Raw genomic sequence first — 143321 nt, 5'->3', positions numbered from 1 at the left:
TGAGATAGCAACAATGACTGCTGGATACAGTTTTACATTTTAGCAGAACTACTTCCTGACAAAGTGTCTTACTGAAGTTGTGTATGCAAGAGGTTTCAAAGTGCTGTGGATGATAATATCAGATTTCTGGTGAGTGGTCATCAAACAGAAAATAATGTGGTTAACAGGGCTTGTTTTATCTATCTGACTGTTAGCCATCAGTAGTGTTGTAGAGCTATCTACCACTGTCATTGTGTACTACGTTTAACCATTAACCTTATAAAATTTGAAAAAACAATACAAATTATGGCCAAACCTACAAGAATAGGACCAGGCTGAATTTTCCTTCAATTGCTGTATATTGTGCAGCACTTCTGTCACTACCTACATCAAATTTAGCAGTCTCTAAATAAGAGTCTCGGAGTCCAGTGGAAGTTCTCAATAGTCTGTTACCGAGGTCCTGAGGGTGCATGTTGAGGTCACCACCTAAAATCACCACATCTGCTCCAGCAGAGGTGTGGCTAATAGGGATAGAAGAACACATAATTACCACATAACTTAACATGTAGATGACACTTTACTGTGTATAAAAAGCATTTAGCAAAAGAATACTGCCGAACACTTATAGGTAAAATCCTGCTACAAACGTCACTAACACCAACTGACAACAGGTGAGGCTCAGAAAAAAAATTATGCAAATATACACCACAGTAAAGAAATATAATATGAGCTGAATAAACAAGTAAAGACACGGTACCGAATGAACTGCTGCAGCTCCCACGACTGAACCACTCTATGGGGCAGATAAGAATCCTTGTCTCTGCAGTATTCTGCATGCAGCTGAAATTAATAGACAGGGACAACAGCACACTGATATAACTTACTGTATAAAATAAACTGATATGGCTTAGTGCAGATGTTAGGGAACCTTACATGAGTAACATAGACGATTGCAGTCAGGCTGCCAATCTTTAAGACAGCCATCCCGACAGCTTTCCCTCCAAACCAGTCTCCATGGTGAGCCTAAACGTTAGGAAAAACACACAAAGTTACGGGAGGAAAGGAGGTATGTTACTCTGCAAATAGAGGCAGCAACACTAAAGGATCACGTATCCACTCTGAGGGGGAGGCGTGTATGAGACTGGCTCCGGACTATATTGCTGACTTGCTAACTCCAAACGAGCCTAAGTGCAGGCCTGAGATGTGCTGATAGGTCTCTATTAATAATTCCTAGGTCAAGAATAAAAACCGGAGGAGATCTGGCCTTTGCAGTCAGTGCCTCTTGAGTCTGGAACGATCTTATTTTAGAACTGCATTTCCTGGAACCGTTTTTTATCCTGTTACTCTTCATTTTAATATGAATTATTATTGTTCACTTTCAACTAGTCGTGTTTACATACAGTGTGCAGTACAAAACACTACTCACTGAGTCTCATGCTCTCCACACTTACCATGTAAGGATAACCATTCAGAGAGTAGCGATAAAGAAACGTGTCATGGATTCTGTGTTTGGAGAAAATGGCCAGTCCACTGCCTATGACTCCACTGCAGAATGAGAGGAAAAGCAAGACATGAGCAAAAGTTGTATGTTTCACACTAAAAAAACAGCATCAGCAGTACCTTATTATCATTTAATGTAATAACTCCTATCCCTGGTGATTATTAATAGGTGTTATCTGTAGTAGATGTGAGAACTTATCTACTAGAGTTGACGTTTTTGTGAGTCGCAGAGGGAATTAGAGAGGTGGAACCTTTGATTAATCCGAGTCTTATGCCTTGGTGTAGAGTTCAAGAAGGGATTAATCTTCAGAAGTTAATCCTTATAGGTAAAGCCTAATCTTCAGTTAAATTTTGGATCAATGCCATTAAAGTAAATTTTTCTGACAGTGGGGCACTTCAGGAGCCTTTTGAAGATATAACAACTTACTCATGAATTTTAATCATAGACTGAAAGATGTCTTAACGGTAGCATGTTGAGCAAAAATTGCACAGCAACCTTGGGAGGAGAGTAAAAACATTACCTTTTGAAGTAATGAGAGTGAGGATGACTACAGCCAAGTTTCTGTTTCAAGGAGAGATAGTCTTTCTCACTCCACACCTAAAAGAAAAATCTGTATGTCACACAAAGCAGAATACTATGAATTGTTCATACAAGTTTACACAAAGAATTGTGATTTAAGGTTGGTCGGGCAGAATACACAACTTTTTTCCACTTAACTGAACAAATTAAAAAGTTAAAAACAAAGTCAATCAGATTAGTGATTCTGCAACTTTATAACTTTGTCAGATGGCTTCCACCAACCTCTTGCAGTAAGACGATATCATGTTCTTCCTTGCACAACATATCTCCAATCATGTCATAGCGCTGAGGACAGTGTTTGCTAAGGTAGTGGATCCCCCTGAAAGAAGTAACAGAGTGTAGACTGTGTTTTTGCATACATGTATCAAGACAAGTTAAAACCCCAATGCATTGAGAATCACTAGAAACCACAGCCACTGACCAGCAGTTTAGAGAGAAGACCCGCAGACCGACAGAGTCTGCGTTATCCATGCTGACAGGTCAGTGGATCAGTAGATGTGAGTGTCAGATCCGGTGAGATGACGGGGACAGCTCCTAATGTGACACATAAAAATGATTGTTAGACATCCTTGTCTAGGCATGCACATAACCCTCCCACATCTTTTCACAAGCACTGTAATAAAACAGGAGTAATTTGAGGGTCGGACCAATTAAACTCTAGCGAAAGGTCAGTCAGGAAGGCTATTGTTTTGCATATAGGCCTGTAGTTAATTTCTCCTTCCACCCTGCATTCACTCCTCTCATGCATGGTCATTCACAATTTCCTTGTCAGGCGCTGTCAATAGAGATATCAGCTGTTCTCATCAGCTGGTCACATCTATCCAATAGCACAGTGACACATCTGCATCTTTAGCCTATCATCTTGCTGCTGTCTTTTTAAATATGATTCTCTCTCTACCTTCAGGTAATTCATGCTGCTGTTACACGCGGCCCTCTCCACCTCTCCATCACTGCCCAGTCTTCTCAGATTCATCAGCTTCATTATTTCATCAGCCTATCAGCTTCAGCAGAGTCATCAGCCACCGCCACCAGTGTCTAGACGCCATAGGGGGATTTATTTTGCTGCTACTCAGGGCAGACGCCCTTTGATCATAAAAAAATCTCCTTCTAGAGTCTAAAATCGCCCAAGACTTACACATACACATATCTTTACTTCATTCATTCTCCTGACTGAACTGAAACTTATAGACAAAGGTCAAAGACACATTTACACAATTATAAAAGTGAAAACAGCACAAAATCAGAAATCTGAGAAAGAAGAATAAGTGGAAAAAGACATTAAAAACTGCACAGTAAGCGCCAAAAGTGCAAATCAAGCAGATTGCAGCCTGACTTTAGTTCCAGTTCTGGGCCTTAAATTGTTTTGAGGATTCAGCTAATTTTCACAATTATTAACGGACAACCTTATTTTTGGCTCTGTGTAAAGGTGTAATCAGGTCTGAAAATGAGCAACTATGTTGTTTCTAATAGTGTGTTATAACTGAGCTGACCCTGGTAGGCCTCACTATGCAATGCTGACAGAAAATGTTGTTGATTTTTCAAAAAAAAAAGAGACAAAGTAAAGAGGCGATTGCATTCACTCTTTCTCCGGGGAGTGAAACAATACACCACCCCAAACAGACTGCTGACATAGCTTTGCTCTGCCTGGAGAGAAAAAGGAAGCAGTGAAAAGAAACTGAAAAAAAAAAAAAAAAAAAAAGGTGCAAAACTTGTTATTCATATCAATACAAACAAAGCAAACAGCATAAATAAAATAAACAATTTCTCTGCAATTGTAACATAAACTTTAAGTTATCCAATGCATCTGTGTGTGTGTGTGTGTGTGTGTGTGTGTGTGTGTGTGTGTGTGTGTGTGTGTGTGTGTGTAAATCACTTAGGGACGCTGCATCATTCACAAAGTGTGCACAGACAGTTGGCGTTAGGTGTCGTAACCAGGTAACAGACACCGGACACTGACCCCAAAAACTGAAGACAACCACAGTGACACTCTCTAAAATAAAAGGGTGGTGAAATGAAATGATGTCAGGTCAGTACACTACATGTACACAGCCAGATTAAGTTACATGTGACCCAAAATGCCGGCTGCCTGCTGGTGTGCAGATGCAGAGGTAACAGACAAGGTGGATAAAGTTTTTTTTTTTTTTTTTTTTTTTAAAACCTAATGCTTCGACAGCTAACTGGTGAAACCTGTTAGCCGCCTCTTGCTTTGTTAATGGAGATTAAAAAAAAAACCGTTAAAACAACCAGTCGGCTTCCTTATTAAGTAGCTATAATATCCAAACGTTAATCACGGCAGGTAACCGGTAAGGTAACGTCAGCTGCTGAACAACCCTCGCTAGCCATGTGGCTACGGTCTCTCCCGTTACTGCGAAGCTGGCTCCGGTTTCCGTTCAACCGTTAACGTTACACTCACTGAGCCGTTAATTCACGAACGTTGGTTCATTTAACTCACCTCGCGAACCTGTTGACGTCAGCTGGGGCCGTTTGAAGAGCCGTTACAATGGTGTAATATCAGTTTTTGGCTCTGGACCCGAAAACACTTCCTGTGAGCGTGCCAGTTGGCTGTTATTGTAAAATAAATAGTTAATTATTATCGAGGGTGTACATAGTTCTGTTCCTCAGACAACTAACACTAACTTAGCGTTGTTTGACGACTTCCATCGCTACGTCCTTTTCCTGCCGGCGTAAAGTCAGCGTGTGATAAGTAAAAAAACATTTTGTTATGACTTCCGGTTGTAGTTCTCCCTCAAAATAAAACAGGAACTTGAGTTGCGATCGTATTTGAGTGACAGGAGCGCATGTGTAGAACACGTTTTTGATTGGACTGTGAATACCTTATGGCAAAAATAATAATAACAAAAAAGATTTCAAATAAACAAATCACTTATTTTTGTCCAAGTTTATTTTGGAGGCTTTTGTCAAACATCCGTTGATATTTTAGCTAACTTGACTGCAGTTTCCGGTTTGAATACGTCGCAGCCGCGAGTAATTGTGGGAGGTGTAGTTCTGTCAGCCAAAGGCTTTACACAGGAAGTTGTGGCCCATCACAACTAGTGTTTCAGTAAAGTGCCATCTGCACTTAGAGCTATGGGAAAGACATCAGTAAATAATAATAATAAGTAAATAATAATAATAAAGTGTGCTTTAGTGTGAAATGTAAAAGGAAGAGCAAAGCTCAGGGGACTGAGCCTGTCAGGGCAGGACGTGATCAAACTGTGTCAGCAAGAACAGTACGTCAACAATTACATAGTGATGATATTATAGTAGGGTTGCAGTGCAGAAACCCCTCATTACAAAGATGTTCAGTGGTACTTGTCTACAGAAATTTGAAAAAAAAGTGATATGGTCAGATGAGTCATCCATCGCCAACTGGATGAGTGCATGTGTGGCGTACACCGAGAGAACGAAACAGACATGAATGTTTCACCCCTACAGTAGCTCTGTTATATATATATATATATATATATATATATATATATATATGAGTGAGCTCTTCCAGGATGTCAGTGCACCCACCCATAGTGCAGGAGATATCACTAAATGGTTTGATGAGTATGAAAATGAATCATAGGCCTTTGCAGCCACCAGATCTCACACCAAATGACGGGATATCTTTTGAAGGTATGGCGTTCATCCCTCCAGTAGACTTCCAGTGACTTTGATTGAGAGCTAAGTATTTTGGGGGGCTTTTATTGCCTTTATGATAGAGGCAGCTGAAGATAGACAGGGAAGGGGGACAGAGAGAGGTTGGATTTGAACCCTGGGCTGCTGCAGCAAAGACTCAGCCTCGGTACATGGGACACCAGCTCTACCCACTGAGCTAACTTTTATGCAACTTTTTGATTTCATTTGTCACCCATCTGTAGCTAATTTGTGGAGTTCAGCGCTAACACAATATTTGGCTTTCTAGGCCTTTGTAGTAACGGCATGAAAATAACCATCGTGGACAAAACAAATTTACAAACATGTTTAATACGTTTTCTGGGGGAAAAATGGCCCCAAAGGCACCATGCGTCTTTTATTGTTAGATACATTTGTTTGATTACATAGTCCAACCTCTACTTTGAAGTATAAAATTGCAATGCACAATGGTAACAAAGACAACAGTAAACCCCAAAAAAACAACAACAACAAAAAAAAAACTGCCCACACCATTCAGAATATGATACATTAGATATCTCATTATTAATTATCAATATCAGCACAATCACACATTATTTTCAGTGAAGCATATGGCAAACACTGAAAGTCAAAAGACAACAGAATCAAAACAAAACATTAATCTTGATAATGGCAAAAAAAAAAAAAAGTCTGTATAAAAGATAAAATGAGAAACCTGCTAGAGTAGGAGTGTTATTGTATCTAGCTTGTGAAATATGACATTCAAAGCCAGGTGCAATTATTCCACCGTACAATATCTTAAATTTGAACTTTTATAGCACAATTGTCCAGTGAACCACACAGAGTAGACACTTGTCTAGCAGGATCCATGGGATGACAGTTCTCCTGTCTCTAATATGAGTCCTGCAATACTTTTAACATCTCCATCACAATAGAAAATGATCAATACATCTCCAGTACCCCACCCTGCCCTCCCGCTATTTCTTTTCCAACCCCATAAATAACAATCAATGGTCATACTCCACAGCACAGAGACAATAGCTCTCATTCAAGACAATTATTTAGTTTGATTTCAAAATTATTTCATGTGTAATGTCAGTAAAAAATGGTCTTAAATATAAAAACTGAACTTTTATCAACAGATGCAGCTTCTCCACACATTACACGGAGAAGGGTGAAGCAAATGAACCGACTTCACAGCATACAATCTCTTTTTTAAACAAAAGAAACAGTGATTAACTTCTCTCCACTTTAACCATGGTCTCTGTGCTGAGTTACTTGATCACAAATATGAACATAAAGTACCCCCCAAAAAATACTCCTATGTAACACATATTCCTTTAGCATCCGCTGACTCACAGTACAGAAATAATTCATCTTTCAATTAGGCTACATAACTCAAGGCAGAAAATAAGCACTGCTGTTGCTTCACCTCTCCCCTTCTGGATCTTTTAAGTGCAACCAAGCACACGTCTTCAAACAGAGAGAAAGGGATCTCGTAGGGATGGCAAAGCCCCGGCTTTATTTCAGGCTAGCAATGGTACAAAGCATCCCTAGTGTCACAAGTCAGTTATAGATAGATGCTTGTAAGACCTGATTTTTAAATTGTGTAATAAAACATAAAAAAAAAAGCAGAACCTAAATAGTACGTTAACACAATAAACCTTCTCCCTGTACACTTGGACTGTAAAACTTGGGACAATTTTGTTTGTAAAACAACAGGCTACAATGAAGATTAGTTATCCCATCCCATTCCTCTGTGTGCCGGAATACAAAAAGTGCCTCACACAATGTAGATCTGAGAGGTTTCTTTCCAATTTTTTTTGACAAAATACACCTGTCTGACTATTTTCTGTTTGTTTAAAAACAAGAGGTAGTAAAAAAAAAGGCAATCCAAAGTGGCAGGCAATGATATAATCTTTGGAGAAAAGGCACTTGCTTTCCTAACAAACCTACTGCAACAACACCACTTGGCTCTGGTTTTCCCCTTCCGTGGTCATGTTCTCTCTTTACTTTTTCAATCTTATGTACACTTCTCTTATTGAGTGTGTTCCTTTGGATACCATAAGAGTCTTTTCAACCCTAAACACGTTCTCGTTCCCTCAAAAAAACATTTCAAACTCCATCAATTACCTTGGGAAAGTGACCCACTTCATCTAAAGCATGTTTAAACACATGGAAGACAGCTAGTTGTTCGAAAAATCCGTAATTCTTCAAAATTTCTTTGCGTGTCGGCACGTTGAGATTCACTCTTTTTTTCCTTGCAAACAAGACTTTTTTAAAGCATAAAATGTGTCCATGTTAGTTCGGCCTAGGATTGTTTGAATGTTTTTTTTTTGTTGTTTTTTCCTGGATGGTTGAGCTGGTCGAAGAGAGATTGTGTCACGCTTTTTGTCTGGCTTTTCCAAAACCTCCCTGAAGAGCTGTTAGTCTTTAACAAGTCTGTAGACATGATACTGAGCTCCGTGTTCACTTGTGGAAACCTCAAAAACAAACGCTATACAGAGCAAGGTCTCCTGGGTGTCACGGTTCGTCACCACCTGAGGGACAAAGGGAAAATGTCAAGTGAGAAATGTGAAGCAGCACAGTCTATTTAAAAATAGTGCAGTGACAATCAGTTGATCATTTCTTAATTTGTTAAAGAAAACACATTGTGGCTTTAATGGGGGGTTATATGTTGGGCTAGCTGTTTCCGCATTTGCAGTCTTTTTGCTAAGCTAAGTCAGCTGTAGCTTTATAATCAGCCTACACATGTGGGAGCATTATTGATCGTCTCATCTAACTCTCTGCAAGAAATAAAAGAAAAGCCACTATTATATATATTTCCCTAAACGTCAAACTATTCCTTCAACAATCCGATAAAACCGAGTGTTTGTTACCTGTAGGATCGTGAAGTTTTCAAGAACACTGTTCATCATGTATTTTTCAGGCAAGTGTTTGAGTTTGTGGATAAAGTTGATCATGTACTCGCACATAGGAGAGCGGTGGATCCTGTAAACACACTTTCCTCCCTCCAGGCGGGCGTACTCTGTCTGCAACACGGTTGAAAACACCAAGTAGTGAGGCGACGTTAAGAGACTGCGTATCAATCGTTGGAGAAGACCATACAGAATCAATGCACGTTCCTACCTCTACTTTCTCGACAACCTGCTTTCCAAACGAGCAGACTTTGGTTGAAACAGTGATCGTCATGTTCTCAAGGCTGCTGTACTGGCTGCTGACACCGTAGAAAGAACCAGGACCATCCGGCATGCCGCTGCTGTTCAGGTCCGCCTGCACAGGGTATACATTTAATCTGATTAGCGATGATCATCACATACTTTGATGTAACTTAATTTCCTCATAGCACATGAATTGTGAGATTGAAGGTCTTCCAATGGTGTTTTGTTTCTGTGCAACGACATACATCGTGGGACTAGATGTTTTGGGGGAGAACATAATGTGTTCTGCACACATGACAGTCTACTAACATAAAGAGAAATGCAGTGTACACCATGAAGTAATCAATTGTGAAATACTGTCTTATAATATATATCACTAAGATAAGAAAACCACTGCTGTTTCATAAGAAAAAGGAAGTGGTTGCATTAGGTCTACTTTGCTACTGCTTGTGTCACTTTGAAACTGTTGTATGTTAAAAACACAGGACATAAGTAAGATGTCACACTTTTCTATACTGGGATAATGTTAAGTATAAACCAGACAAAGTGAAAGATAAGTGTTTGCACAATAACAACTAATAACCAGTAGAAGATACTATAAGAATACCAACCCACCCAGAATTTGACTAGGAAGAAAGCATTCTGAGGGCCTTTCTCATAAAGCTCTTTGAGCCCGCCCTTCTTCTCAGGGAACTTGTCGTAGATCTGCCGGATGTCCACAGCCTCGAGGAGTGGGTCGCTGTATGAGGGGTTGGTCTGTCCAATGTGGACAAACAGATGTTTGCTGTACTGCAATGGACAGAGATAACAAGAAAGGACGTGGTTAACCTTAAGAACATTAGCTGCAAAATCTAATGTGACATTTTGTTCACTTTTGAGAAAAGGGAAAGAGGAGACTGTTAGGTTGTCTGTAGCCTTCTGACATCGGATCTGTACCAAACACCACTTAAATATTCAGTTGTTCTTAGCCTTTGTTGTACATTAGGTAGCAGATAGTGTTACCACATCAGGACAATCCAGATGGCGTCGGAGATAATGTCCATCACGGAAATTGACACCTACCCTGCCTTTTATAGAAACCCAGATGACAAACAATGCAGCTACTTCATTTGCAGTCGTTTTGTGTAATTCAACTTAAATTACTTTAATAATGTTACTGTATTTTATGTTATTGTATGTTCAGTATGTTCAGCTGTCATATGAAGGAAAAAAAAAACAAAAGTAGATATTGGGTTTGATTAACAGATACTAAAGAGCCAGTGTTTGGTATGTCCGTTCTGGGCTACTGTAGAAACATGGATAAAAACAGCTCATTCTGACTTAATGAAAACACAATGATTCTTATTTTTAGGTAATTATACACTAATAATAACATACCTATGAATATTATATTCCATTTCTGCCAGTAGAACCTAATAAATGTTACAGACTGGACCTTTAACAGTCACTTCAAACTGAAGCTGTAGCCCTGAGGCCCCGGGCCTATGCCCACTAGACCTGTTTAGTAATCCATGCATGTCCGTATGTGGAAAGCCTTGTGGTAATCCTTCACTCACGTTGTCTGGGTCTCTCTGGACCTCCATGAAGGCTGAGTACTCCAGCATCCGCAGCTTAGAGGAGGCAATGGTCCGGTCCTGCCACACTGGAACTGCAGTAGCAGTTGGTGCAGGAGGAGGTGCCAAGGGCTCATAACCTGAAAGGCACGCACACAGAAATGGTTATAAAATGCATTTATTTTTGGTTTACTTTATTAAAAACTTTTTTTTACTTTATACTTACTTGGTATGGATTGTGGTACAGGACCTGATAGGCTTGGGTATGGGGGCTGTGCAAAAGGTTTGATACTGAAAGACAATGAATGGGTCAGTGAGACAATGACTGCTATACAGGGTCAGTAGCAAACGGTTGTTGCACATGGGTCCTCCTATATTTGTATTTCTGACACGTTTTTTTTTATTTTTATAGTGGAAATCTGTTAGTCAAAGTGTAAGCATGTGTTGTTGCACCAGCTAGGCGTAAGTCCACCTGCTTCATTGCTTCTCAAAGATGCAAAATAGCATCAATGAATTATGCTTTTTCTGAGAAAATCTGAGAAAATCTATTTATATATTTAAATTTTTCCTTTTTTTCTCAATCAAATTTGAAGCAGTTAATTTGCCTGGTGGTGGTTTACATCAGTGCAGGAAACATACAGTACAATACAGTGTAGAAGAAGAGTTAGTACTGCTTTGTGCTCACAGTTGGACCTCGGCTAGGGGGAACTTACGCATGGCTGGTGCGGCCAAACCCAGGAGTCCTTCCCTGGTTGAGATCTAGAACCAGCCTGGTGTGCAAAAACGTGATCCGTTAAACATGCCTTACAATACCCACCTGACATTAGACCTAAACCCCTCAGTCACTGACAGAATTCATGTATTTACTCATCTCTAGCACCAATCTCTCTCTCTTCAGACACTAAATACAACCAGATGTCACCCCACAACCAACATCTTGTGGGTTCAATAGCGGGGTTTACTTACTCCTGAGAGGGTCCAGGCTGTCCTGGGATTGCAGACCAGAACTGGAGGGTAAGAAAACAGGGTTAATTTGTGCTATAGTATTAATACATTTTCTTTATATCAAATCTAATGTAATTTTCAGGACTAAGAATGTCAACAAAACGTGTTGTAATTGCACAGAAAATGAGTGGTGGGCTCACTCTTGGTTGGTAGGGGGCTGGAGGCAGTGGTGGAAGATGATTCTTTATCATACTCGGGGAGACGATCTGTGCAGACGACAGCGCTGCCATGTTCTGCAAGGCTTTGTCTTTAGACGCCTGATCCTACAGATTGAAACAGAAGAGTAACGAGGGTCAACCACAAGGTGGCACCATAACCTTAACATTATCTACTGCTGCATTGGTGTGTAGTGTTGTGTATAGACTTCCACACTACGCTGCATTTATTTGTAGCTGTTTGATACATCTAAAATCAATATATTTGAGGGGTGCTTCTAATACTTATAATCAGTTTGACATGAGTTTAGCTTAACAGTCAATACAAACTCCTATTACATGGTGACTCAACTTTTCTAATTATTCTCAAAACTTAATAAAGAGAACAATATTTGAAAAGAGCAGCTTTACAGGCTGAAGCAAAGAGAAGAACAGAGAAGATGAAGCAGTACTGCGTTGCTCCAGCGTTGATATTTAAGCTTGTAAACTGAATGTCAGTGTGTTATCGGGATCACCACAGGAAGAAGAGAGTAAAGAGAGTGCATTGGTTTGGAATGAAGATTTGCATTCATGTTGCTTTAAACAGCGTACATCAACAAATTCAAGTTTGACTATGCAAATGAAAGTGGCACTAAGTGGTACTGTAAGTGAAATGGGGAACAAAAGATACACAAAGCCAACCAATCCATGTCCATGGTGCATTATACATATTTAATGACTTACAAACACATTAAAGCTTTCATTTTAATATACCAAACTAAATTTAAAATGCATCATCTTGCTCTTTTTTCATGTTTGCAAAAGAATGCACTTAAGCTAGTTAAGCTCTCACTTTGCAATTAAAAGAAAGATGCCTCAGAAGCGAGAACCCAAATCAAAGAGTGACACTTTATGCAAAGCAAGCAAGACTTTGGCTTTTGGCAGAGGCTGAGGGGATTACTCTACATCAGGCAGGATGCGCAGCACTACTGTGTTTAAAGCGTGGCTCTTTTCTAAGCATTGCTTCAGTACAGGAGAGCAATGGGATGGGATGCCATGCCAGCAGAGGGCCATAGCAAGGGGACAGTGCAATGGTGCTGCCAAACAGAGGGGAGGGGGGAAGCATATTGCACAATTCAGATTCACTTACCAAATTCATCGCCTGAATCAAAAAAGAAAGAAACCATTAGTACTGTGCAGTTCTAAATGATGTGTTAAGATTAATTAATTATTAATTAATTAAGAGTTTTGGTTGACATAATATTTGACTAAGTGTATTTCAGTCTTCTGTTTTTATATGTTGACATGGTGTGCAATAACTCAAAATGCCATTTTTATCCAAACACACTGTGACAGTTTGTTCTGGTTTAGTGGTTACAAGGCTCAGTTGTGACTATAATCTTAGAAGAAGCTATTGGGTATAGCAAGTCTGCCAAAACGCTGACAGTACATTGTAATGTAAATTCTTTTTTTTTATTTTATTTATCAATCATGTATGAAGACTATAAAGCAAAGTGTAAGGTTTTTTTAATGATATTCTTTCAGTAAGTCCTAATACATTTTTTTAAAAACACATCGCTTTATAACACTGAACATTTCTAGAAGACCAACAGAGGAGAAACATTGAGCAAAAGTTAAATCCTTGGAAGTTTTTGCACAAAAAGCCTTCAGTGTATTACATCAAATCTACAGCTGGTACTAGAGTGTGTAGCCATTTTAGCAATCGCACTTTTACATCATGTTTGTTCAGCTGATGCTACAATTCCCCTTTATTCCCTCAAGGAAGGAGTTGCTCTTTGTCAGCCATCTGAACTCAAAAGAGTGGCTTGCAAACTAGTTACTTTTGAGGGTGTTTTTCTTTGACAAATAAACTACTCTGGCTTAACAGCATAAAGGCTTCATTGATTAAACCCTTGGACAAGACATTGTCAAGCTACAGAAAATAAAAAGCTACAGAAAATAAGTTAAAAGGAAGAACAGCATTGAAAGGTGCTGCACAATGCCACAAAACATAAAAAATCCAAATGCCTTGACTACATTACATTTTTAACTAACTGTTAAAATTAAACTTGTGAATGGGTTTAAGCAGTACACATAAGCAGTGATTATACTTTTTCATTTACATTTTGCAATAAATATGTGTCAACTCAAAATACAGATGTATGTAAGTATGTGCATAAAAGTAATCACAGAGAGAAAACAGAAGACAACATGACTGATCCCTTGAAACAGAGAGGATGAAAGTCACCACACAGTATATTGCAAGCCTGATTTTCATTCATTATACTGCTCACTGTTGGTCCATTTTTAGAGCATGCTTTCCACAAAATGTGGAAGACGCAGAAAATTACGTTAATTCTAAGATCGGCAAGCCTTTTGGAAACACAATTTTTAATGCCACAATATGAAAGTGGAAAAGACTGGGGCAGATAATGTGGCAGCCTTGCTCTGTCCTTCACTGGTGAGGACTTCTAACTTCTGGACAGACAACAGGGAAGGGAGGAAAGTTATAGCTTACTATGAACAGTAAAAACATAAAAACAAGTTGATTCTCACTACGTTCTCATGGTAAAAAACTTATGAGATGTAAGGATGTAAGGAGGTTGCTGTATCTATTTCCCTACAGGTTATCACAACAGCCACTGCTGGGTGAACTGAACTACATGTGACATCCCTGGAAAAAAAAGACTTTTACAGTCTTTTACAGTGCTTTTACAGTTAAATTTAATATGAAACAATATGTGCCACTTGTGGATGTTGGTGTCCACTGGAGGATTAGTCTGCATACAGGGGTTAATTTAAATTGAAGTTAGCACTACAGAATGCCACAATGTATTCAGTATTTACAAGTGTCTATGTTATGTATATGCACATATGCAACAACAATATAAAGCATGAAGAGAGACCAGATGGATAGAAAGAACTACAAGATAAGTCAAAAGGAGTCAAATGATGACAACAGTCAAAGATGAATGTTTTTTGACTGTAAAGATTTACAAAACACACCACAAACAGACACATTATAGGAACTAAAAGTATCAAAGAAGGAAGAGTTTCAGGGAAAGAAAAAGTCTCAGAGAAGTACAGTTTGCTGCAGAAGCACGGCTGGCACTGACGACTGATACAGAGATGGAGCAACAAGCAGCTAAATGACCATTCACTGGGCTCATCAGGACAACTTGTGTAGCATTCCTTTAAAGAAGAAGCTTTAGAATCAGCTACTATGTTTTCACTACTGAGTGATGAGATTAGCGGTACAGTTCATGCAGCTTTGACCTCCAGAAGTTAAAAAGCTTTGTTTGTGCACTGCATGCATGCTACAGAAGCAGGACTGTGGTTCTCTTGGGTATATCAGAGAATAACTCCTTCAGAATATTTATCATCTGATTTATCGTTAAACAATGTATTTTACTTGCCAAGCTTGCATCCACTGATCTAACAGGAACTGGCCTTGCACCAAAGCAAGGGCTAATAATAATGTGCACAAATTAGTAGGTTATTGCAAAGCCAAGCCTTTACCAGCCCCGCCGAGCCCGCGGTGAAGCGCATACCTTTAGCTTTGACTGGATCTCGCGAGATTTTCTCCGGGCGAGAACCTGCAAGTGGCTAGAAACCTGCACAGAAGAATAGCCAAGAGGAGGAAAAGGAGACAGGGAGAGAAAAGACAAGGGAAGAAAGAGAGAAGCCGTAACCAAAGAGGAAAAAGTCGCCCAGTCAGTGTTGCCGGGAGGCAGGTTTGCGGGACCTACCTTTATACCGGCCTGGTATTCACGAACTTTCTTCCGTGCTAACACCTGTATGTGACTAGACACCTAAAAGGGTGTGAAACAGTTTTTGAGCATAAAAAAACAACATGCTCTCAGATGCATGCACACACACAGACACACACACACACAAACACACACACACACACACACACACACACACACACACACACACACACACACACACACACACACACACACACCCATATGCAAGTACAGACACATACTTGCAGACTTGATAACAAATACAGTGAGAGTTCTAAATAGTTCATGCAAACAATAAAAGTTGATTTAAAAGATAACACTGGTGATATTTTATATTTTACTTATTACCAACAAATCTCATGACCAAAACCATCAAAAGTTTCCCCATTGACCACCATTGTTGTCCAAAAATTTAAAATACATCAATGAGCCAAACTGTTGCACTGGGTTACATCACATTGCGTCTTTATGATGACTATAAACATTATTTTACTACAAATATGTATAAAATAGTCCCCAACAAATGCACTATTTACTCCTGTTTGAAAGGTGTTAAAACTACAGTGCCCAGCTGTTTCAGTTTTTTCCTTTTTAACAAATTAAACCCACTATGACCTACTCAAAGATTTACATTTAGTAGGAAAAAAATGGGATGGGTGGCTGAGAGCCACAGACAAGGCAGGTAAGTCGAAAGCTATTGAAATTCGGGCAACCACATCGTTGGTTTTGGTCTTTTCATGGGATTTGTTGACAATAAGAAATATAAATAATAAACTCAATTTACATAAATCCTTTAATGAAATAGTTACATATATAATTACAGAATGAACAGTGTTAACCCTTCTGTTGATATTTTTTTTATGTCTTGTAATGTCAGTAACTAAAACCATGCGTGATTATTCTAATCCAATCACCAAAGGCATTCAAACTTATTTACCTGTTTTCTTGTGCGGGTTTTGCCTGTCCTCAGCTTGATGTACCTTGCTATCAATTCATTGCGACCTGTAACAAAAAACAGAAAGCAAGGTCACAAACAAAAACAAGATGTAATATTTGTACATTGCTGACTTGATACCCTAAATTGGACAGAAGGTGGCACTCTTGTCATATCTTGAATGCACGTCTCATGTCAAAAGAACAACAGTGTGACCTTTCCCAGAGCTCCTCAGACCCCGGGCAAACACGCATTTGTTACAGGTCACAGTGCACAATAACACCTCTGTTTCCTATAGGAGATCTATTTTAAACATGTAATTTCTTATTTGAAATAAGCCAGATAAAGGTTGATTGCTTGTTTCACACCTCCTTATTGTCTGCTCACGTGGCCCTGTAGCCTAATTACAGATTGCTTAGAAAACAGAACAGTGCTTTTCATGACATAACATCTACTCTCGACATTCTGCACAAACAGGTTGTGCAGAGAATAGGCTTCTATTCTGGGCTTTTGTGGTCCTCTTTACATTCAGTGCCATACATGAGATTTAAAAACCGCTGCCTTTTTAGCAAAGTGCAGCTGGGATCAGGCAAAAAAATCATCTTCGGTGTATACAGAGTGCAAAAAGGATTATTTTGTTGTCTCAAGGGAAAATCAGTCCATCAGTCTTTTTCACTTCTTTTCTTTGCCAAGTCACGTTTACTGGGTTTCTGTGGCTGAAAAATTGGGCCAAAGGGAGAGGTTGAACCGCTGTATCATTATGAATAATGACCTAAACTCTTCTAAACTTGCTGACAGAAATTTACACCAACAAAAACTGGTCAAGATGTGCCACAATAGACTGTGTGTCTAAGAAGTCTACGGTTTAACAACCTTTAGAGTATCCAGACACATAATGACAGGAGAAACAAGTCCTGTTTTTTCACACACACTCTTTAGCACTTGGCCTCCAGAAGGCCCTGGTTAGAGCAATTACCATAAAAGTACTGCAGGCCATCTCCAGAAGGCTTGCAGCACTCACCATACTCTCCAACCAGTCAGCCCGGCGGTCGGCCAGCAGAGCAGAGCTGAACTGTCTGCCGATACTGAGCTAGCCCGCCCCCCTCTGCCCCGGGCCAAGGATGGACACGCCCGCTCCAGCGCCTCCGCATTCCTAGCATTCCTCCAAGCCTGTCACATCTGTGCTAGCCAGTCTGATTGGCCTGGGCCTGCGAACACAGCCAGAGCTCAGGCGGACACACATGCTCGTACGCACTTCCAGCTCTGGGAGAAGTAGGGGTTAGAGTCAGGGTGAGGGCCATTAGGTCGGGGTGGGGGGTTGTCGGTTAGAGGGGCAAAAGGGGCAGCTGATGCTGTAACTCTTGGAGGAAACACAAAGCCATAACTGTCTCTGCCAACAACTGCCACCTGGCAGCAAAGCAGCCCCTTTTCCCAAAACAACACCACTGTGTGACCCTGCACTCAACAGACAGCAGCACCTGCTGCCGACCATCCCAGCAGAGGATGGCAGAGAAAGAACAATGCCAGTTCGACCCCCACGCAACTGTCACTCTCAATCTCTTCAGCTGAGGAGCAGAGGGGGGAAAACATTACATCGTCCCAACTGCAGAGTTCTGCTATAAATTTCACAGATATCTCATTGCAAAGTGCTGTACTCTGAGATACAATATGAACAAGAAGGTAGAGGTCTGGATAAAGGCAAGAACTTCTTTGAGAATGGTGAGGTGGACTCAGTATTGTAGAGCGCTGGTCAGACTGTAAATACAACAGACTATCAGACTTTCAGGATTCTCCAAAGCTAATTCTCTTATTCACAAAGTTATGGGAATTATTTTAAAAATAGCAAACCGTACACATTTTTTGTAACATGCTTTATAACAGTGTTGAGCACAGTAATTGTTGGTATTGCGTGAGAAATCAAAAATGTGTTTTGATCATCCATCTGTTAAACAGTGGAGTTGTGTGGTTGTGAGCTGGGATGATATCTCCAGTTTTTCCACAACATCTGGTTAGTTTTGTGATATTTGAAATGACCACTTTTGTTCCATGTGCTATACAGTCGGATGCAAAGAGACCACTTTGATGCGGGTCAGGCAAATAACTCCAATTTCAAATAAATCTTTATAAAGTTGAATGTTAAAAATGGGACCATAAGACACATTCTCAGGCACTACTTATTCTGCACTATGGAAAAAGATCCAGTTTGTCTTTTGATACCACTGAAACACATTGAACACATATTGTTTTTATCAAAGGCTACATCCCTAAACGATAAATAGCACTACTTCAGCACAAAAGAGAAGAGTTGTTCACAGGGAGATAGCAAATGATTCTAGAAACACTGAGGTAATCAGTCCCAAATCCCTCATCTTCCACTTCACACCCTTGCATCAAATTTTGAAAACCATAGCAGACAACACATTTTGAGGGGTAACATAATGAGACATGTGTTCAACCTCAGACCTCAGGCATGAGAAACTCTGCTGAACAGAGCTTTTTTTTAACAGGCTCTCGATCACTCAAATCGTTAGGGTGAGTTGATACCTATTAAAAAAAAACCTGTCGCTGGATATCATTCACTTAAATTAAATGCCAACCTGACCTAGAATATAAAAATCAAAAAAATTCGACCTAGTTTTCTTAGAGCAGTGACCCTGTAGGACTGGTTATATTAACTGAGCATTTTTTTAGACACATTTCTCTCTCAAACCCCGACAGAGAAAATACAGAGGACGTGATCTCTGTGTTGTCAATAGTAGCGGCAGCCGTGGCAGCCGAGATCTGCTCAGACTTGACATGGTGGGGGTCAGAGAGACGGGTGAAAAGGCTGCAGGGGAACATGACAGGTGCACACAAACACACACACACAGCCGTCCAATTGCATGCATAGCTTCACTTTTCCTCTGACTCTAATTTCCCCACACTCGCTGTCTTTCCATCTCGCTACCCTCTTTTTGAGCTGCTTATGATTCCCTTGTTGATTGCTCAACACCCACTCACATCGCTGCAGGCTGCCATTCTTAACCTCTTCACTGACAGGACACGCCTATCTTTCTCTTTTACTACATGACCGCTGGAATTTTCCACTTCCACGCTAAGATAGTGAGTAAAAAGGTAATCTCTTTTGACTCTCCATACACCCCCCCACCCCTCCATCTCCATCTCTCTCCTTCTCTCCTGCCCTTTTCTCCACCCATATTCTCTCCCCTCCTCCCTTCTCATAACATTGAGGTAATCCTAAATTGCTAACATACTGCTCAGCCATGACTGAAAACATTCCTAACATCTCAGTGAGGGGGCTGACAGGGAAGGCCTGCTCAGTCATCATTACAGAGTGCTCAGCCCCCTCTCTTATATCTTTACACACATCTTTTCTCACATCTTCACACATGCACTGAGCCTGCCACTAATTTCTAATGTGGCCTTCAAAGGTCGAAACAGACATAAGCCTCCCTCTAGCACTGAAGTATTTCTCTTTTTTTGTACCCAGAGTGCTTTGCAGTAGTGACAGCTGCAGGGAGAGAGAGAGGGAGGGGAGAGAGAGAGAGAGAGAGAGAGAGAGAGAGAGAGAGAGAGAGAGAGAGAGAGAGAGAGAGAGAAAGAGAAAGAGAGGTGTGTGCTTGGGGTTTGACATACCTGTCTAGGCCAGAAAACGCAGGGGAACAACATGTCAGTACAGCCCCAAAGCAAAACAAGACAGGCAACATTTTTTTGACACACACGTCTTCTGAAGATACTTCCTCTGAACTTGGGTGTAAAATGTGCCAACTATTTAATTATACCGAGAACAATTGTCTCTGAGCTTGGCTTTTAGTTTGTTGAACTTAAAAAGACACAGCAGATAAACCTACCAGTGAATTTGGCATGGATAGTGTGTGTTCATTGCTTTCTATATGAGCAATCAAAGGTCACAGTTTGGGAAGTAGGCAAATTTGTTTTCTTGCCGAGAGTTAGAGGAGAAGATTGATAGCACTCTCATATGTGTCTCTTAAATATAAATCTACAGCCAGCAGCTGGTTAGCTTAGCTTAGCATCAAGACTGTAAACAGCTCGTCTGCCTTAATCCAAAGCCTACAGGCAGGCCTAAAGCTCAATAATTAACGCATTATATCTTGTTAGTTTAATCTGTACATAAACCGAAGCGTAAAAAAGTAATTTTGTGGTTGAATGGGATTTTGTGCTGGACTATTTCTTGGCTCGGAGAAGTGACTTCTTGATCCAAACTTGTTTTTATACTTTCTGTACGGAGTAAACAAACAAGATATAACCTGTTAATAAGTGTATTTAGTAACCTTCGGACAGGAGCCCGGCAAGATGTTTTCCTGTGCTGATACCTGATGATACCTTAATAACATTTATTGTTGGAATGATCATTTTTGCATTACAAATTAAATTTTCACTGAAAAACATCAAATGCATATTGCAAATGGCCATATTGTGATTTCAATAATATTTAGATTACTTTTGCAGCCCCAGATACAAGTAAGATGCAGTTAGATATATTCTATTATAATTGTGAATACATCACAAACTAGAATTCAGGTTCTTTAAAGGTCCAGTGTGTAGCATTTAATGGCATCGGGCAGTGTAATTGCAGATCGCAACTTTATTTTATTCATTAACTTTATTTATATTCAGGCGATTATACACAAATGAAAACATTCTTATGAATATTATATTCCATTTCTGCCAACAGATCCGTTACACACTGGACCTTTAAGTCTTATTCATGTTCTCAAACTACTGAAGTGATTATTAACATGTGTGACTTAAAACTGAGTATTATGCTCCTTTGAACTCTTTGTCACCCTTGAGCTACGTAAATGACTGGCAATGCTGCTGGGAAGTCTAGACAGGGTTGTAGAGCAAAGAATACACATGTATAAAGAAGTCATCTTGCTAAGGCAATGGAAATTTGCAAAGGTTTCCCACCAAATGAAAAAAAAAAACCTGGCAGAAAAAGTGGAATTCCCAATGGGAGGGATGACTTGCCTGCTTTTGGAGGCCACTAGGAGTCTGAGACTGCAAGGTAGACAGTATTACATAGTGCAATCGTTAACATTCCCCTAAACTCACGTCAGGGCAGCTTTTAGATGTCTGAGGTAATCACCTTGTGAGAAGGCTTCTTCTGGGGCATGCCTTGGCTCTGCCAGCAGAGCCTCAGATGACTTATTGTAAATGGAGAGGGTGTTTAGTGCTCTAGAAAAAAACAGGCCTCTAAAAGGGGTCCTGACAGTTTGTTGCTAAGGGGGCAGGTTTGTGCACGGCCTGCCTCTTTGTTGACGTTCTCATGACAAATGTATGGAGCCTTGAACACAACACTGCCCCGCTAAACAGGACTGAAGAGTTATTTAGGTAAATTTAGAGATGCCTGCAGTGATTTGTGCTTAAGGTCGATCCACAAATTAAAAGCGTGTTGTAAACTAGTTGTGTCATTCTGGAAAAATATACAATAAGTTTACTAATACTTGTTTTTAAGCATATGTCCCTCAAGTCTGCTTAAAATGGAAATCTGATTGATTTACTTAAATGTAATTAAAAATGAGTCAGAAATGCTTATTGTAAACAGACTGAACATAGTAGTCAACAGTTTAGTCATCATATAGTTTTGTAGTTCTGGGGTTACAATTAATTTTATTTAAAATTTAAAATTTCATTATGGATGAATCTGTGAATTTATTGTACAACAATTAATTGTTTAGTCTACAAAATGTAAGAAAACCGTGAAAAATGCCTGTCCTGAGGATCCGAGAGCCCAAGGCAATGTCTGACAATGTCTTGTTTTGTCTAACTTTGAGAAGGTGGAATCAGCAAATGTTTGGCATTTTTGCTTGATAAATGACTCAATTAATTAACTGATCAGAAAAAAAAAATGTTGTTGATTTAATTTTCTGTTGACTAATCGATGAATCCCAAACTTGTTTCCTCACTACTATGCTCCTTCAGTGAGGATCAGAGTAACAACAGAAGCTGCAACAGTGGGTGAGTTATCTCAGGTATGTGCTTCTCCTTGAATATCGAAATCTGCCTGACAAATTCCATCTTGGGTGAATCACGCCACAAGAATCCCATCTGACGTCAAGCAAAGAAAAGCCACCCTAAAAAACAGAGCTTTAAAAACAAACACTAATGCTTAAAAAATACACAGCCTGTCTCTGACTTTGGTGGTAATGATTGATGGTTTTTATGGTTGCTCTGAAGCCAGAATCAATTTCAAGTTTTTGAGACATGATGGACAATAATTAAAGGGCAGGGAAGTCTCGCAAAGCATGGCTTGAGGGAGTTGAGTTACGATGGTGAAAATAACATAATTTCACATAACCAAAGAGAAGTTTGTTGAGGACAGAGGGGAAGAAGGCAGCACAAAACCTGTCAATCAAAATTTACTGCTATTCAGCAAAATTTCCAACTTCAAATGCTAAATCTAATTAGGAGAGCATGCACTGTCTCAACAACAAGAATGGGAAAGTGGGATCAAAATAATGAAAGGCAAATGCGTTCAATTTCCTACACCTGGATGTCAGTGATTCTACCTAAGAACTTGCCAACATATCCATCTGGAGTTTTTCAGGACATTAAGGGCTCAACACCTGCAATTTAATGAACACACTGCAGGAAACAGCATAACTATTCTGAAACCATATGGATGTTTAAAATCTCCAACATGCCAATGTGATGTTTTTGTTCCTGAGTCTCGATTCACGCTGGGCTAATTATTGCTAATTTAGCTGAGCTATCCAGCATCAAACGCAACACTTCTCCAAAAACCAGCTCCAACCAGTCACCTACAGGCAAAACTCTCACAGCAATACCGGTGTGGGGAGAAACAAGTGCATGACGTTCACCGATAAAAAAACAAAGAGCAGGTTTTGCAACTAAAAGTTTAGTGAGAAAGACAGGAGGCCGTAAAACAGTGGGCATAAAAATAGGCTGTAAAGACTGAAGAAAAAGACAGGTGTAAATCAAGGCAAGAGGAGCTGAGATGCTCTCAAGACAGCAATAACCAGCTCTGAGAGTGCTGGTGCGACTGGAAGAACCTGCCCCTGGGTCACAGCACAACAGGTACAGACTTGTTAAAGAGAGCTCTGTGTGGAAAGAAAACATTCACCTCTGTGTAAAAGCTGTGACATGAGTGCAAGAGGAAGAAAAGTATTTTTCTCATTTCTTTTCAGGGCACTATGGTGGTTGTTTGTTTTCACTCAGCCACAAATCTCTGCGGAATGGATGGTTTTCCCATTCTTGTGCATTCATTATGGAACTGATTTCCATGTAATTGTTGTTCTTTTGTTGCTCTGGCTGTTATCCAGTGTACTTACCATACATCTTTCCCTCATCTGACAGGATGATTTTCCTCCTGCCACAGGGAGGGTAGATGGCGAGGGCCTCCTGGAAGCTCTGCTCGATATCCGGGCTCCACACGCCCTCGGCGTCCCCGTCCAGGGTCTTGTCCTCGTTGTCCCCGTCCAGCCCATCTTCTGGGCTACCGTTGGCGCTCCACTCGTTGGACGCAATGGTGGCGGCTCCCCCTGGGCCCGACCCCGAGCCCCAATATCAACGGATCTGTAGGAGATCTGTGGAATGAAGATACAAGTTGCTTAGCTGTTTTTGCTGAATATGGATTTGAATTGCACAACTTTAGCAAATGTTAATCATCATAATCATAATTACACAACACATGATATCCAAACAGTGTCAACGCAGGTATAGGTCAGCCTTCTCCACCAAGGCAGAGAGTTATATTTTTCTTCTTATCAGCAATGATTGGATAGTAATGTCTGTCTAGCAGAAGCCTGATGTAGCATATATTCCATAGAGCTCCATTATTGTTTGAAATCATTTAAAACACATCAGTGAGCCACACTGTTGCAATCTGTGGCATGTTTTGTGATTGTGACTGTGGGCTCTGTAGTTTTTTGGAATCAATTGAACACACACTATACCGGCGATATATAAACACTCACTGACTAGCGCATCAAATCTGTGTTAATCCGCAGCTGCAAATAGTCCCCACCAAATGTACTATTTAATCCTGTTTGAGAAACATTTGCTAAAAAACTACAATGCCCACCTGTTCTAGGAAAATAAACTATATATTTGGGACCCATTTTTAAGGATTTATGTCTTCAGTATAAATGAATGGGATTTCTGGACAACAAGACAAGTATAAGAAATCTGCAATCTTTTTGTTTACTACATTGTTTATCTGATTGGGAAACAATAACCACCAAGTAACAAGTGTGCTGTTATCAGCCATAATTCAACATTTCTTCTAATAAAGACACTTCTCTTTATCCACGATAAGTACAGCTTTTTGCAATATTAGAAAAGTCAGTCAACATAAGGTTATTTTTTTAGCAGGAGAAAATACCAGCACAGACTGCTTGTATCAATTTTGGACTAGTGACCAAAGTCGGAACTGCGGGTCATGTGACGCCAACCCACAAGCAAATCCATTACAAACAAATGTAAAACTTAGAAAATGTCTACATTCAACATTCAAAACTTACTCTTTCATGACATCTATCATAGTGTAAAATTACAAGGCATCATTTTCCCTGACATTCATGTGTGGAGGAAATCCTCCAGGTATGCTGTTGGCATTGGATGGATGAGTAGAGCAAGAGTTTCATGAATCTTGGGAAAGCGTTTCAGAATATATCCACTGCTGCTTTGAATACATCTTAACACACTGAACTGTGATCACCACAGTGAGTGTTTTGATTGTGTGTTTACAATCAAATTCTAAATAGATGCCTAACGGATCGAAGAACACGGAGAAGCATCAATCCATCATGTCTACAACTTAAATAACATCTTCCATACTATGTGAACTTGGTTCCCGCTCAGTTGGTCCAGTTTTTAATTAGAAATATGCATAAATGGAATTTACTGCAAAGAAGGCCAAGAGTTCATGTACAACATAATGAGATACTTTAGAATAAGGAATGTCATTCATCTATAGGTCACTACTTTGGCGTTCTTTTTTTTTTTTTACATTTTCTTTATTGCAGTCATTAAATTTGTATGAATAAACAATGTTAACCGTAATTATTACTATCATTTCCTATATTTTATTTCTCTGAAATGGCCAAATGAATTCAAGATATTCCATAAAACTAAGTTTAAAGACCTCACTAATCAGCACTGGCCTCAAAGAATTCTTGTGGTCTGGGAACTGTGTCCCAGTGTGGTTGGCTTATGGCTGACTGCAGGCAAAGATCTTAAGTATTTTTCAAGCTGCCTTTTCAGCATTGTATTGTTTCTGAAATGGAAGTATATGAGGTAACCATGATCCTCCCAGGATGCTTGTCTTTCTGCTTTAGCATTTCTGCAGATGCGGACAAAAATAAAATAATAATGGATAAATACAGAGAAGGCTAAAATGAGCGTACCTGAAAACGACAGTGATAAAGCTACACTTACAGTTTATATCATAGAATGTTAAAGAAGTATGGTATTATTTGTTTTTAGTGGTTTTTTTGCCATTATAAGCCATTTCTGACTTCTTTTATGAGGTTTTACACAGAGAGACAGAAAATATTAACAGTGTGATTCCTGTAACATAAAAATCAGCCAAGACATTAAGTTTCAGTCTTGCAATGTGATTTTTATTTCTAACTTTATTTAGAAAAGTAACAGTAACAATATGAAAATATCTATGCAAATCAGTGAAACTCTTTTTCTCAAAGCCGCAGAAAATCTTTGTGATTCTTCATAGCATAATTACACTGGAGATTTATTTAATCTGGATATATTCACGATGAGAAACAAAGTCTGACAAAGTCTTATTTAAAACATTAAATGAAAGATGATCATTCATGATAGCCCTGAAATCTCCCTCAGCCTCCTCTTCTCTGTTGTGCCCTCAGATTTGGAAAGATTCACACTTTAAAATGGTTGCAGTTACATCAAATAAACCGAGATCCAGAGAAAGTGAAAAAGCAGAGTTGAGGGATTAGTGACGCTTCCTTTCCCTTCCCATCATCATTTAACGGGAATTACAAAAGATCAAAGGCGAGTAGTTGCAAAGTTCCTTCAGTGATATTCCGCCACACGCAACATACTTTTAAATTCATGGATGTCACTCAACCTAAACGAGAGTTTGACAATTATCCACAAGTCGAGCTGCTAATTTTAGCAAAGGGGCTATTGGTTATGGCGGACCCCTTGCAACAGGGTCACGGTGTTAGAACTCAACACTGAAACGGAGCTCTCATCAGCAGCTCAAGTGATCCATCTCAGTCCTCACAGATCACACGGTTGGATCACTCCCAAAGGCCACTAACAACGACTAGAGTTAGGGCTAGTTTAATCACATTCTGTCCTGCCAATTTGTGAATAAATGCAACACACAGAAATGTGGATATGTGAGTAAATAAATCAATAAATGAATAAAATTTGAGCTGGAACGACTAGATGATTTGTCAGAAAAAATGACAAAACAAAATATGCTAGCTTTGAATATGTGAGGATATGTCTGTTTTTCTTTGTCTCTAGTGAACAAAATATCTTCGTGTTTTGGACTTTTAACTGCACAAAAAGTAGTTTAAATTAGGGCCGCAACAACCACTATTTTCATTATTGATTCATCTGCTTATTATTTTCTTGATAAAGAAAATGTATAAAATGTCAGAAAACTGTATTAAAAATAAATAAATAAATCTTTTATAATTCAGCCAAGGATGATGTCCTAAAATTTTATATTTTATTCAACCAACAGTCGAAAAACCAGCCAATATGTGTCTTTTTTTTTGCATGAATTATCAATTTGGTGACCAATTATTTTCTGTCAAATTAATCGACAATTTCAAATATGTCAATAATGATGGGCGTAAACATTTTTCAAACCACTAATTAAGAAAATAATTCAGGATTAACAAAGATAATCATATGTTGCAGCTCTAAATGGGATTTAATCAAATTTAAAAAATCCTTGTTTACATAGCTATCTCAACATTTATGGTAGCCTGTCATGACATTAGCCATAATGATTTGACTTATTTTACAGTCTTGCTGTCAGCAGCCTGTGTGTTGGTACAAATTAAAAACAGAAACATATGTAGGCACAAAGAGCCATTAACATTAACACTAATGTAACCCTTAAATACACATTTCTTCCTCAGTCTCAAGTACAACAGATGGTGTTTGTGTGGTCTAGTGTGAAAATGTCTTTCAGGCAGCCCAAAGTATTTCATTAATGAATCCACAGGTGCTTTGGGGCAACAGCTTCAGTACAGCCGGGGCAATAATCAAAGACTGGTGGCACAGTGAGGGAGGGAGGGGCGGGCCACTCTATTGTTTATCTCCAATTATAGCTGAGAAAACACCGCAAACCTCCTCCTCACTGCGACCTGTGAAGAGCAACAAACGGCGTTTGGTGTAGCACGCAGATCTGACGATGGAGCTCCGAGTGTTCACGAGAGTGTGTTCAAGTGAGGTGCTGCGAAAAGAGAGGCTCTTCACCAAGAGAGGGGCCTGAATTCCAGACATGTCCTTATTAAGAAAGGGCTGCGAGTGCTCACTGTTTCTCCTCCTGCCTCCCTTGTGTCAACCCAACGCCCTCCCTCCACCCCCCCCCCAACCCAGCGCTCAGAACGTCTCTACCCAAATAAGGACAGGAGACCAGGGGATGCGTATGGGAGGAGTGGGTGGTGGGTGGGTTGGTTGGTTGGTTGGTTGGTTGGAGAGCAGAGGGGGAAAGGGGGTGTGTATGTGTGTGTGTGTGTGTGTGTGTGTGGGGTGGGGGGGGTAGTTGTCCAATTTAGGCGTCCACTTTGGGGTCTGGAAAACAGTGGGATTGTTCCAGCTGGAATGCAACATCAGCAGTGAACACGCTCCCGCTTTGTGACGCTCAGAGCTCAGACTAGAGGCAGGGCATTGTCAGTGGAGCCATTTCTCAATACATCCTCTATTGGAGTCACAGGATTTAAAATCAAGACAATAGTCATGACTTCATGATGAAAGTGAGTGGTAAATAAAGTTACAGGGACAGTTTTATGGACTCAAATGCAACAGCTAGCTTGACAATCGAAGAGAGTTCCAATAAAAGGGCTCAAGATGAAGACCTTTGGGATTCAACTCTCCAACGTGATTTACTGCCAGCAAGTCATTTTAGAAGAAAAACTGTCGTAATTAACATATTGATTATATTAAAACAGCTGTTACAAACACACTGTAATGTCCCTTTGAGCCAAGTTTGGGTGAGAAACTCCACAACATAGTAATGACTCACGCAACAAAATAAACTGCAGATACATAGAGCTGCACACACAATAACACATAAGCTAACACATAAGATACAATACATAAAGACAGTTACAGCTTCAAATACAGAAAATAAATCTGCAACTACTGAAATTTTGATAATCGTCCATTTCGAAAAAATGCCAAATGATCCGCATTCTCGCTTCTCTGTTGTGAGGATTTTCTGTTTCTTCTTGAGGTTTTGGGCTGGTGGTCGAATACAAAAAATTAAATTTGATTACACAAATTGGCCTTTAGGAAATTGGATGGAAACTTTTCACTATTTCCTGATGTTTTATAGACCCAAACTAGTAATCAGCTAATTGAGAAAATAATCTCCAGATTAATGGATAAACCTTTGTCCCAAGCACAAACCTGTGGCCCCTTCAGGCAGTTGGGACAGATGGGAAAGCTTAATGAAGGATCTTGATTGAATGACACGCTGCTCTCATATTTAATGCAAAAATCAGGGACACATCTCCCCTCACACTGGGGGAGTCAGGCCATGGGACTCTGAGACCAACACGCTACAGAATTCCAACATGCAGCAGGAATAACGCTGCAAAGCTATGCGCCTCTCACGTTCATTCAAACGGCGCCATTCATGCACCAGAATCCCTCTTCCCATTTTCCCAGCACTGAGCGGAGCGATCACATTGCAGTCTGTTTTCAGCAATCGGCTTATCTCTGCTCCGACTCCATCTATGACCCAACTACAGTTTATTGGCACTGCACTGAGTTTCCCTTTTTCTTTCTAGACGGGATTGTTTGTGGTGAAAAGTCCCAATGAATTCCAGTAATGCTACTGAGTCACTTCAGGCTGCTGGGTCACATGGAGGAAAGTTGTCTGTATAGCCTGAATCAGAAACGGGATTCCATCACAGGCATTTGTTTAAGTGTGCCACAGAGTGTAGGAAATCCCTTACAAACACCTACAGGCAGGAAAACAAACAGCCTGTGTTTCAGTAATAACAAGTGGATGGTGTGACATTCAGGAGATGACACAATAACACTTATTCACTCAGACAAAGCAGAGCTAATTTTTATTTTCTTTTTCATTGCCACTTTTTATTCCTCACTTTTATCTGCCACTGAACATGAGATCATCTTGGTACTCTCAGATGGACCAACCAGATGGGTTTTTACTTACGCAGTGGAATTCAAAGACAAGACCTTGAGTCAAAACTTCTCTGTCATGTCTCAGATTTTTATGGCCTGATGGCAACATCTCTTCTCCAGTCCACTGGTGAGAAAGGAAGATTCGTCCAAACCTACCCGACATTTAAGACCAAACAGGACGGATCATAGAAATATATTCGGAGACTAAACATCCCACCATGAGAGCCATGCGAACCCATTGAGCTAGGACAGTAGTATTAGTAAAAAACAAAACCCACACACTTAGGCAGAGTATGTGTACAGTAAGTGATTTGTAAGTTCAAAGTTTTTGCTTCTGCTGTTAATTCCACAGTCACATTACTCATTTCATTTTGAAGCTTAAGTGTTTCCTAACTTCAACTGTGGTTTCTCAAAGCAACTGAATTTCAACAGAAACTGGCTCCTCCTCGTAAGCGAAACAACAGTCAGAGAAACTTTTGCTTTAATGATGTCAAGACAGCCAGAGCTAGATGCATAAAAACATGATCTTTCTGATGTTACTCGTTAAAAATGTTGTAAATACCAAAAGGCAACAGAACAAACAAATATGTGCATTTGCTCGGGCTAGTTCAGGCAGAAAAGTTGCTGCAGAAAACCTTTTGTGTTGTAGGAGAGAGCAGAAGCATCAAATGACAACAACCAAAGAGGCCACCATCTTTTATGCACCTTGTCTATTGGACTGAAAATGCATAGTCACATTTGGAGCGTGATGTTACATAGAAAACTGATAAGATGTATGTTTTCTCAGATGCTTTCGATAACAGTGGACCCTCTGTGCATCTTGTCTTCATTCTACTGTACATCACTAATCAAAACAAAACAACCTAATGAGTGCTAATGGTTTTTTAACCCTTTTTAATGCACCACAATCATCAGAATCTAACATTGTTATTCCATTAGTATGTGTATAACATATTTGTTTTTCTGCCAGTGTCAGTACAATACAATACAAGAAAACAGAAAAAGACTAAACCAAAACAATGAGCTGAAAGATGCTAAAATGTACTGTAAAGCTGAAGAGAACTTGAGACTCGGGAGATAATTCTCCCATGGTTCATCACTATAAATGAGTCAAAATATATTATATACAAATGCTCATTGTAGCAGCTTTAAAACAAAAATTAAAGTGCTATTGGTTCTGACTTATACAAATATTTAAAAATGATTTCTTGTTATCTTTATTTTTGGTCATATCACACACAAACATTACGTGACAGTCAGCCTCCCCCCTCCTGTCCGTAGGTCTGTACACCCTCATTACCATGACTCAATTCTACTGAGTCATGTCCCAAAGCAGATTGTTAACAGATTTCCTTCAAATCTGTCTCTTCCACTGTAGAGCCATCAAGCCTGTTGTGTTTACATGACTCTCCATCATTGCCCACTGGCCTAATGTACTGTATATACCTCCATCTGTTTGTTAAACAGTAAACTACAGGATTTGTTCACGTCTTTAAAAATGCAGCCTTTGTTAAGTTGCTACCAGAGTTGGGACACTTGTTGGCAAAGACCAGACCCCTGCTGGCAGCCGAAAGCCCCCCTGCTTAGCTGAGAGTTAAACACACCTCCACCGAACTTAACATTTATACACAGTAACAAATCCATGGTCTAAAACTCCTCCACATGAAGACCACACGTCTTGTTAAGGTTGAGGGGCATTCACAGATGTACAGTGAGACGCCCCCCCCCCCCCCACACACACCCCACACACCACACACACACACACCAACAGCCACACAAACACACACTTGACAGGGAAAACAACAGGACTTGGTGGCAGAAGGAGCAGCTGCTCACTGAGGTCAGATTACAGATAAAGAAAACATTTTAGGTTCCAGGCCAGGAAAGCTGCTCTCTGACAAGAGCTTGAAATGCTGCCTTATTCCTCCTGACACACAGAAACGCACACTGATGCATTTACAGAAAATGCACGTTCAACCGTATTACTGCCGCTCAACTCAGAGGATAAACTGAAGGCGATGAGCTGGCCAGAGTGTCTGCCTGTCTGCTCAAAGTTTGCCGCCGACACCAATGCCTTCCCTCGGAATCATGAAAGCACGAGCCCCATCTCCAAAAAATCAGAGTCACCACCCTCCCCTCTCCCTCCTGTGTCTGTGTTTGGCCCTAATAAATTCTCTCCAGCTCCTCCAATAACTTCCTCCTACTTCCTATCTGGCACGGCGCTCAGGAAACAATCAGAGCTGAGAGTGAGGAGGAGGGCTGGACAGCCAACAGCTCACACGGCAAGAGGCAGAAAGAGAGGCAGAGGGAAAAGTTGAGACAAACACACACACACACCACATGCACCCCTTGTCAAGTCAAACATTTGCAGTTTGATACCAGCTGCATGCCCAAGAAAAACAATAAGAGAATAATGTCTCGCATGCAAGACTGGAAATGTGTGAAAATGATCCGAGCTGGAAGAGTCGGACATGCATTTTTCAAACATTTACACCATAAAACTCACCACAACTGATTCTTATTTGTTGTTTTCTTGTAAACAAATCACACAGCATGGAAACAGGCTAACTAACTCTGAGGTAAGAGTCACAGAGAGACAGATAAATGAGTATGACACATCGAGCCAGAACATGAACATAAGGTGGTATTCATTCATTCATTGTTCTATTTTAACACTGGATGCTGCTGCCTATGTGGTCTACCTTGAATTGTAACACTTTCAGAGAATTAAGCCTAAATCCAGCTGAAGAGGGAAAGACTGACACAAAACAGGGCAAGCGCGCCAGAGAGCTTTTTTTTTTACAGCCTGAATCAGCATTTTAATCGGAAATTTTCCAGGGAACGTAGCGGAGAAGCCATTCTAGCCTGAATTGGTCATTTTGTGGTGAGGGGAGCGGTTTAAAGCCATAATCTGTGAAACCTTTAAGACATGCATAACTTTGCAGCAGAATGCACCAGCCAATAACTCATCTAACCATCTAAATTGTGGAACAAGGCATTAAAAGCAGCCATGGCTTTGATCAGGGCTGTATAGAGGGGATTTTCACAAGGAAAAACTATGATTAGACATTAGACAAAGCTGAACCATGGACAAAACTTGTAGCTCAATTCATGTGAGTACATATACTCATAAAGGCCTGATCGCCCTCAAAATCACCCGAACACCTGTGTTGTTTTATACCAGGAGCAACCAAAGCGAGTAAGTCTGTGCTGCAGAAGGAGATCATCCCCCAACCTAAAACACTCTGAGCGCAGGGATTAAAGGGGTTTCACATGAGTGCCCTTGGGTCACTGGAGCTCCAGTGCGACACACAGGCCTCACACACACACGTCGCTGAAACACCAGACAAGCCCAGTGTGAGAGAGAGCCTCCTGTTATCTAGAATGGAGGCTGGAGGAGTCACAGACACTGGCACACATAACCCAACAGACATTTTTTTTTATGACCTCTTCCTCTTCGGAGTACATTTATATGTAACGTCACTCCTAACAGTTGGTCGCCGGAGAAAGAACAACTAAAACGTTTAGCAACTTGGGGACAGCTGACACAAAGACTATACTGTTCTAGGCCACTCCCCGGCTCCTCCCCTGAGTGGTCCGAATAGGAGGCCAGGAAGCTTATCTGTTAAAACCTCATGGTTTGGAGGATATGTAAACATGTGCAGTGCATTAACGTGAATACAATGTTGATAAATTGTGTTACTGGGGACTTTGAGAGTAAAGTAACTGGTATATCTTAAACAATAACATTTGATTACTTTGGTTGGTGTTAGAGCATGTGACGCTAGAAATTTTGCATTTATTTCTTTTGTTGTATCACTGTGATAAATAGCTCAAAACACAACACGCTCTTCATCAGCAGTCTTTAACCCAACTGCTACTAGTTGGACAGCACATTGTATTCCAGATTGTCATTAATGCCCTTCTGCTGAGAGCTGCTGGCTTTTCTCTGAGGCCCTCTGTGTGCTCACCACGCAGACATAAGTGGTATTTGTTCAGATCTGGGTTGACAGAGGGGCAAGTGTCCACCATTTGGACGAGCACTTCTGGGGATGGTGCTAAAAAGCAAACCAACGTCTGCACAAATGGGCAAAAGCTCATTAGCCGTTCTTCTGTGGGTTTAACACAAACGGGCGAAGCTGCCGCTGACAAACGGTCAACAGACCTGCACCCAAGTAAACACTCTGCAGAGCAAAGAAAGGATGCACTTCAGCTCTGGAATCAGCCACAAATGATTTGAAATGCCTACAGTGTCTCCACAGTTTAAAAATCAAAACCATCAGAGGGACTACAGACTTTTTTAACCCTCATGAAGTGAACACATGCTCATTAACTCTTCCCTCTGATAAACGGCCCCAAGGAACACAGCTGGGGAGTAAAAAGAGAGAAAACAGCCACTTTAAGAGAATATTACCCCAAGCAATCTAATTGACCTCCACGACATGGGTGAAGTTGTAAAACTTTCCCCTCACATTTAACTCTCACACAAGCACACAGCGCAGCGTACATGCTAAATCCACAACGGCTGAGAAACATAAAGTATGTTCAAGGAAAAAAAAGACCACATTGTACATTGGGAGGCCTGATGCATTCATGCTGCATAAAAACAATGAAGCGGAATCTGTCGGAGCAGCAGAATGCTTAATCCTTTCCAGATTTACCCATCAGCATCTAAATCTATTATTAGGCATCTTGGCGTGTCTCATTTACCAAGGACACATTGTTTGGTTGTACTGGTTGGTCGTTTCATTTTCAGAACATCATTTCCACATGTTAATAGAAAGTAGGTCTTAGGAAGGGTTCAAACTGACGATTTAGCTGCTGAACCATGACCTAACACAACCAACAGGAAGAGAAAACTTGACATACGTTATTTGATTATCTTCTGTATCAGTGTTGCATCAAAAGATTGTAGCTCGAGCAGACACTGCATGACTTCAAAGACCCCCCCCCCCCACCAAAATCGTCGTATTTAAATTCACACCCATAGATTAAAGACTGAGCAGTAAAAACGGTTGCCCTGTTTCAGAGCTAGTTTCCCCCACAAACTTGGAGAAAATATAAAAAAATATATATATATTGTAAAAAATATTACATTTTATAACTTTAAGGAATGCTGCTGCAGTTAAAGAAACAAATAGTATGAGACAGACAACAGACAAGCAGAACTGTTAACAGGTTATTCTGCTTACTGTGACCAACCTGACAGACTGCATTCTGTTGTTTAGTCAAACCTGTTGACTGGCAGTGATTTAACTCTGCAGCTCATATGACTGTACAAATTTAGCATGAAGGAGGTGCTAACATGTCCTTTTTACATTTTGTAATCAGCTAATAGGAAAAAAAAGAGTTTACCCGAGCCAGATATAACAACACAGACTGAGAGCAGGTGTAGCCTGAGGTGGCCTGCATATAATTATACAATTAGCTCGCATACATATCCATGCATCTCAAATCCTCACCTGTGAATTATGTACTTAGTGGGACTTTGCAGAGTATCATCACATGCCTGTTTGTTGGCACAGAAGAAAGAAGTAAAAAGGAAATAAAGAAAGTAAATAAAGATGGTTTCTATTTATTTTAAAAATTAGATAAGATAGATTGTTATAATTTTGTTTAAAATTCTAAATATAAATGATAATATGACGTAATTACAACCAAAACAAAAGTTATTATATATGTAAAAATCCAGATACTATTTATCCATGCCACTGGAATTATGCCTTGTGCCTAATTCTAGGTGCGCACTCAACACAAACCCCAGTTCTTTCTACACAGATTGTATCAGCAATCTAAAGTAGTCACTTCTTTCTTATGGGTTCAGAATTTCTTCTTAATGGACAAAAGTAAAAAAAAAAAAACAGAAATAAAATCATGCTGCCTTTTTTTGTGATAATAAATAATGCAGAAGGTTTGCTATTTATAAAAAAAAAAGGCATAATAGCAATAATGTAACAGAAGTGTAGTTCCATGTTGGTACATCTGTCATTTGTTTATATATATATTGTTGTTTATCTCTATGTACATGTTGTGTGTTCATAAATAAAGTCTTTTTTTATTGAAAAGTGAAGATCAGATGTGTGAAAAAAGTATTCATTGCTAGTCTAAAACTTTGTGCAAACAATGGTAAAATTGGAATATTCTTAACTAATAAGTGTCTTAATAAACTCTTTAAAAGAGATCAAAAATTGTAAATGTATGTACTTTATTATTAAATCCTATCATTGCAAGAGAAAAACAAGTACATGTAGCCAACTCTTGACACAGAGATTATTTCACGAGAATTGTATTTATTTCCTTAAACAAACAAACTGTTTTGTATTTTTCCTGTTTTGTCTAACAAATTCACGTCTAGTGTTGAACTAGCAGGAGTGCGTGTCTTCATTTGACTATGCTGACAAATCAAGAACTTCTTCTCCTACCTTTGGGATGCAGAGGTCCAAACCAGACTGAAGTTGTGTATTCCTCCAAATCGTTTTTTGTTTGTCTCTCTCTCTGCGCCTGTAGGTATAACTGTTGGATTCCTCTTGAGGAACGAGGTTGGATCCAGGTAGGAACTGTGCGAGACAGAAAACAAACATATTGGCCCACTTCTCTGCTGTCAAGAGAAAGGCTTTTGGGGCTTTTTTCTTTTCTTTTTTGTAAAAGTGTGTGTCAATGAGCGGGCTACCGGTGGAAATATGATTGTACAGAGCCTGTCAAAGATATCCCTGCACACTGGGAAAGTCAAACACAATAGACTATCAATCTGCAAATGTTTTCTTCCCTCCCAACGCGAGGAGCTCCACGGAAAAATGTAAAAAATGACAATGATCTGAAAACTTCACCGAGACAAGCGGCATGAAAAAACTCCCCAGAAAAAGGAGCTCTAAACAGAAAGAAGGAACATTACTGCAGAACTTACCTTTTTTTTTATTATTCTGGCAGTCACCTTCTTCTTCTCAATGAGAGCAGCTGGTCAGTTTACTTAGTTTCTTATAATTTGGCGCCTTGTTGTTTTCCGTAATATTTCTCAGAGGTTTGACAGTATAAGTGGAATGTTAAGTATGACTTTGGTATGAAATCAACGCACTACACTGGAAAACGAAGGGGGAGGGAAAAAAAGACTTTCAAGGAGGAGCCATTGGTGCGCGTCAATCAACAAGTTTGGGGGGCAGTGACTTCACTCCAGGCTCCGCCCACCAAATCCTGCACACTGAGCTGCAGCTTCCTGTCCTGAAAAACCAGTCTCTGGCAATACACATGCACCAATATATCCCCATTAGATTTAGAAATGTAAAAAAAAAGTGTAGATATATATATATATATTTTTTTTTACACTGTGCAGCCAAACATTTGTTCAAACTTCCCCAAATACGTCAGGCTGAATTTGGAGGACTGTGTATGAAATGCAGTGGTGGAAGAATTGAAATAAAGTATTAATAACACAGTGTTCTACTATCAATAATGTCCACAAGGCCAGGGCTAAAGTTGCCTCACATTGTGCAATATGTTTTTATTTTATCACATGGACCACTCTTTACTGGCCAGCAGGCTTACATAAGCAGCAGGCTACATGCAAGATGCTGTAGCCTGTAGCGTCATATAAGGCAATATTGTATGATTGCATGATGCACATGTAACAAGCTGGGCATTGTTCTGAAGCATAAGTCGAGATTTTTATTCACAAGCCATCCTATTCATTTTCAGGTTAGAGCAACAGCCCCTCAAAATGTCTGCACGTCCCTGATTACCATTACAAGTACACCTAAGTAAAAGTACAGAGGTATTATCAACAAACTTTATTATGTGGAACTTATATATGACTATACATATATAATGTGTGTATAATATAAAACAAAATAAATAACATAAATATAAAATATATATGATACTAGGTTATTTGTATTGATGCATATACTGCAGCCAGTCAACATGAAGTTCATTTTAGTTACTTTACATTTTACCGGTTAGTTTAATCCGTAACACATTTCATATTTTATAAGCTCATGTTTTGTATGAGTTTACTGTAGGATATATATATAAATATAACACATACTGTAATTTAGTTGTATTGGGTATATTTGTGTAGCATCGCTGTTCTAATTATACACTTGTGTAGTAGTTAGTTGGATGAATACTTAGTTATTAAACAAAAAAAATCTGCCAATCAGACATGATCAGACTTTGAATAACTGAAATAAAAAATAAAATAAAAAAACATGTGCCCCTTACTACTGCTTTTTTCCTTCTGTTAGTGCTAATTTATTGGAGCAAAATCGTTTACCTATTGAGAATGGGCATATCACTATAAACAATATGAACCTTGAACAAATTTCCTTCCAGCAACAGCTCCTTCTGTTGGTCAACAACATGGTTGCAACATGTTAACAGTATTTATTTATCCACCACTGAGACACAAAAGCAGAGGATATGCAGATGGTGTAAAAATACATAAATGCACTAATTGCATTAGCATTTAAGAATGACATCACTAGTCTTTGCTGGTTGTTTAGCTGGAAGTCACGTAACAGAAAGAGACAATGGGAGAGTGGGTGAGGAAGAACTCACCTTACTGCATCTGTCCAGAAGAGCTGCCAGCTTCAGGCTTCATTTAATCTGCGAGTTTGGACAACTGCCTGAGCAGGTTCAGGCAGAATACACACCTCACACTTACTCTCGAGGCCCTCGGCTCAAACAGGTTTTTCATCCTGAGCGAAGCTCCCTTAAACATGTTAGGCAACTACTAGAGAACAGTGTGGGTGTCTCTCTGCAACCAGAAGGAACCTTTCTGATTACCTGCCAGCTGCCAGCTCATACAGTATAGGGCTTCAAACAGGGATTTACTCTTTGTAAAGTAGTTTGTCATTTCAAGAGTAGGATAGTGACAGTGAAGGACATGCAGGGAGAGAGGGGGGCAGAGTGAAAAGCATGTTGTTGTTATCTATTCACCACATGGCTACTGGACACCCAAAACCCATGAATTATTATCATTGGAATATTGAAGTGTTTTGGGCCACAGCCACTAAACAGTTACTAAATGAGGTGTGTTTATACAAAACATGTGGACTTAAAGGAAGTTAATTCACATGCTTTATTAAATAACATTATTACAACAGGCCTAGAAATGCAACAAAGGCAGTGTTCGGAAAAATAAATTAATTTTACAAAATGTTAAAACCCCAAAAAACACGAAATAGAAAAACCTACAGGAGCTCAAATCAGACTCAGTCATCTGAGATGGACAGAGAGATCTTCAGAGAAATAAAACAGAATATTTTGTCGAAACATCACATGTTAACTAGATAGCAAGAACTAAAGCCTCCCCTATTCCAAAATGTTACACTTGTTACTCTAACAATGCCTGATACCTTTATGCTTCCAAATCACTAAAATATGGACTGTTATGTAATACAGACTTAATACCTGTTGTCTGTCAAATAAAAGCAATTTTCTTTATTTTTAAGCTATCAGTTATTCTGTGAGTGTGTTTTTGAGATTGTGTACTTCACATTATGACCTTCTGGTATTTTAAACACAGACCACTACACACCAGTACAATACAATGCAGCACAACAAACCCAAAACACAGTTTAACATCTTTTAATGGTGCTGGAAATATTTAAACACCTTAATCATCCAGGTGTACCATCATTCCCTCCTTTAAAGTGCGTCTCCCTGGGATCCACAGATATTCCTCTGGATTACAGAAACAAATACCAGGACTCTTCTGTGCCATGCCAGATCTGATGATAATATGAGACCAACTTTGTTTCTTACTCCTGGAGTGAATCACATGCCCATAAAGGCAACAGCGTAACAGCAGGTATTGTTACATTCAAGGAACCGTCATTCGTTATCGCCATCGATCACAGGAAGTGTTGAGGGCGAGTCCAAAGAAAAGAGTTGTTCTGTTGTGAGCGTGGGCGTGCCGCATACTGGTTTCAGTGTGAGAAGACAACTGGGGATCTCTCTGTTATTCACAGGCAATTTTGCCATCAAAGCTGGAGAGCGCGATGGCAAAGGCCTGCACGGCACACATCGGGTAGTTGAAGTCCAGCGTGAAAATGTCATCAGCTATTCGGCCAAACTGCATCACAATGTAGTCCACTGAAAAAGGGAAGGAATTGTTAAATTATGTAGGTCAGTAGATACATATATAAATAATAAACATTCATTTCTTTTAACCTACTACAAGGAGTTTTTTAACTGGTTATAAAACAGTCTAAATTTAATACTGATACACAACATTGTTTATTAATTGGTTGATCACCAGAGTCAGTAGGATTTGTACTCTAGGGAAAACATATGTCTGTACAAAAGTTCATGGAGATCCTTTCACAGTTTTTGAGATTTTCAGTCTGGACCAAAGTGTTGGACTGAACATTGCCATCCGTAGAGCCATGCTGCTAGCGTCATTTAAAATCATTTACCAGCACATTGAACATTTTGTTACTATCTCTTGTGCTGTACTACCAAGGCTAGAACTAATAACCCTAACCTGACAAAAACTTCTTTTTCAAGCAGCTTTCAGTCACTTACATGTAATTGGGTCATAATTTCTTCTGATTAGACTAAAGTAGATAATATTGAACATGTTCATGTACTGTTTTGATGTAACAGAAATCATTTTTAGTAAGTATTTAGTTTCATGTTTTAGTCTAAAACTGTAGCATTACGCAAACAATGATACAAATTAGGATGCTTTATTAATGAGTGTCTTAGGAAATAGGGTTTTTAAATGTAAACCCGTGTCAGAGAAAACTAAACAGATAGTACATCCAACTAAATGATCTTTGTTGTTTTACAAGGTTTTATTTCTTTGTGAATTTTGCAGTAAACTGCTTTGTATTTATTTGTCTAGTAACTTAACATCAACTGTAGTTGAGATCAAATAGAAGAGCTTCATAGATAGATAGATAGAAACTGTAGATGTTAGTACTCACAGTCTTTACTATGGACTATCTGGAAGTTTTTAATGGAGGCCTGGGTGACCCTGCCGTTGAAGTTGAGCACATGAGAGGAAGTTTCTTCGTTCCACACAGGCGTCTTGTTATGAAGCTCGATTATATTGTCCATCCTTCTACTCTGGTACCTTATCAACAAGCCGTCACAGTCCTGTGAAGAATTGACAAAACATATGTCAGGAAAACACCACGAAAGAGTAATCAGACTTTATAAGTTGGCCTTGTGTTGCTCTCATAATAAACAGACAACATACTATAAATCAGGCTGTGATCAGTATGCATATAATTTGTTGACATTGTGCATAGCAATGGATTCTGGGATGCCTGATTTTGCTAATGAGTCATCTGAGGGTTGCACACACATGAATCAACAGGTCAAATTATCCACAGCTGGAGGTGCCTACTTGATAATCCAATGTATACACCTTATTAAATTACACTGTTTTAGCTAAAAGCTAAAAATAAACAAGCATGACAGATAAATGCAAACATGTTTTGGGGGAATTTTGGATGAACTGACCGTTTAATAACACAGGAAATACAACAGTATGAGTAGCTATGCACACTGGGCATGTGAAGATTTCTTTTTTTAAATCCTGTTTTCTTTTCTTTTTCATTATACTTTTTTCTTTTTGTCTGCAACTATATTAACATGACCAAGGTTGGACTTTTGGAGTAGTTTTTTGTGTGGTTGCATTTATAAGGGCACGAAACCCCTTATTTTGTATTAACTTATGTTGTATGTATTCTGTATTTTATTCCACTTATTTTGCAGTCCTTATGTTCTTCTCAAAGCTGGAAAAAAAAACATTTATCTCACATTTCTTGGGCGGAGAGGTACTCGCTCGTTGTCCTTGCTCATTCCTGGAATGAGAACCGTCATCCTTCTGGGCCCTTTCATCCCTAAGACATTTGTTTCCTAGTGCCAGAAACAAGTAAAATCAGGATTTCCAAATTTGTTTTTAAATCAAACGTGCCCAGATACAGTATTCATGAAAAGCAATGTAGATCATTTATAATGAGCTGACTAATAACTTACATAGATGATGCCTGCTAACTCCTGTCGTGCATTAGACATGTCTGGAAGAGCTCTGTCTGGATGCAGAGCATTGTCAAATACGGTGAACTTAGTCCCCATTAAATTGGACCTAGACAACATATTGCATAATTAAAAACTCACAGTAAACAAACACTTGGCTAATGCGACACATTTTGTTTTGTGCTTTTAAATAAATGAATCCATTATTTTTGAAGCGCAGTGTACCTCAGTTTTCCAACAAAGTTCTCTCCCCCTCTTGATAAATCTGTGGCATCAATGGAGATGAGATAATTTGAAGTAGCGCTTTTCTTCCGTTTCCTCCCAGCCAACAAGAATGTCTGCACAGCAAAAAAAAAAGACAAGTAGTCCTGTTAGATTTAAAGAGAGGACGCTAATGTACACAAATCCCTAAAAATGTCAATTATAGTACTAATTAGACTAATTTAATTAATGGAACTACTGATGGCTCTATTTCACTTCCCTACTAATGGTGTGTTTGTTTTTGTTTGAGTCTGAACCTGGACACTCGATACATGAAGACATAAATGGAGCAAGGCCTGTCAACTCGAGCTGCACTGCTATACACACATGACATGCCTCACTCTCCATAATTACAAACCAAGCACACACTTCCAATACTCCAAAATTTCCCAGCTCTCCCTCTGCCCTGTCAATGCCGCTGCTGCTCTGCATCCGTATGGCTGCCCTGTTGTTCTGTAAGCCCCACCACCACCCCAGCATCCACCTGTAGGCTCCAGCTTGTGGGTTTAAGGTATTTGCTCATCACTCCCCAATATCTCTATGTAAACATACTTGCGGGGAGCGATGAGGTCAGAGCCTAGACTCCAAAATTTAACTGTTATACTGCTGTAATCAATATTTCAAATGTGAGTTGTCTGACTGAACTGTTGCTCTGTTTTAAAAACATATGGATAAAAATATCTACTAAATCCCCAAACTGCAATAAAGATAGACCTGACCTTTTTTTCGTTGTCGAGATGAAGGTAATATAGAGGGTAGAGGCTCTTATCCACCCCCCTCTGGTCTCGAGTCACTCTGCATTTGATGGTCACGCCCTGTGGAGCCGGCTGCATCACAAACTTCTCCAAGTCGTCAAACTCAATCTCAGGTGAAGGAGATCTCTCCTGGTAAAGAAGGATGAAAAAGTTCATTTTGATTGAAACCATGAATGTTTAACTTGAAATGTCTGTGTGGGATTTGAGATACCTTTTTCTTTTTCCCTTTGCCCTTTTTCTTCTTTGATTTTTCTTCCTTTTCTGACTCATCTGAATCATCGCTGTCTTCTGCCTTTCCTAAGATAGAAAACAAAAATTGTTAAGATACTTGTCAGTGGTTCAAAAGGAAGACAAGGTAGTGGTAAACCTGCCTTTCTTCTTCGTCTTCTTGTCTTTGCCCTTGTCTTTGTCTTTGTCTTTGTCTTTGCCCTTGTCTTTGTCCTTGTCTTTGTCCTTGTCCTTGTCTATTTGGAACATGGATGCTGAGCCAGCCGTGGATTTCTTTTTTGATTTGGTTGACTTCGTCTCCTCTTCACTCTCATCACTGTCTGATTTGGCAGCTGCTCAGGAAAAGAGGTATAAATAGTTTTGATTTAAATTCCTACATGTGTAAGAATTCTCACTAAGCAATAACACCACAGTTTATGGTCTAAAATAAGGCCAACATTAGCATCAAGACACATACTGTACTGTAAAGTCAGCTATGATGTGAGGTCTCATTTGCAATGGCTTATGGGCAAACCACAAGGTTTTAAGGTGTGACAAAATCAAAATGTAATCACCTTTCTTCTTGCTCTTTGATTCTTTTTCTCCATTTATCTGGAACATTGAGGCTGGTTCTTTCTTCTTGTCCTTATCCTTTGATTTGGACTTTTTTTCTTTGCCATCAGAGTCTTTGTCCTCTGAAAAATGAGAAACAAGTTAAAATACTAAAATGTTATCTGTCCTTGAATGTGATACCAAACTGGAGAATAGTGTGAGCACACACTGAGGAATTCAATCATTTTCAAAGCCAAATAACATACATTTCATTCCTTTTTGAATTAGTTGACTTGGACAGAAGTAGTGAGAAGTAGTCGTAGTAAAGTGGTGTCAGTTAATCAGCAAGTAAGGATTTGAAACAGGGACAGATTTGTAAGAGCAGAACAAATTTTGAGCATGCAATCCTGATTTTGTGTCCTCAGTTTGGAATTTGCTCTCACTGTTTCTTCCAGTCATTTTTGTCGAGTTCTAAACATGAGTGGGATTCATGTTTCACCAAGACCCGGCCATATGTGGCTGCTAGGTTCATGTTTGTGTCATGGCTTTTACGGTTAAGTTTTTAAGTAAAAAGCGGATAAAGCACACTGAGGAGGTAGACTGACATTACTTGCAGATATTTGCCCACCTCTCAGTCGGAGCTGACATGCAAGAGATACAAACCACTAAAACCGAAGGTAGATACCTTGTAAAATATTTAGGCAAAAGATGCCAAATTCCTCAAATCTAGCGGCACAAGACTTGTAACCTCAAAACCTCGATTACATTCTTGATACTGTCAACACTCACTCTTAAAACTTGTTGCACAAAGATGAATCAGTCCCAGCACGCTCTCATATCTCGACTTGCTGACTGATTACTGCTAAAAGGTGTCCGTGTTTTGGCATTAATGAACTTCAGGAATTGAAAGTATGTGGTTAAAAACCTGCTTAGGTAAGCACTTTAGAATTGTACTCAATTCTCAAAATATGACTAGTCACTTATAAGGATGGCTTTGACAGGTTGGTCTAAATGTTAATAAGTGTGACTAAAGATTAATTTGTGTGTCTGACCATGCAGACTTTTATTTTAGTTTTACATCTAACATAAAATATCTGTGTCATTAGCTGCTAAATGATCCATTATGTTCTCCAACTAGTTGCTAAATTTGTCTGTCTGCTGTTTGGTGCTGGGCAAAAAAAAAAAAATAGCTGCCTGATGCAGCCCAAAATGATATTACCAGACCCGTGAGAGTGGACCAAAAGTCTGTTGCGGGCCATAAAACAAAAACAATGAGTTGAAAGATGTCTAAAAAACTCTGTAGAGTGGAGGGAAAATGCTCATTTTTGCTCTCACCCATCACTATGAGCGATCCTTTTCCCACACAAGTAGTCACATTGAAATAAAATAAAATGATGACTTCACAAACATTGATATTGTACTAACTGTAAACTGTACTGAAGAGAAGACTAGCAAAAGTAGTTCTAAAAAAAATCCTGCCATAGCTATCATACAGTTGGACACTGATATAATCAAATCCATTTCCATGGACATAAACACAGCACCTGTCTTTCCTTTACTTTACAGGAGGAGCAGGGAGCCACAAACACAAGTTGGAGCAGGTATTCCTGAAATGACTGACAGCTGATCTGAGGTGGAGCAAGGTTAAGTTAAGCTCAGAGGCAAAAGCTCTGGAGATGATCCAACCAAATTAATAGAAAAGAGCAGTAACACTGTGGGCTGTATCATATAGTATTTCAGTATTGAAAAATAGCTCAATTTCAAATTAAATCTCTGCACTCACACTCACTTCTAGCTAAAGTCAATGGAATATTGAGCTACACACATCAGACGTTTTTCCTCCCCACACTGTAGAGGACAGGTTTGTCACATTTGTGTTGTTTAATTAGTGACATTAGTGCAACCAAACTAGACTAGTCCACAGCAAGGCAAAGAGAACAACTACTTGGCAAAATCAGGATGTGCTCGCCATCTTCAGCATGCTGACATTTGACATTAACCATGAAGAACAACTGAAACTGCTGAGAATGTCATTAGTTTTGCAGGTATTCCATCACAAACCAAAGTACAGGACCAATTAAAATTCTGCCCTGAGGATGCCGCTAAATGAAAAGTCACAATTCATCCTGGGGGGCTCGTGAATGTCAGTACCACATTTCATGAGATTCCATCCAGGAGATATTTCAGTTTGGACAAAAGTGTCCAAGGTTTATTGAGTCTTTCAAAGTCATTCATTATTCTCACTAGGGTCATAACTTAGCAAACTAGTTTGCTAATCAGTGTTTTCTAATTAGGGTTATATTAACTAAGAATGTGTTCGACAGTTTGGAAAAAGCAAATGTCAAGTGTCTGACATAATTTCCTCCACACCTCCTGCAAAGTCAAAGCACAACAAAAGGCTACAGACCAAATCTGGCCAAACACTTCCACTTTTAACTGTAAATGTTTAGTAGAATTAAAAAGAAAATTGTCAGGATTTGACCCTTGCAGTCATTTTGATTACATTTTCCACAGCTGATTACTTAAGGGCAAGCTACTCACTTGATAGCTGTGTTTTGTTGCCTTTGCTACCATGTCACTGTTTCCACTCAGTCACCATTACATAAAATCATCTAATCCTCTTAACAACATTAGTCTGCTCTTATAACTGTTGTTTAGATCACACTGTTAATGCCTTTAGAAAACTGCCTTTCTGCTTCTAGCCATACCTTTAGATTTAGATTTCTTTTCTTTGGCAGAACTTTCAGACGGAGAACTGTCTTTTGTTGTCTTTTTCTTAGTCTTCTTTTTGAGGGTGTCTTCATCATCGTCATCATCATCGTCATCATCTGTGCCCGAACCTAAAAAGATGGAAAACATACTCATTAGTTTGCTTTTTTTCAGGGTTTATTTACAAAATACTTAATTAAGATATTATTGGTGTGTAATTTAATTCACGTTAAGTCTTAAAGGTTTAAACACATGACCAATGACGCACCTTTCTTCTTTTTTGGAGCACTTTTGGCTTTCTTTTTTGGCTCTTTCTCTTTTTCTTTTTCCTTTTCTGGTTCTTCTTTATCTTTTTCTGGTTTCTTTTTCTTCACCTTCTTTCCATCTGTAATGTTGATAAGGAATTGTCAGTGTAACCATCTCATTAGATCACAGTAGAGACAGAGAAGCATGCAAATGTTACACTTTGTCATCTGCTTTCTTCACAGGAAATGCTTAAAATATCACAAGTCTCTATAAAGTTTCTCACTTTGGATGGCAGGATTTTCCTCTTCTGATAAATCTTCACTTTTCTTGGTCTTTGTTTTTTTGGGCTTGGTTTCTTTTCCATTCAACTTGGCTTCCGTTGTGCCATTTGCCTCCTCTTTCTTCTTCTTTGGCTTCTATGGATTTTCTTTAAAGATTATAAAAAAAGATTAGAGCTGACTCATAGAAGGAAGGACAGGAGAGTAGAGAAAAGAAGCCAAAGACTGGACACAATAAAAACTGGGAGACAGAAAAAAGTAAAAAATCTTGGAGCATTCAAAGATCTTTATCAATAACAATAACTCACCAATACAAAGTCAGATGTGAAGCAAGGGGTAGAAAAGATAAAAGAAGATTTAGAAGAACTATAATCACTAGATTACTCCTTCTACAGCTAATAAGAATGCCTGAAAATCGTATATAGTATATAGTAGAATAGTATAGTTTATAAATTTAAATTCAACGGTTGACATTCAATCTCAGTTCTGCAATAGAGAATAATAAATAGGTTAAGCTTTTGACAAAGCTGTATGTTAAGTTGCTGATATCGGCTTATGGTTTAGGTACAGGAAGTGAATGAAGCCACGCAGCATGAGGTAGCAACAGTGATACTATGCATACCTGCATTTTCTAGAATCGATTAATCTATTACTATTTTTGATAATACAGTTTTGTAACACACAAAAAAACAAAACAAGTTTTGTAACCCTTTTATGTAACTAGCTCAGGCCTCCTCCTGGGTACTAACAAACCCTAAATTAACATCCCAGTCACAGTAAATTACAAACACACTTCACACACTTTGGAGAACACAAGATAGCAAATCTTTTACTTTATGAAAGAAATGAATGAACCACTGAGGAGACTATAAGGAGTCAAAAAGTGTAAACAAAAGCAAATTATTTTAAGGTTAGCTTAATATAAATGTACTGACTCTTTCTTGTCTGATGTATTTAAAATAAAAAACATGTTCCCGCATATTTTGTCTAAATGTACATAATCATAAGTCTCCAATTTGCTGTTCTTTCCTGCAATATAAGCTTTCATCTTGGCCGAAAGACACAAGCTTTGTCCCCACACAACCGTCCTTTTACGTGTTTTTACATGCATTTGTCTGTATGACGATTTTTGTATACCAGAAATTTCAAATATATAAATGTTTTAGCAAATAAAAAGGGAACCAACTTGTGTTTTTACCAAATATTTAATAAGTGTGAGGAGGCTGATGACTAAACCTTTGTATAAAGTGACAGGAACAACGTGTCACTGTCTCGAGTCACAGAGAAGGAGGTCAGTGTGATTGCGGCCAGCGGAGACAGTAAAGGTAATCCTATTAGATGTAGATCCTGCATCGATGGAAGTCTATTTATGTCCACAACTCAGAGAAGATTTTTGAAATGAAGTGTTGTGTTTAAAGTGTCTTTCTCTACCCAATTTAGCATATGTATCTATTATACTATTAAAAAGGCTAGTTTATTTATTTTTTTCTTTTCTTTGTTAATTTCTGTCCGCTGTACTCAAAACTTAAAAAAAAAAAAAAATTAAAACAATGTATCTGAAATTATCAGTATCAGTTATTGCAATTCACTGAGAAGATTTGAATTTAATGAACAGATAATTACTCCAATATAGTGTAAAACATACATTTGACAATGCAAGATTTGCTTGACTATTAGATAAAAAAGTTGATGAATTGCTGATTCATATGTAAATACCCCCCCAAAAAACTTTCATAGTCAACAGAATAGACATTAAAGAAGGAAATGGCATAAGGAAGGACATGCTGTTACAGTTGCATTTGGTTTGGACATCACCACAGTAGAACTGTTTATGGTTTGAGTGACTGGGATTACTGACTGCCTCCAATCCCCCTTGCATGCTTTTGCAGATGCATTGCTCAGCAGATGAGCTCCAAAAGCCTGGACATCGTCAATCAAGGTGCAATTTAATGAAAGATATGAATGCAGTCCATGCTGTAGCTGCATTGAGGGATACTTTCCAGTTTTGAAGTCACACCTGAATATTGTTTTTGTTGGTAAGTTGTGTGTGTGTTCCTCTTTCTTTCTTTCTTTCTTTCTCTTTCTTTCTTTCTTTCTTTGTGTCCCCTTCCAGGTCTCCAGGGTGTCGTACAGCTAAGGTCCCACTTGGTGACCTGAACTTGTTCAATGTCTTCCTGGATCCACATTCTTTACATACATTTTATAATCTAACTGTATCAGAAATGTTGGAATTTGTCTATACTGTGTTTTTGCTGCTCTGCTCTGAACACACCACATCTATTGCATGTCTTATCCCTTTCTGCTCTTCCTGAAGTTTCTTTATTTTTTCCCCTGTTAAAATGTTTTTCGGGGGAGTTTTTCCTAATCTGAATCAAGGGTGTAAAGGAAAACCTCTAAGGTGATTTGTGATTTTGAGCTATATAAATACATTTTCGATTAATTTGACTTGGATAACCAATAATGTTATACTTCCTATGCTGGCATTTGTATACAGAGCAGTTACCTCACATGTGGGTCAGAGATTATTTTATTTGTAATGATTCTTCCAAATGTCTTTGATTTAGAATTAAGTAAGTATTCTACATCACAAACTAAACACAAAGCAGGGTTACTTGACACTTATTTAAGTAACCTTTGTTATGCCATAGGTCTCACCCTCGAAATATCATCACACGTCATCACCAGGCATCTGAATGAACCCTGAGAAGTAATCTTATTTTAAAGTCATTAAAAAAAAAAAAATCCACAAAACCACAACCCCACCCTTTTACCTTCTCTGCAGACATGGCGTGGCCTCCGACTTCAGCTCTACCACTGCTTCTTTTAGAGGTTAGGAAATAAAAAAGCAGGCTTCTCAGCGGCGATAATGAAAGAGCGAGAAAGCCCTATACTCACTGCGTCTCCATCAGCAGAAAGTTGTTAATAGGATTTATGTGTAAAGCCATCTGCTGTGTAGAAACACGTCAATGGGAGAAACCAACAAAGGCTCGGGCAGAGGGAGAAGATTTGTTTATCGTGTGTGCACTCTCCAGAGACCTAAAACTAATTTTTGCGTCTAGACTATCAGCAGTCACAAAATGTTTTTTTTTTTTCCCACTTCACACTTATTGTAGTGTGAGTCAGACTGCCAGTAGTATCTGTACCTAGAATCTAACGTCTTTGTTCACTGTCTCTCAAGTTTCAGTGTGATTTCCTATTTTTTTAAACTTCAATTTAAATAAAAGATTTACTTGAACTTGAGGGACTGAAGCAGAATCCTCATCCTCTTGAATCCTGAGGCAAAAACAATGATAAATTTGTGTTAGTAACAAAATGTAATTATAATGTAATGACATTAGTAACTGTAATTCATTATTAAAGCAATTCTTGGATTTATTGCTGTTTGGTCATTTTGCTGTCAACAACATACTTTTCCTAAAAATAAGTATTTTGTTTTTAACAGTATATGATCACATGTGTTATCTGGACCAAGGCTTTACCTAATGATTATTTTCATTATCAATTTACCTATTATTATTATTATTTTCTGGATTCATCCATGAATAATGTTATACATAAAATGTATAATAACTCTTAAAGACATATTTATACTGTTTGTTTTGTTCAACTAACAGTCTAAAACCCAAAGATATTTTGTTTTAATACCATAGAAAAAGAAAAAACATTTGAATTTTTGGCTTTTTTGCATAAAAAAGTATTACTGATTACCGGTTGTAATAAAAAGTTGCTGATTCATTTGATTAATCAATTAATTGTGACATCTCTAACATTTGGATTTTTGGATTACATACCCATTCCTCTATCAAGCCACATTCACTATTCATTCATTCATTCATTCAAGGATCTATGTGATAGTTAAGCACTGTGTCCATATTTTGGCAGCCAGCTGCCAAAAAGGCGTAAAAAGCTTCTCATGTTACAAGTGCGCTCTGTGGTACAGTGTCATTCTTACATTAACAGGTCACACAGGGTATGGGACTAAGTTGGTTTTCCTGACAGCAACGATTAAACCTTTCCCTTGATACTTGGTTTAGCACCACTTGGCTACGAACAGAGGAAACTGGGTGTGTTAAATCAGTATAAAACATTTGGAAAACAACAGGTAGGAATAATGGAAGGCACGAGGAAGATATCTAACACATAGATGGCCTCATGAAAAAAAACCCGCTTGGATCACACATACATTTGCAAAGTTCTGTGTTGATGTGTCATAATGCTGACATACCTGTCCTGTGTCCACGCCTCTTTCACGATGTGATTGTGGAGGGGCATGGCTGATGTGCAAAGAGGTTACATGCAGATTTTGGTCAAAGGGAGTGTATTAACAGAAGGATATCCAATGCAAATCACTGAATTTAAACCTGTGTGTAAAGGTCTGTCAGTATGAACATAAAAACATGCATGAGTATAATCTCTCACCAATGTAGTGGTTTTTCCAGACAGCAGTGGGATTGTTTCTATCCAGCTTGTGAATGCCCACAATGCTCCACACACATCCTGTAGCCCACAAAGGGGTCACATGACGCAAGTTCTAAGAGGATTTTTAACAAAGCAATAGGTCCCCCCATCGACTACTACATAACCAGGATGCCCGACCCTTCAACTGGGATTACTCTAATCAGCTACTCACCATCTGTGAGCATTTCTAGGAGTTTCACAGAAAAGCTGTGGAGATTTCCAAGAACAAGAAATATGGCACGTGGACAGATTCACTTTACTGGGGGAAAGTAAAACAGATTCATGTTAAACAAAAGAGTTATGGTTTTAATTAAAACTTAATAATTAAAAGGTGTGTATAACTAAACCAGGATAAAAGTGCATTATCAAGACCCTTGGAACTAGAGAGGATGGTTTATGGCCAGAAAGTCTTATTTGAATTCCAGACAGGCTGGTAAAATCCTGGTATAAAGGTGGAAAAAGTGGAGAAGAAAGGTTCAATTCACTTTGACAGCCACAGGAAAGATGTCTTTAATAATATAATCTCCATTTGCTCCAGTGGAACAGCTGCCTGTATTTAACGTGTGAAATGTGAGCGTGAAGCACAGTGATGCTAAAAATATGGCATGTGAATTTCTCTAACTCAACAGTTTTAAAAAAGAAGCATCAATATAGTAGAGTACAAATAAAGTGTGATTTCCTCAGTCAGCCACCAGATGCTGCTGTACCCCAAGAGACAAAAAACAATGCAAGAAGCAGCTGTGAGGCACCAGGGGGCACATGGAGATACTGTAATTTAATTCATGCTTACATTTTTTTTAAATGACTGACTAAACCTCAACAGTAATATTTTAAATAGTTAAAAAATATAATTACCCATCGTAAAGATGTTTTTTCTATGACCTCAAACCCTATCTCAGACCTGTCTGGTTACAGTCTCAGAGCTCACAAGGGGAGATGGGAGGAGAGTAACAACAGCTAAAGTGAGCAATAACACATGTGATAGGAAATAAAGAAGGAAAACTAATGTGTTTTGTAGTTTTATAAGTCCAGACTCTTTGTCTCTGTGCATCACAGTGCTGCTCACGCTGTCCAGTCTGCTGACTGGTGAAAAGGGTCTAGACTAATGGCTTTGCTGGCATTTCTGCAAACGCTTGACAGTAACATGGCAGTTGGCAGGCAGCCTAAGGAAGGCCAGCGACCTCAAGGGAGCAGTGGAGAAGCCATCAAGATCTTAAAGAGACAGAAACTACAGTGAATTTCTCACCATACACTGTGTTTTCAATCCATTTTCATGTCAGTTGTGTTTTATTACTGCGAGCAAGATGGTAAACATTGTTGAAGCAATGAGAAGCAGCAGGGGTGTACCAGAGAGGCTGTAAAATCAGCTCTTACTATACCAACAACTGTAACAACAAGCCTGAATGAAATGAAAACACATCAATCAAAGTTATGGTGAAACAGGGACCATTCAAAGAAGTTGTGCAAACACTAAGCAAGGAAGAATTATGTTAAATACATAAAGGTAGAGCTTCCAGTGGCAGTGACCTGTGTTTGAGGAGGGAGTACGATGATGATATTTTAGTTTATCCATGGGTTCAGTGCTGAAACAGCACGTTGTTGAGGACGTGAACCCAATGGCACTGTAAAGCCAGGTGAATCATCAACTCAGATAGGGCCCATATCTCAGGAAGGACAAACAATGAAGACGAAACAGGAAAATTAGGGGTAAATGAATCTATCCCCAAAGGAAGGATTGTTCAAGGAATGTGACAATGGCAGGAGGTCTTGTCAATTCATTAGAAATGGAAAGATGCTATTCAGGAGCAAAAATAGTCTCTTGGGCTGTAGATAAAATGGAACTCACACTGTTGATTCAGGTCACATCCTGAAAAGTGGAGGGACAAGTTTACTATTCTTAGATTCATGGTGCGGAAAAACAGTATACATTTTTGCCTGAGGGTGGCGCCAGAGGGAAATGTGGTTTTCAAATCAAAAAGGGTGTGACATTAACAGTCTTCATTAGCTGTGGTTTGTTCACATCAGCTAAGCTGATGTTAATAATGTAAACATTCGCTAACATTAACATGTAATAGCATCACCACGAAAAGTCAGGCACCATAAATGTCCTCTTGGGGACCACGCATGCCTGGTTCATATTTACTGTATACATATATTACCATAGATATTTTACTCTAGACCAAATTTCAGGCCTTTACAACAATTTACATGAGTAATGTAATGCCTAAATCAAATGACTGCACTTATACTTATTGTATTTGTCATCCTCCTGGAGGGTTCCCAGGTTTTCCACGTTGTAAACCTGTATTAGAATTTTCTGCTGCTGTTTCAAGAGCTAAGATATCACGTTTCTATTCCTCTCAACACAAAATGATCTCTTTATTTGTACACGTGTGGTCCTCACCGGACCACCAGGGCTGGTTTGGTGAGAGGATAAGAGACAATGCTAAAACAAAAGTTCCCCATGAAGGCTCGAGCAGCAATGTGCCAAATCTAATAAAGAGCGAATTCAGAACATTCCTTCACTCACTCTTTTACTTGTTAATAAAATCTTCCCTGCAAGATAAAAGGGGATCATATTATGGCTATACAACACATAGTGCATTACGTGCCCCTACTGACCCATATAGAGAAAAATGGCAGGAGAGGCCATTGAAACACACAATGATGTGCACAATGAAAAGTCAGTGATGATGGCATCACTGTTTTATTGTAAGCAAAAGAGTCCTCAGGCAATGACACCATAGAGACCGTTAAGCCCAACAATCAACAACAACAACAATCTTCAAAAGTACACCATCATAGGTCCAGATGCACACAGATGTGCAGGTGAATGCACTGCAAATATGAACGCACGCTGTCACACATATGCACACATGATGTTAAGCAGGCGTGTGACTGATGAGCTGCACAAGAGCGTATTGGTAATCTGAGGATTTTAGTATAGATATATGGACAGTTTTCACATCATTTATTGTACCAAACAGCTGGAAGAGCATTATTCACATAACATTCTGTTTTTGGCAGCTTTTTGCATGTACAGTATGCTGCTTACTGCAAATTCCAAAGACAACTTTTTACAGCCTTGGAGAAGAAGCAGTTGTTTCTCATAAATTGTACAGCTTACAGTGGGCTATGTGGACTTTACACCCTGCCCATTGTGTTGACAACTGTGTGAAGGTTCACTGTGTTTCTGGAGTACAGTAACAGTAGTTTACAACAGATAAGAAAGACTGACTTTCTCTGATTTCAAAATGTTTACATCATTTTTGGCATTTTCTTTTAACATGATTTCAGTTTGTACTGTAAGTGGCGAAATGTCTCAGAAAACTGTGTAATCCATATAACACCTGCACCTGCAGCGGCTTTACAATAAAGAAAGCACACTATAAGAGGGAGGGCTTTACCTTAACCTACTTTCGTGCACTTTCTATCATTGAGCATTATTTGTCAAAACTATTCAGTGTAAATAGAAAAAAAAAAACAAGGCCAAAGAAATGTATTTGGACCATTATAAAGTGTTTTAAAGAAAGCTACATGGAAGAATCCCTGAGCTACTCAGAGCAGAAATAAAAGCAAAGCAGGCAGAATCTTGTGTGTACTGTAACACAAGCAGCGCTGAGCCTCGTGAGAGCTTGACATACATCTGAAATGGAGGACAAAGTATCCAGGAAATAGTGCTGTAGCTTGCATTTCCTATTCTCCGGGTGTCTGTGATACAGACCAGCCTCCCTGGAGCGATCCACATTACCGTGGATCTCTAACCGATGAACAACTGGGCTGTCCTGAGCTGGCATTACACTGAGAGCAGAGAGTAAAAGTCCTGAGAGCGGTCACTGCCCCGAGTCCCTGAGAGAGGGGTGGCGGGAGAGAGAGTGCAAAGAGCCAGCACTCCCCTCAGAGACTTGTCCCCTCCGTTTTTCTGAAACAGGCAGTGCTCTTTTGAAACGGTGCCAATGGAGGCTGGCCCAAGCCCTTGCAGCTGAAACTTTTACAAGCTCAGTGTTCGCAAGCAGGAAGAGAAAGACAGAGTTGAGATTTGTAAAGGGAATTTGCAGCTTCTCTCCTCTTCTTCGACCTGCCTGAGATTTCAGCACACTGATCCATGTTTGCTTTTTTTGTTCATTTAAACTACAAATTCTTCAAGAGTGTGCACAGAAACGACGTGGAAATACTGCATGAAGAGAGACGAAGGATTTAAAGTGTATTTAGGGAAATAATTGCTTAAAAAATGAAGAGTATGTGACGTCACATAGAGAGCTGTCTTGGATATTGCCTGAGGAAAGATACTGGTGAGTGTCTGTGGCACTCTGGCGTCAGACACATTTGAAAATTAAAACACTGTGCACAATTCAGGACTGGCACATCGGATTGTTGTACTGTTTTTCATTTATTGGTGATGGTCCACGGGAAACATTATCTTTGGATTTGTTTGTTCCCAGATACTGACCCTTCCCTTGCCCTTATTTTCGCTTCAGAGCTGCATGACACATTTTGTTACTTGAGGATGTGTTGCGGTAAACATCCCAGACCACTCCTTTGGTATGTTATGTTGACAGTAAACACTGGTTTCCATCCACTGGTACAGTCAAATTAAATCAGTACCTCCGTGGTTGCCTTTCTTTTCTATAAACTCTGCAACAAATCTGAATAAAAACACAGGCAGGTGCAGAACAACTAAAGACGTCCGGAGTGACTACCGAAAATGGGAACTGTGAGGCATGTACAACCTGGGAATCATGCCAAATGCTGACAAAAGGCTTTACTGCACGGTTCTGAGCGAAGCCTTTAACTCATTTGCTCTGAAATGCTTCAGGAATATCTGGCAGCGAACTGTTTGGCCAACTGTAGATAAATCTGTCAAACCTTTTGGCTTTGTTACAAGGCAGCATGTAAGTACTCACATCTGATTCCTTTACCCGAGCTTATTTCTCTGTCTGTCTCTCTCTGTTTTTACCCCTCACCCCCTCCACCCTCCAGCCCCTAACCTTACAGTCAAGTGAGATGTCTATCTGATGACACATAATCTACAGTTCATGCGACTGCTCCCCTTTGTGTGGCGAGTCAACTCTGTGGCTTCACCTCATGCCAAATTCAGTCTACTTTTATACATATTCCAGGTGGACTTCATATCTTTAGTAGGAGCGTGTAAGCACAATTTTGTGCCTTCATGATTACTTTTCCTGCCTCCCTTTCTCCTTGCTGTCTCTCCCTCTTGGCAGCAGGGCAAAAGTGGGCAGGGAGAGAGGAGGGCATGGCCCAGAAACTGCTCTCAAGCCCCAGCCCCTGTTCAAGTGGGGTTGCTTGCTGGTACACTACTCAGCCTTTCTCTCGTCTTGCAGGCTAAAGAGAGGGATGTGGAAATGCATTCTTGTCTCATTTCTAACCCACCTTTTTTTCCGCCGCCACCAGGGCCTAATTCTCTGCGGGTGAACACTAGCCTGACCTGTACAAAAAAAAAACTCTCCACCAGGTATTTCTCATTTTTGATTCTGCTTCTGTTTGGGCCTTGATATTTCTTTTAAGTATCCCTTTATTCATTTCTGTTGCACTTTTACACTTCTTTTACTATCACCTTCCACACTGTACACGTGTCTGCTTTGCTTGCACCGAACACAATGTCTAAATCTCCACCGATTCTGTTCGATTGAGACCTAACGGAAATTTAGTTTTAAATAATGTCCTTTATTGGGTTAAATGCATTAAGAAATAATGACCGAAGCCTTTTTATATAGTTGCTGTAATGAGCAGTCTGTTTACATAGCACGGTTCGATAAAACACATGCCCTGAGTAAAAATAAATTTTAGTGGTTGTGTTACTGCCTCTTAACGTCCAAGGCTGTAATAAAAAGCAACATTTAAGTATAATTTACAGCAAGTCAGAGCCTAAAGACACAACAACCCCAGTGGGTTGAACAAACAAATTTCGCCCCATCAAAAGTGACAATTACCACAAAGTTTCAGGAAATTCTCAGAGATAAAAGGCACTTAGTCCTTTTAATTTAACATTTTGGTGTCTGTGTTGCAGGATTACTTCGTAGGTGCGATAATCCAGAGGCAACATAAAATATCCTTCAGCTGTACTGTGGCTACTGTTCGCAATGTATTTTACCCCAAAATGAAAAAGGATCCCACATGGATGTAATAAGCATTTTTTTTTAAAACATGCAGTTTTTAAATCATACAGGAAAATTGTATACTTTTGTTAAGTGTTCTTGAATGCTGCTGTTTGATAGACCTGTTCACAAACCAGTATGAACCAGATCCCTCTGTTGGAAGCATTGTTCTATACATGAAGGGGCTTGTATTGCATGTAAGACTGCAGGGTCTCGGTTTCAGATCGAGTCTTTCGGTTCTCGGAAGCAGTAAAGCTATAAAAAGACGTTTATAAAATTTAATTTACAAAAACAACAGCCTTCAAAGAAATATATTTTACAGATTGCACTCTTATATGAACCAGACTTATTGTGAACTGACCGTGTAAACATTTTGGCACATGCTCCTTGGTGTGCAGTTGTGTGTGGTTTTGTTTGCATACAGTCGAGTCAGCTTTTGGGTTTGAGTTTGAGTGTGTGATAACGGCAGATTATGGCATACTGTACTGTACAGATAGGGTGAAGAAAAAAAGGGGGAGGGCACAGGGAGAATGGGCAGACAGAGAGAAAATGAACTTATTTCCTCCTCCCCCACACTTATCCTCAGATGAACTCGCTATGCTGCTTGATGACATGTTGTTTGGAAAGCCATATCCTCCGCTATTTGCGTTTCTCTCCTCCCCATGGTTTGAGTGACTCTGTGGTTACCAGGATCAAAGTCTCTTTTTTTTTTTTTTTTTGTGGTTGTTGCTTTTATCAGGTCGTACTGCATACACACATTCAGCTCTTCCTGTTTGCTAGCAAAACTGATTCATGGGCTATAAACAGCATTTGATCTGACTCTTTTGACAATGGCCATTTTACATAAACTTCCACTTAAAACTGTTCTAGTTTTGAGCAAAAAGCCATGAGGGATCCAGGTTGAGAATAACATCTGGAAGGTCCAGAGCATTTCTTTTAACCTGTGTGGAATATTAGATTGGCAGGTTTCCCACGACAGAATAGAGCCACGTATGACAATAGTTCACTGAACAAACTTTCAAACACTCTCCCGTGATCGTCTAAACCTTCAGGCATTCATTGTATTGACACCAAGCTGCTAACTCTGACTAAAACAAACCATAAAAAGTACTTGCAAAGACTTTTTTCACCCTGGTCTCTTGAGAATGTCAGTGTGATTGAGATCCATCTGTAATACTTCGCTGAGTGGTTAATACAGCAGAATATGGATATGACACACCAGCCTAGAGACAGGAAACTTACACAGACTGCAACAAAAATATACACCACAAACAACAGTCTTCTAGTCTCATAGCCTCATTGCTCTAATAAAACAACAAGCATTAAACAAACCCACAATGAAGCACTTAAAACACTTTACATAACATGGACATATTTAAAAAAGACATCAGCACAAGCCTTAACAGTAGTGTAAAATGTCATTTTAGTCCAGAATCTGACATTAATGCTCAATTATCCCTCAGAATAATTAGTGTTACAGAAAACATGTAAAATAACCATATTTAAAATAATTATCGGTTTTAAAAATTATATTTTTGTGGCGGCATTGTGGAGGGTTTATTAGAATATAATAACAACTATAGTAAATAAGTTATATCAGTAGCAATTCAGATATCATGCTGAATATATTAAAAAGTATACAGTCACAGCACAACTAGTGACCATAAACACCTACAGCAGAGAACATAAGCAGTCAAGTAGCATTTTAATAGTTTTCACTAATACTTTAATGGTTGCTGTGTTACTAGGTCAAATAATACAAGCAGTGCCAAAGATTTTGATTTGAGAAGGTGAATTTGAAAACCATTTTAGTATTATTTTGCTAACCTACATGACATTTGACATGTAGGGGTACTTTATGTCTGTGCATTGTCCATTTAATGCCGTCCCATTTATTCGACAAGCATGAAGTAAAAGCAGCCGCAGTGCGTATGCTAACCGGCATTGCAACTCTGACTTTTCTTGAGATTAAGATCAAAGTCCACACCAAATATACTTAATGTCAGAGCACATGCCATTTATGAAGACTTGTCATTATCTTTTGCTAGATGTTTGACTGCCCTGAAACCAAAGCCAGTCCATCTAATAACACCCTGACATACTGTGGGGGGGGTGATTTCCTCTCCGATTACAACTAGATATTGAAATGTGTACTCTAACGTCTTAAAAGTGCTCATCTAATAAAGAAAATGTATTTTTGGATATAAAGACCAAAAAGATAACAGAGAGTAAACACAAACATGAAACTGGAAGAGTGAGTTTGTGAGGCAGAGTGTGGTAAAATGGTAAATTTCCTGCAATACGAAATTCTATGTTAAAACGGAATATTTAAAAAACTAATTTGCACCTTTTTTTCCACAGAAATAATGTTGTCACAGTCAGTTGCTGATTGGCTCTACATATTCAGATCCAGTGTATAGGCAGACTGAATAGAATTACTCCTCTGGACTCACTTTGCTAGTAGCTAATATGGAGGATAGCTCGCTTATTTGACGTCCCATTGACATTACAATCAATTTGGAAATTGCGTTTTAAATAAAGACGTCAGGACAGTTACCACAAGTGAAGATGGAGGGCAGGCTCGGCCTGAGTCGGCCAGCACAGATGGACGTAAGGTCTTGCTGATCTGAGTTTATTAAACAATGTACATCACAGACGATGAGACTCAACTGAAACCTCAGGCTCATGCAAAACATAACAACTTGTCCAACATATGGATAAAGTCTGCTCATGGAACAATGGACCTTTCTCTAGATGTGTGAACACATAGCTCACACAGCACGGATGCTGCACTGAGCATCTGGGGCAAGCTATGCCACCGTACCTTATTGTGTGGTATCATACCCCCTTCCTGACATGGCATCCTCTCATTGCTTGGCTGCCAACACTCTCCTCCCCCTCAGTGGTGGGTTCTGCCATGCCGCATCCACGACATCCCCCCCTTTTTTGTCTCATTGGAGATTCAGCTTGGCACGCAGACAATGCCTATTTCTTGGCACCAAATATTGGAGAGAGCCGCATAAGAGAACCAACCTCAGTCTTTTCCCTCACAGTCGTCCCTCGTATTCCGCTGATCATCATGGACCAACGCCGACTTGTACTGGGTATTTTTTTGTGCCTTCGTCGTCTAAATTCTCAGTTTGTTCGGTAACACGGATATCCTAAATAAGTTAAATGTTTATGTTTTATGATGAGCTGCTCTAGGCATCTCGATCTAAAGCAACAGTGAATGATTGTGTCAGCGATATGTTGATTGTTCATTTTTCTGTTGTTCTTTTGTTTTATGACTCTTACTGAAGGTCATGGATTATAACATCATTCCTTCGTTACACTCTGCAACAGAGCAGCCATTTTCCTATCATCGGCAGCTTGGGGATAGACTGTGGAAGTCAAACCATCACTTCCGGGTGTAAAAAAAAAAACAAGACAGAAAGAGGAAAAACATTTGCTTTAGTTCTTGGTTACAAACGTACCCACCAAACCATATGGATTCGTAATGGAGGTGCTAATTAGTGTTTACCTCTAACATAGCTTTTGTTAAAAAAAAAAGTTGATGCATAATCATGAACAGGATTTTTGGAAACAATCAAGGTAAGATTAACAAAAAAAAAAAAAGTACTTGTTTGCATGGCCTGGCCTGGTTGAGACATCGATTCCCTTTGTGAATCACAAGTTCTGTCTAAAATTTATAGTAGGTGTTTCGCAATCTTCAGATGAACCAGAATGGATGTTTGAAATAATTTAATGAAGCACTATGGACACTTCATTTTAAGATTGGATTATTCTGAGAAACAAATGTGGTGGTGGTGGTATGTGTGTGTTGACTGAATAGACCAGAGAAGATAAAAAGAGTGTCTTGTTATTTATTTTTATTTTTTATTTTATCATTTGGCTTTTACAATAAGATAAAAAATAATGAAAAAGCAACTTATGAGTTGTATTGCCTCTGTCTGTATTGTGGTGTAAGCTGTAAGTAATAACTGTAGATGGATAATCTGGTGTCAGTCCTGCCAATAAATGATCCCAAAAGTTATCAATGTTTCACTAGAGAACCACAAAGTAATGACCCATCACCACAACAACTTCTCTTTGTAGTCCACACAACCTTTCTTGTATAAAAAGTTGAATCCACTCCTGTTTTCCCTCCACCCCCTCTGCATTGGCCAGCCAGTTAGAAGAGTTTGATACCATTTACCATCTAATTAATTCAACATCTCAATTAAGGCCTCCCACTCTCTGATGCCCCTGTGCCTTTTCATTATGGCCTGATGAGCATGCCCTGGCACCACAGCCATACAGCCTGCCAAAACATTTCAATCACTGTCGGCATTAATTAGGCCAAAGAGGATTCAGAACGTTAATGAACGGCCCAGCCGCTTTTCAGCGACCACGGTTCACATGCTAATTTATGCAAAGCGTCCTAGACTTTGCATGGGTTGACCATCGTCGTCTACCATAACAGTGTCTGGGCTCAATCAGCTCAGCCAAAGTATGGCACTGTCGGAGCCCAGACAGCTCTGCCCAGCTTGCGTCCCAGACTCTAGCTGGCACAGTAAACAGACTCCTTTTTCAATGGACTTGAAGTGGCTTTCACACTGAGAAAAAAGGGGCCATTTTCTGAAGTCAAACCTCTTCTATTAAAACATTTCAAGCAACACCAAAAAATCACTAACAGGATTTCTTGGCATGCATTTGTGAATGAGCAACAATCAACTCTCTGAAATAATTTACGAACAAGCAATTTCCATAAGCCAGTCTCAACATACCCAACACCAGCTCATTATTTGGGGAAAAATAAAAAGTCTATCTTACGGGGAGGGGGGGATAGGGATTGGAAAGAGGAGGCAGAAGTTAACAGGTTGCACCACAGATGTTGGGTATGGGTGCCAAACAACTCCATAAAATGGCCGAGGTACAGCCATTTTCCATCATTCTTCCTTTGCTTTACATTGCTTTCTGGTTGTAGAGACTGAAGGGACAAAACTGGTAGAAGACATGCTTAAACCTGAGCAATTTTCTTTCTGTCTGTTGGGAAGGAAAGCTAGAGCGACCCAAGCAAAGTTTTAGAGTAAAAGAGACACTAATTCTTGGCACAGCTGCCCTTCATTACATGCCAATTTCCCTGGAAGTAAGAGTTTTTTACCTTGCAGGGTCGCACAGATTACCTAGCTTTCTGCGGTCACAGAAGTGTGTTTTGTCTTTAAAGCACAGGTCATTAAGAAAGCATTTCTCTTCAGTTGATAATGTACAGTGTGTCCATCACCTGTCATTTTTAAACACTGGCCAAATATATTTGTGCTGACCAATGCAAGTGGTCAGATACTGTTTATCACTTACATAAACACAGTAGTGCTGTCAGGCTGGTTGTAAGCCTGAAGAACAAAGCCTTGATTTTACGAATCAGGGTACAATATGGTGAGTCTAGAGAGGAAATTGCTCTTAGAAGGTAATTCCTGATAAAACTGTTACCAGACGACTTCATCCCATGGCAGGGGGCATAATTTGAATAATGTGGTTTCACATCACAGTTTGTGCGCATGTTTTTACATATTTTGGATGCAACTGCAGTAGTTTGCAACAAATAATTTCAATAAATGGAAATGATTTGAAAGTCTACTTAGATATGTTTTTGTTTTTGGTGTTTGAAAAGCTATTAAACACAATCTAAAATGGCTAGATGTGGTCCTTCACATCTTGGTCTCTACACAGACTAAAAATGTTTTTCCAACCATTGCTTGCCCCAGGTGAATCTAAAACTCACTTATTCTCTCTCTATTTTTGTCTCACAGTTCGACTGACAAGTTTTCACTTCTACCTGCAAAAGTATCTGTCCTTAAGGCTGAGGTAGTAGATTGAATAGTTGTGGGGTTTGGGTCCTCCCTCTGAGATAACTATACAGTCTACTGTCTTTCCTAAGGAGACAGGTTGATCTTCTGTGATGCCGGAGCAAGTATGCACATGAGAAGCCCCATGGAGGAAGGAACTCAAGGACTAAGTGCAGTAGATTTAAGAGATCCCTCAGCTTTGAGGGTGAGATTGCTGACACAGCAGAGACTTTAGCAGACACACTGGTGGAACTGCTTTATTCTTACAACATGTATTAAAGTTGGTACATATCAAGTAAAGTCTTGTTTTTAAGGATATGCATTGGTGCCTGAAGTTGAGCCTAGCAAGGTGAGGTAGTAGGTTGTATAGTTTGTGGGATGGAGTAAATCCTACTCAGGTGATAACTATACAGTCTATTACCTTCCTTGAGAGGTACAATGAGTGCTTGGAACTCACACTGAATGAGTGGTAAAGGAGCCACGCTGATGCCATCTTGTGGTCAAAGACTATCATGACTCTGGAAATTATTTTAGCATTGGGACCTCTAATGTGTGTATCTGGGTATTTGTTCACAAAATATCCTAAAGCTCAAAGTAGCTCCTAACTGGCAGAGTTAGAAGAAACTTCTAAAATGAAGGGGTGCCGGAGTCCTAACTTTAGTTTTTAGTTTTTGGTCTTTGAGTAATTCACAAAGCATTTTAACAATAAAAGTAGGCTCTGCGTCTGACCCACTTTCACTCAGTAATGTGCTGCAGGTAATGTGTCTCATTATAACATCAGTGTTCTTTAAAAGAATAATAATAATGAATATAACATAACATAACTAAAGGTAACTTCATGGCCATAAGTCACAAGCATTCAATATTATTTAAATAAATGTAACAACATGTATCACGCTATAAACACAGTATGTAAAAAGTTAAGTTGTTTTTAACGTATAGACTTCATGGTGGGCTTGCAGAAGTTTATTTCAAAGACTACACTTTGGAAATGCATGGTTGTTTTTTTACCCAGCTAAATGTGTCATGTCACATTTAGCTGCATGGAGAGTTGCTTGAAAGTGGTGGTTTGTAAATATGCATTAACTGTCTATGGTAGGCAGGAAGTAAATACTCAGGAAAAGACTGTATTCATAAATGTTAAACAAAAGTTTTATTTGATTATGTCATTACATTACTGTATGTACAGAAAGAAATACAGATGCATTGATTATATAGATATATTCTGAAACTGAGGAAATGAAAGGGCTTGTACATCACACAACTAACCACAAACCTTTACACAGTGCCTCAGTTATAACCTGAATTTCTAAAATAAAAACTAATTCATCTTTAAATCAAACTGGTGTACTAACAACTGTTTGTTAAAATGCAACATGGTGTCTCAAGAAATACATATTTTACTCTGAGAAGCTGATGGTTTTGTGTCTTCCTTCATTGTATTCCTTCTGGATACACTACACATATCTCGTTGAATAAAAATGCGATGCACATTACCAACAGCTGTCATTTTAATAACATTAACAGGTTTCAGGTTGGATTTCCCAATTTACAGACATGGATGCATTTACGCTTTAGATTGTTTGTTAAAAATACATCAGTTTTTATGCATTGGTGATATTAAAAACACACTGACCATAAAAATATTACCATTTGTGCAATGTAATATCATCCAATGAATGACGCAATAAATGCTACGTTTTTTAAAAATTCTGAGACTAGATTACTCAACATTTTGGTCATTTTTGAGTCTGTACTTTGTGGTGTTGTTGTGTTAGACTGCCCTGTTTTGAAATGTGTGTTTTGTTTACTACCATTCACACAGAGGAACAAAATATCCTACATAGATTTCTATTAAATCCAATCAAATATAACAATGGAACAAACTACAGACAGTCTGATACGAATACAGTCTGAGCATATTAAAAAACAAAGAACTTGTTGCAGGGTTGTTGTATTGGATTATATTAGATCGTACATGTGTGACTATTTTTCTGGTCAGGTTTACACACAGTACAATGTATGTCTCCAAAGTAATGATAACAATAATGCTTCAGGTGTTTCATGTTTAAGTTTTTCTTTCACGAAAGATATAGTGAAGGTAATTTCCAAAACAGATATGCTCCCTGAAATGAATGAAGAACTGGAACTTAAACAGAAAAACAACAGTGATATGAAACTTGGTGTAAAACTAAAGCTTTTAAGACAAGTGGAAGTTACCCTTTTCCTCTGCAAAAGTTATTGCAACACACACACACACACACACACACACACACACACACACACACACACCCCACACACACGCTCATTAAAATATATGGGAGACACAAACACACAGATTTCTGAACAATAACAGATATCACACTGTACATGGCTAGATTTGTTTATAGTATTAACACACATAATATCATCTTTATCCATTAAAAGGTAGATTTCAGATTTCAATACATTTCATTTCTTTTGTCTTTCACACAATACTATTAAAATACCTAATTGTGCTCAACAGTCAATGTTCATGTTACTACTGAGATTGTTGTCTATCGACTGGCTTGTCTGAGATTCTTGATTTTCGTCTCCACATGAAATATACTCTCTCCAGATTTTCAGGTACGCTGTCTTGATCTTTTCTATTTTGAACGCATACACAACCGGGTTTACAGCTGAGTTAGCGTGAGAAAGCAGGATGCCGACATAGAAAGCTGTTACTGGTACATCATTCGGCCCACCAAAGTAAGCAATGCAGTTCATTATGTGGAGAGGGAGCCAGGACAGAGCGAACAGAGCCAAGACCAGGGACAGAGATCCTGCCAGCTGTTTCTCTTTCCTTAGGTAGTTCTGACACTGGTTTTGGAAACTGTTGCCTGGTTTCTCTCGAAGACTTCCTCGAATATTGCAGAAAATGTAGCCATACAATACAGTCATCACTGATAAAGGGATGAGGGTACAGAGAAAAAAGTTAAAGTAAACCAGGTATGACATGGGGATCACTGCTATAAACTGACAGACAATTGTAGAGTTGACCGACTTAGACAAGGTTTCCTGGTTGTACCACCCAAGCATGGGAGCAAAACTCAGTGGTACAGCAACAAGCCAACATGCAGCTACCACAAGCCAAGAATGTCTCTGTGTTACAGTCCTCTTGTACCTAAAAATAAAAACACAAATTATGATATAATCAATTGTGTGTTCCAAACATGCAGAGTACAAATAGAAATTGTAATTCATTGTAGTGATGAGAAGTAAACAATGTCCTTTTTTATAGTGCAAACCATGCAAAGGGGTCATAGGTGAGGTTAAGTGAGAATTCGGTCTAGACCTGCTCTATTTGAAAAGTGTCCTGAGATAACTTCTGTTATGAATTGGCGCTATACAAATAAAATTGAATTGAATTGAATTAAGATAAAATGGACCAATATGTAAAGCTTCAAAGCCATGCTTGGCAGTGTTATTTTACTTTTCTCTGCATAAAAAACAAATCCAGAAAAAAATCTTACCTGAGGGGGAAATACACCCGGAGGTATCGGTCCACTGCAATAGCAGTGAGAGACAAAACTGAGACTAGGGTCAACAGGATGACCACACAGCTGACGAAGAGGCAGCCATGGAATGAAGTCTTCACTCGTCGATCCACCAACACGGCCAAAGGAATGGCCACGCAGCCAACCATAAAGTCAGCCACAGCCAGACAGACAATAAGGCAGAAGGTAGGCTGATGAATGCTTTTACTGGTCCACAGTGCCAAAATAACCAGTAAATTACCAAGACAGCAGCTAACAGCAATGAGCACCTCCAACAACATGTAGATCACTTCTCCCACATCCATTGCGCTTCTTATCCGACCAATGGGTAATGGTGTTGCATGTCTCAATGTTGGTCCGAGTCTGCATGTTGTTTATCACTGATCTCAGTCTTGTGAAAACCCTTTGAGGAAGTCATAGCCTCTGGTTTCCTTTTTTTTTAAAGTGGAAATGCTTTGCATCTGAATTTTTGCAGTGCTGCATGTATTCGTGTGTCACTGTAAGGTAGCATTTAACTTTTATCTTGCAAAAGATTGTATGATGATAGGATAATAAAAGTTTATGATAAGCGCCTTCATGCTATTTCTGTCGAAATGAGACTAATTACCATACATGGCAACTAAAGGTTTACAGATAAATACTAAGCAATACTTGTGAAGAGATGCATAAACCATTAGGTCACATAAGCAGCCCAACAGCCTTCTGCATAGAAAGGTTTTGCGATTACTGACAGAAAATTGTCACAGAAGCAACTCTTCATTTTGAAATCAACACCCTGGAGCCTGAAAGGTAAGTTCACCACAACCCCACTGCAGAGACCAAGCTCAACCAGTGGCTGTAAATCTATTAGTTGATTAAAGTGTCACAGCAAGTCAAGACTGCTATTTGCATTCAATGAATGGATATTCATTTTACATCCATATGACGTATAGTTTGTTTTCTTATGAGCACTGAATGCAGTTTCAAGAAATAGACCCCGCGTTTCTCATGCACCTCATTTTTGTTTTCTCACACGTGGTGTCTAGATTAAAATATCTTAAAATATGTTGCCTTGTATCATATAAGCCTAGAATGCACTTATTTTTCTGTTACATTACTTTGAATTGAGTTTATGTCTATAATTGGCATAGATAATACATCAACCTATTTGCTTCAATTGACTTCCACAATCTTACACAGAACTACAAAAATGTACAACAAAATGACACAGTCATCACAGTTAACAACCTTTTTCACTTGCTTTTCTGGAAAAACTTACCACACAGCTGAGGCAGCCGTGGAATGAAGTCCCCACCCTTCTGCAACTTGACACAGAAAGTAAAGACTTCTCAATTGCATAATACAGTCGAATCTCGTTCTTATAATTGTTAGGCAGACAGATCAGGAGATGACTAAGGGTTGTTTACAATTTGCCCATTTATGAGAGGGTTAATTAAAAAATGTGGTTGAGTGAATACAAGCTCATAAAGTGTGAGTGGGTCACAAAGTTCACTTCCTTTATCTGCAATGGAGTATAACTAAGCTGCCATGGCAGAAAGAAAAAGATGTCCAAGTAAAGCAAATAACTTCCTCAAAATGCAGCATATATTACAAATAAAATAGAAAGCTAAATATGAGAGCGAGCTGTGATAGGAGTACCACAAGTGACTAGATGGTTCTTGCCAAAAAAGAGTTTATCAATAATTTTGGCCCATACTAACATGCAACAAAGAGGTAAACATAAAATCTAGCCACACACTGCTGGTTGTCTGGAGACCTCATGCTGACACTTCAAACAGCAATGATCAAAAGTGTGTAAAACACTTTAAGAATTAAAAATGTAAATGAAAAGTGGCTCAGTGCTCAGTGTATGGCAATCTTTAATTAACAGCACAACTGACAAAACTTGTAAAAGTGTTACTCTGAGTCACTGACAGTGTCTCTCACTCTTATATATATGTATGTGTGTGTGTGTGTGTGTGTGTGTGTGTGTGTGTGTATACATACATACATACATACATACACACACATACTGTGGCATACCGTTTAGGTTTATTTATCTTTGAATATATTGAATGAACCCTGAATATATGGAATGAACTTTGAATATATTGAATGAACCTTGAATATATTGAATGAACCTTGAATATATTGAATGAACCTTGACTGACGTCATCAAGGCACTGCTGCCATCTTGTATTTTGCTGCTGCAAGAAGTGAGAATGTGTCATTCAGCTCGGAACCTTGTGGCAGCGATACTGACCAATGAAGACCTTTTTAATCGTGGCAGGCCGACTATAACAGGCCTGGGCCCTTTCTTGTGTACGGGTGAAGATTGAGGGACTGTTGTGGGGCACTCCTGTGAGGTTGAAGGCATGCTTCTGTCAGGATTTTGCCTGATTGTATTCAAGAATTCATTCAATATATTCAAGGTTCATTCAATATATTCAAGGTTCATTCCATATATTCAAGAATTCATTCAATATATTCAAAGATTAATTTTCTAAACGGCATGTCATAACACACAGACATGTGTTTATATATATTATTGCAACAAGAGTTTCTTGAAGTGAATAAACTTGTGTTTGCCCAGTACTTTCAAACACAAAAATACTGAATATATCTTTACTGTTGCTTAATTTGGAAAAGCATGTCCTGAAGCCATAAACAAACTACATAAAGGGCTCTCTTTCGGATAAATAAATAATCAAAACATCAAACTTGGTTCATATATTAGCCAACACAATATTGAATACAGCTTAATAAATCAAAACGGACTCACCCGTTGTCTCTGCATTGCGAGCAGAACGCAGGCAAAAAAAAACAAGCTGAAATTGTCTCCAAACTTCATCAATCGAAGATCTTCAATTAACTCCATAACTCCAAATCTTTAGTCGGTTAAATCCTCAAAGATAGTCTAACACCTGAACCAAATGACTGCTGAAATGGTTTCCCTAATGTATTTTATTTTTTACCATTTCCACATATAAGCATCCACAACAGAGCGGGGGCCCGTTTCAGAAAGCAGGTTTAGTGAAAACTGAGTTAGTTAACCCTGAGATGAGGTAAACTCTGGTTTTTCGGTTTCACAAAGCAAGTTCAGCTTAACTCTGAGTCAGTTACCCTGGCAACATACTCCGTGAACCTAACCTGCTCGCTGGCTGGTTTTCTTCAACTAACCCTGAGTTTCTCCTGCTTTTCAGTTGAAGCCTGCAGACTGAAGGCAGTGGCAGACATGGCGTGTCCTTTTCTTGAAGAGCCAGTTGATATCGAGGCGCAGATTTTTATCACTCCCTGATGAGTACCTGTTTGAACGTTTCCGTTTCTCTGCATCATCAATAATTTATCTAAACAGCATTCTCAGCCCTCACATCGTTCACATGACACATCGTGGACACGCTCTCAGTTCCGACCAAATTCTTTGTATTGTACTGCGCTTTTTTTTTTTTCCAACGGCAGTTTTTTGTATAACATTGGTGATGCAGAGCATGTGTCCAAGGCAACTGTCTGTCGGGCTGTCCGAAATGTGACACTTGCACTGAAACGGCTACCATATACGTTTGTAGTGTTCCCAAGTCACAGACCCACCAGACTTCTCAAAGAAGAGTTCCACAGAATTGCAGGTATCAGTCTAAGCAATAATTAGTTTATGTCATAAAGCTTTGAGACTTGAAGCACTAATCAGTCAATTTGATATATTTTAGGGTTTCCAGGTGTGATTGGCTGCATAGATGACACCCACATTCCTATCATAGCTCCTTCAATAAATGGAGGAGATTATGTGAATAGGAGATCTGTCCACAGCATTAATGTACAGGTAGGCCTAAATAGTAGCCTTTAACATTCCAAATGAAATATACTTCAATATACAGCTAATTACTGTTCTCCACTGTGAAGATCATATGTGATGCAGCCCACATGATAAACAATGTGGAAGCGAAGTGGCCTGGGTCTGTGCATGACTCACGAATGTTTCGTGAGTCTACACTGAGTGCCAGATTTGCCCTGGCGAGTTTATATACAGTATATAGCTATATCCTATGATCAATATTTTGCTCCTTCTATTGCAACTGAAACATTAAACTGTATCTTGTATTATCATAGGAGAGTTCGATGGTTACCTACTCGGAGACAGAGGGTACCCCTGCCAGCGCTATCTGCTGACCCCTTACCCTGACCCTGAGCCTGGCCCACAGCAACACTACAACTTGGCTCACTGCAGGACGCGAGCCAGAGTGGAGATGACCATCGGGATACTCAACGCCCGGTTCCAGTACCTTGATAGGCTCAGGTCACTCCAGAAAGGGCTTGTGACATTATAGTGACATGTGTGGTTCTCCACAACATTGCCACTATTAGAGGAAAACAATGACCTACTCTTCCCCCAATGATCCAGATAATAAACAGCAGCCAATTACAAAGAACTGTAGCCTCCTGCTACAAGAAAAACCAGTGTGCCAAGTTGTGTCTAAGATGAATGGGTGGCCATTTCTGAGCGAACACTAGAAAAAGGATTAATGTACATGCCATTCATTTGAATAACTTACCTCTTATGTAGGCCCCTGTGTCCTGGGGCATGGCTGGGTCCGATGAGCTCCCCCCAGAGATGACCTCAGCAATGGGTCTACCACTGTTCTGACTGAGGGCCATCTCTTCAGCTGCTGTGAGAGGTGCACCGCCACCTGTTTCGTGGGCCTCAGCCTTTTTTCTGTTGGCTATAATAGAGGTCAAATTTAAACATATCCAGAAAACACACATTTGGAGACTTATGTATGTATAAAAGGTATTGAGGTGTTGCTTTCATATAGACAATATTAAATACTGGCAGTGTTGGGATGTTTCTTTGTTTAGCAGATTTCCCTAATTACTTAAATATATCTATCACATGTTGAATGTAGCCACTAAATGCTGTTTAAGGAGGGCAGGCTAAACAACATCACAATTGCTTGTACTTAAATTATACCTTACCTGTTTGAACTACATTTTTATATTTCATCTTTAGTTGCTGCTAAGTCCGTTTGGTGCCTGTTGGGTTGCACCTGTGCGCACAAACACACATGAAATATAATTGTTGAATAAGTGGAACATTCAAGACAAAACATTTCTTTTTTTCTCCAATTAATACTCACGCATTGACTCGGTCGCAAATTTCTGCCACGCGAGCTCCCGCTCTTTTGCTGCTGCCACAGTATTGCTTTTTTAAAAAATATATATGCTCACTTTCTGCATATGCGGTCATTAATATTTCCAACTCCACTGGGGAGAAGTAGGAGGATCGAGGCTTTTTATCACTTGTTGCCATGGTGAATCATGTTATTTGTGTTCCATTGATGAGGGCTTTTTATATCCTCATGCACGGGCTTCACTCAGGGTTACCTTGACTCAGAGTTGATTGAACTAAGTGTTATCACCTGTTCCGAAACCGAAAACTCAGAGTTTGACAGCTCAGAGTTGGTCAACCTAGAGTTAAGGTTTTAGCCCCTGGTGAGCTGCTGGCTTGACGTCACTGCACGTGTGTATCTGCATCTAAAGGGGGAGGGGGATGGGGGGTTCATATGCATGGTAACAGACACACGTTAGCTTGCCACCATTTACTTGAACTAACTCATGCCATATGGAGGACTGCAAGTGCCAAAAAAATACAAAATAAATGCTAAAATAAATAAATACATTAATATGTCATTAAATGCACCAAAATATTTATAGTAAATATTTCCACACACCTAAATACATGCATCATATTATTGAGCACACGCACGTTGTGATGTTGTTGGTAAAATCGCATAGCACCAGTGAGTGGATGTGGGTGATGGTGACTGATATTATTTGGCTCATTTAAAGTACACCCCCCTTGCTTCCACAGCCCATGTGTTCCTGTGCAGGAGTGCAGAGGGTCTGGAGCCAATGACATAAAGTTGGCAGCACCATAGAGTTGCAACACTTCACTTCTGTTGTAATCAGAAAAAGCGGAAGCAATGGAGGTCGTGGGGCAAGCATTCATTTTTAGTGTTCTCCAAACTTGCTCACTGATTAGTTAATGAAATTACTGCATTTGTTGATCATTTTAATGCATTAGCAGACCTCTCGAGGATCTAGCCAACAGTGGTATCTTATGTAGCCAGCTTTAGTTAATGTTTATCTTAACATAGCTAGTTAGATTGTAATTGCTCTTCACTAGCTACCATTACCATATGTCCACATTTATGTGTGTGTGTGACCGTGGGAATGGGGAGCAAACATGAGTGAGGTTTATTGCACCATCTAGAAAAAAAACATTTAAGTGCACAAACTAGTAATCCTGATTGAGGTTGTCAAAGATGACATTGATCCAAATTTCTATCTATTCTTCTCCATCGGAAATTGAAACAAGTTTGCTGCAAAGACGTTCATTTGTTCGTCATCTTCACTGCATTAATGTTAGGCAATACAATGGTATATGAACCTATGTGTTTGCAGCCAAAGCTGGCCAGTACTGCTGAGACAGAGTACAATGTAGCATCACAACTGTATAAATAAGCCTTTTAGGGGACAATTTAGGCTAGCCCGTCTACTAACACTCATTGTTGGATTTTACAAACCTAAACTTTGAGGTTGCTGTTGCCACTCTGGCACCTGTAACGCGCCTGTGCATCAGAGCTTAGCTTTTTCCAGCACACAAGCTGACTATATGCCCTAAAATGGCACAGAGCTAAAACAAGTCACTGAGTGATGAAGAAACTCAAGCATTAAGAAAGCTAAAAGATCTAGAGTTTTTCACAATTATGAGACTGAAGACAAGCAAATAGTAATCTTACATCCAGTGGACTAGTTCGAATGGGGCTCTTCTTCTGATACAAGTTTAAGAAGGCCAACATTTCAGTGATATACTCGTATATCTATTACTGTGCCTTTATTTGGTTAGTATATTATTAAGATTGAATTAGCAAAAGTAGTGTTTAATTTGTTCGATACCGATACTGTTTGTTACACTGAAAAAAACAACAACAACTGTGGGCTAGACAACAGATTAACTGCACAATTGTACTGCCTCTGCACTGATGAGAGGGTTTGGATGGATGGGTTGTTTTTTTCCTTATTGCCCTAATGGGTAGGTTAACCTACTAATGAGTCAGTCTCAGAAATATTCATTCACATTCATTTCCTGTTTGACATAGTGTGTGCAACAAAATAATAATTGCACCTTCATACTGTAGTTAGGTATTCAGATAAACCATCAACAGAACAAAGGGCGAGACACAAAACAAGCAACATAGAAATGCTCTCTGGCTGGTGCAAACAGGGCTATCTCATGAGTGCCATTCTCTTCACTTCAGCTTATTAATTTGAACACTCATATCCTTTTAGAAAACTGCTGAGGTTGACTGATTAGACGCAAACAGAGATGACACAGCAGTGCAGTATCATTATGAGTGAAATAAATTCTACATTAAACAGGAAAGCTCGGTGAGGATGTTGAGAATAATTTTGATAATTGGAACCGGTAATAGAAGCTTTACTGTCATGTAATCCCTGTGGCACATGTGCAGGCGGATCCCTGCAAGGCCATAATCAAATTCATTACTTCAGTTTATAGAAAATGATGTGTTGTTCAGTGCAACCAAGGGCAGTCTTCTGTAGAGAAATATTAGTGGAAGAAATTAGGATCTACATTATGTAAATAATTGATAATAATGGCAAAGTATATGTTTTTTTTAGGTTTTCTTTAAAAAGGCTAAAATAATCCTTATGTTTTGTGGGCATGCTGAAACCACTGGTTTACAATAGCAATTGATGGTACAGAAGGATGTCATTTCTTAGTCATTTGATATGAATTATTAATATAACCACACTACCACAAAGTATAGTATTTACAATCAATTGATCGAAGAGGGAAAAAAGAAACAACAAAGAAATGGGTTTCTTGAGCGTTAAACCAATATATTTAATACACCCTGCAGTATTTCATTTACAATGACTGCGTCTCCAGAAGCATTAATGCATGTAGACTCCTACTTGAGCTAATAAAGGCATGTGGGATGACAGGGGACTAATAAAACTAATCAGTATCTGCTGCTCAGAGCCTGAGATCATGGCCAATGTCCCAAAACGACATCCTGAGTCATCGCTTTCTTTTAAAAAAAAAAAGAAAAAGGAAAGTGATCAGACTGAATATATTTACAAGCAGACTTTGAATCTGCTTCCTTAAGCAACTGAAGACCATCTCAATGATTGCTTGCTCAGTGATACTTGTTGCCAAAGTCTTTTCGTGCTTGGACGGACAATTAAATTAAGTTTTTCTAAGTAATTGAACTTTTGGATCTAATTCCTCCCTGCACTTTATCCCGCAGAGTTCAAGTTACAGGGGACCAGGCCTTAGTTACTTGGAGAACAACATAAGGAGTAAGAGATGAAAACAAATAAATACTGTGACGCTAAAACATTTATGCTCTTTAACTAAATTTAAGAAACACTTCTTTAATCTATACACTAAAACGACATAACTGCTCAAAATTGACAACAGATAGAAGGCGCTTTGCTGCAGAAAAATAGAAATCCAATTAAAAGTTAAAAAGCTGTGCTGATATATGATTTTACTAATGATAATAGATGAAATAGTGACATAACCCCATTTCACTCATACATTGATGCTGTATGATTAAAGAAAAACATGAGTGCATATATGTCGGGATATGTCGGAAGAAGAACAGGAAGAGACTTCTGTCATCCAAAAGATGATGAAATCTAACAATAATCGACCTACACAGGCAAAAAGGCAAAGAGTTGGATCCAACATTTATCACAACAATAAAATATTTATATAACTGCGATTGTTTGCATTAATATTGCATGGCATTAATTCGACATTTTGGTCAACCTTTCCGTTTTCTTGACGGGAAGATTAATACCACTCTCAGATCTGTCCATTAAATATAAAGCAGCCAGAAACTGGTTAGCTTAGCTTAGCATAAAGACTGAGAGCCAGGGAAACAACTAGCCTGTAAACACATCAGCTGTCACATAGTAATATAATCTCTGCTGGATCCCTTAAATAACTAAAGAATTGTGACTAAGATAAGTTGTGATCGATTGAAAAATAAACTGTGCTATCAGTGCTGTCAGACGGACAAACTACGTAATATTGACTCAAACATATCTGTGGTATTGCATGTTCATCCACTTACACGCTGTTACGGATACATTTGTAATGTTATAAAAGCTCTCAGCTCTAATGCACATCAAGCTTAAAACCCTTATTAAAATGCATCCTGCCAGTTATTATATGAAGATCACAGCTTCTCTCAAAAACCACACACACATCTAAACACTTAATGTGACCCAAATATTACTGCAGAGGCAGAGGGTTGCTGCAGAAAGCAAAGTCCCTCCCCTTGACTTTATGACTCGTCTTTATAGACTAGAGAGTGAGTAAGAGAGAGAGTAAGGGTGTAGAAGAGTAGTGATGCACTGGTACCCGTTGCTGTGATGAGCTGGAACAACATGCTGAGGATTAATCAGCCAACGTCCCTAAATGAGCACGAGGGCCACTCATTGTTTAAATGTGGAAAAGAGAAAAAGTACAGTTCTTCAGCTAGAGAACATACATAGTGGAAGATGTTTTTGCTGAAGCAAACCCCAAAGTGGAGGCTAGAAGTTTCAACAACAAAAAATATTTTTGAGTAAAGGTAAGCAAGACCTGTGCAGAGTAAAAATGTCTTCCTCTCCTGGAATCAAGCCTCGGGAGCATGTGGACATGATGTACATCTCCATTGAGACAGCCATTGCCCTGGCGTCTGTGCTGGGGAATGTGCTGGTGGTGCTGGCTGTGTGTTTGAACCGGGATCTCCGCAACACCACTTTCTGCTTCATTGTGTCTCTGGCTGTGGCAGACATCGCTGTAGGGATTTTGGTCATCCCTCTGGCTATTATCATCAGTCTGGGATTCAGCACTCAGTTCTACACATGCCTCTTCCTCTCCTGCCTGCTGCTGATCATCACCCAGAGCTCCATCCTTTCCCTGCTGGCTATTGCCATCGACCGATATCTGCGAATCAAGATTCCCACCAGGTGAGGGACTGTTGTAAAATCAGTAGGTTGCAATTTCCTTTGAAGGGTGTCATTTGTTTTTCTCAGGATTTAGAAAAGAAAGTAGAGTTTGGTGGTTGTTTGGTGTTGGAGGATGAATGTTGTGAAGATACTGTTATGAAAAGTATTGCAGTATCTATATAGTAAGTATAGTATCTTACTGTGTACAGTAAGAATAATAAAATATTCATAAGTGAGAGCAATAGGAAGCAGAATGTGATTGCCTTTCAGGTCCATTGCAGCTTCCTTGCTAAAAAATAAACTATGATCTAAACTATTCCTGTACTGTATTGATATAATATTTATTAATTAAAGCTTGATTTCAGGAGAATTCTATTGATGCCACATTTCGCAGAATGAATCAATCCGATCAAGTCAAGTAACTTTTAGTTATATTACCCAAAATGACCAAATTGTCTTAGACAGCAGTCAGAACCAACATCTTCCTCAAAAAGCAAAAACCCTTAATTTTCTGATAATCCTACCTTCTGTGGCTCAGATGCGATAGCAGGTCATCTAGTAACTGGAGGGTCGCTGGTTCGATTCCCCTTAGGCAAAATACTGAACCAAAAAATTGCTCCTGATGGCTATGCCGTGGGTGTTTGAGTGTATGGGTGAGCTTACTATCGTGAGTACTTTGATGAACAAATTGGCACCTTGCATCGCAGCCTCTGCCATCAGTACGTTGTAAAACGCTTTGAGTGGTCAGTAGACCAGAAAAGTGCTGAAGAACAACAAGTCCATTTACCATCCATTTAAAGTTGCCTCAGGGATATTACTACAAGAACGATTGTAGTAGTACCAATAGTCTTTGGTTTTACTTTTTTATTGCTTTTAGCATTAGACAGCTAAATGTGTGCTTTTAGCTTCAGAGAGTCAATCTAGAAGAGTTGGTTCCCGGTGATGTCTGACGTGGCGCCATATATCGTTGCCTGGTTTAATGCAAATCAATGGGCTGGACATCAAAAGCTTTTAAGCAAATTAAAATGTCCTGGATAACTGACATAGGCACAGTTTGTTATGGGAATTTGGCAGTCACTCCTACTACTTTTTGTTTACAAGTTGGATCCTGACATTGAAATCTGAGGAAAAGGCTTCTTAATAATAAACTATGCACTAGAATTTGTTCAAAGAAATACTAATCCAGTATAATGTATTTATGTGATTGAAACCCCTGTCTTCATTTTTTCCCCCTAATAACCCTGCTCAGGTACAGCACCATAGTGACCCAGAGGAGGGCATATGTGGCAGTTTGTCTGTGCTGGATCCTCTCTTTCCTCACTGGATTGGTTCCAATGACTGGATGGAATAACCGTGATGCTCAGAGAAACCTCAGCATTTCCAGCGACATCGTCTGTGAATTCACTACTGTCATGAGGATGGACTACATGGTGTACTTTAATTTCTTCGGCTGGGTGGTGGTACCACTGTCCATAATGATTGCCTTGTATGCAGAGATCTTCCGGGTGATCAGGCGACAGCTTAACCGGCGTGCCGAAGCCACTTGCGATGGAGAGAGGTACTATCGGAAGGAGCTGAAGCTGGCCAAATCGCTGGCCTTGGTGGTCTTCCTTTTTGCTGTGTGTTGGCTGCCAATACACATCATGAACTGCATCAACTTCTTCTGTCCAAAATGTGATGTACCCAAGTTTGCCATGTATGTAGGCATTTTCATGTCCCATGTGAACTCAGCACTCAACCCAATGGTTTATGCATTCAGAATAAAGCGGTTTCGTGTCACGGTGATCAAGATCACTCGCCATTGCATGTTATGTAAACCCACAGAGCCCACTCCATGCCCCAGCAGCATGCCAGCCCCGACAAAGAAAGTGGATGTAAACGTGTAACAAGGGCTTGCACCACTCCTGTATACATGGTTTACAGTGAGATAGTACAGGGATTGACACTTTTGATATTTGGAATATCATCACATTAACTGACACAACAAAGCACTTCATCGAGTCATGGGACACGTTCATTTTTGACCCACTGACGCAGTTAGATTTTAAAACAATGCACAATCAGAAGGAAATTATATCAGCCTGCATTGTTCTTCTTTCACTTATTGCTTCCTAAATTGATTCATATTGAATTATAATATGTCAACATAATAAGTGATGCAACATACATGCCATGTTCAAAAGCTTGTTAGTAAATTCACCAGAATAAACATTACTTCTTCGTTTAATATGCTGGTCTTATTTCTCATTTATAGAAATTTAAATACATTCTAAACAAGACTTAGGCTACATTCACACTGCAAGCCTTAGTGCTCACTTCTGATTTACTGCTCAAGTTGGTTTTTATTTATTTGGCTGTTCACATTATTCTCTAAATGTGACCCATATCAGATTCCAGTGTGGACAGGTCACAGTTCTGAAGTAAACCGCACGACAAATGTTGATCTAAAGTGACGTAACAGTCACATGAGTTCTGATATGACCGTTCACACTGATTTGGACCACATATGATTGATGATGATATGATTTTTGCTGTTTATGAAAAAGCATATAAGCAAAAAATCAGGTTTTGTCACTTTGGCCTGCAGTGTGATCACGGAGTCTCTGTGAGAGTGCATTTAGGCACAGCTGTCTTTTGACGATGCTAACATGCTGATGCATAACAGGTATGATTTGTTTAGCATGTGAACATGCTAACATTTGATAATTAGTAAGAAAACAACATTAGTTTTGCAAATATTTGACATAAAACAAAGTAATGGACAAATTTAAAATGTTTATCTTTAACAATGTCAAACAATCAACAAAGTTAAAACAATTTATTTAGGGGAACATGACGGTCTCTTTCAAATTGCATGGCAACCCGATGTTGAGATATTTTACTGGATAAGTGAAAAGTTTGACCTGCTGGTGACGGGGATTCATAAAAGTTGTTTGGCTTCATCCACTGGGCTCCATAAATGCCTGTTCAAAATTTAATGGCAATCCATCACACAGTCATGGAGCTATTTTAATCTGAATTCTGAGAATTAATTTGCAAATGCTTACATTGGATGTTTGAGTAGTCACTTAAACAAAAGCAGAAGAGTCAAAATGGCAAGATTTATTGAGTAAGATCAATAGAGAGTACAGTGTGCTCTGAAATGTTATGTTTCACAGAAACCATTCAATATACAGACAAGTGAAAAGGCCCTGCCTGGAATACAAATTAACAATAAAGTCACTAAACTAAATGGAACAAAAGTCTGGCAACCTCAAAGCAAACCAGCCATTAGTCCTTATCACTGAATGCAGGCACCTCTTTCTGCTAATTCAGCTAGTTTAAGCCATATTTCAGTAGCTGTGGCAGAGTGTTGAAAAGGCCCTGAAGCATTGGAGTAAATTACCCACAGAGCATTATACTGAAGTGATTTATTCCAACTCTAAAGCTAAAGCTTCTGCTAAAGCGTCAGTTCTGCTTTGTCATCAGTTTGATGTACGCCGGCTTTCAGTCCATGTCACACTACTTTCAGTCACAGAACTTAATACATTAAAACAAACAGTCTAATCTGGTTTAGAAAGTATATGTTCAAATGTTTCTATCTAATGATATGTGGGTTTTGTGTTTGCTTTTTTCAGTGAGGACCAGATGTTTATTTATTTTTTTCAGATTTATGTACATCTACCTACCTATGCTGTGATCACTTGAGACTTGTGTGGTCACATGAACATGCTGTCTTTTGGAACCGTCACCCCCCCCCATCTCTCTCTCTTTCCGTCTGTCCCTCCCGCACCAACATATCAATACGTATTTTACCATCTGTCACCTTCATCCTTGTTGAGGGATTTGAAACTGCTGAGTCTAATCCCCAGCCCTCGTCTTAGTGAGGTAGGTGCATCATAAGCAACCTGGCATTTACTGCCTTCGCACCACACACACCCTTGTGGCTGGTGGCCTACTGAATGCCGAGGGGGCACAAGCATGGTGTAGGTGCGGAGACAAAAAGCCAAGAATCTCCATTTTGTGCGTGCATCTTGTCTTCATCTTTGATTAATCTTCTTGGAGGTAAGACCCTTCAAATCCATCCAAAAACAGCTGCAACTAAAATGTGTGAAGCTTCATAAGAGACATTATCTGTACTTCTTGTTTTTAGTTTTAATGCTTTTTATCATTTTAATATCATCAGATAACTGAGGAAAACTTTAATTTACTGCATCAAACCACAATAAAATGGCTGACACAGATGAAGCAGAGGGTGGCCAAGACCTGGAGGCTCCAGAGGAAGAGCTGGATGAACATGCTGCCTTGTTACATTTGGGTAAATACGGCGAAGCCCGGCGTGCGCTACCTTGGGAGCAGTGGACCTTCAGAGAAAGGGCAAACTTTTATATGGACCGCATCTTCCTCGGCTTATTGGTCATTTTTCTCGTCATGACTCTGGGAGAATGTAGCTATAAAGTGTGGTATGTGACAAACGTGAAGAAGATTGCAGTGTCTGTGGTAGATTCAGTGGTCTCTCTGTTTGACTGGCTCCTCACCCAGGAGAGACAGGAGGAGCTGTTTGAACTGTAGGTTGTCAACAAACCACTCGATTGTATTCTCACTTTTTTGTGTTTCTACAGTGTTATACACAGATGTAATATTACAAAAAAATCGGTAAAGAATAAATTTATAGCTACATCTTAACTTACAATGACTAATGGATGATTTCTGAATAATGCATTGGATGGAGATTTAATGGAAATAAATAATTTATGCAATTAACTGAATCATTTTATGTCCTACATTATACTGCACACAAGACTTATAGCATCTCCACCTTCTGGTCATAAACCTTCCTTTGTGTATTTTCCAATATCCCAGTTAACATGTTCTGTTCATGCTGATACCAGTACAACATGTATTATATATAATATAATTAAAATCGTTCCTAGTTTTATTGTCTAAAATGTAATTTTGGTATCAGAGTAGAATATGTAATATTGGTATACATTGCAAATTTGCATATTAGAAGCCACTTAAGAGACAATTAAGGGGAAATATGATGTTTCGAGAGTTAAAATAACATGCTGAAAAGGACAAATATGCAATAGTGAGTACTGTTATTTTGATTTATACATCACATTTTACTGGTAATACTTCTACATGAATGCATGTTTACACTGAGGTGCTACTTTTACTTTAATATCAGATATAAATATTTCTGCCACTGCTGTAACAGATAAAACTCAGTTTCTCACGTTTTAAAAATACTTTAAAGATTTCATTTATTTATTTGCAGATTGTAGCCAAAATATCAAAGAATTGCAAAACACACCTCAGATTTTACCATTTTACAAGTTGCTAGGTTGTCGTGTTGAATACATTCCTATTTCATGTGAAATATATTTTAAGAAAAAATACAGACTGCAGATTAAAAGAAAAGTTTCAACCAAGAAAATGAAACACATACTCTACATACATGTAGTCTTAACAGTGTTTATAGCCTATCTTCATCAGAGATTATTCTATTGCATTACTTACAACAAAATAATAAGAAAACAGATAAAACAGTTTTTTAATAACACATTATTTTATATATTTTAATAGAAAGTGTTGTAATTGAAACACTAAACACACACAGAGAGGTAGTAAATAACAGGATCAATGTGACAGATTTGTTCATCGGGTTATCACAACGCTGACGTCATCCCAAATGGACCAATGAAATCGACGCATTCCACTCTTCTACAACTTCCGGTCCCGCCTCCTTCTCTCTTCCGGATTTCCTAGCGTGACCGACGTTTCGTGTCTGTTTAGACTTAAAAGTAAGTCCCAATTTAAACAATTTAAACCGCGTGTGTGTGTGTCGGGTGGATTAATACCCCGCTGTGTTTTCAACGAGACTGTTGCTTTTAATTACCAAACAATAAAAAAAACAACAAGCGGCGGTGATGGAGGAGAAGCTGCTGTCAGAAATGGACGACAGCTGCAGGGAAACACTGGGCGCCATGCTGCCTCTCGTTACATAGAGTGTCACATACTGCAGTCGGTTTATCACAGCTGGATAAATGTTCATTAACAACTCCTAAATAGAGAAATACGATCTCGTAACGCCGGCCTGTCTTCGTTTCTGTGTGTGACTCTAGTCTGAAGCATTGTTTCAATACACAGCTAAAGATAAACTAAATACTAATTAGTGTATTCTGCAATAATTACTGTTATTTAATGCTGGAGTTTACTTCATGTACACACCACACTGTCTGTTATATGATAGGTAAAGTGGACATAAACGGTGGGGAAAGCACGTCAGCCTCCTACTGGTGGTTATAAGTACTGACGTGAGATACACAGTGGATAATTTATCAATACTATCAGAATCAGAAATACTTTATTGATTTGTTTGTTACAGTTGCTCACACAGTGTCGAAGAATAGAAATAATCAATAACACTGTCTAACACAATGTATGTAGGACAGAAATGTGTCTATAAGTACCTTTTTGTATAATATATACAATATATGATGATAATACAACAGTAGTAGTATACAATAGGTTGACTACTACATTTGGGTCTTTTTTTAGTTCAAGACTTGTGCAGGTTTGTCTAAAATATGTCTGCTGTCATACATTATAGCATAATTAGAGCTGTCAATTGAATATTGCTGGATGTAAAAGAAAAATTTATTTATGGTTGTAAACTGAATATATTTGCTTTTCGACTGTTTGTCAGACAAAATAAGAATACAATACAATCTGAATACATAAGCTTTGGCGTTTTTTGCCATTTTTATACATTTAATATTCCAAATCATCCATTGAGAAAATAATCAGCACATTAATTAATAAAGAAAATAATGAGACGCAGCCCTGTAATTAACCATTACTTCCATTACTGGTAAATCTCATGGTGAAAATGGTGACTAGAGCCCAAGTTGACTCCAACAGTTCAAAGATGTTCAGTTTACTGTAATATAAGACAGGAAAAAGCAGCAAATCCTCATCAGCTTAATGATGATTTGAAAAGCAGAAAGTAGGGCATGCTTTACAATTTAGCTTGAAAAATAATCTCAGAACTACTAATAATTCCAGCTCTAAATTATGGATAATTATGGAGCAATTTTAAAGATGTTGGTAACAGAATCAAGTAATGTCTGTTATTTGTGGTGCTTTTTAACAAGAAGAAGGAAAAGTTCCATCAGGATTTAACACACAAAAGCCTCTAAGTTGAGGCCTGGGGGTTTCGTTTTATTATTTTACTCAGACTTGACGTCAGTGTTGCATAACTTGTAAAGTCGCACACAAATTTTTCACGTGCCGTTTTGACTCTTCTTCTCTTCAACACAGAATGCGTTACGTGGCCGCTTACCTCCTGGCTGTGCTCGGTGGAAACACCAGCCCCTCTGCAAAGGACATCAAGGCCATCTTGGGCAGCGTGGGAATTGAGGCTGATGACGAACGCCTAAACAAGGTATGTTGTTTAAAAACTGTATATTATGCAATTATGAAAAACTGTTTATGATTTTGTTTCCAGCGGAGATGCTGTGTGGCTGATCTTATATTTCTCTGCAGGTCGTTAGTGAGCTGAATGGGAAAGACATCAATGAAGTCATGAACTCAGGTAAAGGCCTCTCAGTGAACATGCATTGAAGATTTCAAGATGCCATACATTGGATGGCTAAAAATAGTATTTTCCTTTTTCCACAGGCCTCTCTAAGTTAGCCTCCGTACCAGCAGGTGGCGCTGTAGCGGCTCCTGCCGCTGCTGCTGGTGGGGCCGCTGGGGCTGGGGCTGCACCTGCTGCTGGTATGTGTCATTCTTAACTGAAATTAATAAAAGGTTTTCAGTTTCTGTATGATTTAAGCTTTAAATTACATTATCATATATTAGTGCATTTTAATAGCAATATTAATACAGTGATGACGTCTTGTGTGAATCTGTAGTTGCATTTAGCAATCTGAAAGGAAAGTTGACTATTTTTGTTATCAGTGCTGCCAAATATTCTTGCTGACTTTTGTCTTCCTCTGTTTCATTTCCAGTGGAAGAGAAAAAGGAAGAGAAGAAAGAGGAATCTGAAGAGTCAGACGAAGATATGGGTTTCGGACTCTTTGACTAATCTGCCTTCTCTGTGTTTAAAAAGCAATAAAAATGTAAAAGGTTTACACACACCACATTGTCTTTTTGTCCTTTTTGTTTTAATATAGCCCTCATTATGACAAATGTGCAAAGGTAATTATTCCCAAAGGCATTACTGTTAAGTGTTCTGGAAATAAACCGTCTGGCTTTTAAGGCTTGATGTTGAAAGCCAATTTGTCGCCATCTAAAAATAGTCTAGATTGGGCAACCCGTCAGCATTAGGCAATCCAGACCCTGCATGTGGTCAGTCTGGCCTGCTGTTGGCCAGAAAACTGAAACCACATAATGGCACCAGCTTAAAGGGACAAGCAATGATCTAACTGTAAACTCAAAGGTGGCCCCACCACCACAATTCAAAACAGGACTGCTGCTGCCATACAGTTCTAGAGTTAAAGTTGTTTTCAAATCGTTGTTAAAGGTTTGTTTTACATGGGTTTCATTTTGCCTTTATTTAAACTAATAGTCGTATCATATAAATTGTATGTATACATATGTAATTAAGTTGCTCCAGACTATAACTCACGACTTTAACATTGTTAGTCCAAATGTTTTTGGTGAGGTTATTGACACACTCTTGTAAAACGGGTACAACTTCACACATTTAAAGAAGAGGTCAAGTATATGGTAATGTCCCTCACTAAACCAGGACAAGCCTGTTAGCCCACAATAGACGTTTCACACGGTAGAAATGTTGGCTTTCCAAACTCTAATAATGTAATAATGGCTGCAGTCAGGCAGCAGAACTGTCATTAATGTTATTAATTACACTTGTGCTTTACAGGTGTATGACAAGTCAAGAGTGTTGTGAAATAAGAGATGTTAGTCATCAGTCACATCACAACACATCTTTTGTTAATTCATCGTTATTCAGTTTTGATTGCATGCTCATTTAGTCATCAAACTTGTCAACACTGTTTTGTAATCTTCTGAAGATAATGGGACCATACTTTTTCCATTACCTGCTACCTTGTATGTACTCACCTGAATGTGTTAAAGTAAGCAGGTCTAGCTCTAGATATCACTATTCATGTTTTAAAGTTCTCACCAGATCTTAAAGAACAAAGACACATGAATTTCTTCACAACACCAATTAGATTTCTGTGGTCATGTCACATGGCAGTGAATCAGGACACTGGGACTGATTGTGTTGTCTGAATCTTCATCTGTCTTTGCTTCAGCCATCCTCTTTTCTCTTGTGTATGAGAGCACATGTGTTGCTTAGCGCTGTGCTGCTGGATGCACAAGAATCCCCTGTGAACCTATTAGTTCTAGCAGGATGTTACAGGGGGCTTCTGTTTTGTTGGAAAAGTTCTCCTGCCTGAGAGCCATCACTGCATACTTTCTTGCATGTATCTGACAGACTGTCACATTCCATCTAATAATTACCTGGCAGCTGGGAATCTATAATAGACCCTGTCAACAACCTTTATATCATTGTTAATATACACTCACCTCTGTTATCGATCTGCCCACACTGTGTATATGGCTGCTGCAATTATCTCCATTCCATGTTAATTTCAGTGTCAGTTACTGCAGTGCAAATGTACTTTTTTAAAAACACATGGTTGCTTTGTGCTTCAGGCTGTTGTCTTTGCAGTTCAGACAGTATGTAGTAAGACTATAAAGGTGTGGTGGGAACAAGTTCATACCTCCACCTTCTAACAACTAGCTTACTTTATCAAATACCGGATTGCTTTCCAACATTTCTGGCTTAAAATGAATCACTGTTACTGTCATGTGACCAGTGGCATAGCTGTACCAGTGGTTACCTGTTCCACTGGAGAGGGGTTTTTAGATGACCAACAAGGTAGACTTGTAGTATGAAAAAATACACATAATTTTGTGTGCCTTATGAGAGTCCCGACCCAAGGTTGCTCTAGAGCTCTGGACCACAACAGTACCATTACTAACAGCTATAAAATGGGATCCAAAAGCAACTGCAGTATTAGCCTCTAGCTGTTTGAGATTACTCAATCTATTTAGTCTTCTCTTCTAGTGGAGCCAGAGTGGATTTCTTGGAATAAAGGTTTCATACTTGATGATTAGCAAAGTTATGAAGACAAGTTCAGTAAAACCTGAGAGTGATGTATAGTTTCATAATAAAAAAAAAAACACCACAAATTAATGAGCAATTAATAAATTAAATATCTTTTATTGAATGCCAGCATTCATATTACATTTAAGTTTAGGTTCTATTTAAAAAAGTTTAAATATTTTAAAATCCTAGAACTGTAAATATATATATATATATATATTTATTGCACAGAGTCGTTTAGCTTATATACATTGTGTTTGTAAATCAATGTACGAACATTTAATTCAGTGGTGGATTTGTAAAGAAATAAAAAGCATCACATTATAGTTTCACTGTTTTAAAACTGGTCTTTTTTGTTGATCCTCCATGTGAAAGAAATCAGTCACTTGACACTTAAACACACACACTCAAAACTACCAAAGCAACTCAACTGGTTTTCCCCACAAACATCCTGTTGTGGCACAATTACACAAATATTCTAACACAAAATAGTAAAAAAAAAAAAAAAATCAAATGAAAATGGCAATTTTTTTTTTATAAGCTTAACATTAGTTTTAGGTAGTCCACTGTGTGGTTAAAAAAGGGGTGAACTTATACTTTCAACACATCTCTAACCACATGTGTGGTGCTGAGAGAAGTTGCAGAGTAAAAGTTTCACTGTTGTTTCTGCAGGGCTGCCTCTCAGCTGTCACTGTCAGAGCATGGATGATCTGAACATGACTGTAAAAGACAAAAAAAAGAGAGTTTTAAAACTATGCTACACATATTTAAACCAAACTCAAATCATTACCCTTATATATGGTTATAATAATAATATATGTTAGTAATATCACACTAAAGAACACCAAGCTACCTCTAAAGTTTACTGTAGTCTCTTTTCAACTGGTCTGGTTCTCACCTGTTGGTATTCAAATCGGTCTTGTAGGTAACGGTTCCCCAGGCCGGTAATGTGTCCTATATTCTGTTTGGAGAGCCTGGCTATCTTGGCTGTAAAGTCGTACGTTAAGGCCAACTTGACCAGCTCGGGTGCTGTTGGTGGGAGAGTGGGAGGATTGTTGGTCGGCAATGCTTCTTTCTCCACATATGCATCGGCCAACGTCTGGAAGGATGAGTACGACATCCGCTGGAAAAAGTTGCTCAGGGTGGGGTTATCTTTCAGCTGGAGGAGATAAAGAGAGGGAGGCTGTCAGTAAATACAGTATACTTTGACCTATCTGTGTTTTTACTGCTGATAAAGATGCATAATAAATGTTTTTATATATCTTATTCCAGCAGGTGATCAAACATAGATGATGTCTTGTCGAAATAATTTCTTATCAGGTAAAAAAACAATACACAGACAATAAACGCTGCCACACATTTTTCTTAAATGGTCATAAAAAAAGGTCAGGAGATGGTGAAAAATGTTACATCACAATCTACTAAAGCTCAAGGTGATGTCATCGTATTGCTTGTATGTCCAACCAACAGTCCAAATTTTAAAGACTCAGTTTACGATCACATGTAAAAGTAAAGCAACAAAATGTCACATTTAAGAAGCTGTTACTATTTATTGCTGGCTTAAATCATTGATAGATTATCAAAATAGTTAATCGACTAATAGTTTAAACATTTAAAATCCAACCAGTTTTTGTAACAAACCATGGTGCAGAGCAGTCACATGACATGCTGTGTTTCCATAGATGGCTTTATGACTCTCTAAATCTCTTCTCTTACACTTCGTTGTTATGACTATGACACCCTGTATCTGGGGCTTTCTGGGAAACAGAACATATGATGTAACTCATGCAGAGGAATAAATGGAAAAGCTACAAATAACTTACTAAATATCACAGATTGATGCCTAAAAGGGTGTTTTTTCCTTTCAATATAAAGTTGTGTCATGGAGTTTGTACTTTTTTAATTGTCTATTGGACTTTATAATACTTTTTATGGCTTATTGCTGTGTCCTTTGCTTTCATCTGAAGAATTTAAAGCAGTTATCCTGTAAGTATTTCCATATTATTCAAGGCTACACAGAGTTTCATTCAACTAATGTTCTACTCAAAACAGCGATGAATACCAACCTTGTCCTCTATGGCATCACCCTGCTGCTTTGTCAAAGCAATGATCCTGTTGATGACTTCCTCTGAGATAAAACAAAAGCAAGGGGAAGTGTAATCAATGGGCTGAACAACTCATGACGAATCAGTTTAATCAATACAGTTATAAGGATTAAATATTTGAGGATATTAAACTCTTGTGGGTTGAAAAATGCAGAACTAAAATACACAGCCAGGAGAAATGACAGCATGGACTCACTCACTACTCAAAAGTTGTTCACGTGCTGCTTATTGTCTGATGTGCATTAAATTGATTTATGTTTTATGACCACATTTTTCAAATTAAAATTTCAATTTTAAAGTATTTTAATGCTGCCATGAACTTGGCACTTCCACATTTGCGTACAGGCTTAATGAGAGTGAAGAGAGTTTTTCTCACCATCAGAAAGAGGTTGAACTTCCTCTTTCTCTTGGACCTCATGCACGATTCTTTCCAGTTCCTCTGACACTTTCTCATAGTAAGCGTACGTCGGTTCCACGCTGACGACAGCTGCAAAGCCAAAATCAATTGTCTGTGAATCTACTTCAATTTACAGCATGCAGTAAAAGTATTGTTAGTACAAGTACAGTAATATAATCCTGATTTGCACTAATTCTTGTTGCATTACAGACAGATTTTAACACTGAATCATATCATTTGTCACACACACACATTGGGTTAATCTATCAAAGTCATGTCAAGTCCTCAAACTTACCTTCAACCCGGGTGATGTCAGCAGTGATGAGATCTTTACCAGATTTTGTCAGAGAAAGCCGCTTTTTAGAGAACCTTCTTTTTAAGGATTTCCTTCTCTTAGACTTTCTTCTTTGTGAAGTGACGGGAGTTGTGGGCAGGCACATGATGGCGGCGTTAGAGGACTCTTCTGCTTGGGAGACCTCGGGGATATCTGATGGACCGTCCTCCTCTTCATCTTTCTCCTCGTTACTCTTCCGATAGAAAATACCAAATATATTTTTCCAGAATGAGGGCTTCTTGTTCTTCTTTGACTTTTTGGTGGGTTTCTCTGACTCTTCATGAAGCGTCCTGGGCTCATTCACGGGAGGTTCCACGCCAGAAAACGTACAGATTACCTCGTCGTTTATTCCCTCGGCCAAGTGGAGGGAAGGGTCACTGGAATGTCGTCTTTGCTTTCTCGGCATTGTCACCCACTTCTGTTTCCTCTGAGCCTTCCTATCAGTGCCCAGTGCCCCATCATTTAGGCTGAGGCTGCGCTTGACATACACCTCCAGCAGGCGGATTGTATCCTTGTGAGGCACAGAAATCAACTGGCCATTGTTAGGCCTTTGATTTTCTGCCTGTGTTTCCATGGCGTGACGACTACAAGAGAAAGACAACATCAGACATACGGAAGGTTAGAAGACTGCACAAATGTCTGCCATTAGTTGATGGATCAATGGACACAAACAATGCTTAGTCCCAGGTTCTCAGTTGTGAGGATTTGCTGCTTTTATTGTCCTTATGTGATAATAAACTGAATATCTTTGGGTTTTGGACTGCAATGCAAGATTTGGGTTTTAGTAAAATACTATTTTACAAACCAAAAGATGAATCAGTTAATCCAAAAACAAAACAAAAAAACAACAACTGCAGATTACTCAATAATGAAAGTAACTAGTTCCAGTTTCCCCAAACTTTATAATGGTTGCAACTGTGAAAAAACACCCAACACAATGCTCCACAGCCCATGTTGACTTATTCAAATAGCTCGCTTGTCTGACTGACTCCAAACCAGAAGGCAGGAGGCACTGAGTATTTGCTTCTATAATGACTGAATAATAGAAAACAGTAGCTGATTAATTGCCTAATCGACATTTGAGCTTTAAACTATACTATATAATATGAATTATGTGAACCATAAAGACACCTGCATTAACTTTCACATTGCTCATGTATGTAGGTCATTGCGTTCTGACACAATTGAGAGGATAAGGAAGTGTAAAACGAGAAGAATAAGAAATATGTCAACTGTATTCGAGTCATTTAATACAACAGACTGAAGCTGCTGTGTCTATGGACTCACCTCGTTTCCTTCAGCAGCAGTAGAGTCGATGAAGCCCCCTCAGAGATCCACTGCAGGACTTATTGAATGCGACTGACTCGCAGCAGCTTTACAAAGTTGTCTCTCTCTCTCTCTCTCTCTCTCTCTCTCTCTCTGTTCATGAAGGGACTCTCCGACGTGCGTCTACCTGCATACTCCACCCCTGCTCGGACACGTCTCTGCCCTCCTTTTGTTTTTTTTTTACCTGGAGCTACCTCTCGTCATCTTTATTACAGTAAGAAAAAGTGGGCGGACTGCAAGAAAATTAAAAAAAACATCTCTTCTTCCTGGTTACACTTGAGCTCAGAGACGTCAGCATGTTTACGGTTTCGCCTTCGCTCTCGGTCCCGACGCTGGGGCCACGTTTTACAGGAAGTTTAAAGCAGAGGGTATTTCCTATAAGGGACTTGTGTTTTAGGCTTATGGTGATGCTGGCAAAATAAAATGAAGTTTGCCTTAAAGTTGTAATACCACAGTGTTAACCTATAAAAGTCCTGCATTCAAATGTTAACTTGAGTAAAAGTATTAACATAGAGCATCAAAGTATTCATCGCACAGAATACAGTTCAGAATACTAAATATTAATTATTGGATTATAATTATTGGTGAATTCATGTGTAAGCATGACTAATGTTGCAGCTGGTAAACGTGGTGCTGGTTTTAACTGCTTAATATATGGCTAGGTACTTCAATTAATAATAATAAATAAATAGATTTATATTTTGTTTCAATAATTCAGAATCTGAAAAGTTACTAATAACTTAAAGTCAAATAAACGTATTGAAGTAAAAAGTATGATACTGAACAGCAAATGGAAATACTCCATATACCAAATACCTCAGAACTAAGTACTTGAGTAAATGTTTGTACATCACCGTTACTGTACATGATGGATATACAGATATAAATAAGCTGTATCATATGTACGATATCACCAATGAGCATGCTCCTGAATATTTGTCCTCATACATAACAGTGGTCCATTCTCATCAAATATTGATTCATTGATTAACTTTATTATCCCCAAAGGGAAAGTGTGTGTTCATAACAGCTTCAGTAAATAATGTAGCCATATACAAGACTATTATTTTGACATAATGGTGCTGTATTGTCTATCATTAAGATAAGAAAAGATAACCCTTTATTGATCCCCTTGAGAAAGGTAGAAATAATAAGTAATAATTATATGTATATATGATAAGACTAGAATAAGAAATTAACTAAAGACTAAAGACACTATAAAAGAGCAATTAAACTCAAAATTGTAAAGCAAGCAGTACACATTATAGTACCCACAGAGTTGTACTGAAACTAGAATAGTGCAATACTTTCTCAAGCAAAGCGACATTGTGGTTAGTAGCAGTATTGGTGTGTTTTTGAAGATCCATAAATAATATTAAGTTTAAATAAAGACACCAAAGGATGCAAATCCAATTCCAATGTAAAAATTAAAAAATAAAATAAAATCTCCAAGTAGAGATTGGACTGAAAATGAGGACAAGTGGACTGACTGCACTTTAACTGGATATTTATTGTATCATTGAATTGTGTTACATTGTGGTGAGTGTTTCTAATATTTTGTCCACCCTATGTATCAATAAGGATAGACCAAACATTACTTCTCAGTTTAATACAGTAATAAAGATCTGTTATATATTGTACGAGTAACATTACAGGGACATGAGGTCCCAACATTGGGTGCAACTTTATGTTATCGATTAATTTTTCCATTCTTATGATTGATTGATTGTTTTATCTGACAATTATTGTTTATTCAAACCAAATGTCCTAAACTCAAAGATATTCAATGAGGAGCTAGAAACAGAGAATGTTTGGAGTTTTGCTTACCAAAATAGTTATATTAATTTGCTGTCGATTAACTACTTGTTTCAGTTCTAACTAATAATAATATTGATAATAATGGATTTTCCATCATTTTTAGATTATTACAGATATCCTCCTATCAGCAGTTTCTTATTTTCTTAAAAGCAAAGGCTTTAAATATTTGAATCCATGGTTGCATGACAGTTTGCACTAGGCTATTTTTATGACAGAAAACAATTCATCAGTCTTGTTAATCATTTACTACGAGCACTGTGCCTGTCAAATGACGAAGCCGACTCAGCTCAGTCTCTCCAAGATTTGCAACCATTACTTTCCCCCCCGGTTCGCAGACGTGCGTGAGCTGGGATTGGCTTAAAGCCGGAAGTGACCGTGGTCGGAGTAAAACTATTTTCATATATGGAAAAACTGCTGCTTGTTCCCTATTGACCAACAGTTTATGATCAGTGCAACTGACTTCAGTAATCTCTTATCTGGCTTATTTACAGGAAACGAGACGTTTTCTATAACTGAAAGCAGAATTTCTGGCTGGCTGCCTAGTTTGTGTTACAAGTGGTTTCAGAGTTAACAAAGCAGCTTCTTGTTGTCTGTAATGCAATGTTCAGAGAGACTATGCAGACTATAGTTTGATCATTATCAGCCTCCAGTGACCTTGTGACCCAAATCCGCATACATATCTCTTAACTTTATCTAAATGGTATTGTACTGTGAAGATATTTTCATTAATCTCAAATACAAATGACTGGTTTCCCAAATGTATCCCAATATTTAGATAGAAAGTAAATTGTAACTGTCATTTAATCAGCTTTTTGACAGCTTTAGTTGGACAAACTCCTCTCTTGTTTTCAGCGATAGATAGGACAATAAATTTGTAATGGCCCCCAGGAATTTAAAACTCTTTTTTGCCTATTTCAACCCAACATGTTTACACAAAAGCAAACAAATGAGTGAAAACCTTCCACCAGTTTGCTTTAGTGTAGTACCAACGCAAAGCCACAAGGTGTCACACTAAACACTGTGAAACAACTTCAGCCTGCTGTGTCCAACAATCTCATGTCCCCACAAGTGATCAAACATATCACTTGTGTTCCCTATAGGCAGCGGTGGATTGTAACTAAGTACAAATATGACATTCTTGTACTTTACTTGAGTATTTCCTGAGCTGCTATTTACTTTCCAGATAAAGATTTTACAGACAAAGCATATGATGAATGTATAAAATATGATGCACTGTTATAGCTCAAACTACCCAACAGTATAAAGAATAATTCAAATTAGGTCCATCACAACCAGCAACAACATACATACACATCAATAATAATTATGTAATAATAATAGAATAGTGTAACACTAACCAGGGGGTGTTTTTATGTACAATCAGTGCATCTTGTTAAACTTAAAGTGCATTTTGATGATACAGTTTTTATAGTTTTACCTGAACATATTCATTGCAGGACTTTAACATGTGATGGTGTATTTTTATATTGCAGTATTGCTACTTTTACTTAAGTAAATTATCTGAATACCTCGTCCACCACTGCTTATAGTTTAAGTGACTTTTCTAACCCACATCTCCAGGTTAATTTTGAGGTTAATAGTAACAGTACCGTTACAGTACCGTTTACAGAAATGTTACACATTTTAGTTTGTGGAGTGTGTAATCTAAGAGAAAATGTGTTGTTTTATTTAATACAATAACAACCCAGTTAATAAGCAAACACTGAAATCTAAAATTATTAAACTTTCTTTGCTATGGAAGCTTTGCCTTTGGTTCATGTACAGCAGTCTTTCCCATTGTCAGGATAATTCAGCTAATTGTCTGTGTAGTGTTATCCAGGTTCATCCTTGTAATGTACTACCACTGGATGATCATATTGCCTCTCCAATCAGTCTTTGTAAACATTTCTGGCTGCCCCAGATGTGAAGCGTAGCCTGTGGTCATTTGAAGGCAACACGTCTTCTACTGTCTGATCCCGGGTGATACTTTAGGTCACCTTCTTCATTTTTCATGGGCGTTAAGCAGGACAAATGTGAGACTCACGTTTCGTCCCACACAAGTCTGGCCATTGACCTCCAGGGCTGACGCACTGCAGCGGAGCAGTCACCGTGCAGTTACCTGTCATAAATCTTTATCTCCTTGAATCATTACTCGCCCTCTCTGTCATGAGACTCTTCTCTCCAATCTTAAAATGATAGATGGGAAAATCCAAGCAGAGCAGGACTGAGCTAACTAAGCATATTCAGATGCTGGAGAATATGGCAAAATTATTATTTACCAGTGCATACAATGTATCCTAAATGCTTGACTGATTTACCAAGATATTAATTATAATGGATTATTTGATATATTGAGAGCTGGTCATCAAAAACGCTCCTTTAAGCCACCCTGAATAATTAAAGAAGACCAAAATGTCATTTGAATAATTGAAGAGTTTTTAGGAACAAAGCCCTTCTGCCACAAACTATCAATCAGGATCACATGAGTTTCTTGTTATATCACTAAAAGAGAGTACGAGAGAGAATCTGTTAATGTGTAGCATAGTTTTATACTTCCTGGCAACAGCTGACACTTAAACACTGCCATAAACACAGACATGGAGCTGCTGAATACAGAGATTGACTGTCTGCTCTCTTTGATAACTGACATTGAATGATAAGGCTTGCAATAATTTATAATATATTTGGATAACATATTTCATGAAAAGACCAAAACCAACAAATATGTTATTCTCTCTCTATCAATACTTTCCCTGTCTGTCTGTGGGTTCCTACAATTATATATCTTTTAAAATAAGGTCACAGCTATATAAATTATTATTTTTGAAAGGCACAGTAATTTTCTAATAGATGTTTCATAAGTAAACAGTCTATTTGTTGGGGGACTATTTTCAGTTGAGTATTTGAAACAGCAGGATGATCAATGTGCGATCAAGTCAAAATAAACTACAGCCGTTGTGTAATGATGGAATAAAATGCTTTGCCTGAGTCGAAGACTGTACAGCTCATCTTGTGCTACCAGTTTCCCTCCAACACTGTAAAAATTTGCCCATGCATTTTATTTTTCATTATAGAAATATATTTTATAGGAATTAATGTTAAAAACATAACATTTTAAGAATACCAGTGTCACCCAGCGCAACAACATTCTAGCTTACTGGACAATGGAGGCCCAGAGGAATAAAATAGGTCAGGCTTTGGATGCCAACCCTGTCTCCTATAAATTACATCCATATAGTACTATTGTTTTCCCAATTATGTTGCTGACAAATGTAAACTCTGCCTGGATTATGTTCACAGGCAACCAGAGTCGCAGATAGGTTACCGGGGCGGACGGCAGGCATACAAGTGGAGGATTGTGACATCAGAGTCCAGACTCAAAATCCAGACTCCTGTCTGTAGGCAGCAAAAGAACTTTGGTTAAGTTAAAGGAAAGACTGTGGGTAAGGTAAATGTTATTAAACACACTTGTGTTCTGTATTAAACCAGACCATAATCTTTCCCTAAACTTAACCATAAAAATGTTGAATGCTGTAGTCTCTACAAGCAAATATTGAATTGCGAGATTGAATATTTGGGTGGTAAACAAATTAAATATGTTATCAATGTTAAGTTAATTAACATTTCCTGATTGGAATAGGAAAATAATTTGGCCTGCCTTACATCCCCTTCAAAAAGTATTAATACATTTAATTTCTAGGTCACAGACTATACTTGATCTTTTCATGGGATTTGAATATATCAGTTATGAGGAATAACTGAGGGAAAAAAAGATATGTTTACTGTTATAGTATTACCCGGGTGATAGTTAGTTATATTCCAGTTGATTCATTGTCTTGAAATTTGACTCAACAATATATGGGCGGATGCCTCAGTGATATCAAGGAGCAAATGAAACTAAAAATGATAAACAGAATGACTTCCTTTTTCCATTTCTGTTTTATCACACTGGGTGAGTCCACCTGTCTGTCCTTCATCCTCTCCAGTGCTGAGTGAGCAGATGGAGCGCCTCACAAGCTTAGTTTGTCTGATGCCAAAAATATGCCGCTCATTTGTCATAATGCACACTTCCCCCGTTGGTGAAGATCTTTTGCTTTTTGATTTAATCACATCAGCCCGGTAGTCAATAAAGAAGCTATAAAAGTAATGCAAAACCCATGTCTGAATGTTCTTGGTCAGCAGAGTCAGGGCACGGAATCAATGGCTCAAGTAATACTGTAGGTGAGCACAACTGGACTTTGATCAATATTAAACCCATGAGGATTGCTTTGCTACTCAATATTACACCTGCTGTGCTCCAAAGAAGCACTGTGATCGCACTTTGATCAAAAACGTGATGGCAAGGTCACTGCAGCAGTTATCCAGCTCCTGATGAAACCGTGTGCTCTGTCCTGCAACCACAAGCGTTACCGTCACTGGAAGAAACAGGAGACTTTGGAGGGATTTAATACAAACACAGGCTGCCCAGTTCCAAGTGACTTTGCCCTCTTGAGGGCATGAACTACAGTACACAGGCTGCTGTCTGTGCAGGTCTGAAATTGGCTTATAACGTGTCCACTGACAAAACAGTAACCCAATCTACTGATATGAGACTCACTGTCTGAGCTTTTCGTGTGACACCCACGCATTGTTTCCCTTAAAGCTTGGCACATCTCGTCACTGAGTTGGAGAATAAAGGAAAAAGTCATGCAACTGAGGTATTTTTAGATCCATTAAGGGTTGCAGCACAGTCTGCTGTGTCACAGTCATTGGACCATCTGCTGGTCTTTGAATGAATTTCTTGGGGTGAATCTTTATCAAAGGCAGGATGGATGTGATCTCTTCGTGGAACACCCGATGAATTATAAATGACAGTCTCACATTGGCTTTGACCTTGCCAGAGCCACCTGTCTGTTAAATGCTAAAATGCTATCAGGCCTCGTCTTTGGTTTATCACTGTAAGATCAGTGATCAGCAGGGCAGAAGGGCAGCCCGCTGACCTGACCATTAACTAGTGACAAGGCGAACAGGCCTCTGAACAGACTGCAAAAACACACCCAGTATATTTCAGCAGGAAACGGTTTTAACAGCTTCGTCTTACGGAGGAAGGAATCAGCCCAGAAAATATAAAATCCCAAGCATGGCGTATACAAAATTTGCAGAGATTGAAAGTAAGATATTGTTTTACATTTTGACAGAGAATATGTCCTTGATGTGACTGTATGAGACAGTAAAGCATCAAGTGAAACAGCCAGCTCCAAGCTGCGGAGGCCAAGATAGATAATCTTATAAATGATTCATTTGGTCTGCATATTTAATTTGGGGCTTTTGAAGCTATCACAGTGGAAGGCATTGTCAAGCTCACAGCACTAGAATTGATCCATCTAGTGCAAATAGGAAGAAAACACAAATCATGCTTGAAATCCATTTTTTTTTTAAAATGTATATCCTGAACAACAAATACTGCCCAGTATGTCAGTTTTCTATCTGTTGCATTTCTCCATGGCTTCTATTTTTAGCCATGCTGAATCCTCTTCATTTCATTATTAGATAACAGGCTTGTAATCCAGAACACACAGCGAGAAAAGTCTGCTCTTCCAGTCTTCTGTATACACCATGACATCATATATATATATATATATATATATATAACTATATATATATATATATATATATATATATAAATTAACTTGGCTCCTTTTCCCTCTTGTGATGTGACACAGTCTTAGACAGGACTCACTGGGGTGAGTTTTTGGATAGAGAGCGCTAGAGAGGAAAAGAGAGGGATGCCATCATGATATCAGTGCAGAGAAGCAGCAGTAAACAGGCGTTAATAACAGCTAACATGAGGTGATAAATGAAGTTTTATAACTAGGTTCGGGAAGAAAGACCACACCCCAAACTCATCTCATTTGCGCTCAAAACATATTTAAGCACACCTTATCCGTTCACTCCCTCCTTGACTAATTTTCTACATCCCTCCCCCCCCAATCCCCTTCTTTCTTTTCGTTTTATCTCTCTTATCCAAATACAGGAACCACTGGGGCTCACAAAGAGATAAGAGACGGTTCCCCCACTCAGCGTCTCAACACCCACTCTGTTCCTCCTGATCATCTCGCCGAACTCCTCCCTCCATCCACCTATCCTACCAGCTTTTCTCCCTTTCTATCAACCCTCACCCGTCCTTCCTATACCCCCTCATCCCTCAACCCTCAACCCTTTCCCCCATCCCTCGACACCTACCCCATCATCCCTTCATCCTTTCATCCCTGCCATCCCTCGACCCTTTCCCTCCCAGTATTCCTCATATGTTCATGACGTGTAATAACATTTTTCTTATTCCATACAGCCATTGGCGTGGTCTTTGTTAGTGAATGAGGATTCAGCCCCGAAACCATACACTGAAACTTACACCTCCATTCGTCACTATTTTTCTTGAACAGAGGAAGTTTAAAAAGTTGAAATTTGCTTGATGTTTAATCTCACAAGTGCAATCATCAGAGGGAAACTTTTCACAGTTAGAATACATGTTTAATGAAAGGCACTCTTTACAGGATAAATAAAACATTGCAAATTATGACATTGCATACTGTACAATGTTGACACATACAGTAACAGTCCTCAAATATTAAGTGCTTCATAACATAGTAAAGTGCTGAGTACCAACGTGACTAACTGATGTCACCTTATTGCATTTCATTTTAATGACATGTATTGTTCTTTCCATTGGTGGAAAATACAACGTATTTGTTTTCCACCCGCACCTCATCATTATTGCATATTGTAGGATTATTAGAAAGGCATTGATTGTGTTACAACTACATCCACTGCCATTTCTATACAAGCTGTATTTATATGTATAATAAACTCACATACAGTACATTTCGAGATTGGAATGTGGCATGCATACATAGTACCAATTCATTTTCCTGATGACACACAAATGTCATCATTTCACAGATCCAGCTTAAGTATTGGCTTTCCCTATCACATGGAATAAATTGGTCATCCCTATATGATTAAAATACTATAATATATTTAGCTACAATAAATGTGTCAAACTTTCAGTTACTGATAAAAAGAGTTAAACCTCATTTCGGCACACTATGCCATGCAATACCAACAAGAGAACAAACGTAAATGGAGAAATGTTCAGATAAAAGAGTGCAAAGTTGTTGTTTTTTGTCTTTGCCCTCTCCTTGAATCTCTCAGTCTGATCACAAATATATACCTCATCTCACATTTCTATACACTCTGATAAATGTTTTCCCTGCCAACAGCTGATGGTGTAAAGCTCTAAAAGTGCTTAAGAGATATGTGGAGAAAAAAAAAACATTCAGTGCAATGATATGGTTTTGGTTATGGTCTAAATCTGCATAATCTGGTGAAAAATGCCAAATAATAAAAATTAAACCATGTAGATAAAAATATGCTGTGATTATAAACGCTGAAACTGCTGCATGCAACTACTGCATGTACTATAATACAGTGAGTGTTAAGCAGTTTCATGGTTTTGATTAATATTCTGCAGCCTATCTACAAGTCTAATGTCAGACGAGCTAATGTGCCAGCTAATAATCACACAGATATTGTTACGCTGTGTCATATGGAGAAGTGCTGCCAGCTGAGCATTCACAACTATAGATTTGCTGATAAGACAATGTGTGCGCTGAGGTCCTCTTGCCTTACACTGGACAAATTCTGCACGACCTTGAAAGTCATGCCAAGTTCTACCTAGATTTTGCTGAATATGACAAAGTTTAGACTAACATGGAAATGTGTTGTAATATGAGCTCAGAGTATACTTCCAGTTTAAATGCTACGATTATCAAAACCGTTTTGGATTTCTTTTGTGGGATAAACTTACTGTGATACAGACGTTAAGGACATTTTGGTCAAATTTACAACTTTCTCTGCCTTTCACTTGTACAATTCTCTACAAGGACAACCTTTCTGTAGTGTAAATGAGCCATCACCCTTTTTCTTCAAATTGCACTGGATGAAAGATAATAATTGTACCTTTGAGTTCTTCTCACCAAGGTTACCTAGTAGTTGCTGAGTTGTTTTAATTGCACTTTGACACATCCACGAGCAGACAGACAACTTGTGTAAAGGCTGTCTCACTACACAGTGCCTATTAATACTGTTACAATATGCACAAATGCTGTCATGTTTGGAGTACAAAATAGTGAGAAAGATAAACTGATATCCCCCAGTGCATCTTACTACTGGATATGTTTGTCTGTCCATGTGTTCATGCCCTTGATATAAATCTTTAGTTTCTCTATCAGTGCATGCCATTTTTCTCATTCTGCCAGGTGCCGTTACTTTTGTTTAGTGAGGGTGTGCTTCCATACTTGTTTGCAGCTGACATTTTCAGGGCAGCCTCTGCCGCCGCATCCATTATCTGCTTCTCCTCCTGCTCAGTTTCACGGTGGTAAAAATAGTTAAAGTTAGAGACGATGACGGGGACGGGCAAGGCAATGGTCAGGACACCAGCAATGGCACAGAGGGTGCCGACCATTTTGCCTCCCATTGTGATGGGGCACATGTCTCCGTATCCCACAGTGGTCATTGTCACCACAGCCCACCAGAAGCCGTCAGGGATGCTAACAAACTGCGTCTGGGGCTCATCCACTTCTGCAAAGTAGATGGCACTTGAGAATAGGATGACTCCTATAAAAAGGAAGAAGATGAGCAGTCCAAGTTCCCTCATACTAGCTTTCAAAGTCTGTCCCAAGATCTGAAGACCTTTTGAGTGCCGGGAGAGCTTAAAAATTCTGAAGACTCTCACTAGACGGATGATTCTTAGGATTGCCAGGGACATGTTCTGACCAGAGTTCATATCATCATCAGGGGTTGTAGCTAACTCTGTTCCCAGGGTTACAAAGTAGGGAATTATGGAGACAATGTCAATGATATTCATGATGTTATTGAAGAAATCACTTTTGCTGGGGCACACCACAAAACGTACACCGACTTCAAAGCAGAACCAAATGATGCAAATAGTCTCCACAATGAAAAAGGGGTCCGTTATATACGCCATCACGTCTTTAGTGGCGGAATGAGGAGGAGAACTGTCTTGGGTCCCGTTGATGATTTGAGTTAAACCCGTGACAAAGTCAGTGTCATCCCTGAACTCTGGCAGAGTCTCTAGGCAGAAGATGAAGATGGAAATGACGATGACAAACACAGAAACTAGAGCTACAGATTTGGCTGCACTGGAGCTTTCTGGGTATTCAAACAGGAGCCAGAATTGTCGTTGGAGTTCATTGGTAGGCAGAAGGACCTCTGGCTCTTTGACAAACCCTTCGTCTTCACGGAACTGCTCCATCGCTTCATGACCCAACTCATAGAAAACTATTTCATTCGCAAAAACATCTAAGGGAACATTGGCTGGTCTGCGGATTCTCCCCCCTGACTGATAGTAGTACAGAATGCCATCAAAAGACGGACGATTTCGGTCAAAAAAGTACTCGTTTTTCATCGGGTCAAAGTAGCTTATCCTCTTCATGGGGTCACCGAGCAGTGTCTCTGGAAATTTATTCAGGGTGCTGATCTGTGTCTCAAACATCAAGCCTGAAATATTGATAACAACTTTCTCGTCTTTCTCTTCCATGCAATGCTTTTCAAATAAATCTTCATTCTCATAGCAATCCTTCGCCATCTTACTGAAGACGCTGTCAGTGGGAGACTCACTATTGATGAGGAGCTTCAGATTAGAGATCAAACTGGCACTGCTGGAGTTTGCTTTAGTGGTTAGAGACGGAGGACTGGACGGTGACAACCCTTCTTGACCAGACTGATGCCCACGTCGTCCTCTATGTGGCGACTGGTGGGGAGAAGTCAGACGATGGGGTAAAAGATTCTGATCGGGGGCCTCTGAGGCAGGTGAGGTCGGGTACCCGGAGTCACTCGGGTCTCCCAGGTTGATGCCGACATCATCCATGTTCTCAAAATTAACAAGCGGCACCTCCATCCCCTTTCTTGTCGCTAGCCACAGCTCTGTCTATCAGCCTGGTTCGACTGCAGGAGACAGAGGGGACACCAGAACCAGTGCCACACTGAAGATGCTGGCAGGGCCTCCCTCCTCCTGATTATCATTCAGGCAGCTGTACACAACTTTTGGATTCAGTCCTCTGTGTAATCTGTAAAAAGAGGGGGGTAAAAAAAAGCAAAGTTGAGTTATATTTTGTTAAATAGTGCAATACCATTTTGTTGGTAAAGAGATTTTTCTGTCAACTCCTGTTTGCATCAGCAGAGAACTTGCCATCTGATACTGTGCTTGTACAGTTATTTTTTTCCTCCCAATTCACTCCCATGACCTAAACGAAAACACAACGCTGCAAGTTTGGCTGTGAAAGTGCAAGGTATGGATAGCAGTATTGCTGATCATGTACTAGAAAACTGAACATGTTTAATTTCTTCATGGAAAAACATTTGAGCCTTCACTTCTGACTGAAGGCATCAAAAGAACATTTATTCCACTCAATATTTAAGTGTTTGCCAGTGTTTACCGTCTTAGTTAATCCATCCCAACCCTGTTTGAGGTAGTCTACCAGAATCACATTTACTTTATCTCTAAGTAGCTGTTTATCATTCCATTTGTCTGGTTTGGACAGGTAACCAAATCCTGACACACGCTTTTAGGCTGCAACCTTTGTGTCCACTTGACACCGAGGGCCCTGCGCACTCAGAGAGACTCATCTGGTTCTATTTCCACTTGCATTGTAGCAGATAACGTAACAGTCCAGGATATAGGATTGAATCATCTTATGTAAGGACATCATGATAGGGCTTATGCAAAAAATAAATGTATTGATTGTGCCATGTCAGCAAAGAGGGGTTACGCAGTCCAAGAGAAAGGACAATTGACGATGCAGAGAATCGAAAAGTGCTGTTAGATCTTCATCTTAAACACTTTCAATTAATTATAAAAGCAACTTCTCATTGATAAATTGCTAAAATCTTCCCATTCAACTAATTTAAACTGAGCTCACTTTAAAAGCCACAACAGATTCAATAACATCACTACCCTTATCAGACTGTACCACCAAACACACAAATACATGCAAATATATCTTTAATTAAGTGTAAAGTTAAGATCCAGCTGTTTGCAGATGTCCGCACCACTCACCCGTGTCCCCGGCTCTGTAGAAGTTGTTGTACCCTCTCTACCCTGCTTGGCAGCTCTGCTGTGCTTCCCCTTCTTTCCTTCAATCTCTCCCTCATCCAGAGTCACAATCAAGAGTGTCTCTAGCTCTATTAAAGCTCCCACTGGGTAATTTAATACCCTAAACGAAACCAGAGATGGCAGAGGTACCCACACGCACTCACAAGCGTACACATGCACACGGACACAAACACAGGCAAACAAAAACACATGTAGGAAACTCACTGTATTTTGTCTGTGGGGGTCAGCTGGCTTTTTTTTCTCCGTGCTCCCTCCTCCGTCAGTGGGATAAGTGAGGACGGTATAGGTAGCTCTCTGATAGGAGATTTACTCCGTAGGAGCCAATCGCTGTTTGATGTGAGGAAGGGAGAGTGGGACCCACTCTTTCCCCCTCTTTCCTGCAGAGTAAGCATCCACATGCAGGATCATCCAATACACCCTCACCTTGGGGATTATACTCTATTCTTCCCCTGTTACCGTACTTGTCAAAGCTTTCAATACCTGTAGAAGTGTACATCTGCCCAGGGGATTCAGCATTCTTTTGTTTACATCCTTCGTAATACTTGCTGACATGACGTGATATTTTATCTGACAACAATATTCTAATTTATTGACATTTTATACAATGACAAATGTTTTCCAAATATTTCCTGAAATCTCCATCTAACCTTTCTTTTCTCTTATAAACAGCCCTGTATATCTGTGCTAATGCAAATCCATAAAACATATGGAAAAACAAGAATTATAGGCAGTACACATGAATCAGTTTTATTGATAAATACTATTTATGGGCACACATTTCCCCTAGATGTGTTAGGTATAGATTTGTGAGAGGGTTCATAGAGTTGAGAGATAAAAGAGGGAAAAAAAAAGCCATTTTCCAAGAAAATCCTGCAGATGTGTTGGTGTTTTTTAATTTCTGTTGTCCCTGCCAACGCCACCACCTTTGCACTTGCCAGCTATTGAAGGTTTGTCAGATTAATAATGTAGCTCTCTGGCTGTGAAAAAGTGTGACAAGACTAATTAAAAGGTTAAATTCACATTAGAAAAAGGCTCCACTTCCTTTTTTTAGGTCTGAATTCTCCTGAGGAGCAAAAACTTTAATCAAAGTTAATCCTGTACTTTCTCAGAAGGGCGGCCAATTTGGCATCATAGGTTGAATATTGTATTACCTGATAGATAACCAGTTGCCTGAAGTCGGAAATCATTCCCTCATCTCACTCTCGTCCTGCTGCAGCCAGGAGTTGGCTGTCTGCAGGTCCCCTCTAACATTGCGGCGTGAGCAGCACTACTGCAGGCACATGACTTCAAGGTCACAGAAAACTGTTTTGAGACTTTACAGCCCACGCTTTGCTATACATCATCACACACCATCACCTCCAGGAATCTCATTATGGGTCCTCACAGGAACATCGTGCACATGTGCATCAGTAAATATAAACTTCACATGTTTGTACCTGAGATATATGTTTGCCCATGCACAGGCGAGTACAGGGATGCCGGGACGTGCATGTGCACAAACTCAGCTGACTGAACATGCTTCATATATGGGGATCTTTTTCTTGTGTGATCCTGCAATGTCCTGGACATGTCATTGAGATTGCAGTCAGCTGAGGTATGTCCTGCCACTTAAACACCTCATAATACAATTTGCTACAGGCAAAGACAGACAGGAAGACGGACAGTGAGGGGGCGATCATAGACTGTGCAAGTCAGACTGAGAGGGTAAATAATCGATCCATTCCCTTGCAAAACGATTAGTGTCAGTAAAAGTGGGAAAGGGGAGGTAAATGGGTGAGATAGACTGCAGCTACTGCAGTGTCACTCGTCTCGGGACTCCTGACAGAGGATAACGTCCCTCCCTCTGTCCTTCTATGCAGCCCTCGATCCATCATCCATCACTCCTCCCTCCCTGCGTCCAGCCCTCCCCCCGATGACACTGTCACCTTACCCGTTAACAGACTGTGTTGACAAAGCAGTTTCTCCATCAGCATGCTTGTGTGTGAACTATACTGACACTGCATAGGTATAAACACCTCCTGCACCTTTATATAGCTCGACTTTGAGCCATGGATGCCTGATAGGAATAGCAACATTTATTCCGGGAAAATAAATCCTACCTTCAGCACTGAAGTGAAGGAAGTATGCAGATTTTTCAGTAAAAGTAGCATTGCCATCCCACACTGTGAAAATGATTCATTACAGGTAAAAGTCAAAATGCTGCTTAAGCAAGTATTATTAAGTGTAATTAGTACCTGAAAATGTAATATGATGGTGTCATTGTGCTTTTTACTAACATAGCTTCCTCTCTTTTTATATTACATGCTGATTATCTATGTTAATAATTTTTCAAATAATAATCTTATATTCTTATGTTCCCATCTTTTGTCTGACTTTTGCCTGCAGTTGGTCCTTTCATCCAACATCTTTAGGCGTCTTTTTTTGGATGTATGGGTCTTTGGAAATAAAAAAAGTAACTAAATCTGCGGGCTACTCATCTTGTGCAGATGATCTAAGTAATTCTATCTGAAAAGACCATATGCTCATCCATTAAGGGTGACAGGATTTCAAAGTGCATGTCAGGTAGCTCGGATTAGATATTCCAGCCTGGTAATCTTATATCTGTTGTAAAGGCAGCTGGTTATTCCAGTCCAGTAATCCTACATATTGCAGCAGAGGTTCTACTCATTGCAAATAACATACAAGGTTGGGTCAGGAGCATACAAGGGCATAACGGCTACAGTATATACCACCCCCATACAGCTCAAAACACAGTGTTAGGTAATGTTAAGTGACATGTTCATTCAAAACTTCAGAGTGCCATAAGTTCATACGGATTCAGTGTTAGTGGCACTCAGTTGAGCTGCACACCCTTACAGGGTTTCTAAATCACCTGTTTGGGATCTATTGTGGGTTCAGTTGATATCTAGATGGGATCGTAAGAGGTTTTAAATACTAATGTAAGATGTTGTAATTGTTTCTAATATAACCATGTAAGAGATTTCATTCTTAATGCAACCTAAATAGTACAAATGGCAACCAAAGAGCTGTTTAAAACCATAAAAACAACTACAACCAATCCAAAACAATAATGTAAATCAGACAAATCAAGATTCTAAAATACACCTAAACATTGGCAGCAAGAAGACAGAACACCCTGTTTCTGCATCAGTGCATCAGTGATTTGAATTCACAAAAAGAGACCAGATTTAGCAGTTTTAGATCAAACTGCAGAAGGTTCCTGGCAGTGGGAGCAGTATGCAGTATGCAAAAAAGCTCTTCTACCCAGTTCAGTGTGAACGTTTGTTGCATATCATCCTGTCTCTTTCTCTCCCCTTGTTTCCTGACCTCTCTTCACCATCGCTGTCAAATAAAGGCAATAATTTCTGAAAAGAAAAATGCAACACTTAAATTCATGTGACAGACTGAAAACTGTGTGGGGTCAGAAGTCCTTTAACAATGTGTTACCTAACATATTATATACAGTATACTGTCAATAGTTCACTACAGTGACATGTGTGGAAATAACCTTAATGCAACATAGCTGGCCAAGTATTACATATGCTAAAGAATCCCACCAGATATGTTGTAATACATAAAAATAGTAAAGCACATCAACTTCTCCCTCACTATATGATCTGTAAACTATGACACAAGTCTATAAATATGCAAGTATTTTTTATTTAAAAAGTTTAACTGCTGGACACGTACTGTATGTCTCCACGGAAAAGGCCCTCATATGCGCACTGAAGGTTTCATGTTTTCACATGACACTGGCGTAAGTTACATATTGGATCTCGTTCACAAGATAAAAGGTCCAGTGTGTAGATTTAGTAATGCTTCTGTTCTGAGCGTGTAGGAGAAACTACAGTGGCTGTGAAACTTAAAAAGGCCTTATCTGGAGTCAGTGTTTGGTTAGTCTGTTTTGGGATAACATGTTGGACTGTAGAGTAGGACCAACTCCCTTTGCAGATAAAAACAGCTCATTCTGAGGTAACGAAAACACGATTCCTATTTACAGGTACATACACTAATGAAAACATACCAATGAATATTATATTCCATTTCTGGAATCTCATAAATGTTAAACACTGGACCTTGAAACTAAGATTCAAAGTGTGCACAGACAAACTTCCCACCTTCAGCAAATGAATGTGAAAACCATCTTTCTGTTTAAAACAGTGAAGGTCAAACATTCAAACAAAACACATTTTTGAGTGGAGTTGGTCTTTAAGTATTTTTATATTAAGAACATTTTTGATGGAGAGTTTTCATGTCCTCTGTGAGTGCACACTTCCCTTCATTGTTTGGACTGAGGATTTGCAGTTGATAGCCCATGCCGACTCTGAGGACAGTTACTCCACTAAGGAGATTATGCAACACAGGAGATCAGCCCGGAGAATCACCCTCATAGATGAACAGTGCGGACTAAGTACTACAGACTTAATTGAAATTTCTGGATTGTTTCCAGGCTCACTAATCAAAAGACAAGTGCTAATCTTGGTTGACTCCTTGGACCCGACAAGGTAGGGGAGGAGGCGAGTGTCCACAACAAACCAATCAGACTGCAGCCACAACATTTAACACTGCAATCCTCTGTGGTTTAAACTCACTGATTAAATAGGGTTTTTTTTAAAAACACCCATCACTTTTTTCTGTGTTTCCTCTGTTGTTAGAGCACAAAAACCGCCTTCAACCTCAACCGATAGATCCTATGAATTCACAACACACTGCAAATTCCTTCAAAGCGCTACTGCGTGCAGTGAGAAGAATCATTTTCCTTCCAGCAGTCACGTAGGGAGGATGAATGTCATACACCCACTATTTTGACATAAGCATTGCTCACCGTTGGACAGGGAGGTTCCATGGCTGCAGGGCATCCAAGCTCATCCAAAGCCTCCTGAGTTACACTGAGCCTCCTCCTCATGTTGCCATATGGCCTGTTGTAGTGTACAAAACATTATGATAGTGAGAATTGTCAGATTGAATCTTAGCTGCAGTTTTTTAACATTAAACTATGATCAGATAAAAAAAGATAAAGATATAGTCTCAAGATTTTGACAATATTATGATTACTAATAATGAAAACAACATTAATGCTTTATCCACAATCACTATGACAACAACAATTATCAGAGCAACATTTATTATTAGCTTTACTGCTTCAATTTAACAGTATCTATTTAAAAACTGTCTAAAAATCAAGGTGTCTACATTTCTCCATGTTTATTTTTTAATTTAAACTATTTAACACTGCATTAGTTAATAACACTGTATTAGTTTTAAAACGAAGCGTAAAATTGAATTTACCTTGTTATCCAGCGGTGAAAGAAGCTTGTCTAAACTCACTCACGTAGCCTCTCGGATTAAGTATCCAGTGGCAGAGTCTTAAGGAGCAGTTGTAAATCTCTGTGAGGTTTTGACAGAAGGCAGGGCAGTTACAGTTAAATACTCCATGAACAAGACAGATGTTTTCAACAACAACCTGTTTTCAAACGATTCAGTCTGGGTAACACGCAAACAAACAAATCCTCACATTGCTGCCTGTTGACGTGGGTTTTATTTCAGCTTTTAATGCAGGAAACACTTGATCTCTTTTTGTTACAGATATTTTTAGGGACTGCAAAATCGACAAGATCTTCACGTAAGGACAGTGGATGTCACTTCACAAGCCAGAAACTTAAGTGAAGTTCTGTTAGTGCAGCATGGGGCTCATTTTTCTCATTGCTGGTAAAGTCCTGAACCTGTCTGTGTTGCCTGCCAGGTGCTCTTGCTTGGCTCTCTATCATATTTCACACTCGTGCGTAGGATTCACTGGCCACACGCCAGTTTTCTCTCTCGTCCATTTACTCTTCATTGAAAGTCATTGGGGGTATGAGAAAACAACATGTGTCTGATGTGATTTGGGTTGAGCCATCACAAAGACAAAGGTTCACGTTCTTTCACTTAAACATAACTTTTATCTGATTTGGTGATACAAAGTTTATCTACGATCTACATTGCCATACCTACAGCCACATTAGCAGTGTGGGCTGTAGGTATGGCAATGTTCCTCTGTTGGTCTGTGAACACTTTGATGGCAGACTGAAATTAATTTCAAATATCAGAACCTTGATCCAGATTGAATATAAACAAATACTACATGGATGACCGTGAGTATTTGCCACCAGCAGGTCAAAGTTTTCAGTTATCCAGTGAAACATCTCAACATCTACTTAGTGGATTGGCACAAAATTCACATTTGAGGCCCCTTCAGGATCAATTGTAATATCTTTGGTGATCTAATGATATTTAATCTAGCGCCACCATCAGGTCAAAATTTCAATTTGTCCAATACAATAAACACCTGCAAAGCTATTGACATTCCCATCATTTGTTTACAATACTGCTACCAAGCTGTTGGGGCTTTAACCACAAAAATCGATGGTGTTCTTGACAATCGATACAATATCAGAATACAAAATATCGTGATACGATCTTTGCTTACATCCCTAATGCTGGTGTTAGCATTTAGCTCAAAACACTGTTGTAACTAGATCCAGCCAGAGCCTCTAGCATAGCTGGTCAGTCTTAGATTGTTTTTTACTCGGGTGAGTGAATATTGTTCTGTATAAATGTGATAGCCTATTGCACTCTGATGCACAGCTATTATTATTATTTTAAAAAGGTAGTTAGTTGGTGACACATCCTTTCCTTTAAATACAGAATTAAACAAATTAGACTGTAAAAACCCTTACATTCAATGCAGGACTCTTGTTACTTCAATCCAGGAGTAACACGTCCGGATAACTGGTATTTGTGGTTGATGACACTGTACAAACAGTAAACTAATGCATTGTTTTATCTCTAATAAAGATAATTAACATTCAGCATCTATCAACCACATAATGCAGTCCCTTGTAATTTGTGGCCAATATATGCCTTATCACCAGAGTGCAGCTCTAAAACCCACACAGTGCCCATACTGCTAATATACTCTCCTGGAACAACATTTCTTCTTGGCTTATAAAATATTTCTGCCCCAAACCCTTGTGTTGAATCCTCGTGAGGTTTCTGGTTGCCTTGTGTAGCCTCCATGTATTGGTATGTGCAGGAATTAGATACCCCGGCATGTGTGTCTCAAAGGCGCTGAAAAGCCGTAGTTGCTGCCATGGTACTTGGGACAGACGCACAGGTATTCAACTATGAACCCTGGGTGTCTTCTTATCCAGTGGAACACAGTCTGCCAATGTTGCCATGATGTGGCTGAATGGGTTGTTGCTTCGGGAAAATAGAGCAGCTATAAATCTTTAAGATTGCAGAATTGATGGCACTGGTTTACAGACACTTATATGGGTCTTATAAGGACAAAGGGGTTAATGGTAGTTTATTGATAAGCGGCAGTATTCTCACTGTGATTACAGCTGCCTGTAAAAATCACTGAACAACAACGTGTATGTTTTATGCTGTTTGAAATAATGCTTTACCCATGCGTCACATAACATTATTTCTTCCATTGTATTAAGGCTTTGTTCAGAGGTTCCTACTGCATCACTCTCTTTGATCAAACATGAATAATAAATGAAGGCAAGCTGCTAAACCTCCTTCACTATCTCTCCTCCCTGTTGCTTGCACCTGACATGAACGCTCCACCCAGGAACCCCATTATGTCAGCCGCAAACCAGATCCAGTTTCTTACATGATAATACAGGCATTTTTTATTATTATTCTATTTTAGACAAAGGGCAGAACAGGAAATAATTTACAGTTAAAGTTGCACTTATCAGTATTGTTATATTAACAATGGGTCAAATGATTATGTGTGCTGTGAATGGAGTCGCTCGTAGTGACAGACCTGCAAAGAATAATCACCCAAACTCCTAAGCTCTGAGAGTTTAACCGTCCTCCAGTTCATTGTTTTGGTGCGCTCTCACCACTCTCATCAGGCCAGGCGCCAGGATGAAGTGAGTGCGGGGGCTGTTAAAAATCGCGAGGGGGCAGTTTCCTTTCATAAAATTATGTGTATTGATTTAACAATGCAATAGTTTCAGTAACGCTAAATAACAACAACATAAGGCTACTGTTTCCAAATATAATATATCAAATCAAATATATTATTCATCAGAGCACATAAGAGTGTATCACTGGCAGAGTGCTAAATATTTTTTTTAATTTATGAATTGCTACAATGGGAGAATACAAAAAAGTTCTGTTTATAACCACGAAAAGCAAGCAGGTGAAAAAAAACAATGATCTGTTCTGTCTGTCTATTGATCTCCGCTCTGCTTCATTACTGTAGACAGCACGGCCTAATCGTAACGTGTACATCAGCCGATCATTTTGTTGTTTTTGGTATTTTTCTTTAGAGACATAAAGCTTAAGCAGAGGGGGGCAAATTTAGATTCAGTGTTAGTGGCACTTAGTTGAGCTGCATACCCTTACCCTGCACAGGGGCAGCGATCAGGGTTTCTAAATCACCCGTTTGGGATCCATTGTGGATTCAGTTGATATCTAGATGAGGTTTTAAACACTAATGTAAGATGTTGTAATTGTTTCTAATACAATCATTAAAGAGATTTAATTTTTAATGCAACCCAAATGGTACAGATGGCAACCAAAGAGCTGTTTAAAACCATACAAATAACTACGACCAATCCAAAACAATAATGTAAATCAAAAAATATTTTTCTTTAGAGACATAAAGCTTCAACAGAGGGGGCAAAGAATATATCTGAGGGGTCTGAGCCCCCTATAGCCCCCTTGTGGCGCCGGGGCCCGCCTCTCATCAAGCTGGTTTCCAGCAGCAACAGGAGCTGTTTTCAGTGGAAAAAGCTCTAAAAACCCCACTGTACACCACCTGCCCAGGAACAAATGGCAGACAGACACTGTTAGCAACTAGTTGGTGAACATATTGGAAGGACAATGGATACTTAAATTTGCTGGGGGACCAGAAAATGAAATGCTAATGTTACACCTTATCTGCAGGATGTGTACAAGGCAATTGTTTGCCAACACGTTCACCATAACAACTTTATAAGGTGATAATATGTCAGTGTTGTGTTTACAGTACAGCTTGTTCTGTTGCCCCAAGTGACTAGAAAAGGCATATTGAAGTAAAGCTGCAAATGTAGCTGCTAACGTTGTTCTCTGGGAATAAATGGGGCAAGAAATGAGAAATGAGGTGATCACAAAATGTTGTAAAAAAGCTGAAAGTTTATCCAGATTACCCATACTACTTTTTTTACATACATTTCCAAGTGAATGCATCTTAAATTTAGGATGATGATACATAGGAAAACATAGAAAACATAGCTACAGCAAGTATGATAGGTTAAAGTTTAACTAGGAAGTGCATCTGTAGATAAATAGTTGGATGTTCATAACAGATCTACTTTTGTTTCTTGTCCTCTCTGACATGTTTTTCTCAGAAATCAACTTTTGTGAGTACTCTGTTATTATAAATGACTGAAGGCCAAAACTATGCAAATAAGACCGAAGTCGTGATTAACCAGTTTTCCTTGAAGACTCGTGGTTTTCGAGAGCAACTGACGCAGGTTTCCCTCTAAACCCACAGTCATTTAGACACACACATCCATAAACACACACACAGACACAAGTAGTCTTGTTCGTATTGTATTTGGACAAAGGAACACAAGTAGTGTCATCTACACAGTGATGACAACGCTTTGTTTGAGGCAAGAGGCCCTCTCCTCATCAAGAGATCATTGCATACATAATGAATAAGCTACGTGAGAGCAGTGGGACACATTTACCCTAACCCCCCCAACACACACGGAGCATTACCTTCCTTCTGCTGCTAAGCTGGTGTTCTGTTTGCCACTCTACACTGGACTGCTTATTAAGCACATTTGAATGTCCTTGTTTTATCAAGATGTAATTTTCTGTAATTTGATCCGATCGTTCTGATAAAACGGTGGTTAAAACTGTGTGATAAAACTATTTCTATAAAGGAACATGCATTACTGAACTGATGAGCAGACAGCAGTCAAATTATTTGCAACACAGCCAACATATAGGAGCGAGGAGAAGATGGAGGGAAGTTAAAAAGTAGCTGGTAGGTCTAAAGAAAATGCAGGGCAGTGACGGCATTACAGATTTCCCGAGTTCCCGTTCTGTGCACAATCTCAGAGTTGGAAATGGGATGTAAAAGGGGAGAGGCCCCGGGACTGAGATGATGATAAAATATTAACTCAAACTAGGATATTTAAAGCCTCCGACATTCTTTCCCTGGTTGGCATGTTTGAAATGGCCTGCACCAGATGTAGCTGGCAGAAAGGATGCAGTTTTCGCCTTAAGTCAAATATTTACTGGACTGGTTTTGACTTATTTCAACACGCTTATGAGTGACAGCAGTTTCAATGCTTGTACAATTTAAAGTTTAGATGGTTGTTTTAATCTATCATAGGACATGTATCTTAAATTGCCTCCATTTGTGAATATTTTATGTTCATGGTGTGTGGTTCTGCATTCTTGGCCAGGGTTCAGTTCAAAGACAAATGTTGAATTCATTGTGACTACCCTCGTATTTAAAAGATGAATAAAATCAGCATGAAATAATGTAAAGCCGTCAGTATAAAGACAGTGAAGTGTCCTGACTGCTGTAGACTTTTGGTTCCTCTTTATCTTAAGGCAATCTTTATTGAGGCACCCTATATACATTGTAACTAATGGCTTTATTATTGGTTAATAAACAATACGTTACAGATTAGTTATAAGCCATCAATATGAGCCACTTATGGGTTGCATGTTGTGAGAAATCCCTATGACTGATGTTTATACTTTCTTTTTGGTAATAATGCAGTTACAAATGATTGCAATCCATTAATAAATGCTAGTCAGTTTTACACTTTGGGAAATAAGCTTATTTGCTTTCTTGCTGAAAGTCAGGTGAGAAGATTAATACCACACTCATGTCTGTCCTTTCAATATGAAGCTGGAGGCATTAGCAGGGGGAAACAACTCACCTAGCTCTACCTAAACAATCTGGCTATCAGCTCATCTAATCTCTACATATATCTCATTTGTTTAATCAATACAAAACTAAAGTGTAGAGTTGTGGTTTTATTCAGGGGTTATGTGTCACATTACTTCTTGCCAACAACCAGTGAAGACCACAGCTAGATGTTTCCAATCTTTGTACGAAGCTAAACTTACCATCTCCTGGCTGTGGCTTCTACTAAACATACAGATTAGAGAGTGTTAGCTCAACTAACTCCCTGCAAGAAAGCAAATGCATAACGTTTCACAAAATATTTCTTTAATGTGTTGAGTGTAATGCTGGAGGAGGATAAACACCAGCAAGAGGGATATGTTGTTCTTATTAAACATGAGTAAATGAGTTATTAACCCTGAATAAAGCCATTAGTTACAATGTATAAGCATTTATAAAAGGTGATTTATTAGCAAGTGGTAGCAGAGTTTTTAACCCTTCATCAACAGCAGCATCTTTGATTCACAGGGTTTTATTGTTGTTGTCCTTTCATTCATAAATCTCTCCACGCTAAGCCGCCCGGGGCTCCTAAACATGAACTTGCTTCATTTGGACTCCATATGTCGTTGCCTCAGATGACACAGGATTGCCAAACCCACTTCCATTAGTCAGATTAATGCCACTTCCACCACAAGGATGGCTCACAGTGTTTATCAGTCCCTCCACAGGTCAGGTCAGAGGGCCGTCGAGTACTGTACAAACACCACATTGACGCCTGCTAGTGAAGCTTATCCTGCAGCCTGATAATCAATGGTTTCCCTGTGACCTTTCCCCACTGTGTTTACTCAGCCCACCTTGTCATTGTGTAAAAGAGGATTTTCTCCAGTTTTCATACTGCTCTGGTTCATATTATTTCATGTCTCCTGGTTTTGTGTGCGCTCACGAGCTCCGGAGCATCTGTTTGTCGGTTGGGCTGTGTGTGCCCTGACAGGTTCACTGTGAGATGGGATGCATGGTTGGCTGACCTTAACCCAGCCCATTTGTCACCCCCAGAGGGGTGGAGGAAAGTGTGTGTGTGTGTGTGTGTGTGTGTGTGTTTGTGTGTGTGTGTGTGTGTGTGTGTGTGTGTGTGTGTGTGTGTGTGTGTGTGTTTGTGTGTGTGCTCTCATACCCACTTAATGTGGCCATCACACTATAGGAGTGTATTGATCCTCCATATGACTCTGGACGGAGCTGGCGGACATGTGTCCTATTGTGTCCGGAAACCCAACACTACTGTTAGTTACCTCTCCACTGGAAGAGACTCACTTACTGATCAGACAAATGAAAACCTACAGATTATTTATGCCATTTGTTTTAATTTCAAGCAGCGATGTAATGAAGGTAACATGTATATTTACTCCAGTACTCCAGTACTGTACTTAAGTACAATAAGCTACTTATTACTGTTACTTTATACTACGTTGCAGACAGAAATGTTATGGTTTTTACTCCACTACATTTATTTAACATCTGTATGTAGTTACTTTTCAGATTACAATATTATATTAAACTATGCAGTAAATTGTTTAAGACGATTAAACAAGCAGTTGCCAACTTTTTTTTTATGAGTCAAGCAGGGGCCCCTTGTCACATATTAGATGTCTATGAAGTGTTAACACAGTTTAGCCTAAGGGACATTTCCCTTCTAACAGCCTTATTTAAATTACTGTTTGAAGATGAAAGAGATGAAATGATCCATTATTTCACAAAAGAAGCAAATAAACTCAAAAGTACAAATAATGTATGTTGATTTTTGTAGCAGAACTTTGTTTTTAGCCCTCCCCTTAATGATCACACAGCCCCCAGATTTATCTTGTGACACATTAAAGGGGGCTTGACCCCTGAGTTGGCAACCACTGGGTTAATTATTAAGCATTAACTTTGTTTAATTGTATTTAAAGTGGTTAAATACAATTACCTCAAACAGCACACTGATGCATCAGTAACAACCTAATAATGTATCATAATATATTACTGCATGGGACATTATTCTGTATAATGAGTTTTTTTTTTTTTTTTTTGACTTTTATTACTTGGTTTTTGTTGATAATATTTCACTTGTAATAGACATATGAGAATAATATTACTGTATTGGTTTGCCTAAGTAAATAATTCCACCACTGATTACTGATTTCAAGTACACTAAAAATAAGCGTTCTTAGTCATAACTAATTGACACCCCTAGAGGGCAGTAATGTTTTCTGCATTGTTCCTCATCACTGCACAAGCAAGCTTGCATGTAAAAACTGAACATCTATCTCCTTTATTTTAATCTTCTCTTCAAGCCAAACAACCAAAGTCCAGTCACTGCTACCATATGCTAAAAAAGCAACTCAACCTCTTCAAGACTCTCAGGTGATGACAGAAATCCTCACTGACTGATATCAGAGCAGGGAGTTAATGAGTGTAAAAAGCTGAACACCTCCTAATAACGGGGTGTGGTCCGGTGCCAGGGCAGCCCTGTTGGATTAGCAGCAAGTCCCACAGCGCTCGTCTCCTAATTACAAGCTGGTGAGCACAGTGCAAGCCTGTATGACTGCTCAACCGTGCTCCTGTGGGCATGCTACCATCCCTGACAAACAACACATACACACACACACACACACACACACGAACAGACACACACTCCTCCCTAACAACAACAACAACAACGTTGTGGCAGCAGCGGCCACCTGCAGCAGGCCTGTGTTCCTGCTGCCTGTGTCCTTGGTTGGGCTGCTCCATCCTGCCTGCCTCTCCCTGTTTGCCCTGGTTTCTGCAGAGTGCTGCACTGCATCGCTGGATCAAAGCAAGACTAATGACTACAGCAGAGATGTAGCTACAGCACCGAGGCACCAAGTGCTCCCGCTCACAATGCAGAGCTGTAGTTAAACCACAAGTGGACTAAAGAAAAACTGTGCAGGTGTAGATATGACAGGTGAGGAGAGGTACATCACAGCAGTATAACATCGGCTGAGAATTGACATATTACATTTACTTGTATTATCTCAAATTGCAGAAGCAGAATATTTGAATCTGACAAAAAAAAAAAAACTCAATTTACCCCAATCAAAAGGAATCTATGGGGGGGGGGTCATTTATTCATAGATGTCAGAACTCTCCTGCCAGTTCACTGTGAATAATATTTTAAAGAATTTTGCCTTTCTCCTCTTGTGCCATCTCCTTTTCACCCTTCTCTCCGTCTCCTTCTCTGCTCACGTTCCTCCTCCTCCTCCACCTCCTATCTCTTTCTCCAACAAAAAGGCTATTAATAGAACACTCTGCTCTCTCTTTTAAACTACAGGGAGCATATACTGTGCACTTAAAGGAGAGTGAAGAAGCTGAAGATACCAGGAGGCCTTTGAAAATGTCCTCCACGCTACCCGTGGCTACAAAGACGTTGGATGTCCTAAGAATAACAACAAAGAGGCCTGTGATCGATTCATGGCATTTTGTATCAGCGCAGACTCTCTTCAGCTAAAATTAGCTCCTCACATCATTTGCTGACTAAATACCTTGCAAACAATGTGATGTGAGGGGAAAAAAGGCTGGATGAACATTTGAAAAACACCTCTCGCATATTTTCAGTTGCTTCGTCCACACTTGATGGCAACAAAATGGACATTTTTAGTCATTTCTAAGTAATTTCAAATAATAAATAATAAAAAAAGGTGCAGTAATGACACACAATAAACACACTGAACACAGTTTCACTTGAATTATTATTGGCTTCATTATTGATATTACTTTGTCAGAGTTATGATCATTTGGAAGGATTATATGCATTTTTAATTTCATGTTTTTCTTGTCCATAGATTGTCCTTTTTGTCTCGTAAAGTGCAGATAATACTACGTTTTAAATCCAGACTTCACATACAGTATATAGTACATGGTTTTTTGCTCCATCATCTATTGGTTATTATTTACATTATTCTGTCACATTTCATTTCATAGAAAGAAAATCCATTATCCACTGTATCAACATTGATGGATGCTTTCAGGCCTCTATGATACGGGGAGGATGGGGGTGAACAACTGTACATATTGTTTCAGTGGATGCCACACTATCAGGCTCTGGGGTCAAACGAAAAGAAAACGTTTGCTCTCAAACACACACATGCATACAGATTGCATATTGATCATCTTGTTTCCCGTATGTATGAGGTTTTTTTTTATTTTAGGAGCCTTGTCTCAAAGAGCTGAAACCGCAGTTCAAACAATCCCAAAGCTCAGAAAGCTCATATTCACATTCAGCTAACGTGTGAGTGTTTGACGTATAGCAGCAGAATATTGCAAAGTGTGTCTCTTCAGCTTAGAGGTTCGTTTCAAATGCATTGCCAGCTCAGAATCAACATGTAATTGGTGTCTGATAAAACACAAAAAATTTGTACTTAAACCTTCTCAACTACCAGCTTATAATCATTCTCTGCATAGATTTCTCAGTGTAAGTTCACTGTTGGGCACCCTTCTCATTGAGTGGATTTGCTGGTGGGTCCCTCAGCAGGTGAGAGATGATATTTTTAGAGGCTGTGGTGCTCCCTATAAAGCAATACAAGATCATTTCGATTGACTTTGTTTCCACTGAATAAAAACATTTTACAGATTAAATCTGCAGGTATACAGATGAGGATGATTCTACTCGTCTTTGTGCTTTAAGCAGAAATAACTGTCACATTGTGAACTCCAGTATATGAGTCGCTACAGTGAATTTGGCTGAGGTACAGTAATGTGCCCAATTACAAACATAACAGATAAATGTTGCAAGTACCTGCAACATTTATCATAAATATCCATCCAAAAAATGTAATGAAGACAATAAGATACAATGCATTTGCATGCATAGACAAATATTTTTGGTCAGACTGTGAGTGTTTTTTTTTTTTTTTTCACATATACAGATATGCAAATGGCTGTTGCATAAATGCAGCTGTACAACCAGGCAAAGACACTGACATTCAGTGGTTCTTTCTCTTTCTCTCTCTCATACACACATACACACACACTCGTGCACAAACAAATCCTACATAGCTGTGCATCGAAGCACTCACATCAATACTCAACTGATGATCAATAAGATCTTGGTTGGATTGTGGAGGTCCATAAAGGTCAAACATCTATATCCTCCACAAAGACCCCTACACCAAAGGATTATGGGAATATTGCTAAACAACTATTTAATCTGGTCCTACCTCGAGATCTCTCTGTCTCAATTCACCTTTATGCTACTCTTGGAAAAGCAACAAAAATAACAGCTCCAGTTTATTTACTAAAACTCTACTAAAAATCCTTTCAAGATACATTGAAGCAGACACAGATCTGGACAGACAGACGACTTCAGAAGCCCCATGTCAGGCAGTTGGATGAGACATCCTGAGCACATATTGGCAGCAATGGCGTAAAAACATTTTGCTACTGCAGACTGTAGTGAGCAGAATGAAACCCTAAGAATAAAGATGTACATCCTGGCATTCATTTAGACAGTTCTTGCTACAAGACCTTTTCCTATCCCATCACCTTTTTAATTACCTAAGACATCTGTGAAAAGATGAAGAAAGGCAAGAGACTCAGGAGTGAAGTCAGAGGACCCCTAGGTTAGCCAATATCTGCTACACTGCTGCTAATTATTACTTCCCATATTGACATTACTGCCTTTGACCGTTACCTTGGCAGTGTTGAGCGAACGGTGAAAATCTCAGCTGGACACAATCCTAGAATCAGAACCTAATTCACATTTGATGGCAACTTTTAAAGACAGATTGAGCTTCTGGCATCAAATACTTCTCAAAGGACAGCCAGACTCCATTTAAATTCTGAACAATTTAACGCCAATAAAAATCTTTTCTTTTACAAGATTCTGTTTAGGGATGATACAGTTTTGAACAATGCCCTGCCTTTCAACAACTACTTCACAGAAGGCAGTTTTGAACTGAGTGAAGCAAACTTTTTGTGTTTAAATTCAGGACGTGAGGTTTGCTAGAAAACTCACCAGTAAAGACAATGGTTTTGAAAGGGCTAGTAAGAGTGTGTCTTTGGCACTCTGAATAGGCTCTGAAAGAGGAGAACACAGAAACAGTGCTCAGAACAATTATTATTGTCATTAAAAATAAAAACATGATGATCTGCGCATTGTGGAAAGGCTTTTGCTTTCTCTTCTCTCTATTTAAATTTTTTAAATTTTCTGATAAAAGTATATGTGTACTGTATATGTGTACTGTTTGTATACATATTATATATATATAAGAAATAAATATATCTATTGTAATAATTATACTTTTTTTAGTCTCAGAGGCATCTTCTTTAAGCTTAAATGCATGCTTCTAGGAATGTTTTTGAGGTCATGCAAGACTAGGAGAATAGCGTAAACCCAGATAAAAGGCAGTTCGGGGGAAGCGTTATTCCATACACGAGTCCCTAAAAGATGCTATTTTGATCATGAGGACGTGATCATTTGATAAACCTGTGAAAAAGTCAGCACTGCAAGTCTATCACATCTGCAACTGGGATTAATGTCCAAAACTAGAGTGTGAGTTTACGCCTGAAATCACAGCTCAACTGCGGTGCGTTTACAGCGACCTGGCAAAAGTTTAACGGCAATGACTTCTACATGGAATGTTAATATTGACAAGGACACAGCATCAAGTGTAGGATTTGACCTTATGATTATTCCTTAAGAAATCCTCTAACATACAGCTTTAGGTTCTTGTAACAGCTACCTGCAGGCATCCTTTTAAAAGTGTGGATTTGTATAGAAGGCAGTGTACAGACAAATATACAGTGGTGTGATGAAGCAAGTGGCAGTCGAGAAACAAGTGGAAATTCTCATTCAGATAAAAATGTCATGCAATAATCTACTGACTATGTTTACTACTAACAGCACCTGCCTACCTACCGGCTATCAGTTAAGTCACAGTTAACCTAACTACCTATGTGAAGAAGTACTGTGTGTGCGTGTGTGTCTGTGTGTGTATGTGTGTATGTGTGTGTGAGAAACTGTGAAAAACAAACAAAACAAGAAGAAACATTCAAGTTGTCCTCAAAGCTCTGCAGTAAGACCAGTTTTGGGTGAATGAAAGGGGGAAAGCTTGCATTGCAATACATACAGTACATGTAAGACCAAAGCAGTGAAAAGTCAAGGCCATTCTCAGCCATTCATCAGATACTGATGCCTGCTGGGAAAAAAAAGGTGTCGAACCATTAGCTTAGCACTGATGGCTGTCATTCATCCTTGAAATAACGTGGTCTACTTAACCACCAACCTCGTCACAAGTCACCCACAGACCATATCAGCGCAGGAGTGGGCTTGCTTTATGCTCACACATCCTCTTATTTTTAAATGGTGAAGCATAAGACAGTTTTGTTTCATTGGCTCCAGGAAGCAGCATATGTAGCGCACAACTAGGGCTCTTCAGACAGCGCATGGCAAAGCAGTGTGCCTTGGGAAATGAGGGACCACAGGGAAGGGGGACTAAAGCAGGGCTTGTGTTATGTTGCTTTTTTTCTTTTAGAAAGCAATAAATCATTTTTTTTCTTGCTGTGTTTCTCCCTTTTTTCTTTTCTTTTTGTGCACTACCGTTGGCTACTGTTGTGAGCAGGGAATCTTTAGTTTTTTTTGTTTTTGTTTTTTCAAAACAGCCACACAAAGCCAACTCCATGCAGAAATGCAAAATTTGAAATTTCACTCTGTTTGACGGTTATCAGGAGTTTTAAGGGCAAGTTGTGAGGAGTGAAGACAGGATGAGCGCGGAGTGAGCGGATGGTCTTTGTAATATTTTTTTTTCACTGTCTATCATCATCAGCATCCTGAATTCTATTGCCTTGATTTTTCCAGCACAAGTGAGGTGGGAGGCTGCACACCTGTCCTGTCCAGTTGCTCAGCTTCACATTTCCCGTTGTGACAGGGAGGGAAATAGCAGATGACTACACGTCTGTGAGCATTTTGGTGATGTTTACATAGTTTGTGTTGGCCAGTGTGCAGTTGGCCGTCTTAAGGTTCTCCTCCTGAAAGTCCTCGTTGCTGTTGTTCACAGCCTCCTGGATCTCCATATAGTCTGATTTACTGATGGTGGAGCCGCTCCGGCTCTTCTTCAGCTCCTCGGCTGAATCGGCTTTGGGCACGTTGACCTGCAGGTACTGCGCCTGTTCTTCACCTTCAGTCTCACGGTGATAGAAGTAGTTGAAGTTGGACACAATGACAGGCACGGGCAAGGCAATGGTCAGCACACCTGCAATGGCACAGAGGGAGCCCACGATCTTTCCGCCAATCGTAGTTGGGACCATATCACCATAACCGACTGTTGTCATGGACACCACAGCCCACCAAAATGCATCGGGGATGCTTTCGAACTGCGACTCGGGCTCGTCTGCTTCAGCAAAGTAGACGGCGCTTGAGAAAAGGATGACCCCTATGAAGAGGAAGAAAATGAGCAGGCCGAGCTCTCTCATGCTGGCTTTCAGGGTCTGACCCAAAATTTGAAGCCCCTTGGAGTGACGTGAGAGCTTGAAGATTCTGAAGACTCGTACTAAGCGGATGACCCTGAGAATGGCTAAAGACATGGCTTGCTGACCCGCTTGACCATCATCTGGCCTTTCTGCTAGCTCTGTGCCAAGAGTGATGAAGTAAGGGATGATAGCAACAATATCAATAATGTTCATTATATTACCAAAAAAGCCTGCTTTGCTGGGGCAGGCAAAGAAGCGCACTAGAAACTCAAAGGAGAACCATATAATGCAGAGAGTCTCCAGGATAAAGAAGGGGTCAGTGAAGTAGGTGGATGAATAGCTGATGGTTGTGGTGTTGGTCTCAGGTGAAAAAACTTTCACCTGTATATCGTCTTCATCATTGCGGAAAATGGGGAGGGTCTCCAGACAGAAACTGACTATAGATATCAGGATGACCATGACAGAGATTATGGCAATAATCCTAGCAGGACCTGAGCTCTCAGGGTACTCAAACAGCAGCCACACCTGTCTCTGAAACTCGTTATCAGGGAGAGGCCGCTCCTCCTCCTTGATGAAACCCTCATCCTCTCTGAAAATCTCAATGGCTTCGTCTCCCAGCTCATAGAAGCGAATCTCCTCTGAGAAAATATCAAGGGTGACGTTGACCGGCCTTCTTAGCCGCCCCCCTGATTGGTAATAATACAATATGGCGTCAAAGCTGGGTCTGTTCCTGTCGAAAAAGTACTCGTTCCTCAGCGGGTCAAAGTACCGCATCCGCTTTTTGGGGTCCCCCAGCAGTGTCTCTGGGAACTGGGAGAGGGTTTTGAGTTGAGTCTCAAAGCGAAGCCCTGAGATGTTGATGACCACCCTCTCACAACACTCATGGTCGGCCTCCGGGTCGTAGTCCTGTGGGTTCCCCGGGTGTGCAGCCGCTTCGTCAGAGGGGTCGCCTGTGGCAACAGTCATTCTGCAGGGGGAGGAGGCCTGCACTTTTCAGTGAGTCTGGGTCCTGCAGCCTGGAGAACTGCAGGCAGGGGCCAGGAGAAGGAGGGGGCTCAACACCGTAAAGACCTGACGGCCACAGGATGTCACCTAGGATCTGACTGCATGTAGGACAGATAAAGCAAAGACAGACAACAAGGTCAGGTAAACCTGAAGCATGATTCAGCACTCAATACTTCTGCCATTTAATCCAGAGATGTCAGGAATTTGATTTAGCTTGAAGAGGAAACCACTGTAAATAGATGAAAATGACCCTCTGAAACAATGTCATCAGATTTGAGTTATGTAAAGTTATACTGTTATGAGAAGGCAGTCGATACAAAAATGAATCAGCTATTGGAAACTTGAGACTGACACCCCTGCTCCTGACTTGGCCAAATTAATATGCTAATAAACCACCCGTCTTGCATATAAATTGCTTCAATGCAGGTAAACTCGGGGTCTAACTGGCACATAAAATGTACAGAAGCTCATAAATTAGGATACAGATCTGCTGCAATGGACAGTATCTACTGAAATGAATGGGACTACCTTTTGCAGTGAAGCCATGCATGAATATGGCAATGCAGCAGGCACCAAATTCATACAGACAGCATCCTGTCTAGAATATCATAGAAAACCACTGCAGTCTAAACACAAATGTACCAGACGGTTTCAAGATTTACAGCTGTACCAAACCAACACAACAAACACCTCATATTAATTGACTTCAGTTTAGTTTTGTTGGAGCATTTTAGTCTTGAAATGGTGCCCGTCTCTGAAATATTCAAAAACATCTATAAATAATTTATCCATAGAAGGAAATAGGTTCCAAGAGAAAAAACTGTATCTCTTGTCTGCATCATCTCCACTCACAGAGTGGGAGCACAGTTTTACAAAATAAAATCCTCACAAAACATACCACAAATGTATAACTGCAGGCTTATTCTCTATTAACACGTTTTCCAGTGAAGTGCAAATCAGTGCATTAACTACATAATGCCAATGCCAATGATAGGTAACCGTAAACTGCTCTATCTTGATTTCATACATACCTCCAGACATATTTTTCATATCTGATGTGAGTTGATGCTCCTGCTGGACTTCTGGTACCACGGAAGGTGAATAACCGGCTGCGACAATCAGGTCTTCAGTCTTCAGAGCGGGGTGGGGGGGGAAAAAGGAATTTCCAATTTAGGGCAGCCGATGATATTCACCTCATGTTGTCTGCAGCATCCTCACCGTGTACACCGGGTACAGTATGTGTGCGGGTGTGTCCTCGCTTTCCCCCTCCCCGACTCCTTTCCTCCGGGTAGGCTGTCGTGGGATGGCGATTGGCAAAAAGGGAGGAGGGAACCGATCAAGGAGGTGGCGGTGCTTCTCTTAATAACCAAAGGTGCTGGGATCAGCAGAATGATCTGCCTCCACTGTTCCCCTCCAGGCCAGGGTGACTGTGTGGCGAGCTGTGCGCTGCAGACAGCCGCAAAGGTAAATGGGTCCCGATAAGGTGCTCAGAGAGGCAACATCTGCAAAGGGGAGGAAAAAAAGAGAAAGCAAGGCGTGGAGGCGGGAGAGAGAGAGAGAGAGAGAGAGAGAGAGAGAGAGAGAGAGAGAGAGATAGAGAGTGAGAGAGAAAAAAAGATAATCTTATTACCAAGATTTAATAATTAGACGCGCTCTGGGATATATGCATCAATAATGAGTCCTTTTCATTTCAGTGTGAGAATAAACCCCACCGCTCAGAAAAATTCCCCCCATTCATGCGTCACCCAGCCAATTTACATGTTTGTTTCTTATTAAGGCGTGCACCCGCCACATGAAACAACATCTCGACCAGAATCCAGTGTCTGAGCCGCAGATATGCTCGGGCAAGAGTCAAGTGCACAGAGACAGAGAGACAGTTCTGTGAGTCTCGTTACATGGTGAGCAGGGCAGCGTCTTCAGACACTGACTTAAAACGACATGCATGAAAGAATCGCCCTCCGTAGTGGGCTACAAGATTATGCAATTACACTGAGCCAAAACCCCACACACCCACATAAATATAAAGCGGCCTTTATTAGTCCTGCAGCCTTTACACCTTTTTTTTTTTTTTTTTTTTTGAGGTGTAAGAAAGATTTCTGGGTGAAACATTTCTGTAGTCAGCAGTGGCCGCTGGGCTGGTATAAAGCTTGGTCAAACCTGCATTCGGGCACTGCTATGCATACCAAGAGACGTGCTGGTGATGGGGAAGGTGTTGTATATTGAGTAGCAATGATGTGAAGATGTGTTGAAGAGAAGTCCGCTGACACCGTCTTGATTGTATTTAAAGGTTTATTACAAAAATGTAAAGCATCATTTCAAGCCCCGGGAGCTTGGAGAGCATCCTGCCAAATGAACAACTCTGTCTATTTTGTATCGAACATAGGTTTATATAGGTCTGTTGTTTACTCCAAAAATGGAAAGAAACATCTGGATTCAATCCAAATATGTAAGGTAATAAGGGGAGATGGGGGTTTTCAAAGTAGAGTTCAGAGGCCATTGAGAGGCCCCTAAAACATTCCATAGTAAGAATGATGTCATTGAACCTCATGAACTTCTAACACTACATATGGTAACAAAATATCATTTCAACTTATACCAAAATGTACTTTAACTTTATAAGCTTTAAGATAAGCCTTCAGATACTACAAAGGCAAGGGCGAAAAAACGCGCTCTCCAGCCGCACTGTAGCATACCACTCCTTACCTTATCTGCAGTGTGGGCAACTTAAAGCGGTACACATCTCCAGCATTGTTCACCCCTTACAAGTAAAACAAACAAGAACTGTGAGTTAGGATTCACCAGAATGCTAAATCTGCATTCACTAAATCAATTCCCTACAACACCACCAGGATCCTACTGTAACCTATGACATTAGTGTTGTAACATTTAGTCCAGTTTCTTACTTTATCCCCCTAAAGTCTTCAAATATCTCCACTCCCTATGTGATCTCTTTACTAGCATCTTTGGGTAATTACATAGTGAATGATTACCTTCAATAATGACTCTTTCATCTATAAGAGGAAAAAACAATATCTTCAACTGCTTCAAGACTGAGGTGATATATTCTTTTACAAAGTCTAATGTAGAGTTGCACTCTATATTTTCCCCAAATCAGAACTTCACAAACAATCAAAAACTATTAAAAGCAATGCTTTGACTATGGAGACATCTACTCCTAAGTCTACAAAGAATCTCACTATATCACTTACTATATTTAGGATTAACCTAAAATTGTCTTTGCATCTAGTGTTAACTGTAAATATCATTAATCTGTAACTACTGGCTCATCATTGTCATCATTTATCTTCTCCTTGTGTGTCTGTATCTATGTCTATGTACTATTCAGTACTCTGATCTGCACCCCACTGTCTCCTACGGTTGTTCCTGTGGTCCTTTGTTGGTGCCTCTGACCAAAACTCATTTGGATCTTCTCCTTCTCACCAGATCGGACAAGGGATGAAGGTCAAGAAATCTTTCCACCATCTCTCTCTTCTGTTCTCTTTGTTTCCTCATCTGGTTAAATCCACGTTCCTCTTGTTTCTTAAACATACAAGATGTGTATCTACACAGTCACCAATCCCCAGCCTGTGAATGTCATCATCACACTCCATTATCCTTTTGGCTCCCCAGCCTGTGATTGTAGGTATCTACTAGTGACAAAAAAGACTTCCTGGGAGAGGCAAAGTTAGTTTTCTCTGCCCTTTCCCAGTCACTGTTGTAGGATTCAGAGAGCGAGAACAGGTCAGGCACAGTTGGTCTTCCTGAAGTTGTTTATCTTAGAGGGGTCCTTGTAGCAGGAGACAGCATATGGGGAGGTTCAGCCCCTCTTCTGGCTCTACACTTCTCCACTCCATCTTTCTATTTTCTACTGTCTCACTCTTTCTATATAATTCAACCTCTCTGCTTCACTCCCATATCTGGAAGGTCTACCCATTTATATTTTCTTCCCTACTATCTTGTCCTCTTTCTTCAAACATTTCTCTACACCATCTTTAAACAATCTCTTCTATGTGTACCTGTGATAGACAACACTAATTACATGATACCAAATTTCAACATCCTCATTCTACATTGTTTCTCCCTTTTTCTGAAATTTCAGTAATGCCTTTAAGAGAGTAAAGTAAGGAATTTAATTTCCCCAATTTTATCCCCATTTCTACCATAAACTCACTTGAATTGGTTTGCTTTTAACTTTAATGGGCTTATCATTCACACATCATTCTCAATCCCACAGATCATCCATACCATGTATGGTCTGATCTTATCATACACACAAACCTCTAGACAATTCAGATCAGCCAGGTGGCTTTTATGACACCTATGCTCCCAGCAGCACACCCTTGAAGTATACACAATGTATACCAGACACTGACTGAGTAAACACAAAGTTTATAGTTTTTTATTTTCTTCACTCATATGCCCTCATAGTCGTTAGCGGGAATTTTATTTCTCATTCCCCAAAATCTCACCAAAAGAAACCTCTATCGTGGTGTATTATCCACTAGGCATCACAGTAATTTCCATTCTTGTCTTAGTTACTTCTCTTATATTTAGTCCCCATTTCTGGTTATCCTCTTTATTTGTATTTTCCTATTTTAAACGTTTAGTTGTTTTTCTATTTTATTCTTCTTCTTATCTCGTCTTTTGCTTTAATGGTTTCAGCAAAACCTGAAACCACATTTCAATATCTCATTTGGCTTTACATCAACATAGGCTTGGAAACTCCCATCACCTCATATATGTTTCATTATGCAACTATGCCAGTTCCTACTCAGGAACTACACAGACCCAGTAGTGGTTATGACTGGTCTTTTTCATTCTTGATTTGATTCAAAACACTGTACTCACTTTTCCAATGGATGGAGTGGACACTGTCCACCACCTAAGTCTGACATCAGGCGGGATCCTGCCCTCCGTTTGTCGGAGCGGAACTTTCCCTGCCGGCATTTACCTTCAGTCTTGACCCAGGCGCTGATCAGCCACACTTCCATCCCCCCTTGTCACCAAACATAGGGGTAATTCTTCCTTCTAGTTCTTTAAAGAATTATGAACCCAGTGTGATAAATCAAATTCCTTTACTCATGCAACATAGAGGGGAGGCCACAGCCTAGACATTCCCTCCTAACTTTCATAATGCACTCCCTTACTAACTATACAGGTGTTAACTTTGAGTAATCACAATGTATATTTTCCTATCTTTTTAGACATACCTGTGTTTACAGTCAAGCTAAGGAATATCAATCAGCTTAACTCAGGAACACTTTTAATCGCCGAAATAACATTTGCCCATATTTTTTCTTTTATCTGTCAACATAATTCTCATTTATAAATTTAATGGATCTCAATCGAATAGTTTTATAATCAAGCAACAACCACTAACAAACATAATATTTTATTGGGCTTCTATCTACCCCTCCTCCTTACAGCTCAGGGGCTGCAAGGTATAGCACCTCTATGTAGGCATGGGAGTGACTATATGTCCTAAATTCCTAAAATTCCACACATGTGCAATTCATTTGCCAATGTGACTTCGAAATGGACAGAGCTGCGGTTAGCAGCACCCAAGCTAAACGGTTACAGCACCCCCCTTTCACTCTTCACTAATCTCTCCACTTCTCTACAGAATCATAACGTCCTTCCAGAGGCTCATGAGTTTTAACAAGTTTCAAAACGTTCTCTCAACGGAGACTCATAGATTTTAACAAATTGAAACGTTCTCTCAAAAGAGACTCATAAATTTTAACAATAATGAACAGAATATCTTTCCTTAAAAATAACTAAACCTCCTGTTCTCAATCACAACATATATATATAGACATAAATATCTGAGTCACATATATCAACCTCTGCACAGCCTTTCACACACAGCTGGAACACAGCAGAGACAGCACTCTCCACATACACACACAAGCTCTGTCTCTCATACACACACAAAAACTAGTTATCCAGCAGCAAACATACATAACCAAGTCACAAAACACACAGCAAAGTCAACACCATCCCAAAAACACAAACAGCATTCAATTCTTAATCCTCTAAATCAATTCATTCATACTATTCCTAAAGCATGCTTCTGCCGCTCCTTTATCCTTTTTTCCTTTATATTTTCCTTTCTAAATTTTTGCTACCTTGAGGTGTAGATATTCAATGAGAGGCTGCTTCAGACACCGTTCGTCAACAAATGTATTGAGTGGGAACTTACAATTGAATTTTTATTCTACACCTCCAGTTCCTTGAACTGACCTGAAATTCACCTAGTGACTTTCCAGGATTTGCGGCCCATCTAAAATCACCTCCTTGAGGGCTTTTGTCCAAATCAGCGGCGTCCTAATCCTTTTCCTTATTCCTTATTTCCTTATTTTATTTAAGCCTAATTTCCCTGGGCCCAGGGTTGTCACTCTCTTTTTCCTTTAATCCAATTTGACTATTCCTTAAAGCCTACTTTCACGCAGTGTCTAATTTACACATGTCTTACCGTTAAGGAGTTGAGGGCCCAGTCTCCATTAATCTTGCATAGTTCTTTAGCTCACCTTCTCGTTACTAATTAGGCTATTCTACATCTATTCCTTATCCTTTACCTTATTTTCCTATTTTTCTATCTTCCCTAATTACACTCACACTACCCCCTGTTGCGTTGTCTACAACGCAACACAATTTAGAACGGAAGCTCTCCCCAAACATCAACACAGCATGGCACACACATACCAGGTCCTTCACGGTGTAACCAGACAGCACACACACACACACAACCTCAACGAACGAACCAGCGCCCAAATTTGTGAGTAAATGCTCACCCTATTTGCCGGCTTTTGATGCGGGAGTCAGTACGTTGAAGTCGTCAGCGAGGCAGCAGGTCACAGCACGTCCAGAGTTCGTGACGCCAAATTCTTGTTGTATATTGAGTAGCAATGATGTGAAGATGTGTTGAAGAGAAGTCCGCTGACACCGTCTTGATTGTATTTAAAGGTTTATTACAAAAATGTAAAGCATCATTTCAGGCCCCGGGAGCTTGGAGAGCATCCTGCCAAATGAACAACTCTGTCTATTTTGCATCGAACATAGGTTTATATAGGTCTGTTGTTTACTCCAAAAATGGAAAGAAACATCTGGATTCAATCCAAATATGTAAGGTAATAAGGGGAGATGGGGGTTTTCAAAGTAGAGTTCAGAGGCCATTGAGAGGCCCCTAAAACATTCCATAGTAAGAATGATGTCTCTTTTTCCTTTAATCCAATTTGACTATTCCTTAAAGCCTACTTTCACGCAGTGTCTAATTTACACATGTCTTACCGTTAAGGAGTTGAGGGCCCAGTCTCCATTAATCTTGCATAGTTCTTTAGCTCACCTTCTCGTTACTAATTAGGCTATTCTACATCTATTCCTTATCCTTTACCTTATTTTCCTATTTTTCTATCTTCCCTAATTACACTCACACTCCCCCCTGTTGCGTTGTCTACAACGCAACACAATTTAGAACGGAAGCTCTCCCCAAACATCAACACAGCATGGCACACACATACCAGGTCCTTCATGGTGTAACCAGACAGCACACACACACACAACCTCAACGAACGAACCAGCGCCCAAATTTGTGAGTAAATGCTCACCCTATTTGCCGGCTTTTGATGCGGGAGTCAGTACGTTGAAGTCGTCAGCGAGGCAGCAGGTCACAGCACGTCCAGAGTTCGTGACGCCAAATTCTTGTTGTATATTGAGTAGCAATGATGTGAAGATGTGTTGAAGAGAAGTCCGCTGACACCGTCTTGATTGTATTTAAAGGTTTATTACAAAAATGTAAAGCATCATTTCAGGCCCCGGGAGCTTGGAGAGCATCCTGCCAAATGAACAACTCTGTCTATTTTGTATCGAACATAGGTTTATATAGGTCTGTTGTTTACTCCAAAACTGGAAAGAAACATCTGGATTCAATCCAAATATGTAAGGTAATAAGGGGAGATGGGGGTTTTCAAAATAGAGTTCAGAGGCCATTGAGAGGCCCCTAAAACATTCCATAGTAAGAATGATGTCATTGAACCTCATGAACTTCTAACACTACATATGGTAACAAAATATCATTTCAACTTATACCAAAATGTACTTTAACTTTATAAGCTTTAAGATAAGCCTTCAGATACTACAAAGGCAAGGGCGAAAAAACGCGCTCTCCAGCCGCACTGTAGCATACCACTCCTTACCTTATCTGCAGTGTGGGCAACTTAAAGCGGTACACATCTCCAGCATTGTTCAGCAGCACGGATGTAGTCAGTTTGTTTCACTTTTTTTGTTTGCCTAATTATCAAATAAGCATTTAGTGCTGTATTTGATTGTTTTGTATCAGTTCTTTTATTCTAGGAAGATATATGGTTCCAACATGAGGGCTGTTGTTCACAGACATGTACAGTAACTGAGTAGATGAGGCAGCAGCTGGTGTTCTGGAAAATGTTTCAGCACATCCCACAAACAATCTACCTGAAATGCATGTTTCAGGAGACATTTTTTTCTCATTCTGGTGTTTTTTTCTGAGCTCCATTGTTGTAATAAAAAGCACATACAGCAGCGACAACAATTACAAAGTCTCTTTTTGCCTTGTAATTCTTGCTACAGCAGTTATATTTGTAACCTTTCCTGGCAACAAGCTTCATTAATAATAGATAGGAGGGTGACTAAAATAGAGCAAAACCTCCATCATCGTGCCCTGATATATTCAGAACAAAGAACAAACTGATCAATAGTAAAGCCTCTCCACGCTGGCTGGGAATGAAAGCACTGTGGCCAGAAATGACCTCCGGAGAAGCCAAAGGTCAGCGGGAATCCCTCGATTGTGAAGGGGGGAAGTAAAGGAGGACAAACCGTAGGGGGTGGGAGAGGCCAGAGGGATGATTTGTGTGGGACTCGGCTTTGCCAAGGTTACTCCTGGCAAACCCGAGACCATCATGTCTCCCAGCCTCGTCCCTTCTGTCAGTCTGTCTGCTGCCACACATGCGGATACCTCTCACTATCTCTTAATGGCTTTCCCAGGTTCCTCATGACAGCGCTGCCATTATTTATGAGCTGGGGGCCCATTACAAAGACAGTTAATGCAGGCTCTAAAGCTCAGTTCACTTTTCATTAGCTGGCTTGCTTTAATTAAAAGCGAAGCGTCCAGCTATAAATGCTGTGCGTGTTTCAGTCATATGGGGACGTGAACATGGATGGTTGAAAAAGTTGGCCGATGAGGGTGTCAACAATGAATTTGTTTACAAGAGGCATCGATTTCAGGGCTCGTCCTCGTCTCCGACAGATGATGTTTTGGCGCAGAAACAAGAAGCAGAGAAAATGAACTTGAGGATTCCTTCACTGCTGTAGTTTTATTTACTGTAAAGGAGCAATGTGAAAAGATATGGCCAGAATTATTGCTCACGAATGTTAAAAACAACATTATCAACATAACACGACATTGTCCATGTGATGCACACGGGCCCCAAAAGACATTTTCCGGTGTTTTTCCAAGTGTCACAACCCCCACGAATTTCCAGAAGAGCTGCACAATTATATCCTTTTATCCCCATTCAAGTTAGCAGAGGGCTAAACCATAAGTTAGCGGCTTGACCGGTGGACGTATACACCAAAACATTTATATGTTATTTGCCCAGGTTAATCTGGGAATGCCTGGTACAGATATAATAGCTGAGTTTTGGTACTTTTGCCAAAACTAAACCTTAATTTGAGAAATATGATCATATTTTCTACAAAATCCCTTTTCTACTCAACAAAAGAAGTTTCTCAAATGTTCAGTGTTGTCTAAATACAAATAAATATTACAAATCTACACTTTACGTTACTTATTACTTACATTATTCAAAAACTATATGGCTATTGTAGTCTTTAAGTATTGAGGTTCAAGACTTAGCCCTACCAAAGAAATGCAGTGGACAAATGTTTATTTAGTGTATTTGATAGTTATTTCTTATGAATACAAAAATATATAAATACTAGAATCACTACAAAATGTGCTGTACACAAAGTCCACTGGTGGCTCATATGTACATATGTTTTATCAATACAAAGTGTCAGTGCTGTTCAGCCAAGTCCCTGGAGTGCAGTGCTCTTTTTATGAACACTGGAGGTCTATTGTGCCTCCTTGATACTGCATTGCAGCAGCCACATGTTTCCAGAACACACACACACACACACACACACACACACACACACACACACACACACACACACACACACACACACACACACGCACACACAGTAGGAAAAAGGCTGCAAACAAAAGGTCCAACATGGTTCAACTTAAGGACCCAAGCTAGTTCACTAGCCAACACAATGCAATAAGCTGAAACAGATGAGCTCTGCATATCACTTTGCATCTGCATTAAAACAGATTTTCTGCTTTTAGATATGATGATTCAACACTCTCCTGTGTATAGTTGCTCATTAGTGAATTCTCACATGCAAAACCACCACCGTATCAGTTGAGAATCTTATGGTAAAATGATCTCATCCTATAGATTCTACAATTTTCTACTTTCTACCGTGTTTTCTTTCACTTCCCGGGGTATCTAGCAATCCCACTACCTTGCTGCTAAACACTTTTCAATGCATCTCCACTGAAACTCAATTTATTTAACCCTCTGGGAGATGAGTCATTCCAGTATCACTGCTCAGGAGAGAGAAACTGAGGTGCCCCTGCAAAGGAGGCCAGGTTATGCATACAACTACCGGACCAGGCTCGGAAAGTGGAGGCAATGAATAAAAAGGGTGACTTAGGTACACAAATATATAGCAGTGCAGCTCCCTGTGTCCTTCTCTGTGTCCCCTGGAGCTAACAGTACATCTGAGGCGTAGACATAAAAGAGGTGGAGATAAAAAAGGGAGGGATAGGGAAGAGAGAGCATTGTGCAAAGAGAGGGAGGAGAAGAGAAAAGGGAGAGAAAGGAGAGACTCATGCTCGTCAGATTGAGGCCCAGCAGGATGAGGGCAGATGCTGGAATAGAGCCAGACACCAGGAGAGACACAAGGACACTGGTCCACTGCGGTATACTGCCAAGCTGCATCTCGCTTAGCCAGATAACCTTGCAGAAATCTTCCCACACCCACTGCATGAGCTCATTATCTATACTTATAGGTGTAGTCACTACCTGTAGACATTTACCACATGATAACAGTGTCTGAGGGCTGCTGCTTGTTCTGCAAATCAAAAGTTACAGCAGGCAACATTTGGCTGAAATGAACACACATGCACACTTTACTGTACAGCGATCGCGGCTTCATTCAATTCAGTGAGCTACCCTGATGCTGAAGGGAAGGACTGTGAGTCAGTCAGTGAGTGAGTCAGTGTCACTGTTGCAGGGATACCCTTATGCTGCATTATACAATGTGTCCATATGAGTAAGTGAAATTCAAGTCAAGGTAAGTGCTTGCTTCAAGAACACTCTGTTATATTACACTAAGGTCACACTAGAAATAGGGCACCTTTTGTATGAGGATGAGAGAACAAAAATAAGCCTGATTGAGTATCTCTGACAATAAGCTTTTAGCATGCACAGCGAGGCTCTGTCAAGGGGAGAGGTTTACTTTATGCATTGCATGCAGCTGTGACTTTGTGCAGCATATTGCTCCACCCCTGAATATTTTAGCAAAGCCTGGTTTTGGGTCGTGCACGAAATCTTTTGGCAATAAAAGCATTATTTGAGTCTGCTCTACAGTGTTTGAGAAAGAATAGGCTGCTATGTTTGTTTGCTGCAGCACAGATGCACATTATGGGACTTGTGGGATTTACAATGACAGCTACTGTGTCACTGTGATGATGTAATTTGCTGATTTTTGTTTGTCAGTGACTCAAGGAACTAAAATATCTGCCTCAGCTTCGTGCAGCAATCTGACATTGCTACTGGACTGGGCAGCTCCCTCTCTCTCTCTCTCTCTCTCTCTCTCTCTCTCTCTCTCTCTCTCTCTCTCTTACTGGACACCTGAGGGACGAGCACAGTTTCCAGGATCAAACGGCCACATAACCAAAACTTCACAGACACATCTGACTTTTCACATTAATATTAATCTTGTCTGTCAATGCTTAAGATAAACAGATAGCTGGGAAGTGCCTTAAAGCACCAGAGTATCAAAAGAAAATGTCCAAAGTCAGCATAGCCACTGTAGTTGGGTGAATCTTTTGCTCAGCCTCATTCGGTTGCTACGGAGACCATCTCTAGGGGCAGCAGTGGGAGGAGGCTGGGCAGTGACATCACGCCTACAGCATCTCTGATGCCACTGGGATATTTCAGGTAAAGTTAGAGCATGATGACAAAGCACTTTTCATTTTCCTGCAGTCAGCTGCATTGCTTAAAGATGAATTTGTGATTAGAGAAAGTGTAAAATATGGGAATTGTTATTATTTTCCTTGTTTTACAGTTTAACACCTGGGACAGCATAAGGTACAGCTGTGTCTTTGTAACTGGTTTCACTGTTAGCTTTACTAAATCTTCTCTGGGGGGGGTATATGCTTTCTCTGATATGCTTTCTGGGCTTTCCTTTATTTCACTGAAAGCCCTGAACACAGAGTCTTGATGCAGAAGAGTGAACTTTACGAATAGCCCCCAGAGTGCCATTATATGTTCTCCAAAGAGCAGATGGATGAATGGCACCCTGAGAAATAATGGCAATATGTCTCATGGCTTCTATTTTTGGCTGCACTGAGTTACAGTTTTAGGGCAAATACTGTACCACATTAAAATATCATCAGAGCAGGAAAGAAAAATGTGCAGTGCTGTGAATAATCGCACTGGATGCAGCCACTGCCTTCCCTCTTCCCTTCACCGATGTGAACGTTTTCAGCTTTGGTAAAGTTCAAGACTGACAAGCGGCGCCTCTCCTGGCAGACACCGCCCATGTTGGCGTGCTGGGTATCATTAGGTAGCGCTCTGCTGCGAGGCATCAGTCCTCTCATGGGGTGAATGTTGGCATGAGGAGGACAGCGAGGAGACGAGAGGGGAGGAGTAGCCTGGGGTCCCCTCTACCCCCCACCTCGATTGAGCATGATCCTGGTCTCGCATCCTTATGTCTGCCTGGAGCGGCGGTGTCAGAGGACCAGCTGTGGAGATGACTGCGGTGTTCTGCGTCTGTGTGTGTGGATTTCTGTATCACGCATGCAAGCTCATATATGTGTGTATTCACTTTGACTCGGTGCTTGAGTGTGTGCGCATTCTCTCCAGTACTGGTTTTCTAATGACCAGGATCCCACAGTGGAGCGCATTCAGGCGGACCAGCTGTGATCATTTTACAGATGTGCAGCTCTCAAGCATGCTCATGCATACGCACACTCAAGACATTCACACAGGGACAGTGAGACAGGTCGATACATTTTAAGACTAGTAGACACGCATTAAAGCCAGTGTGCATACTGCTTTAAATCTTAATGATTAATTCCGCATGTTTTTTTTATTTTTTATTTTTTTACATCTATAATGAGTGATATGCAAGTTTTATGTTAATACATAACTAGGGATGGGTGACGGTTTTAATCTTTCAATGCTTGTGTGAATACAATACCCTAATAAAGACGTTGAATCAATACTTTATTTCTTATACTCTTATTTTACACAGATATCTGTACTTCTACTTGAGTAAAGAATGTGTGTACTTTTGCTACCTCTGCTACCTGCTGCACCTGGGAACTAGATTGATAAGACCAGGCTGGGCCAGAAAACCAAACCAATGAGCTGAAAGATGCAAATACAGTCCAGGGGAGCTGAGGGATTCACATTACACATAATCATTTGACCCACTGTTAAGATAATAACAGAAATACTGAGCTTTAATATCTATTTTGGTACTTTGTTGGTACTCCCTATCAGCCCTGTATGGAACAAAGGGACAATTCAATAAGAGTTTATTTAAATAATGTGTAAAAGAGTGTTTTTCACACTATTGGTAATGATTTTGGATAAATATGGATTTGTGTGGGTAATTAATCTTATGTAATAAGCTGCTTCCTGACACGATGAGTAAACACAGAAATGACTGATATTATCTTCTGTTAATTTAAATAACATTGATCTCCTTATGAGGCCTCAATATCTCAGCCTATTCTTACCTCTCCACAAACCCAAACAACACAGGCTGAACTGCAGGTGTCTCTTGCCAGCACTGCCGTCGAGCTCTGCAGGAGATGATTAACGGCGCTGGGTGACTTGCAGACACGTTTTCGTTTCCCTTGGTTAAAAATACATTGAAGAAGGATTTAAATTCCAGTAGGGGAGACAGAGAGAACAAAACCACTCAGCAGTTCTGAGGCAGAGCACCTGGAGCTGCATGCATGGTATCTGGCCTGTAGGACTGAGGTCGCTGTTAAAACCAGTGCTTTGCTTTCAAATTATCATGAGTGGACGGTCACATTGTATTTTTAAGTCATCTCTAGCCTTCTGTTCTTCTTCAAGTGTTGTGTTTACCTTCCTTAAAGATTTCAAATTGTGTGTGTGGAGCCTTTGTATTCATAAATCAAATGTGGACCACATGTTACTAAAACAGCTCCTGCAGAGCTTGACATTAAACCATGGTCATCAAGACCAAATCGTACCATAAGAAAGCAAATCTGTAGTTTCCCGTACAGGATTATATGAAAAGTTATTAATTTCACTGGATAAGTATTTCAATGTTTGCTTGGGGAGAGTGCAAGGCTTATATCAAGTGTCTTCTCTTACTCTGGACTAAATAAATTCATGTCTTTTGTTCAAATGTTCCCTTATAGAAGAGGCTACGTGAGCTTTCATGTGATCCTTCAAAAGTGGATTTTGCTCAGCCCAGCACACTGCAAAGTGAATTTCAAGTAACCTTCAATCATTTCTGTGCTTCTTCAAAGTCATGCAAATTGTAAGTAAGATGGGTTTTTTTTTTAGCACTCTGCCTCACAAACTGTAATTCCTTTGGTCTCCTGTGAAACATAACAATTATGGGTCAGACTAAAAGCCTCTAGGTGGAATTTTAAGGTAGTTTCCTGACCTGCATGACAAATCCCAGACAGTCGCATGGCCAATTCTAGGACAAAACGCTGTTTAAAAATAGTAAAAATAATGTTGTGTATTTTTCCTTTTTTTCTGTTATGTACTGAAGTGGGATCCCTTGCTGAGGCCACATTTGATGAAAATGATTACATATGAATATGATGGTAAGGCACTGTTTTATATGTTATATGGGCTATGCAAGAACAAATATATGTATATATATCATGTACAGTATGTTATCCTACATAGTAACATTACTATGTAGGATAATATATGCCAGAGAAGTCTTATAAACACATTCCTATTAGAGAAATCCAAATAGACTGATTTGGGACTTGGGAGTTGTCTGCTTCAATGGTACTGTGAACACCAATCACAGATATACAGCATAATATCCACCGTATATGATCCACGTATTTTACTGCTGGCCTCTGTGAGACTTAAAACAGAAGTAATGCACCATTTTCTTTGGCGGACTTCAGTTCAAAATCATGTTCATAAGAAGGACCCAGAGAGTGAATTTTATAAAAGTAGAAATTATAAAAAGTTTCCTAATAAAATTATTATAAAGACACAATAATATCCAATGTTCAAGACTTCAAGTCTAATGAGAAGGAGTTAAATGCAATCAGTACAAGCTCAATATCAAACTCCTTCCAAACAGTAATAGCTCAGTTTATCCACTTGAGGGCAGTACTGAGCTATCTTCAGATTGATGAAGTCTGTGTTGGTTCAAAAACAACATGACTGAACTGACAGCTCAACAGCAACACAACAACTTAACTAAAAGTAGTTTATAAAAGGTGTTCTGTCTATCTCCTCATATTGATCATATAAAGGGCAATGAACTGATTAGAGCACTCCTAATCACTCAATAAAAAAATAAATAATTACAGCTTATATTAATATTTGTGTTAATGGATTAATCAACTGGCAACGGATCAATTTGCAACAATTGCAAGAGTTGTTTTTTAGCAAAAATGCAAAAAAAGGTGTCAGTTTCTCTAATGTGAATGTTTGTTGCTTTTCTTTGTTTTATATTGTCATAAACTGAATATCTTTTGCACTGTTAGTTTAGTTTAGACATTTGAAAACATCTCAATTACAACAGGCATTTTTTTTCACGATTTCATGAGATGTTATAGATTAAAATGATTACTTAATGAATAGTGAAAATAATCAACAGATTCATTTCTAAAGAAAATAATCATTGGAATTATAGGAGTAACTGCAATCCTGAAAACCCCTCATACACATTTCAAACCAACATGATGCATGAAAAGGAAACACAGCCCTGTATTCATTTTCTGTGGACTCCTTTGAGTGTCGCTGTTCATTTGTTTGTTTGTTTGTTTGTGTCACTTCAGCTCTCAGCCACTTTGTACTGAAAAGCACACGTGCGAGGGTCTGCTTGAGGGGATGAAAGGTGGCTGACGTCAGACTTAGTTGGCATGCCAACTCAGAGAATGGATCTGAGAAACAGAGCCGCTCAGACGGTTTGACACAAAAAGGAAGCTGCACTGTTACAACAGCTTTTCGTGACTTTTGCTATATTTCTACATGTCTGCCAACCCATTACCTGAAGCTTCAGGCTACTAACTTCACCTTAAGGCCTAACAGTGCTGACTGATATTAATTTAAGAACATTTTTTAAACCTGAGATTCACAATAAATTATAAAAAAAAATCACCTACAGCAGTTTTTTTCCCTCTCCAAGGACACAAAGGTGAACCACAGTCGGAAAGACTTTGTGAAAATGCAACACAATGCCATGGTAACATTAGAGGGGGGTTACCCAGGAAACCACCGTTGTCATGGAGACTGCATCACAAGGCGGGTTCAGCGAGTGGGAGGGCGGGACGTTTCTGCACGTTCTCCCTCCTCTCATCCACGCTGCTTTCATCCTGTCGTCACATGACCTCAAACACACATTAATTCACACTTTACATATTTCATACCCCAAACAATCCTGCTCGCTTTGGACGGAATTTCCGATGATATTAGATATTTAGCCAAAGGTTTGTAATGACATTTTGAGTCAGGATCGTTTAATTTCCGTTTTTATTTAATATAGGCTATATAGGCAGTTCTGAATAAAAATACAATTTTACGAAAAGCTCGACTTATAATTTATGATAAGCGTTTCCATCGACACCACTGCGTGTTATTACCTGAATAATAATCTGAACAAAACTCAGAGTCCAACATCTTCGACAGGTTATGATATTAAATATAACCTAAACAGGCATTTGGCTATATAAATTACCATAGTCTATTCATTACATTACTGGACGATTAAACTTCTTTCCACGAAGCACAAGACGTCGTTTTTTCTTTTTTCTTTTTTTGACTGGTGGGTAGATGCAATATAGTAGACTATGCTACACGTGTATTCCCAATCATCAACACCAACAACCTTCGCATAAACATCAAGATATGTAGGCATCGTGTGGCACTATACACTACAAAAATATCTGTTTTAACAAGCCACTAACTTGTTCAATGAATGTATTTTGTATGACAACAGCTTGTGCCGAAATGAATACTTTTCCAGTATAAATGTGTTGATCTCTGTGAAATACTCAAATGTGACTCTACAATGGAAACAAGTAGACTCGTGATTTCTCATGAGCTTAAATCAAAATAAAAAGGATAAATGACTTGTTAAAACGGACAATTACGCAGCGTTCATCCACAGATATGGACTGACACATTACGATTGGCTATATATATAAAAATATTATTATGGCTACTATATCTTCATGCTCCATAAACGATCCACGTCTGGTGTTTCATTTACACGTCCGTGAAGATCTTTTTGATGTTCACGCAGTTCTGGTTGTTTTCGGTGGTGAAGTTGGGCTGTTTGAACGCACTGTTGATGCCCTCCTCTATCACCATGTACTCTGACTTGCTGAGGGATGAGGAACTGCACGACCTCCTCAGCTCCTCCGAGGGGAGGTGCTCGCAGCTGCTCGTGTGCACGTACTGTGGGTGCTCCTCTCCGTCAGTCTCCCTGTGGTAAAAGTAGTTGAAATTAGACACAATCACTGGCACGGGTAAGGCAATGGTCAGCACGCCTGCTATTGCGCACAGCGACCCCACTATTTTCCCACCAATGGTCACTGGATGCATGTCTCCATAGCCGACTGTGGTCATGGTCACCACAGCCCACCAAAACGCATCTGGGATGCTGGTGAAACTGGACGAGGGGTCGTCTGCTTCGGCGAAGTAAACCGCGCTGGAGAAGAGAATAACTCCGATGAAAAGGAAAAATATGAGCAAGCCGAGCTCCCTCATGCTCGCCTTGAGGGTTTGTCCCAAAATCTGAAGTCCCTTCGAGTGTCGAGACAGCTTAAAAATGCGAAAGACCCTCACCAGTCTGATCACCCTCAGGATGGCGAGGGACATCGCCTGTTGGCCGCTGTTGGTCTCATTCTCGGCCAGCTCAGTCCCCAAAGTGATAAAGTAGGGGATTATGGCGACGATGTCAATGATATTCATGATGTTTTTGGAGAAGGTAGTTTTACTGGGACAGGCAAAAAACCTGACCAGCAACTCGAAAGAGAACCATATGATGCACAGAGTCTCTATCACAAAGAAGGGGTCTGTGAACGGGCTTTGCACGTGGGGAGCAGTGCCATTGACCGTGGGTGCCACTGTGGCTCGGTCTCTCTCGTCCCGAAATTCCGGCAGAGTCTCCATGCAGAAAATAACAATTGAAATGAGAATAACAAGCACGGAGACGATGGCTATTCCTCTTGCTGGCCCTGAGCTTTCTGGATACTCAAACAAAAGCCAAACCTGCTTTTGGAAATCATGTTTGGGCAGTATGCGCTCCTCTTCTTTTATAAACCCTTCATCGTCGCGGAATTTCTCCATGGCCTCCTCTCCGAGTTGATAAAACCTGATCTCCTCGGAGAAAATATCAATGGGGACGTTAACAGGTCTCCGTATGCGCCCCCCTGACTGGTAGTAGTACAGGATGGCATCAAAGCTCGGTCTGTTCCTGTCAAAGAAGTACTCGTTCCTCAGCGGGTCAAAGTAGCGCATCCTTTTCCTGGGGTCTCCCAGCAGCGTGTCTGGGAACTGGTTGAAAGTTTTCAGTTGCGTCTCGAAGCGTAAACCCGAAATGTTGATCACCACCCTCTCACAGCATCCCTGGCGGCCGCGCTCATATCGATCCACCGACAG

The 143321-nt window shown here is 39.5% G+C and overlaps 10 protein-coding genes, 3 long non-coding RNA genes and 1 pseudogene across 27 annotated transcripts in view; 6 read left to right on the top strand and 8 right to left on the bottom strand.

Moving 5' to 3' along the window:
* smpd2b (sphingomyelin phosphodiesterase 2b) overlaps positions 1–4773 on the bottom strand; it is a 7556-nt gene extending 2783 nt beyond the window's left edge. Inside the window, exons 1-9 of one of the 3 annotated variants that reach the window (XM_051415578.1) lie at positions 4512–4773; positions 4017–4049; positions 2481–2593; positions 2282–2378; positions 2001–2077; positions 1431–1524; positions 913–1002; positions 737–819; positions 368–500 (exon numbers count right to left, since the gene is read on the bottom strand). In XM_051415578.1, the coding sequence (XP_051271538.1) occupies positions 368–500; positions 737–819; positions 913–1002; positions 1431–1524; positions 2001–2077; positions 2282–2378; positions 2481–2530 (624 nt within the window). In that variant the 5' untranslated portion in view covers positions 2531–2593; positions 4017–4049; positions 4512–4773. Of the gene's footprint in view, positions 1–367; positions 501–736; positions 820–912; positions 1003–1430; positions 1525–2000; positions 2078–2281; positions 2379–2480; positions 2594–2957; positions 3721–4016; positions 4050–4511 lie in introns of those variants that run through there. The other 2 variants (XM_051415577.1, XM_051415579.1) reach the window with 2 other exon arrangements.
* Positions 4774–6011: 1238 nt separating this feature from the next.
* Positions 6012–36654, bottom strand: tead3b (TEA domain family member 3 b). 7 transcript variants are annotated; one of them, XM_051414230.1, is made up of 16 exons: positions 36483–36653; positions 36001–36135; positions 23533–23787; positions 16220–16284; positions 15283–15345; positions 15085–15147; positions 12684–12695; positions 11540–11662; positions 11361–11401; positions 11108–11164; positions 10621–10685; positions 10398–10534; positions 9457–9630; positions 8810–8953; positions 8560–8712; positions 6012–8220 (listed from the first exon to the last, which is right to left on the bottom strand). In XM_051414230.1, exons 3-16 carry the CDS (start codon positions 23537–23539, stop codon positions 8107–8109), a joined length of 1218 nt encoding a protein of 405 aa, XP_051270190.1. In that variant the 5' UTR covers positions 23540–23787; positions 36001–36135; positions 36483–36653; the 3' UTR covers positions 6012–8106. The 7 variants fall into 7 exon arrangements, with proteins under 7 accessions (XP_051270190.1, XP_051270192.1, XP_051270191.1 ...); XM_051414232.1 differs by lacking the exon at positions 11108–11164 and having other exon boundaries at positions 36483–36654; XM_051414231.1 differs by lacking the exon at positions 12684–12695.
* A 1973-nt stretch (positions 36655–38627) lies between these two features.
* Positions 38628–51063, bottom strand: LOC127371432 (tubby-related protein 1-like). 2 transcript variants are annotated; one of them, XM_051414228.1, is made up of 15 exons: positions 50991–51063; positions 50797–50845; positions 49802–49844; positions 46577–46709; positions 46316–46432; positions 46047–46178; positions 43362–43481; positions 42951–43139; positions 42791–42876; positions 42544–42708; positions 41789–41901; positions 41564–41672; positions 41345–41443; positions 40504–40675; positions 38628–39667 (listed from the first exon to the last, which is right to left on the bottom strand). In XM_051414228.1, exons 2-15 carry the CDS (start codon positions 50841–50843, stop codon positions 39534–39536), a joined length of 1659 nt encoding a protein of 552 aa, XP_051270188.1. In that variant the 5' UTR covers positions 50844–50845; positions 50991–51063; the 3' UTR covers positions 38628–39533. The 2 variants fall into 2 exon arrangements, with proteins under 2 accessions (XP_051270188.1, XP_051270189.1); XM_051414229.1 differs by lacking the exons at positions 49802–49844; positions 50797–50845; positions 50991–51063 and adding an exon at positions 49343–49742.
* A 3857-nt stretch (positions 51064–54920) lies between these two features.
* Positions 54921–64387, top strand: LOC127371436 (uncharacterized). Of its 2 annotated transcripts, XR_007886405.1 has the most exons (3): positions 54921–55921; positions 56442–56502; positions 62935–64387. It is a non-coding gene; the product is annotated as an uncharacterized LOC127371436 (long non-coding RNA). The 2 variants fall into 2 exon arrangements; XR_007886406.1 differs by lacking the exon at positions 54921–55921 and having other exon boundaries at positions 55949–56502.
* LOC127371435 (adenosine receptor A1-like) lies at positions 64101–67088 on the bottom strand. The gene is made up of 2 exons (XM_051414237.1): positions 66465–67088; positions 64101–66115 (listed from the first exon to the last, which is right to left on the bottom strand). The coding sequence occupies exons 1-2, from the start codon at positions 66791–66793 to the stop codon at positions 65470–65472; spliced, it is 975 nt and encodes a 324-aa protein (XP_051270197.1). The 5' UTR covers positions 66794–67088; the 3' UTR covers positions 64101–65469.
* Positions 67089–69688: 2600 nt separating this feature from the next.
* LOC127371933 (putative nuclease HARBI1) lies at positions 69689–71343 on the top strand (annotated as a pseudogene).
* A 2938-nt stretch (positions 71344–74281) lies between these two features.
* LOC127372411 (adenosine receptor A1) lies at positions 74282–78776 on the top strand. Its single transcript, XM_051416081.1, has 2 exons — positions 74282–76511; positions 77740–78776. The coding sequence occupies exons 1-2, from the start codon at positions 76156–76158 to the stop codon at positions 78374–78376; spliced, it is 993 nt and encodes a 330-aa protein (XP_051272041.1). The 5' UTR covers positions 74282–76155; the 3' UTR covers positions 78377–78776.
* A 1456-nt stretch (positions 78777–80232) lies between these two features.
* Positions 80233–81233, top strand: LOC127372412 (uncharacterized). Its single transcript, XR_007886631.1, has 2 exons — positions 80233–80534; positions 80656–81233. It is a non-coding gene; the product is annotated as an uncharacterized LOC127372412 (long non-coding RNA).
* Positions 81234–82159: 926 nt separating this feature from the next.
* On the top strand, positions 82160–84616 carry rplp2 (ribosomal protein, large P2). Its single transcript, XM_051415880.1, has 5 exons — positions 82160–82276; positions 83796–83919; positions 84021–84069; positions 84156–84254; positions 84488–84616. The coding sequence occupies exons 2-5, from the start codon at positions 83797–83799 to the stop codon at positions 84562–84564; spliced, it is 348 nt and encodes a 115-aa protein (XP_051271840.1). The 5' UTR covers positions 82160–82276; position 83796; the 3' UTR covers positions 84565–84616.
* Positions 84617–86716: 2100 nt separating this feature from the next.
* On the bottom strand, positions 86717–91011 carry LOC127372313 (uncharacterized). Its single transcript, XM_051415876.1, has 6 exons — positions 90743–91011; positions 89417–90039; positions 89101–89211; positions 88686–88747; positions 87518–87778; positions 86717–87339 (listed from the first exon to the last, which is right to left on the bottom strand). Exons 2-6 carry the CDS (start codon positions 90027–90029, stop codon positions 87301–87303), a joined length of 1086 nt encoding a protein of 361 aa, XP_051271836.1. The 5' UTR covers positions 90030–90039; positions 90743–91011; the 3' UTR covers positions 86717–87300.
* An 8076-nt stretch (positions 91012–99087) lies between these two features.
* Positions 99088–109152, bottom strand: LOC127372085 (potassium voltage-gated channel subfamily A member 10). 3 transcript variants are annotated; one of them, XM_051415447.1, is made up of 3 exons: positions 109062–109152; positions 108598–108691; positions 99088–102726 (listed from the first exon to the last, which is right to left on the bottom strand). In XM_051415447.1, exon 3 carries the CDS (start codon positions 102555–102557, stop codon positions 100866–100868), a length of 1692 nt encoding a protein of 563 aa, XP_051271407.1. In that variant the 5' UTR covers positions 102558–102726; positions 108598–108691; positions 109062–109152; the 3' UTR covers positions 99088–100865. The 3 variants fall into 3 exon arrangements, with proteins under 3 accessions (XP_051271407.1, XP_051271411.1, XP_051271408.1); XM_051415451.1 differs by lacking the exons at positions 108598–108691; positions 109062–109152 and adding an exon at positions 103716–104357; XM_051415448.1 differs by lacking the exons at positions 108598–108691; positions 109062–109152 and adding an exon at positions 103977–104357.
* Positions 109153–117482: 8330 nt separating this feature from the next.
* Positions 117483–118382, top strand: LOC127372087 (uncharacterized). The gene is made up of 2 exons (XR_007886535.1): positions 117483–117640; positions 118007–118382. It is a non-coding gene; the product is annotated as an uncharacterized LOC127372087 (long non-coding RNA).
* A 28-nt stretch (positions 118383–118410) lies between these two features.
* LOC127372086 (potassium voltage-gated channel subfamily A member 2) lies at positions 118411–131958 on the bottom strand. Of its 2 annotated transcripts, none has more exons than XM_051415453.1 (3): positions 131754–131958; positions 125178–125648; positions 118411–124244 (listed from the first exon to the last, which is right to left on the bottom strand). In XM_051415453.1, exon 3 carries the CDS (start codon positions 124105–124107, stop codon positions 122620–122622), a length of 1488 nt encoding a protein of 495 aa, XP_051271413.1. In that variant the 5' UTR covers positions 124108–124244; positions 125178–125648; positions 131754–131958; the 3' UTR covers positions 118411–122619. The 2 variants fall into 2 exon arrangements, with proteins under 2 accessions (XP_051271413.1, XP_051271412.1); XM_051415452.1 differs by lacking the exon at positions 131754–131958 and adding an exon at positions 130941–131302.
* Positions 131959–141171: 9213 nt separating this feature from the next.
* The window catches only part of kcna3a (potassium voltage-gated channel, shaker-related subfamily, member 3a), a 2900-nt gene continuing 750 nt past the window's right edge, over positions 141172–143321 (bottom strand). Inside the window, exons 1-2 of one of the 2 annotated variants that reach the window (XM_051415927.1) lie at positions 142244–143321; positions 141953–142143 (exon numbers count right to left, since the gene is read on the bottom strand). The exon at positions 142244–143321 is cut by the window's right edge and continues 750 nt beyond it. In XM_051415927.1, coding sequence (XP_051271887.1) covers positions 142070–142143; positions 142244–143321 — 1152 coding nt within the window. In that variant the 3' untranslated portion in view covers positions 141953–142069. The other variant, XM_051415926.1, reaches the window with a different exon arrangement.

This window comes from Dicentrarchus labrax, unplaced genomic scaffold (assembly GCF_905237075.1).
Source record: "Dicentrarchus labrax unplaced genomic scaffold, dlabrax2021, whole genome shotgun sequence".
NCBI classification, from domain to species: Eukaryota; Metazoa; Chordata; class Actinopteri; family Moronidae; genus Dicentrarchus; species Dicentrarchus labrax.
Note: the sequence above shows the minus strand (reverse complement) of the source record. Positions and strands in the feature narration are given on the sequence as shown.

Coding starts and splice junctions, on each gene's coding strand:
- tead3b (XM_051414230.1), bottom strand. Junction 15,148..15,282: donor AATACCAGGCCGGTATAAAG/GTAGGTCCCGCA, acceptor TCTTCTGTGCAG/GTTTCTAGCCACTTGCAGGT. Junction 8,954..9,456: donor TCTTCCTAGTCAAATTCTGG/GTGGGTTGGTAT, acceptor TACCCTGTGCAG/GCGGACCTGAACAGCAGCGG.
- LOC127371432 (XM_051414228.1), bottom strand. CDS start 50,843: ATGCCCCTCCACAATCACATCGTGAAAGAGGCGTGGACACAGGACAG. Junction 49,845..50,796: donor GAGGCGTGGACACAGGACAG/GTATGTCAGCAT, acceptor TTTTTGCCTCAG/GATTCAAGAGGATGAGGATT. Junction 40,676..41,344: donor TACCTCTCCGCCCAAGAAAT/GTGAGATAAATG, acceptor AATTCTTCACAG/GACTGTGACGGCTTGTTGAT.
- LOC127371435 (XM_051414237.1), bottom strand. CDS start 66,793: ATGGATGTGGGAGAAGTGATCTACATGTTGTTGGAGGTGCTCATTGCT. Junction 66,116..66,464: donor CGGGTGTATTTCCCCCTCAG/GTAAGATTTTTT, acceptor TTTTATTTTTAG/GTACAAGAGGACTGTAACAC.
- LOC127372411 (XM_051416081.1), top strand. CDS start 76,156: ATGTCTTCCTCTCCTGGAATCAAGCCTCGGGAGCATGTGGACATGATG. Junction 76,512..77,739: donor CGAATCAAGATTCCCACCAG/GTGAGGGACTGT, acceptor AACCCTGCTCAG/GTACAGCACCATAGTGACCC.
- rplp2 (XM_051415880.1), top strand. CDS start 83,797: ATGCGTTACGTGGCCGCTTACCTCCTGGCTGTGCTCGGTGGAAACACC. Junction 83,920..84,020: donor ATGACGAACGCCTAAACAAG/GTATGTTGTTTA, acceptor ATTTCTCTGCAG/GTCGTTAGTGAGCTGAATGG. Junction 84,255..84,487: donor TGGGGCTGCACCTGCTGCTG/GTATGTGTCATT, acceptor TTTCATTTCCAG/TGGAAGAGAAAAAGGAAGAG.
- LOC127372313 (XM_051415876.1), bottom strand. CDS start 90,029: ATGGAAACACAGGCAGAAAATCAAAGGCCTAACAATGGCCAGTTGATT. Junction 89,212..89,416: donor TGACATCACCCGGGTTGAAG/GTAAGTTTGAGG, acceptor TTGGCTTTGCAG/CTGTCGTCAGCGTGGAACCG. Junction 88,748..89,100: donor AGTTCAACCTCTTTCTGATG/GTGAGAAAAACT, acceptor GTTTTATCTCAG/AGGAAGTCATCAACAGGATC.
- LOC127372085 (XM_051415447.1), bottom strand. CDS start 102,557: ATGGAGGTGCCGCTTGTTAATTTTGAGAACATGGATGATGTCGGCATC.
- LOC127372086 (XM_051415453.1), bottom strand. CDS start 124,107: ATGACTGTTGCCACAGGCGACCCCTCTGACGAAGCGGCTGCACACCCG.